Source organism: Dendrobates tinctorius, unplaced genomic scaffold (genome assembly GCF_039654945.1).
Source record: "Dendrobates tinctorius isolate UK_male_01 unplaced genomic scaffold, ASM3965494v1 ptg000151l, whole genome shotgun sequence".
Lineage (NCBI taxonomy): Eukaryota > Metazoa > Chordata > Amphibia > Anura > Dendrobatidae > Dendrobates > Dendrobates tinctorius.
Genome location: NW_027361818.1, coordinates 2,924,552 through 3,068,730, shown reverse-complemented (window position 1 = coordinate 3,068,730; position 144,179 = coordinate 2,924,552). Strand labels below are relative to the sequence as shown.

Sequence of the window (144,179 nt, the reverse complement as noted above, 5' to 3'; positions counted from 1 at the left end):
GGCCTCCATCCTGTGTAATATAGGAGACGCCTCCATCCCGTGTAATAATCTAGTTGCCGCCTTTGAACTTACTCTAATTTCTGAATATCCTTTTTTAAATGTGGAGATCAAAACTGGATCCCATATTCTAGATGTGACCTCACCAGTGATTTATAAAAGGGTAACAATATGTTGGGATCACAGGATTTTATCTCTCTTTTTAACCCCTTCCTGACATGAGACGTACTATCCCGTCCATGGGACCCGGGCCCCTATGCCCATGGACGGGATAGTACGTCTAGCGCGATCAGCGGCGCCCACGTGGTGAACGCCGCTGATCGCGGCCGGGTGTCAGCTGATTACCACAGCTGACACCCGGCACAATGTCCGACACGTTACCCCCTTGCACACCGTGATCAAACATGATCGCGGTGTACCGGGGGTTAAAGGGAAGCATCGGCAGGGAGGGGGCTCCCTCCGTGCTTCCCTGAGCCCCCCATGGCAGCGCAATGTGCAGCGCTGCTGCGGGGGACTCCTTTCCTCCAGGCCCCCGGATCCAAGATGGCGACGGGGGCCTTCGGGGGCCTGAGGAAGCTGGCTACCTCAGTGCCTGCAAAGCGCAGGCATGAGGAAGCCTTCTGCAGTGCCTGTGTCAGATCGCTGATCTGTCACAGTGATCTGTGATGTGACAGATCAGCGATCTGTCACAGGACAGTGATGTCCCACCTGGGACTATTTAATAAAGTAAAAAAAAAAATAAAAAAAAGTGTTAAAATAATTTAAAAAAAAATCGCCAAATAAATTAGAAAAAAAAAAAATATTCCCCCAATAAATCCATTTTTTGGAAATAATAATAAAAAAAAAAAATAAAAGTACACATATTAGGTATCGCCGCGTCCGTAATGACCCGCCCTATAAAACTGTCCCATTAGTTAACCCCTTTAGCGAACCCCTTAAAAAATAAAGATAAAAAACGAAGCAAAAAATAATGATTTATTATCATACCGCCAAACAAAAAGTGTAATAACGCGCGATCAAAAAGACGCATATAAATATCCATGGTACCGCTGAAAACATCATCTTGTCCCGCAAAAAACGAGCCGCCACACAGCATCATCAGCGAAAAAATAAAAAAGTTATAGCTCACAGAATAAAGCGATGCAAAAATAATTATTTTTTATATAAAATAGTTTTCATTGCATAAAACCGACAAAAACATAAAAAAATGACATAAATGAGGTATCGCTGTAACCGTACTGACCCGAAGAATAAAACCGCTTTATCAATTTTACCGCACGCGGAACGGTGTAAACGCACCCCCCCAAAAGAAATTCATGAAACGCTGGTTTTTGTTCATTCTGTGTCCCAAAAATAGGAATAAAAAGCAATCAAAAAATGTCACGTGCCTGAAAATGGTACCAATAAAAACGTCAACTCGTCCCGCAAAAAATAAGACTTCACATGACTCGGTGGGTCAAAATACGGAAAAATTATAGCTCTCAATATGTGGTGATGCAAAAACTATTTTTACAATAAAAAGCTTCTTTTAGCGTGCGACAGCTGCCAAATATAAAAACCGCCATAAATAGTAAATCAAACCCCCCGTTATCACCCCCTTAGCTAGGGAAAAATAATAAAATTAAAAAAAAGTATTTATCTCCATTTTCCCGTTAGGGTTAGGGTTAGGGCTAGGGTTAGGGTTAGGGCTAGGGTTAGGGCTAGGGTTAGGGCTAGGGTTAGGGCTAGGGTTAGGGTTAGGGCTAGGGTTAGGGTTAGGGCTAGGGTTAGGGCTAGGGTTAGGGTTAGGGTTAGGGCTCAGATTAGGGTTAGGGATGTGTTGGGGTTAGGGTTGGAGTTATAATTGGGGGGTTTCCACTGTTTGGGCACATCAGGGGCTCTCCAAATGCAACATGGCGTCTGATCTCAATTCCAGACAATTCTGAGTTGAAAAAGTCAAATGTTGCTCCTTCCTTTCCAAGCTCTGCCATGCGCCCAAACAGTGTTTTACCCCACATGTAGGGTATCAGCCTACTCAGGACAAATTAAAAAACAATTTTTGGGGTCCAATTTCTCCTGTTACCCTTAGGAAAATAAAAAATTGGGGGCAAAAATATCATTTTTGTGGAAAAAAATGATTTTTTTATTTTCACGTCCGAGTGTTATAAACTTCTGTGAAGCACTTGGGGGTTCAAAGTGCTCACCACACATCTAGATAAGTTCCGTGGGGGGTCTAGTGTCCAAAATGGGGTCACTTGTGGGGAGTTTCAATAGTTTAGGTACATCAGGGGCTCTCCAAACGCACATGACACCCGCAGACCATTCCATCAAAGTCTGCATTCAAAAACGTCACTGCTTCCCTTCCGAGCCCCGACGTGTGTCCATACAGTAGTTTTCTCCCACATATGGGGTGTCAGCGTACTCAGGCCAAATTGGACAACAACTTTTGGGGGTCCAATTTCTCCTGTTACCCTTGGGAAAATGAAAAAATTGGGGACTAATTGATCATGTTTCTGGAAAAAATACGATTTTTTTATTTTCATGCCCTGGCATTATAAACTTCTGTGAAGCTCTTGGGGGTTCAAAGTGCTCACCTCACATCTAGATAAGTTCCTTAGTGGGTCTAGTTTTCAAAATGGGGTCATTTGTGGGGGGTTTCCACTGTTTAGGTACATTAGGGGCTCTCCAAAGGCAACATGACACCCGCAGACCATTCCATCAAAGTCTGCATTCCAAAACGTCACTACTTCCCTTCCGAGCCCCGACGTGTGCCCATACAGTAGTTTTCTCCCACATATGGGGTATCAGCATACTCAGGACAAATTGGACAACAACTTTTGGGGTCCAATTTCTCCTGGTACCCTTGGGAAAATAAAAAAATGGTGACTAAAAGATCATGTTTGTGGAAAAAATACGAATTTTTTATTTTCACGCCCGGGCGTTATAAACTTCTGTGAAGCACTGGGGGGTTCAAAGTGCTCACCACACATCTAGATAAGTTCCTTGGGGGGTCTAGTTTACAAAATGGTGTCATTTGTGGGGGGTTTCCACTGTTTAGGTACATTAGGGGCTCTCCAAAGGCAACATGACACCCGCAGACAATTCCATCAAAGTCTGCATTCCAAAACGTCACTACTTCCCTTCCGAGCCCCGACGTGTGCCCATACAGTAGTTTTCTCCCACATATGGGGTATCAGCATACTCAGGACAAATTGGACAACAACTTTTGGGGTCCAATTTCTCCTGGTACCCTTGGGAAAATAAAAAAATGGTGACTAAAAGATCATGTTTGTGGAAAAAATACGAATTTTTTATTTTCATGCCCGGGCGTTATAAACTTCTGTGAAGCACTGGGGGGTTCAAAGTGCTCACCACACATCTAGATAAGTTCCTTGGGGGGTCTAGTTTACAAAATGGTGTCATTTGTGGGGGGTTTCCACTGTTTAGGTACATTAGGGGCTCTCCAAAGGCAACATGACACCCGCAGACCATTCCATCAAAGTCTGCATTCCAAAACGTCACTACTTCCCTTCCGGGCCCCGACGTGTGCCCATACAGTAGTTTTCTCCCACATATGGGGTATCAGCATACTCAGGACAAATTGGACAACAACTTTTGGGGTCCAATTTCTCCTGGTACCCTTGGGAAAATAAAAAAATGGTGACTAAAAGATCATGTTTGTGGAAAAAATACGAATTTTTTATTTTCACGCCCGGGCATTATAAACTTCTGTGAAGCACTGGGGGGGTCAAAGTGCTCACCACACATCTAGATAAGTTCCGTAGGGGGTCTAGTTTCCAAAATGGTGTCATTTGTGGGGGGTTTCCACTGTTTTGGTACATCAGGAGTTTTCCAAACGTGACATGGTGTCCGATCTCAATTCCAGCCAAAAACGTCAAATGGCGCTGCTTCCCTTCCGAGCTCTGCCATGCGCCCAAATAGTGGTTTACCCCCACATGTGGGGTATCAGCGTACTCAGGACAAATTGCACAATAACTTTTATGGTCCTGTTACCCTTGGAAAAATAAGAATTGAGGGTGAAAAGATCATTTTTGTGGAAAAAATATGATTTTTTAATTGTATGGCTTTATGTTATAAACTTCTGTGAAGCCCATGGGGGTTCAAAGTTCTCACCACACATCTAGATAAGTTCCTTAGGGGGTCTAGTTTCCAAAATGGTGTCATTTGTGGGGGGTTTCCACTGTTTTGGTACATCAGGGGTTTTCCAAACGCGACATGGTGTCCGATCTCAATTCCAGCCAAAAACGTCAAATGGCGCTGCTTCCCTTCCGAGCTCTGCCATGAGCCCAAATAATATTTTACCCCCACATGTGGGGTATCAGCGTACTCAGGACAAATTGCACAATAACTTTTAGGGTCCTGTTACCCTTGGAAAAATAAGAATTGAGGGTGAAAAGATCATTTTTGTGGACAAAATATGATTTTTTAATTGTATGGCTTTATGTTATAAACTTCTGTGAAGCCCATGGGGGTTCAAAGTTCTCAACACATCTAGATAAGTTCCTTAGGGGGTCTAGTTTCCAAAATGGTGTCATTTGTGGGGGGTTTCCACTGTTTTGGTACATCAGGGGTTTTCCAAACGCGACATGGTGTCCGATCTCAATTCCAGCCAAAAATGTCAAATGGCGCTGCTTCCCTTCCGAGCTCTGCCATGCGCCCAAATAGTGGTTTACCCCCACATGTGGGGTATCAGCGTACTCAGGACAAATTGCACAATAACTTTTAGGGTCCTGTTACCCTTGGGAAAATAAAAATTGGGGTGAAAAGATCATTTTTGTGGAAAAAATATGATTTTTTAATTGTACCGCTGTACGTTATAAACTTCTGTAAAGCCCTTGTGGGTTCAAAGTTCTCACCACATATCTAGATAAGTTCCTTGGGGGGTCTAGTTTCCAAAATGGGGTCACTTGTAGGGGGTTTCCACTGTTTAGGTACATCAGGGGCTCTCCAAACGTGACATGGCGTCCAATCTGAATTCCAGCCAATTTTGCATTGAAAAAGTCAAACGGCGCTCCTTCCATTCTGAGCTCTGCCATGCACCGAAACAGTGGTTCCCCCCCACATATCAGGTATCTGCATACTCAGGACAAATTGCACAATAACTTTTGCAGTCCAATTTCTCCTGTTACCCTTGGTAAAATAAAAAAAATTGAACCTGAAGTATTTTTTTTATGAAAAAAAGTTAGATGTTCATTTTTTTTTAAATATTCAAAAAAATTCCTGTGACGCACCTAAAGGGTTAATAAACTTCTTGAATGTGGTTTTGAGCACTTTAAGGGGTGCAGTTTTTAGAATGGTGTCACCTTTGGGTATTTTCTATCATATAGACCCCTCAAAGTGGCTTCAAATGTGATGTGGTCCTAAAAATAAAATGGTGTTGTAAAAATGAGAAATCGCTGGTCAACTTTTAACCCTTATAACTTCCTAACAAAAAAAAATTTTGGTTCCAAAATTGTGCTGATGTAAAGTAAACATGTGGGAAATGTTAGTTATCAAGTTTTTTGTGTGCCGTATCTCTGTGATTTAAGGGCATAAAAATTCAAAGTTGGAAAATTGCGAAATTTTCAAAATTTTTGCCAAATTTCCGTTTTTCTCACAAATAAACGCAAGTTATTTGAATGAAATTTTACCACTATCATGAAGTACAATATGTCACAAGAAAACAATGTCAGAATCACCGGGATCCATGGAAGCGTTCCAGAGTTATGACCTCATAAAGGTACAGTGGTCAGAATTGTAAAAATTGGCCCGGTCATGAACGTGCAAACCACCCTTGGGGGTGAAGGGGTTAAACACCCTAAAATCTTGTTTGCTTTTGCGGCTGCTGCCTGACATTGAGCACTGCTGCTCAGCTTACTTGTAACCAGGATACCAAGTCCTTCTCCTGTTCTCTACTCCTGAGTATTCTCTCATTTAATGTATATGCAACAGTAGGATTACTCCATCTAAGCCTCATGTACCTAGTGTTTGCCTATTCAGTCATCTTATCCAGGTGTACCTACCGGGAGGGTCCTATCCTGTTTCTGGTATTAAAACCTTACCATGGTTTTTATTAAAAGAATGTTGAAAACCATATAAATTAAATAGTTCAGTAATTACCTTGAAATAGTTTTTAATAACATTTAAAAACATAATTACATTAAATCTTACTTGTACTAAAATGTAAATTAGTAAAAAATGATGAAAATATTTAGCATTAAGGCAAAATCAGCTTTTAAAACGGGACAAGGTCTAAAAATAAAACAAAAACTACTCTTACCAATGATCACATGATAATTTTTTGGTTTTCTTTTGAAAATGGCCATTTGTTATAGAAACATTGCAAAAAAATTACGATTATAACATTTTCTGGTGAAGGACCCTCTGAATGTCAAAACATATTCCCCTCTCTATGGTGCCTTTCAAAAAGTTCAACAAACAATTGCAAAAAATAGTAAAAACAAAAAAAAGAAGAGAACAAGAAAAAGGAAATGTTGTAATAATTTCTAGCTGTAATGTGCAAATTGCCTATTCAGAAAGAAAGAGGACTTTTACTCTACAGCGCCACCTATTGGTAGTAGCGATCCTACAAGTCACAATCAACCCTTTAACGAGTCTTGTAGTATGACTTAGGATACAAGCCAAATCAGAATCTCAATTTGCAGACACGGTGTTTCGAGCTGTTGGCTCTCGTCAGTGCAAAGTATGAGATCTGATTTGGCAAGGTGAGAGGCTCTGGACTAGGGTCTTAGCTGTAATGTGTCATGCGATAATTCTATTTAAGGCATCACACCGTAAATGACTGTGTTCCGCAGTGATGAAACTCCAGATCAGGGTCTGAAGGTTAATCTACATTATCTGTGTGTCCTCCATGGTAGATATTACAAATATGGCAAGTTCGTCAAGTTTAATCTTGACCAAGAGAAAAGCAGAAAACATAGCATAGACTATAGAATTGTTTGTAGCAAATATCAACTTAGCCGTGGTGAGTTATGGCAACAGAACGGCATGAAGCTCATTCAAACTGAACTTAACTCCTCAAAGAATGCTCTACTAAGCTATCATGGCAGCCGCAATGTTGGCTCATAATACATTTGCATCTTCTGATAGTTTCTTAAAGTTGGACTGGTTCCCGGATAGACATTCCACACCATTCCACGAATATCAGCGTTTTCTAAGATAAATGTCTAAAACTTTTGAGGCTGTATATACTGTAGCATGTTATGTTTGGAAGTATTGTGAATGGGACGATAATTTACGCATTGTAAGAAAGAAAAATTTGACACTAAATGATCATTATTATTATTACTTAATTTCACGTTATACAGTGGGTACGGAAAGTATTCAGACCCCTTTAAATTTTTCACTCTTTGTTTCATTGCAGCCATTTGGTAAATTCAAAAAAGTTCTTTTTTTTCCTCATTAATGTACACTCTGCACCCCATCTTAACGAAAAAAAAACAGAGATGTAGAAATTTTTACAAATGTATTAAAAAAGAAAAACTGAAATATCACACGGTCATAATTATTCAGACTCTTTGCTCAGGCACTCATATTTACGTCACATGCTGTCCATTTCCTTGTGATCCTCCTTGAGATGGTTCTACTCCTTCATTGGAGTCCAGCTGTGTTTAATTAAACTGATAGAACTTGATTTGGAAAGGCGCACATCTGTCTATATAAGACCTCACAGCTCACAGTGCATGTCAGACCAAATGAGAATCGTGAGGTCAAAGGAACTGGCCAAGGAGCTCAGAGACAGAATTGTGGCAAGGCACAGATCGGGCCAAAGTTACAAAAGAATATCTGCAGCACTCAAGGTTCCTAAGAGCACAATAATCCATAAATGGAAGAAATTTGGGACCACCAGAAGTCTTCCTAGACTTGGCCGTCCAGCCAAACTGGGCATTTGTGGGAGAAGAGCTTTGGTGAGAGAGGTAAAGAAGAACCCCAAGATCACTGTGACTGAGCTCCACAGATGCAGTAGGGAGATGGGAGAATGTTCCACAAAGTCAACTATCACTGTAGCCCTCCACCAGTCAGGCCTTTATGGCAGAGTGGCCTGATGGAAGCCTCTCCTTAGTGCAAAACATATGAAAGCCCGCGGCTTCCACCTTTCTCACACCCCCCGCCCCAGCAGCAAACATGGTGGAGGAGTTGGTTTTCTCCTGTCAGATACCTGCTCCTTCACCCCAATCCCACTGCCACCCTCTGTTACCCTCCCTTCCTTTGAGGTGCACTCTGTGCGCATCTACTCCCCCTCCAACCTCCAACTGGCTGTCATCTACCGCCCCCCAGGGCCAGCCACCACCTTCTTTGACCACTTCACCACCTGGTTACTTCATTTCCTTTCCGCGGACATCCCTACTATCATCATGGGCGACTTCAACATCCCCATTGACACTTCCCTCTCAGCTGCCACTAAACTTCTATCTCTCACTTCCTCCTTCGGCCTCACTCAATGGTCTTCTACAGCCACCCACAAAGATGGCCACACACTGGACCTCATCTTCACCCGCCTCTGCTCCCTATCTAACCTCTCTAACTCACCTCTTCCTCTCTCTGACCACAACCTGCTCACATTCTCTTCCCTCTTCACTCCATGTCTACAATCCCCACCCCACAAACTTTCACACCCTCGCAGGAATCTTAAACACCTTGACCTACACTCATTCTCCGAATCCCTCCTCCCTCTTACAGATATAAGTTCCTTACACAATGCGGATGACGCTGCCGCTCTATATAACACCACAATAGCTGTAGCTTTGGAATCCGCTGCCCCACTTACACATACCAAAACTCGCAAAATCAACAGACAGCCCTGGCACACCAGCCTGACCAAAGAGCTGAGGCGAGCTTCCAGGGCTGCTGAGCGCAGATGGAAAAGATCCCACTCCAACGAGCATTTCATCGCATTCAAACAGTCCCTCACTACTTTCAAGACCACACTCGCCACAGCTAAACAAACCTACTTCTCATCTCTCATATCCTCCCTGTCTCACAACCCTAAACAGTTATTCAACACCTTCAATTCTCTCCTCCGCCCCCCAGCACCTCCTCCCTCCCCACTCATCTCAGCTGAAGACTTTGCCTCATTTTTCAAGCAGAAAATTGATAACATCAGGGACAGTTTTGGTCAACAACCCCCAGAGCCCTTCCTCCCGACTTCCCAGCCCTCCACCTTCAAAACCAACTTCTCCACCATTACAGAAGATCGACTCTCCACTCTACTCTCAAGATCACATCTCACCACCTGTGCACTCGACCCGATCCCATCCCACTTCATCCCAAACCTCACCACAGTCTTCATCCCAACCCTAACCCATCTCTTCAACCTATCACTAACAACTGGTGTTTTCCCCTCAAGCTTTAAACATGCCTCCATCACACCTATCCTCAAAAAGCCCTCTCTTGACCCATCCTCTGCATCTAGCTATCGCCCTATATCACTTCTCCCATACGCCTCCAAGCTACTGGAACAACACGTCTACCTTGAACTGTCCTCCCATCTCTCTTCTTGTTCCCTCTTCGACCGCTTACAATCTGGCTTCCGGTCACACCACTCCACTGAAACTGCCCTTACTAAGGTCACCAATGACCTCTTAACTGCCAAGAGCAAGCGACACTACTCTGTCCTCCTCCTCCTGGACCTGTCGGCTGCCTTTGACACAGTGGACCATTCCCTATTATTACAGACCCTCTCATCCCTCGGCATCACAGACTTGGCCCTCTCCTGGATCTCATCATACCTAACAGACCGGACATTCAGCGTCTCCCACTCACACACCACCTCCTCACCTCGCCCCCTATCTGTCGGAGTCCCACAAGGTTCAGTCCTAGGGCCCCTGCTGTTCTCTATTTACACCTTTGGCCTGGGACAGCTCATAGAATCTCATGGCTTTCAGTATCATCTTTATGCTGATGACACACAGATCTACATCTCTGGACCAGATATCACCTCCCTACTAACCAGAATCCCTCAATGTCTGTCCACTATTTCATCCTTCTTCTCCACTAGATATCTGAAACTCAACATGGACAAAACAGAATTCATCATCTTTCCCCCATCTCACGTGACCCCCCCTACGAACCTATCAATTACAGTAAATGACTGCCCACTCTCCCCAGTCCCACAAGCTCGCTGCCTCGGAGTAATCCTTGATGCTGATCTCTCCTTCAAACCACATATCCAAACCCTTTCCACTTCCTGCCGACTTCAACTCAAAAATATTTCACGCATCCGTTCATTCCTCACCCAAGAATCTGCAAAAACCCTAGTCCATGCCCTCATCATCTCTCGCCTTGACTACTGCAACCTCATGCTCTGCGGCCTCCCCTCAAACACTCTCGCACCCCTCCAATCTATTCTAAACTCTGCTGCCCGACTAATCCACCTGTCCCCCCGCTATTCCCCAGCTTCTCCCCTCTGTCAATCCCTTCACTGGCTCCCAATTGCCCAGAGACTCCATTACAAAACCCTAACCATGACATACAAAGCCATCCACAACTTGTCTCCTCCATACATCTGTGACCTCGTCTCCCGGTACTTTCCTGCACGCAACCTCCGATCCTCACAAGATCTCCTTCTCTACTCCCCTCTTATCTCCTCTTCCCACAATCGCATACAAGATTTCTCTCGCGCATCACCCCTACTCTGGAACTCTCTACCACAACATATCAGACTCTCACCTACCATCGAAACCTTCAAAAAGAGCCTGAAGACCCACCTCTTCCGACAAGCCTATAACCTGCGGTAACCACCGATCGACCAAACCGCTGCACGACCAGCTCTACCCTCGCCTACTGTATTATCACCCATCCCTTGAAGATTGTGAGCCCTCGCGGGCAGGGTCCTCTCTCCTCCTGTACCAGTTATGACTTGTATTGTTTAAGATTATTGTACTTGTTTTTATGTATACCCCCCTCACATGTAAAGCGCCATGGAATAAATGGCGCTATAACAATAAATAATAATAATAATAATAGAGTTTGCTGAAAAACACATGAAGTACTCGCAGACTATGAGAAGTAAGATTCTCTGGTCTGATAAGACAAAGACAGACCATTTTGGTGATAATTCTAAGCAGTATGTGTGGAGAAAACCAGGCACTGCTCATCATCTGCCCAATACAATCCCAACAGTGAAACATGGTGGTGGCAGCATCATGCTATGGGGTTGTTTTTCATCTGCAAGGACAGGACAACTGGTTGTGATTGAAGGAAACATGAAGGCGGCCAAGTAAAGAGATATCCTGAATGAAAACCTCTTCCAGAGTGCTCTGGACCTCAGACTTGGCCGAAGGTTCACCTTCCAACAAGACAATGACCCTACGCACACAGCTAAAATAACAATGGAGTGGCTTCAGAACAACTCTGTGACCATTCTTGACTGGCAGAGCCAGAGCCCTGACCTAATCCCAATTGAGCAACTCTGGAGAGACCTAAAAATGGCTGTCCACCAACGTTCACCAAACAACCTGACGGAACTGGAGAGGATTTGCAAGGAATAATGACAAAGGATCCCCAAATCCAGGTGTGAAAAACTTGTTGCATCATTCCCAAGAAGACTCATGACTAGTGTTGAGCATTCCGATACCGCAAATATCGGGTATCGGCCGATATTAGCTGTATCGGAATTCCGATACTTAGTTCCGATACTTTTTTCATATCGAATACCGGAATCGGAAGTTCCCATAATGCTAGGAGCCCGCTCGATTTGATTCAGCCAATGGGGATCCTCAGAAGTGTGGGCACATCCTGTTAGGCATGTAGGCATGTTAACTACTGGCATGGCTGTGATTGGCTGCTGAAATGATGTCATGATGCACTATAAAAACCGCTGCAGCCGCCATCTCTGGTCACTCTGCTGTGAATTCAGTTAGGGACAGGCTGCTGTTGAAGACTGTGAGGGACAGTTAGAAATAGCGATTCTAAAAACAATATTGTGCTTTATCCAGGCTACATAAACCACCACTGTAGCTTTCTTTTGCCTAGCAGCAGTGTTCACAGCTGTCTGCAAGGGCTGTGTGAGTGCAGACCCACGCCCAGCGTGTGTCTCTGCCTCATACACATTTTTCTTTTATTGCTGCTTTTTTTTCTCCTGTATAGTGTGCTTCCATACGTATCCATATACGTTGGTTGCAAACACTAAAGGAGTGGACAGCGGAGCCTTTCAGCAGCCTTTCAGTGCTATAGCCCATTTCTCTGCACTGTTTTTGGCTGTCTGATAGGTCTCTCTGTGTGTGAGTGCAGCTCACGTTGCAGTGTGTTCTACAGCCACCGCTAGCTGTAGTCCGCTCAGCGTGCGTCACTGCCTCATACATAGTCCTTTTTTTGCAGCTAATTTAGCCAGATTTTTGCTCCTATATTAGTGTGCTTCCAACCGCATCCATTGTCATTGGTTGGTTGCAAACACTATATAGGATTAGATAGAGGAGCCTTTTTGCTGGCTTGTGCCCTTCAGGGCCAGCCAGACTAGTATCACCCTATTTTTTGGAGCCTCATCAATTGCATTGTAGGTTAGCTTCCTGCATTGTAATCGCTCCAAAAAGTTTGTGATACTATAGCTTTCAAATTTTGGTCACATCCTTTTCTTCCCCCCCCAAAAAAAAAAGGAAATAAAGTTCACCAAACACTCCACTTTACAGTTGTCTAGGCCACATTAGATCATATTAAAGTGTAGTACACACACTCTTAGCCAAATTAGTGTTTCTTATACTGGTTAGCAGGTGTTCAGGAATAAGAACACTAAGCCACCCCTTTTTTACTTTTCTGCCTATCTTTATCAGTCTCCCAAGATGAAGAAGGCAGGGAGTAAGGCACCTGGTCGTGGCCGTGGAGTTTCAGCAGGGAGAGGACAGGGGGATGCAGCAGGGAGAGGACGTGGGGATTCGGTGTCTGCTGCGGCCACCAGTGACCCGGCATCCCCCACTTTTACCAGGCAACAGTCCTTCATACGCAGCTTTGTAGGACCTCGCCGTACCCCACTGCTGCGTGACGAACAAATTGAAGCCGTTGTCGGATGGATGGCAGCTAACGCATCCACTTCAATGACTTCCGCATCCTCCCAAGGCCAGAGCACTGAAGAGCAACCATCTGTCTCTTCACCACCTGCCAAATTGCCCAGGCAGTCTGAGAGCCCTGGACAGGAGCCATCTCAATCTTTACTTCTGTTCTCAGAATCTGTTGGCTTGGAAAGAGGTTGCCAGCCAAGCAGCATTCTAGAGCGTGAAGAAGAGGGAGTATGCAGTGATGCGCAACTGCTTTGTCCCTCTGAATCTGAAGAGGCGGGTGGGCCAGTGCCTATTGTCAGCACACCTCAGTGCTCATCTGATGATGATGAGACTCAGTTGCCAATTTCTGGTGCGTATGGTGCTGGCGAGACAACCCAGGACCAGCCGGTGCTTGAAGAGGGGAGTGGAGATGATGAGGTCCTTGACCCATCATTGCGTCAGCCACAGGAAGGTGGTGGGAGCAGCTCTGAGGAAGAGATTCCCCGAACGGCCAAAAGAGGAGGGAGAGGGCGGGGGCAGACTTGGTTGCCTGTAGCCTCCACTTTGGCACCCGTGAGGAGCAATCCTCTTCCAAAACACAAAACGGGCGCTCCCAGGACTTGCAGTGCGTGGTCTTTTTTTGACACAATTGCAGATGACATTTGCTTTGTCAAATGCAAGCTGTGTCATCAGAAAGTGAAACGAGGGAAAAATGTGAGCAACCTCAATACCACAAATATGTGGAAACATGTGCGTACCAAGCACGAGGTGGAGTTACACAGACACACTGAAGATGTAGGCCAACCTTCAGCAGCACCTACCACCTCTTCAGCTCGTGTTGGGGCCTCTTCCTCCAGCTCACACACAGCTGGTTCGGCTTCCTCACTGGAACGCCATGGAAGAACCACTGCCACTGTTGTCCAGAGACCCAGTGAAATTCCACCCACTGAACCACGTTCGCAGTCATCAGCACACTCCCAGGCCACTCACCAGCAATCGGTAGCACAGGCATGGGAGAAAAAGCGGCCATACTCGGCAAACCATCCCCGAGCACTGGCTCTGAATGCCGGCATTGCCAAACTACTGGCCCTTGAGATGCTGTCATTCAGGCTGGTGGAGACTGACACCTTCAGGAACTTTATGTCATTGGCAGTTCCACAATACAATGTGCCCAGCCGCTTTTATTTCAGCAGGCAAGCTGTCCCTGCCCTGCAAAAGCATGTGGAGGGAAAAATGCGCTACTAAATGCCGTCAGTAGCAAGGTCCACCTGACCACCGATGCGTGGACCAGTAGCCATGGACAGGGACGATACCTTTCCCTCACTGCCCATTGGGTCAATGTTGTGGAGCCGGGTACAGATCTGGAGAGTGGCTCTGTACGTATTCTGCCAACTCCAAGGATTGCAGGAATGCAGTCTGTACATATTGAGTCCTCCTCCTACTCTAGTTCCTCGGAATCAGCACTGCGTGAGCCTGTTAGGCCAGATATGAGCACAGGTGTGGCCAAACGTCAACAGGCCGTCCTTAAATTAATTTCTTTGGGGAATCGGAGCCACACAGCACAGGAGCTCTGGAATGCCATCAAGCAGGAGAGCGATGTGTGGTTTGTGCCAGCGAATCTCCAGCCAGGTTTGGTAGTGAGTGACAATGGCCGAAATCTAGTGGCATCTCTGGGCCTAGGCAACCTCACTCACATACCATGTCTGGCACACATGCTCAATTTGGTCATGCAGAGCTTTCTGAGGGACTATCCGGATCTTGATGCACTGCTGCACAAGGTTCGCCTAGAGTGTGCTCACTTGCGGCGTTCCAGCATGGCAAGATCGTGCATTGCATCTCTGCAACGCCGATTCCGCCTGCCAGAACATCGCATCATATGTGACCTCCCCACCAGGTGGAATTCAACGTTACATATGTTGGAGCGGTTGTGTGAGCAGCAGGCAGCAGTAATGGAGTACCAGCTGCATCAGGCGCAAACAAGTCGCACTGTGCGCCGGACACACTTCACCACCACTGAGTGGGCCACTATGAGGGACATCTGCCAAGTTTTGCGTGCCTTCGATGACTCCACACGGATGGCCAGTGCAGATGATGCACTAATCAGCATGACTTTCCCCCTCATCTGTCTGCTTCAAAAAACCTTACAAGCACTAAGTGATGAGGTTTTTGAAGAGGTATAGGATGAGCAGTCAGAAATGCCATCTGCTTCTGGCAAATCTGCGCAACGTACTTCCACACAAAGGCCCAGGCAGGGGACACTTAGTGAGGAGGATGACGAGGAGTCAATGGAGGAGGAGGAACACATCTCTCCAGAGGAGGGAGGTACACAAGGCTCTAGTAGTCAGTGTGTACAGCGAGGGTGGGGTGATGCTGAGCAGGCAGAGATGCTGCCTCAAGCTGGGGACAGCGTTTCCGGTCCAGTTGGCAGTCTGCAGCACATGGTTGATTTCATGCTGCAGTGCTTGTTAAATGACCGCCGCATCGCCAACATTCTCCACACGGCTGATTATTGGGTGTACACCCTCCTAGATCCTCGCTACCAGGACAACTTACAAAGCCTCATACCACAGTTGAACCGGGAGCGAAAAATGCGGGAGTACCAAGAAACACTTGTGCAGGCCATCATGTTCTCCATTCCCCCCACAAGTGTTGCTGGTAGTGCTTTTCAAAGCAGCCATGTGGGTAGAGGCAGTGGAGGAAGCTCTGCACAAAGAGGTAGCAGAGGCAGTGCCGCAGGAAAAGGCAAGGCCAGTATGGCCCAAATGTGGAAAAGTTTTGTGGGACCGCCACAAACGGCTACACCATCACAGACGGCTCCAGTCAGCAGGAGGCAACGTTTCCGTCAGATGGTGACAGACTACTTGTCATGCCCTGTTAGTGTTCTCCCAGACGGCTCTTCCCCGTTCAAGTATTGGGTCTCTAAGCTGGATACATGGCCAGAGCTTAGCCAGTATGCATTGGAGGTGCTGGCTTGCCCTGCTGCCAGTGTATTATCGGAACGTGTCTTTAGTGCTGCAGGTGGTGTGGTAACAGACCGTCGCACGTGACTATCCGCCGATAATGTTGACCGGCTTACTTTTGTGAAAATGAACAAGGCCTGGATCTCACCTGAATTTGTCAGTCCTCTTCCAGAATAAATAATTGGCTGGCAACAGGATCCAGGTCTCCTGTTGTGTTCATGTTTCTATGACCTGATCTTTATTTCCTGGGCTACAGCAACGCCCGTTGTTGCTCAGAAGTGCTGTACGTACAGACAAAACACTCGCTCATGTGTAAGTGGGGTTCGGTAACGTCAGCTGATCCCCTGCTGTGTGTATGGCAAAGTGTCCTGCTCCCTCCACAGTCAAACAACCTCAGATTTACACCTGGCTCCAAGTAGGCCTCGGCCTACTACCTGATTTTCCCTGGGCTCCGACAACGCCAGTTGGTGCTCAGAAGTGCTGTGCGCATAGACAAAACACTCGCTCATGTGTAAGTGGGGTTCGGTAACGTCAGCTGATCCCCTGCTGTGTGTACGGCAAACTCTCCTGCTGCCTACAACTTCTGACTACCTCTGATTTAATATGTTCTCTGATTTGCCCTCTGTCTCCACTCTGTTTTGAGTATTTCCTCCGGCCTACAACACCGCCTGTTTCTGCTTTCAAGTGCCGTCTGCACAATCCACACTTGTTCCTGTGTTACCTGGGTCCTGTAACATCTGCTCATCTCCAGAGGTGAGCACGGCAATGTCTCCTGCTTTGTCTACATTCCCACTACTTGTAGTGGAAATGTGGACAGAGCAGGAGACATTGCCTGACTCACCTCTAGGGAGAAGCTGGTGTTACAGAACCCCAGTAACACAGGAACAAGTGTGGGTTGTGCAGACGGCATTTCAGAGCAGCAACTGGCATGGTTGGAAGCCAGAGGAAATACTCGAAACAGAGTGAAGACAAAGGCCTAATTGGAGTACGTTGACAGTTAGTAGTAGTCTAGAAACAATCGCAAACTGCCACCAAGTAGGCCTCGGCCTACTACCTGATTTTCCCTGGGCTCCGACACCACCAGTTGGGCTCAGAAGTGCTGTCCGCACAGACAAAACACTCGCTCATGTGTAAGTGGGGTTCGGTAACATCAGCTGATCCCCTGCTGTGTGTACGGCAAACTGCTGCTGCCTCCAAATTCAAACAACGTCTTATCTTAAACTGCCTCCAAGTTGGCCTCAGCCTACAAAATGACTATCCCTGGGCTCCAACATCGTCAGTTGTTGCTCGGAAGTGCTGTCCACACAGAAAAACACACTCGTTCATGTGAAAGTGGGGGTCGGTAACGTCGGCTGATCCCCTGCTGTGTGGAGGGCAAAGTGTCCTGCTCCCTCCAAAGTCAAAATACCTCAGCTTTACACCTGGCTCATAGTAGGCTTCGGCCTGCACCATGATTGTCCCTGGGTTCCAACAATGCTAGTTGGTGCTCGGAAGTGCTGTCCACACAGAAAAACACACTCGTTCATGTGAAAGTGGGGGTCAGTAACGTCAGCTGATCCCCTGCTGTGTGGAGGGCAAAGTGTCCTGCTCCCTCCAAAGTAAAACAACGTCTTATCTTAAACTGCCTCCAAGTAGGCCTCAGCCTACAAAATGACTATCCCTGGGCTCCAACATCGTCAGTTGTTGCTCGGAAGTGCTGTCCACACAGAAAAACACACTCGTTCATGTGAAAGTGGGGGTCAGTAACGTCAGCTGATCCCCTGCTGTGTGGAGGGCAAACTGCTGCTGACTCCAAATTCAAACAACGTCTGATCTTAAACTGCCTCCAAGTAGGCCTCAGCCTACAAAATGACTATCCCTGGGCTCCAACATCGTCAGTTGTTGCTCGGAAGTGCTGTCCACACAGAAAAAAACACTTGTTCATGTGAAAGTGGGGGTCGGTAACGTCGGCTGATCCCCTGCTGTGTGTATGGCAAAGTGTCCTGCTCCCTCCAAAGTCAAAATACCTCAGCTTTACACCTGGCTCCTAGTAGGCCTCAGCCTGCACCATGATTGTCCCTGGGCTCCAACAACGCCAGTTGGTGCTCGGAAGTGCTGTCCACACAGAAAAACACACTCGTTCATGTGAAAGTGGGGTTCGGTAACGTCAGCTGATCCCCTGCTGTGTGGAGGGCAAACTGCTGCTGCCTCCAAATTGTAACTACTTCAGATTTAAACATTCTCTGATTTGGCCTCTGTCTCTACTCTGTCTCTAGTATTTCCCCTGACCTCCAACACCGCCAGTTCCTGCTCACAGTTGCCGTCCACGCATTCCACACTTGTTCCTGTGTTCCTGGTGTTCTGTAACGTGAGCTGATCCCCCAATGTGTGTCCGGCACTGTCTCCTGCGCTGTCCACCTTCCCACTGCAAGTGGTGGGAATGTGGACAGAGCAGGAGACATTGGCAGACAAACATCAGGGGATCTGCTGACATTACAGAACACCAGTAACACAGGAACACGTGTGGATTGGGCAGACGGCTACTGTACGCATAAACTGGCGGTGTTGGTGGTCACGTGAAATCCTGGAAACAGAGTGGAGACAGATGCCTAATTGGAGCACGTTGACAGTCTGTTGTAGCCTACAAACAATCTAAAACTACCACCAAGTAAGCCTACACCATGATTGTCCCTGGGCTCCAACAACGCCAGTTGGTGCTCGGCAGTGTCTTTGGCACGGGGACTCCCTGTTGCCCAGCCTGGTTCCAGCTTGCCTGCTGTTTCCGGGTAGTGTCAAGGTCACTATGCCACCAATCCGTTGTCCTGTCGTCTTGCGGCCGGGTTAGCCGACTCTACGGTGCCTGCAGTTTAGGTGACTCCTATGTGGGCTGCGGGAACTGGCACTGAAGGCTGGATCCGTAGTGCCAATGGGACATGGACCCCCTGTAGGACTGTGGGTTTCGGTAACTGCGGCCAGCTTGCGGCCTGGCTACTTTTCTTTGAATGGGTACCTTCTGCTACCCACCCGGGTTGCAGCACTGTCTGCTGGTTCTCGCCAGAGCCTTTGGTCTAGGTGCCTCCATCTCGGTATCCGAAGTCCAGCACCGTCAGCTGGTCCTTGGTAGTGCTTTCTAGCACAGGTACCTCCTGCCTAGTAACCGTGGTCCAGCACCGTCAGCTGTTCTTCGGTAGTGCCATTGGCTCTTGTAGCTTTTGCTACCCATCTGGGTTCCAGCACCGTCAGCTGGTTCTCAGCAGTGTCTTTGGCACGGGTACTCCCTGTTGCCCAGCCTGTTTTCAGCACGCCTGCTGTTTCCGGGTAGTGTCAAGTTCACTATGCCACCAATCCGTTGTCCTGTCATCTTGCGGCCGGGTCAGCCGACTCTATGGTGCCTGCAGTTTAGGTGACTCCTATGTGGGCTGCGGGAACTGGCACTGAAGGCTGGATCCGTAGTGCCAATGGGACATGGACCCCCTGTAGGACTGTGGGTTTCGGTAACTGCGGCCGGCTTGCGGCCTGGCTACTTTGCTTTGAATGGGTACCTTCTGCTACCCACCCGGGTTCCAGCACTGTCTGCTGGTTCTCGCCAGAGCCTTTGGCCTAGGTGCCTCCATCTCGGTATCCGAGGTCCAGCACCGTCAGCTGGTCCTTGGTAGTGCTTTTTAGCACAGGTACCTTCTGCTTAGTAACCGTGGTCCAGCACCGTCAGTTGGTCCTCGGTAGTGCCATTGGCTCTTGTTCCTTCTGCTACCCATCCGGGTGCCAGCACTGTCTGCTGGTTCTCGCCACAGCCTTTGGCCTAGGTGCCTCCATCTCGGTATCCGAGGTCCAGCACCGTCAGCTGGTCCTTGGTAGTGCTTTTTAGCACAGGTACCTTCTGCTTAGTAACCGTGGTCCAGCACCGTCAGTTGGTCCTCGGTAGTGCCATTGGCTCTTGTTCCTTCTGCTACCCATCCGGGTGCCAGCACTGTCTGCTGGTTCTCGCCACAGCCTTTGGCCTAGGTGCCTCCATCTCGGTATCCGAGGTCCAGCACCGTCAGCTGGTCCTTGGTAGTGCTTTTTAGCACAGGTACCTTCTGCTTAGTAACCGTGGTCCAGCACCGTCAGTTGGTCCTCGGTAGTGCCATTGGCTCTTGTTCCTTCTGCTACCCATCCGGGTGCCAGCACTGTCTGCTGGTTCTCGCCACAGCCTTTGGCCTAGGTGCCTCCATCTCGGTATCCGAGGTCCAGCACCGTCAGCTGGTCCTTGGTAGTGCTTTTTAGCACAGGTACCTTCTGCTTAGTAACCGTGGTCCAGCACCGTCAGTTGGTCCTCGGTAGTGCCATTGGCTCTTGTTCCTTCTGCTACCCATCCGGGTGCCAGCACTGTCTGCTGGTTCTCGCCACAGCCTTTGGCCTAGGTGCCTCCATCTCGGTATCCGAGGTCCAGCACCGTCAGCTGGTCCTCGGTAGTGCCATTGGCTCTTGTTCCTTCTGCTACCCATCCGGGTGCCAGCACTGTCTGCTGGTTCTCGCCACAGCCTTTGGCCTAGGTGCCTCCATCTCGGTATCCGAGGTCCAGCACCGTCAGCTGGTCCTTGGTAGTGCTTTTTAGCACAGGTACCTTCTGCTTAGTAACCGTGGTCCAGCACCGTCAGTTGGTCCTCGGTAGTGCCATTGGCTCTTGTTCCTTCTGCTACCCATCCGGGTGCCAGCACTGTCTGCTGGTTCTCGCCACAGCCTTTGGCCTAGGTGCCTCCATCTCGGTATCCGAGGTCCAGCACCGTCAGCTGGTCCTTGGTAGTGCTTTTTAGCACAGGTACCTTCTGCTTAGTAACCGTGGTCCAGCACCGTCAGTTGGTCCTCGGTAGTGCCATTGGCTCTTGTTCCTTCTGCTACCCATCCGGGTGCCAGCACTGTCTGCTGGTTCTCGCCACAGCCTTTGGCCTAGGTGCCTCCATCTCGGTATCCGAGGTCCAGCACCGTCAGCTGGTCCTTGGTAGTGCTTTTTAGCACAGGTACCTTCTGCTTAGTAACCGTGGTCCAGCACCGTCAGTTGGTCCTCGGTAGTGCCATTGGATCTTGTTCCTTCTGCTACCCATCCGGGTGCCAGCACTGTCTGCTGGTTCTCGCCACATCCTTTGGCCTATGTGCCTCCATCTCGGTATCCGAGGTCCAGCACCGTCAGCTGTCCTTGGTAGTGCTTTTTAGCACAGGTACCTTCTGCTTAGTAACCGTGGTCCAGCACCGTCAGTTGGTCCTCGGTAGCGCCATTGGCTCTTGTTCCTTCTGCTACCCATCTGGGTGCCAGCACTGTCTGCTGGTTCTCGCCAGTTTCTCAGCCTTCTTGTACCTTTTGCTACATTTCCAAGATCAAGCTTTTTGAAATTGTCTTTGGTAATCCTTATTGATCTCCATGATGACGACCCTGATGATGACGACCCTGAAGACCACACCAAAGAAGACCAGAAATATGACCCTAAATAATAAGACCAAGAGGACAAAGAACATGAAGACAACCACCAAGATACAGAACAAAAGACAGAAAAACAAGAAGCAGAAGAAGCAAAAGCAGAAGAACAGAAAGCAGAAGAACATTAAGCATAAGACTAAAAATCAGCATAGAAGAAATCAAAATTATAAGCAGAAGAAGACTAAGCAGTAAATGGGGGTGAGTCCGTTCCTCCTCATGGTGCCCCTGGAAAATGCCTGCTGCTGCAGGCCAAACTGAACGCGGACAAATCCTGTTGTAAATCTTTTGTGACAGGCAGAACGTAAGGTGTAATCTTATAACTTTTATAGATAAGTACTACAGGAATGCCTGTCACCATAAGAAAATGAAGACAAAGAAGAATAGGAAGAAGATGAAGAAATAGCATATTAAAATTAATAATAGCTGAATAAGAAGAATATGAAGAATGGAAAAAAAAATTAATGGGGAGAAGATGAAGAAGAAGAAGATGAATAAGGTGAAGAAAAAGTTGATGAAAAAAATGCTACTGCTGCGGATCATGAAGGAGAAAGTGTGGGAGAAGTACAAAAGAAGGTGAAGAGCATGGAAGTTGTGAAACATACAGTACATATCTGACAAAATATAAAAAAGGTTAACATAGTCAATATCTTTTTAACTCCGAACGTACTTAAAAAAAAAATTGGAATTAATGCTATGCCATGTGATTTGAATAAACCACTATGCCTTTAATGTCTCCTCCACCTCCCACAATACATTCTACATGATTCTTATTTGTTTTCAATTATGTAGAATTAGCCAACAAGGAAATAAAGGGCTTTTTTTAATTCCGATACCGGAAGTCCCATTGACTTGAATGGGACTTCCGGTATTGGAATCGGCGATACCCGATATTTTTTTCTTATTGGGTGATACCATCCGATACGATATTTTTGGGTATCGAACGGTATCGCTCAACACTACTCATGACTGCAATGGAGCTTCTACTCAATACTGAGCAAAGGGTCAGAATAGTTATGACCATGTGATATTTCAGTTTTTCTTTTTCAATAAATTTGCAAACATTTCTACATTTCTGTTTGTTTCAGTCAAGATGGGGTGCGAGTGACGGTGGTATCCATGCGAGTGCCGGTGGTATATCGTCCTCCCGGCCCCTCCCATCAGTTCCTGGATCATTTTGCTGCTTGGCTTCCATATTTTCTCTCCTGTGATATCTCTACCCTCATCATGGGCGATTTCAACATCCCCATTGCTCTTCCCCTCCCCCATCTGCTACTCACCTTTTATCTCTAACCTCCTCATTTGGCTTTTTGCAGCTTACTAATTCTCCAACGCATGAAGATGGAAACTCCCTCGACTTGGTCTTCTCTTGGCTTTGTGCAGTGGATGATTTTGCAAACTCCCCTCTCCCGCTCTCTGACCACAACCTTCTTTCATTCTCTATCAAGAACTGCCAGGCTGCTCAGGTCACCCCCACTGTCCATACTTATAGAAACATACAGGCCATTAACACCCAGAAACTTATGAAGAACTTGCAGTCTTCATTGGCCCCTATCTCATCCCTCTCATGTCCTGGTTCTGCATTGAAGCATTACAATGAAACACTTCAAAGCGCCCTGGATGAATTTGCACCCCCTATAAATAGAACACCACAACACAGACGGCGACAACCCTGGCACACCCTGCAAACACGTTTCCTGCAGCGGTGCTCCAGGTGCGCCGAACGTCTGTGGAGAAAATCCAACCTACCCGAAGATTTCATCCATTATAAGTTTATGCTTCGAACATACAACACTGCCCTTCACCTCTCAAAACAAACCTATTTCAACACCCTCATCACCTCACTGTCCAATAACCCTAAATATCTCTTTGACAATTTTCATTCTCTACTCAACCCAAGAGTACAGGCCCCAACCACGGAGCTTCGATCTGACGATCTGGCCAATTACTTCAAAGCAAAAAATTGACTAGATCTGACAGGAAATTATCTACCAATCACCTCATACCATGCACTGTCCTCCCTCCCCCACTGCATCAAGCTCACTCTCTGATTTTGAACCAGTCACAGAAGAAGAAGTAAGCAGGCTCCTTGCATCTTCTCGCCCAACCACTTGCACCAGTGACCCATTTCCATCACATCTCCTCCAGTCCCTTTCCACTGCTGTCACCCCTCACCTAACTAAAAAATGTAACCTCTCTCTCTCTTCTGGTATCTTTCCCTCCTCATTTAAGCATGCCATCATACATCCACTACTTAAAAAACCATCCCTCGACCAAAGCTGTGCCGCTAACTATAGACCTGTCTCTATTTTTCCCTTCATCTCTAAACTCCTGGAACGCCTGGTCCACTCCCATCTTATCCGCTATCTCTTTGATAACTCTCTTCTCGACCCTCTCCAATCCGGTTTCCGCTCTTTACACTCTACTGAAACTGCCCTCACTAAAGTCTCTAATGATCTACTAACAGCTAAATCAAATGGTCATTACTCCATGCTAATTGTCTTGAATCTCTCTGCAGCATTCAACACTGTGGATCATCAGCTCCTCCTCACTATGCTCCGCTCCATTGGCCTCAAGGACACTGTTCTCTCCTGGTTCTCCTCCTATCTCTCTGACCGTTCCTTTACTGTATCTTTTGCTGGCTCCTCCTCCTCTCATCTTCCCCTTACTGTTGGGGTTCCTCAAGGATCAGTCCTAGGCCCCCTCCTCTTCTCTTTGTACACTGCCCCAATTGGTCAAACAATCAGTAGATTTAGTCTCCAGTACCATCTCTATGCTGATGACACCCAATTATATGCTTCTTCTCCTGACATCACTCCTGCCTTTCTAGAAAACACCAGCGATGGTCTAAACGCTGTGTCTAACATCATGTCCTCACTATATCTGAAACTGAACCTGTCAAAGACTGAACTTATGTTTCCTCCCGCTACTAATGTACCTATACCCGACTTTGCCATTTCCATGTGTGGTTCCACTATTATTCCCCAGCAACATGCCCATTGTCTTGGGGTCATACTTGACTCTGAGCTTTCCTTTGTCCCCCACATACGATCAATGGCTCGCTCTTGTTATCTGCACCTCAAAAACATTTCTAGAATTCGACCTTTTCTTACTTTTGACTCAGCAAAAACTCTTACTCTTTATCTTATTCATTCTCGTCTCGACTATTGTAACTCTCTTCTAATCGGTTTCCCTCTTACCAAACTCTCCCCCCTCCAATCTGTCTTGAATGCTGCAGCCAGGATCATATTCCTCACCAATTGTTACACCGATGCCTCTACCTTGTGCCAGTCATTACACTGGCTACCCATCCACTCCAGAATCCAGTACAAACTTATTACCCTCACCCACAAAGCTCTCCATGGCTCACCACCACCCTACATCTCCTCCCTTGTTTCAGTATACCATCCTACCCGCGCCCTCCGTTCTGATGATGACCTGAGGTTAGCATCCACAATAATCAGAACCTCCCGTCTCCAAGACTATACACGTGCTGTGCCAAGTCTTTGGAATGCACTTCCCAGGTCAATACGATTAGTCCCCAATCCCCACAATTTAAAGCATGCCCTGAAAACTCATTTATTCTGACTGGCCTATCACATCAACACATTAACCTAACTATCTCTGTGTGGCACAGCCAAAAGTTTTTACCATAACCAGGTTCCCCGTATCATGTTCCCACATGCTTTATACATCCATTAGCCCTCTGTGTCTGCACTGTTACACACTTAACATTATGGCTGGTCCATACAATCAGGGCAACTGTTACCACCCACCTTTCGTGTCTACCTCTTTCCTCATAGACTGTAAGCTTGCGAGCAGGGCCCTCATTCCTCTTGGTATCTGTTATAATCTACTGTATGTGATTATTGTTATGCTGTAATGTCTATTGTCTGCACAAGTCCCCTCTGAAATGTTAAGTGCTGCGGAATATGTCGGCGCTATAGAAATATAATTTATTATTATTATTATTATTATGAGTGTACATTAATGAAAAAAATGAACTGTTTTGAATTTACAAAATGGCTGCAATGAAACAAAGAGTGAAAAATGTAAAGTGGTCTGAATACTTTCTGTAACCACTGTACTGATGGCCAGCTGACTGGCATTGCTCTGTTATTTACTATACAATCTACTAGTACACCTAAATCCTTCACTATGAGTTACCACACTAATTGTTATCCTCCAAAAACATACTGTTCATGCAGAATAAGTATATACAACATTTTTTGGAATTTTGTTAGCTGTTCTGTTGTAAAAATCCCTAAAAATTGCTAAAAAAATGCTTTAAAGATTCTTGCTGTTCATTTCTCTGGTAAAACCTCTTGTGATGTGTTCTGACTATGTGCAGACACAGTATTTTTGCAGTTATCAGGGCAAAAACTGAGCTGAACCACCAAGTGTTTGAGGATTTTTGAGTTTTTCAAGAGGATTTGGAGACTTTCGGCTGAGTATTTGCTCAATGGCACTGCGCCCTTAGGGTCTTTTTGGAACAGAAACTGATAGGAAACTCTCAAAATCCTCCTAAAAAACTCAAACCACCTTAAAAACTTGGAGTTTCCTCTCAGCTCCTGTTCCAAAAACTTCTCAATAAACTCTGTGTGCCCATCTTTGCTCTAAAACCTCAGCTACGAGACTCCATGTTCACGTAGCCTTTGAGAGTTTATGTTATTCCACTCCATGTTTAAAAAATAAAACACCTAACAACAACATAAAAAAAAACCTTTCTAAAATTCAAATACTTTATTAATTATTAATTTTAAAGGATCCATTCCTCATGAATTTACTGTATATAGTGACCCTGGCTACATGGCCAAAAAAAGGTTAAAAAGATATCCCATTTTGCAAAAAGGGCCTGCAGTTGTCTTAAGATTCTTCCCTGTCTATCCGCAAAAGGTTGGCAGCCTAAATTTGCGACAATGGTGCCACCACTCCTCAAAGACTGTACCATGAGGTGCCCCTAATTATTGAATTTATTTTTCCATTATAAATAGGGTGTGATTTCTAGGAATACATTATAAACAATCAATTAGGACCTATAAAAATTACCCTAATTAACCAAAAATATAAACCATTATCAGTACAAGTACATATTGCCAGAAGTGCTCTGACAAAAGGATCAATAAAAATGATGTCAATTAAAACATGCAGCTGTGACAATGAGTCACTTCTCACAAACAAGATGTGAGTCATGGATGTCAAGGAGTCCGAGGTCAAGAGCCAGGAGGTTAAGTCATAAACAGAGGGAAGAGACAAAGGTGTAGTCAGACAACGATCCAAGGACACAATACCAGGAGGAAAATGGATCAGACCAAAGGGGCTAAGGGCCCCATCACACACAGCGATCTTGCTAGGGAGATCGCTGCTGAGTCACAAGTTTTGTGACACAACAGCGATTTCACCAGTGACAGCGATCAGCGACCGGCCCCCCTGCTGGTATCGCTGATCGCTGCAAGAAACTTCTGGACTTTTTTTTGTTGCTGATCTCCCGCTGGCCCTCACGCATCACTGCGTGTGACAGGCAGGAGACCAGCGATCAGCTGGTAACTAACGTACACATCGGGTATCCAAGGGACGCGTGTCCCTTGGATACCCGATGTGTACGTTAGTTACCAGCGAGTTACAGGTGCCGCCGCCACCTCACGCTGGGGACCAGGAGCCCGTGGAGTGTGTACCTGCCTCTGCCGCCGCACGCTGGGGACCAGGAGGCAGCAGGACGCCTCCAGGAGAGGCCGGGGATGCAGGCACACTGGTGGAAGACTGGAACAGCAGGCACACTTGTCCGCTGCTCCCGGGCTCGCTCCTCGCCTCGGTGTCGGCGTGCTGATCACTAGTGAAGCTGTCTGTGTGACAGCTTACCAGCGATCACATAGCGACTTACCAGCGATCCTGACACGTTGATATCGTTGTCGGGATCGATGGTAAGTCGCTATGTGTGACTCCAGCTTAAGTAAAACTGATGATCCGAACAAGGTCCAAGGTCAGGCAGCAAAAAGACTCATGTGCAAAGAAACAAACAGACAAACAGAGAAAAAAACATACACAGCTGAATCTATATCTGACAGAGATCTGGGACTGGCAGCCCAGTTAAGTAGCTGGACAATCACCTGGGACAGGGAACGCCTGAAGGCAGCTCAGCACCTCCCAGTGTCAGACTGGACAAAACACTAACAGCTCAGCATGCCCCTGCACCAGACTGAGATGTCAGTAATTGCATCCCAAACACACTGAGGGGTGGAGTCGTGACAGTAGCTGAGGAGTTGAATCATTACAGTAGCATGCCAATATACCGTAATAATATTCAGTTTAATAATCCATATCAAATAAAGCATGCAAAGCAATGGTGTTGAAAATACATGTATTCTGTAAGGTATGATACATACAAAACCACTAGAGATAGCCATAAAATTTGATGTATAAAGATTAGACAGACGGGGATTAACTCCAGTACTTATCTGATAAAATGTTGTGTTTCACAACCAGTACATCAAGTTCATCAGGGGAACAGACCCATTGATGGGGTACAGTTGATGGTGGATAATGTGGTCCATGCTTAACTTTTTTTGTCTAATCTCTGTACATTAAATATCGCTAATATTTTTGGTTAATTAGGGTAATTTTAAATTGCCTAATTGACAATTTTCAATATTTAGAGACAGCTAAGGGCACAGTCTTTGAGAAGTGGGGGCACCACTGTCACAATTTTAGGGTGTGAACCTCTGCAGATAGACAAGGAAGAACCTTAGTGTAACTGCAGTCTCCTTTCCAAAATAATATAAAAATGGTTAATAATTGCTCTTTCTGTGTTTTAAGCACCTTTTATTCTTTTTTGGCCAGGATGACTATATACATTCACAAGGTATGGATCCTTTAAATGAATAGCTAATTGTTGGCAGCGGATTATTCAGGATACTCTCCAAGCGTGTGACAACAGAGCTTCTTTATTCAGGAACAATCAAGAAAAACATATGATAAGTTTAATAGATCAGGAATAAATCATTCGTGTGTCTCTATCTGTGCAGCATCTCCAGCAGGCTGCTTCTCTCATACACAGACACAGGAAAACAGAAAATACAGTCACATGCTCTTCCTGTGTGAGCCTCTGGGAGTTTCTCCCTGTGTGAGCCTTTGGGAGTTTTTTTTGTTCACACTTTATAAACAGCATACAAATCTAGCAACTGAACACTCATAGACAGGAATGGAGTTGTTGCACAAAGCATATTCCAACACTAATACAGTATTTGAATTCTGAGTTTGAGTTTATTACTGATTTGGTTGTTGTTACACTGTGACTTCCTATAGTGTCTATAAACCTTTTATATTTTTGCTTCAGTCAAAGACTACAAGTAAAACTAGCCATGAAAAAACCTCTAGCTAGATACAGTATAATCTCTAAATAGAACAGCATGATGGTCAACTTTGCCACATACTGTGAATTTCAGAAAATTTTGCAATCGATTCACATCAGGTCAATCTGCTCATCTCTAGTTATAAGTTTCAGTGTTGATAGTCACTTAGAATGACATATTTTGCAGAGTCTGCTGACTATGAAAAGACCATGGGAGAATTTCACAAAAATATTAATAATAATAAGGGAAATGTTGAAATAATATCTTGCCATGAATGTGTCATGAGAGGATGTGAGAGGATGACTATCTGACTATAAATATCAAAGACTGACCATCACTTGCAAACAGAAAACAGCTGTGAACAAGTGCAGCTAAGAGTAACCAGTTACATATATAACTAACAAATAAAGTTGCACTCTGCATCTCTATAGCATGCAAATATGAAATATGTGAAATTAAAAGTGCATTACTGCTCTAGAAAACAGGATATAAAAAGAGATGAGCGAACCTTTCAAGGTTCGGTTCAATTTGCTAAACGTTTAGAGGTTCGCTGAAAATTTCAACAAATATACCCAAACTCCATTAAATTCAATGGGAGGCCAAACCAAACGCATAAACAACACCTTTATGGGTGACAAAAATCTTCCCAAACAGATAAATTTAGGGGTAGACACCATGAAAAGAGGCATAAATTGATCCACAGTAGAAATTTACAAATAGCACAGCAGCAGTCAGCCATGGGCCATGCATGAGGTATCAGGGTCTGGCCCAGAATTTACAGCTTGGAATTGAAATTTCAATGAAGACCAGGTGGTTAAGGGATAGGTGTAAGCTCTCTTAGCTGGAAGCTCTGATACCTCATGCAACACCACCAAATTTGTATTTTTCTTTCCCAACCACACTCAGATGGCACAAACATTAGTTTCATACAGTAATGTTGGATGAAAAATGTTAGGAAAGTAACACAGGTAGTTAGTTAAAGGGGTTATCCGGGCTTTTCGCATAATCTCAGTACATATCTGGGCTGCAGAATTATGACAATAAGTAATTTCCTTTCTGTCACTAGTTTGCACGGTTTTCTAGAGATTCTGAACAGAACATCCAAGGGGGGGGTGTTATGGCATTGAAATGAGAACTAGTCGTAACCTCCTACTCTACTCCAAACATGCCCTCTAGAGCAACAACCCCACCCTCCATAGCTACAGGCCCTCCCTGACCACATGAAGCAGCCCTCATCACACAGTAACAAATCCTCCCCCTCTAGCAGCCTCATTGCAGAGAGCAGACCACCCAGCTGCTCCTCCCCCAGACACACGCTGAACAGTGTTCTATGGAAAGTGAAACTAGTGAGGAGGGAAAATCGTCCTGTATTCTGGGCCACTCCATGATTACAATACATAACTCATTATCAGTAATTCCTTCCCTCACTGTCCCAGGCTGCTGGCAGCGATGGGGCTTGGGCTGGCAGTGATGGGGCTCGGCTGCTGGCTGCAGTGAGAACAGACTGTGTGATGGCCAGTGATGGGGGTCTGCAGCTTCTAATCTGCACAGGGGATGGCAGTCACTGATGTAATCTGTTGTGTGACAAAGCCTCTGCTGTGTGAATGAGACAGCTCTGTGTCACTGATGTCTTCACACAGCAGCAGATTTGGTGCAGTGTATGTGTGAGCACTGTGTCTCTAAAGACACAAATACTGATGGGAGCAGCCTTTCCCTCCTCACTGGTTTCACTTTCCATAGATCACTGTTCAGCCTGTGTCTGGGGGAGGAGCAGCTGCTCTCTGCAGTGAGGCTGCTAGAGGGGGAGGATTTGTTACTGTGTGATGAGGGCTTCTTCATGTGGACGGGGAGGGCCTGTAGCTATGGAGGGTGGGGTTGTTGCTATAGAGGGCATGTTTGGAGTAGAGTAGGAGGTTACGACTAGTTCTCATTTCAATGCCATAACACACCCCCCCTTGGACGTTCTGTTCAGAATCTCTAGAAAACCGTGCAAACTAGTGACAGAATGTAAATTACTTATTGTCATAATTCTGCAGCCAAGATATGTACTGAGATTATGTGAAAAGCCCGGACAACTCCTTTAACTGAAAGTAAGTGCACGCCTGCATGCCTGTCTGCAGGGCCGGTTTTAGACAATGTGGGGACCGAGGCAAAAGAAAAATAAAATAAAGCCCCCAATGCTCACATATTGCACCATGACACACAAACATTTTGGTTGTAGTTACATGCACTGAGTTCAGGCAGTTCAATGAGTGTGATCGATAATATTGAAGCCGTTTGGCTCTTGTCTCTCGGCCTCTTTACACCGGCTAATGAAGAATGATTGGGACAGAACACTAGTAGCTCAATCTAACCCCATACAGTATCATGTTATAAGCAGCAGGGCAGTCAAGTTGGAGTCAGTATCCATTTTGGTGGAGTGGGTATCAAATGGACAGTCTCTGACTCCTTAAATACAGTATAAAATTAGAGATGGGTGGAAACCTGGATGTTCGGGTCTGAAGGGTTCGGCCGAACAGTTACAAAAAGTTCGGGTTCACGTACCAGAATAGTACCCAGACCTGAACCCGGACCCCATTCATTTGAATGGGGGGCCTAAACATCCAGTCTTTGCTAAGATGTCATGTGCATGACAGCGTGGCGAACACGGCTTCTGATGGGCGGTGAAATCATCCCCGTCGGTCAGTCAGCCGTGGTTCCTATGCCGTGAAAAGACAGCGTGAGCACTCAGCTGTGATCGGAGGTCTAAAGTTTACCTCCCCTCACTGGTGTCAGCTGGTTGGACTATAGCTCCTATCATCCGACACCCGCTACCGCTAATAACAGCGAGAGCAGGAACGGCTGATGGGTGCATTCATTAGCTGGCTCCTGTGCTGTAAATAAATAATTTTTTTAAAAAACGGCGTGGTTTCCCCATTATTTTTTATAACCAGCCAGGCAAAACTCACAGATGTCAGCTTCAACAAGGCTGATTATCAAAAATTATTGGGTCCCCAAGCTGTTTTTTTAAATTATTTAAATAATTAAAAAAAGAAAAGCGTGGGGTCCACCCGATTTTGACAACCAGCCTTGCTAAAGCAGACAGCTGGGGGCTGTTATTCTCAGGCAGGCTCATAAGGGGTGAATATTTCCCCCAGCCTAAAAATAGCAGCCCGCAGCTGCCCAGAAAAGACACATCTGTTACATGCACCAATTCTGGTGCTTTGCCCATCTCTTCCCATTTGCTCTGTAGCGGTGGCAAGTGGGGTTCATATTTGTGGGGTTGATGTCACCTTTGCATTGTCAGGTGACATCAAACCTACGGCTTAGTAATGGAGAGGCTTCTATAAGACACCTGTCGATTACTAATCCTATAGTTACTTGATAAATATAGACACAGCCAGAATAAAATCCTTTATTAGAAATAAGACTAAACAGTTTTCAATTTTTATTTAAAAATAACAAACACAGTTATACTCATCTAACTCTTAATTCCACCGAAGCCCTCGTTCTCCTGTAATAAAACTAAAATAAAAAACAACATTGTCCCTCAACTGCCGGTCGTTCTGTCCCACGCAGTTATCCATGTCTGGGGGATCAATAATTTTCAACCTGGACGGTACCAAGATGCGACAGTCTAGGCTGAGAACCACTGGTGACGGAAATGCTGCGAGCGCAGCGTCATTGACCGAAGCTAATCTCGATGATGTCACCACCGGTCACTGACGCTTCGCTCGCAGCAGATCAGTCACCAGTGGTTCTCAGACTGGATAGTAACAGGGACTTTCTGGTGAAGTTTGTGTTTTGTGCTCGTGCCAGAACAGTAAGTGTTCGTTTCAAACGCCGTACTTTACTTTTCGGGTTCACCCATCTCTATATATATTACACTGGGTGCAGGATGTGATGTAATTTTTTCATAGTAATTTGGAAAAGTTATGAAATGTTCATGAAATGTTCTGTTCCTGATCTAAGGATCTTGGCTTTTAGCTGAGATGAATCTGTGTTGGACTTTATGTACATTCTCAGTTGTAACCCGTGCTGTGGAGTTGGGACTCAGGGAAGTTGAGGAGTCGGAGTTGGAAGTTTGGCTTACCGACTCCACAGCTTTGATTAGCAGCATATCTGAAGCTTACACCAGCAATGTGCTGCCGAGAACAATGATCTATGTTCTGCCATAAGCAATCCAATCACCCAATGAATGAGCAGCATTTTTCTCATTCACTGGACGATTGCCAACATGTTTATATATATGATCTCTTGTCTGTGCAGCCGGAATTTAAAAATGTGCATGACACACACACTGCCACTGTGTGTCTATACCCATCCATCTACATATACCTATAAGTTAGAATAATGCAAAAAAAAAAAAAATATATATATATACATATACACACACATACATATATATCACACACTTATACACACACACATGTACATGGCACACTTATACACACATACATACATGCGCATGACACACATGGCACACTTATAAACATACATACACATACATGGCACACACATACATACATGGCACTCACATGTACATGGCACACACTTATACACACACATGTACAAGGCACACACATACATACATGTAGATGGAATACACTTATACACACATGTACAGTGCCTTGCAAAAGTATTCGGCCCACTGGAACTTTTCAACCTTTTCCCACATATCATGCTTCAAATATAAAGATACCAAATGTAAATTTTTGGTGAAGAATCAACAACAAGTGGGACACAATTGTGAAGTTAAGCGAAATTTATTGGTTATCTAAAATTTTTGTGGAAATGCAAAAACTGAAAAGTGGGGTGTGCAATATTATTCGGCCCCTTTACTTTCAGTGCAGCAAACTCACTCCAGAAGTTCATTGTGGATCTCTGAATGATCCAATGTTGTCATAAATGACTAATGATGATAAATATACTCCACCTGTGTGTAATCAAGTCTCCGTATAAATGCACCTGCTCTGTGATAGTCTCAGGGTTCTGTTTGATGCACAGGGAGCATCATGAACACAAAGGAACACAACAGGCAGGTCCGTGATACTGTGGTGGAGAAGTTTAAAGCCGGATTTGGATACAAAATGATTTCCAAAACTTTAAACATCCCAAGGAGCACTGTGCAAGCGATCATATTGAAATGGAAGGAGCATCAAACCACTGAAAATCTACCAAGACCCGGCCGTCCCTCTAAACTTTCATCTCAAACAAGGAAAAGACTGATCAGAGATGCAGCCAAGAGGCCCATGATCACTCTGGATGAACTGCAGAGATCTACAGCTGAGGTGGGACAGTCTGACCATACGACAAGAATCAGTTGTACACTGCACAAATCTGGCCTTTATGGAAGAGTGGCAAGAAGAAAGCCATTTCTCAAAGATATCTATAAAAAGTATTGTTTAAAGTTTGCAACAAGCCACCTAGGAGACACACCAAACATGTGGAAGAAGGTGCTCTGGTCAGATGAAACCAAAAATGAACTTTTTGGCCACAATGCCAAACGATATGTTTACAATAATCTATAATAATCTTATGTTATATAATATGTTTGGTGTAAAGGCAACACAGCTCATCACCCTGAACACACCATCCCCACTGTCAAACATGATGGTGGCATCATCATGGTTTGGGCCTGTTTTTCTTCAGCAGGGACAGGGAAGATGGTTTAAAATTGATGGGAAGATGGATGGAGCCAAATACAGGACCATTCTTGAAGAAAACCTGTTGGAGTCTGCAAAAGACCTGAGACTGAGACGGAGATTTGTCTTCCAACATGACAATGATCTCAAACATAAAGCTAAATCTACAATGGAATGGTTCACAAGTAAACGTATCCAGGTGTTAGAATGGCCAAGTCAAAGTCCAGACCTGAATCCAATCGAGAGTCTGTGGAAAGAGCTGAAAACTGCTGTTCACAAACGATCTCCATCAAACCTCACTGTATGTATGTATGTTTTTTTTACATTCAACACATTAGCCGGATGATGGGACTACTACTGTCCCATCATTGGCTAATGTGTCAATCACTGTCATTGTAGCAGGCATCGCCCGATGGGACTTGTAGTCCCATCGGACGAAGCCTGCACACACACACAACCCCCGCCAGGCCCGCACAGACCCCCGGCAGGCCCGTACAGACCCCCGGCAGTCTGCACAGACCCCTAGCAGGCCCGTACAGACCCCCGGCAGGCCCGCACAGACCCCCGGCAGCCCACACAGACCCCCGGCAGGCCCGCACAGACCCCCGGCAGCCCGCACAGACCCCCGGCAGACCCGCACAGACCCCAGCAGCCCGCACAGACCCCCAGCAGGCCCGCACAGACCCCAGCAGCAAACACAGACCCCCGGCAGGTCCGCACAGACCCCCCGGCAGGCCCGCACAGACCCCCGAAAAGCCGGTACAGTATGTATGTAGTATGTATGTATGTATGTTGTATGAATGTAGTATATATGTAGTATGTATGCATGTATATATGTAGTATGTATGTAGTATGTATGTTTTTTTTGTTTTTTATTTACATTCAACACATTAGCCGGATGATGGGACTACTACTGTCCCATCGTTGGCTAATGTGTCAGTCACTGTCATTGTAGCAGGCATAGCCTGATGGGACTTGTAGTCCCATCGGACGATGCCTGTACACACACAACCCCCGGCATGCCCGCACAGACCCCCGGCAGGCCCATACAGACCCCCGGCAGGCCCGCACAGACTCCCAGCAGGCCCGCACAGACCCCCGGCAGCCCGCACAGACCCCCGGCAGCCTGCATAGACCCCTGGCAGGCCCGCACAAACCCCTAGCAGCCTGCACAGACCCCCAGCAAGCCCGCACAAACCTCCGAGAGGCCCGTAAGACCCCGCCCGCACACACAGACATGCACAGTGTCCTCCCATGCACCGCCCACACTCTTCCCCCCTCCCGAACTGGATGTGCAAGTAAAGAAAGGGTTTATTTTCATTCCGATATTTGTGCCCCATTGACTTGCATGGGTTTCCGGTATCAGAATCGGCGATACCTGATATTTTTAGGGTATCGGTCCGATCCAATCTGATCCGATATTTCCCAATATCGGAAGGTATCGCTCAACACTAAAAATAACCAATAAATTTCATTCAACTTCACAATTGTGTCCCACTTGTTGTTGATTCTTCACCGAAAATTTACATTTGATATCTTTATGTTTGAAGCATGATATGTGGGAAAAGGTGGAAAAGTTCCAGGGAGCCGAATACTTTCGCAAGGCACTTTACATGGTATACATATACATATGCATGGCACAAACACATACATGGCACACGCACATAAAGTACATACAGTGGGGAAAAAAAGTATTTAGTCAGTCAGCAATAGTGCAAGTTCCACCACTTAAAAAGATGAGAGGCGTCTGTAATTTACATCATAGGTAGACCTCAACTATGGGAGACAAACTGAGAAAAAAAATCCAGAAAATCACATTGTCTGTTTTTTTTTCATTTTATTTGCATATTATGGTGGAAAATAAGTTTTTGGTCAGAAACAAAATTTCATCTCAATACTTTGTGATATATCCTTTGTTGGCAATGACAGAGGTCAAACGTTTTCTGTAAGTCTTCACAAGTTGCCACACACTGTTGTTGGTATGTTGGCCCATTCCTCCATGCAGATCTCCTCTAGAGCAGTGATGTTTTTGGCTTTTCGCTTGGCAACACGGACTTTCAACTCCCTCCAAAGGTTTTCTATAGGGTTGAGATCTGGAGACTGGCTAGGCCACTCCAGGACCTTGAAATGCTTCTTACGAAGCCACTCCTTCGTTGCCCTGGCGGTGTGCTTTGGATCATTGTCATGTTGAAAGACCCAGCCACGTTTCATCTTCAATGCCCTTGCTGATGGAAGGAGGTTTGCACTCAAAATCTCACGATACATGGCCCCATTCATTCTTTCATGTACCCGGATCAGTCGTCCTGGCCCCTTTGCAGAGAAACAGCCCCAAAGCATGATGTTTCCACCACCATGCTTTACAGTAGGTATGGTGTTTGATGGATGCAACTCAGTATTCTTTTTCCTCCAAACACGACAAGTTGTGTTTCTACCAAACAGTTCCAGTTTGGTTTCATCAGACCATAGGACATTCTCCCAAAACTCCTCTGGATCATCCAAATGCTCTCTAGCAAACTTCAGACGGGCCCGGACATGTACAGGCTTAAGCAGTGGGACACGTCTGGCACTGCAGGATCTGAGTCCATGGTGGCGTAGTGTGTTACTTATGGTAGGCCTTGTTACATTGGTCCCAGCTCTCTGCAGTTCATTCACTAGGTCCCCCCGCGTGGTTCTGGGATTTTTGCTCACCGTTCTTGTGATCATTCTGACCCCACGGGGTGGGATTTTGCGTGGAGCACCAGATCGAGGGAGATTATCAGTGGTCTTGTATGTCTTCCATTTTCTAATTATTGCTCCCACAGTTGATTTCTTCACTCCAAGCTGGTTGGCTATTGCAGATTCAGTCTTCCCAGCCTGGTGCAGGGCTACAATTTTGTTTCTGGTGTCCTATGACAGCTCTTTGGTCTTCACCATAGTGGAGTTTGGAGTCAGACTGTTTGAGGGTGTGCACAGGTGTCTTTTTATACTGATAACAAGTTTAAACAGGTGCCATTACTACAGGTAATGAGTGGAGGAAAGAGGAGACTCTTAAAGAAGAAGTTACAGGTCTGTGAGAGCCAGAAATCTTGATTGCTTGTTTCTGACCAAATACTTATTTTCCACCATAATATGCAAATAAAATGAAAAAAAAAACAGACAATGTGATTTTCTGGATTTTTTTTTCTCAGTTTGTCTCCCATAGTTGAGGTCTACCTATGATGTAAATTACAGACACCTCTCATCTTTTTAAGTGGTGGAACTTGCACTATTGCTGACTGACTAAATACTTTTTTTCCCCACTGTACATGGAACACACTCATACACACATGTACATGGCACACACTCATACACACGTACACGGTACACACTTATACACACGTACATGGCACACACTTATACACACATGTACATGGCACACACGCTGCACAACAAATGCTCATTTGATACATGTGATTCATATAAACACATACTGATAGCTCACAGACAGCACACACTACAAATACCACACACTACACACACATCAATTACACACCACACACCTCAGATACACACACTGCTTTATGCTGGCGGGAATGAGATGTTCCACACTATGAGCTGCAGCTTTTTCTGTTCCCAACAGACACATCCCTGCCCTGTCCTCTGCTGAGACTGCCAACAAGAGCAGGAGGAGCTGACAGAAGGATAGGAGCCTCCATCACCAGGAGCAGCACACACAGTGGGTGCTGCACTACTTATCTCACAGTTCTGGTTGGTAGGTGCTGCTTCTCTAGCTCTCCCTTCCTCTCAGAGGCTCCGTGCAGGAGGACAGATGCACTGGCCAATGAGTATATGGCCTGGGGTGACATCACAGTCACATGGCAGGTCACATGATCGTGATGTCACTACAGATCCTCAATCAATCTCTACATCAGAAGCTTCAATGATTATCAGTGGAGCTTCTGCTGTAGACACTGGGGCCCCCAAGGGAGTGGGGGCCCTAGGCAGCTGCCTAGTATGCCTTGCTCTAACACCAGCCCTGCCTGTCTGGGAGCCCTACTTACACAGCAACCCACCAGATTAAGACCTAACTTGGAGTCTTCACATTTTAAAAAGTTATTATCACACACCACTAAAGTGACATCAGTTTCCAGAAATAGTATAATAGGACTCTGACACACCTTGTACTACAGGCAACCCACCAGATGGAGATCCAACTTGGTATCTCCACATTTCAAAAAAATGTTTGTAACATCAGCAGCAGTAGCAACAGCAGGCACAGAAGGCACCATAAAGGTTTCACAGACTGCAATAATGCGAGATCAATGTATGACACTAAAAACTACACCACTACTTTGACTGCGACTGAAATAAGAAAGTCATTAGAGATCCATGACTTGCTTACCTATCAGAACTCCACCAGCAGCGATCAAGACATGTTCTGAGAGAATGCTGGCTGCCGGGCATGACAAAACCTCCAAGGCATGGCCAGGGCCTATTTTAGACAAAGTGTGGCCCTGGGCAAAAATTTAAAGTGGGTCTCTAAAGGCTCACATATTGCACCATCATACAAAAGCATTTCTGCTGAATTTACATGCGCTGAGTTCAGGCCATTAAACGAGTGTGATCGACTATACTGAAGTCGCTCGACGCTTGTTTCGCGGCCTCTTTACTCTGACTGAGGAAGATTGATGGGTACAGATAGTTATCGATACAATATAATTAAGGTCCCATATTGTACATATAGTATAATGCACTCCCCATGGCCTTTGATAGAGTAAAGTGCAGCCACTTCAGAGTATAATGCAGCCCCCCTCAGAGTATACTGCAGTTCCCCTCAGAGTATACTGCAGCCCCACTCATGGAGTTTAATGCAGCCCCACACACAGTATAATATTGCCCCTTATAGAACATAATGCAGCCCAGTCAGAGTATAATGCAGCCCTCTCAAAGTATAATGCAGCCCGTTCAAAGTATAATGCAGCCCCTTCAGAGTATAATACAGCCCCCTGAGAGTAAAATGCAGCCCCCCTCATAGAATATTATGCAGCCCCTCTCATAGAAAATAATGCAACCCACCTCAGAGTATGATTTAGATTGTGAGCCCCATCGGGGACAGTAATAATAATGTGTGCAAACTGTAAAGTGCTGTGGAATATGTTAGCACTAAAAATAAAGATTATTACAATACAGACCCCTCATATAGTATAATACAGCCCCCCTCAGAGTATAATGCAGTCCCCTCATAGAGTATAATGCAGTCCCATAAGATTAAAATGCAGCCCCCCTCAGAGTTTAATGCAGCCCCCTCAGAGTTTAATGCAGCCCCTCTCAGAGAGTATAATGCAGCCCCTCAGAGTATACTTTATCTGCCTTAGCGTATAATGCAGCTGATGCCCTCTCCTCCATCACTGCTTTCAGCTGTATCGGCATCTATGATTAAGTTGAATGCATGATTTTGGGGGGCTGCACTGGGCCCCTCTTACTCACGAGCTCCATAGCGGCCGTGTAGTGTGCTTCTATTAGCAAAACATCACTGGATGGGGCCCTTGGATGAGTGGGGGCCCTATGCAGCTGCCTGGTCTACCTGCCCCTAACGCCGACCCTGGGTGTGACAGGCGAGCTCAGGCCACTGTTACATTTTTGAAGACCAAAATACTACTGCACCATCCTCTCCAGTCATTCAAAACGCATCAGACTTGTACTCTGTTCTGCTGGTGCACGGGCTGGTCTAAAAAATATGTGAAACCACTCACAAAAATTGCTTATGCCACTTACACTGCTGCTGGTGCGAATGTTTATGCGATGACACCTTGATGTTCCCAGGGTTGGACATGTAGGACTAGGAAGCGCACTGTGTGCCTCACTGCTCTCTATGGGAAAACCACTGTTATGATTGTCTACAAGGGTGTTTTGATACTCCAACATGAATGCATCCTTTTCCATTGGGGGAAGCATCTGGCTAAATTTACTCTTGTACTGTGGATCTAACAGAGTGGCATCCAGTAGTCAGCACTATTTCAAACCCTAAGAATACTGGCATCATGTTGATGATAGTGCTGGGAGAAGGTGCTTCCATGAGGTCCAAGTCCATGGTGTGATGGTGGCATGATAACACTCAAGGTGGCTTCCTCTGTCCGCACCCACCAACCACGGACAACAGAGAGGGGATCGTTTTCCTCTTCATCTCTTGACTGTTGCGTATCCATCACATCATCATCCTCCATTTGTTATTTGGTTTCTGCATCTTCAATAACAGTTTGTCTAGTATCATGAGCGCCTCTTGATCACTGTAAGCCATCCTCCCATTCACCCGCCTCTGCGACAACAGTCCAGAAATTTGAGATATTTTTTATCCCTTCTGCATCCTCCTCTGCTTCCACTTCAACTTCTGAGACCATCACCTAATTGCGCAAGCTATTCAAAGTGTGCTCCAGCATGTAGATGACCGGAATAGTGAAGTTGATGACCGCATCGTCAGCGCCAATAATAATAATCTTTATTTATATAGCGCCAACATATTTCACAGCACGTTACAATTTAATAGTTCATGTACAAATCTGTTATGAATAGGTCACCGAGGAGGATGGCAGGAATAGGCTAGGCCACCTGGAAACCAGAAAGGTTGGTAACTTAGCGGATTACAGACCCCTAATCCTAACAACACAATTAGCAGTAGCTGTTGTGAACTCATATTCTGGTTTACCTTTGGCTTCTGGTGAGGGTGGTGGAGCTGGCTGCGTTGACAGAGGAGTCATGAGTTCTCCATCCGGGCTCCCTCTGGTGGTGACAGCAGGTAATGAAGCTGATCTAAATGGCAGAGACCTGCCACCTGAGGAGGAGGACTGTGAGTGGACATCAGGAGTCTCTGACTGGACTTAAGACAGCCAACTCCCTAATTTTGTGCTGGTGATTTTTTCCTGCCCTGAGGTTCTGGTTTCCAGTTCTGTTCCTGCCTTCTCAAGTTAAGTGTGCTCTGCTATTTTTCACATGAGATTTGGTCTGGTTTACTCAGTTTTTGTGGTCAGCCAGCCCCTGCTGGGGCTGTGCTGAATTTCCATTCTTATGTCTCTGTTTATGCCAGTTTGCTTTTTGTCCCTGATCATAATGGTCTCTTTTTGTTCTGTCTTCAGAATATACCAGAGTGCTGATATAGGGAATTGAAGTCTATCGACTTCAGGGTTTTTGTTATCAGAAAGTGTTGGACATTTTTTGGCAGGGTTTTGTGCGTGATTGCAGACAGCATCTTTCCTTTCCTGTCCTTTCTAGTTAGTGTGGGCCCCATCGTTTGCTCAGCCTATTTTTCTATCTGTGTTTGTGTTTTCATCTTGTCTCACCGACAATAAATGTTTGGGGGCTGTCTATTGCTTTGTTGTCTGCTGTGGGGCAGTTTAGATTTCCCCTTTTCTTGCTTTAGGCTTATTTAGTTCTCCGGGTGTGACGAGGCATCTAGGATCATCGTAGGTACGCTCCACGGCTACTGCTAGTTGTGTGGATAGGATCAGGGGTCTGCAATCCGCTTAGTTACCAACCTCTCTGGTTTTCTGGGGCTTAGCTTGTTTTTGTTTTTCTCCTCGGTGACTCATTCATAACAAGTAGCCGTGGGGCGTACCTACGATGCCCTAGACGCCAGAGAACTAACTAAGCCTAAAGCAAGAAAGGTGAAATCTAAACTGCCCCGGAGTAGAACCCCAAAGAAATAGATAGCCCCCAAACATATATTGTCGGTGAGACAGATGAGTCACAAACAGATAGAAAATAGACTGAGCAAATAATGGGGGCCTAAACTGCCTAGATAGGATAGGAAAGGAAAGACACTGCCTGCAGTCATGCAAAAACCCTAAAAAAATCCAACACGTCTGATGTACAAAAAACACTGAGGTCTCACGACCTCTCCCCCACTATATCAGCATTCTTGTGTGAACTGGCAGCAAAGCAAAAGAGACTAATATAACAGGGGACCGAACAAACTGACACAAGCTGCAACATATGGAGCGGGGTCCAGCACTGCCCCAGCAGGGAGCACGCTGAACCCTCACAGCAAAACAGAAAGAGGCAAAATCAGATCAGATGCAAAGGATTAGCAAATGAACAACTTAACTGAAAAATGCATGCTCAGGCAGGAGGCAGCAAACCTCAGAATGCACAGGAAGAAACTCATCACCAGCAACAACTAAGGGGAGCCTGCTCACTTATACTCTCCCAATCAGTAACCCCTGATTTCCAATCATCGTCATCAGGTGGCAGAGTTCTATCAACCCGGCCAGCTCCATTACCCGCAATAACCACCAGAGGGAGCCCTGACTCAGAAGTCCAATCAAGAGAATTCACAACACAAGTCATAAGTAACAACATTAAAGATAATACAATAATTAAAGCAAAATAATGACAACTGAGGTTGGGGGAGATACAAAATACAGGTGCATATTTACCATGATGGTCCAGCCATCTTGAGAGAATGGGGGATAGATAAAGGCTGCATGAGTTAGTCCCCTGCTAATATTTGTAGTGCTTTAGTGTGTGCTGGAGAGTTATTTTCAGGTAAAAAGTGAATAGGCTATATATATAAAAAAAACTTTGATTAGGGAACATAATAGACCACACTAAAAAGATTTTTTTAGGGAGCACCTATAAACTGTTTAAGTTATGATTAGCCTTAATTTCTTGGGGTAGATCATTCCAGAGTATTGGCGCAACTTTTGAGAAGTCTTGGAGCCAGGAGTGGAAGGTACGAGTTAGTGCAGAGGTTAGTCAAAGGTCGCTTGCAGAGCGTAACGAGCGGGTAGGCTGATAAACAGAAATGAGGAGGAGCTGTAGGGGGTGCCACACTGTGGAGAGCTTTGTGGGCGAGAACAAACAGTTTAAATTGGATCCTATAATGAATGAGCCAACAGTGCAATGTTTTTGTTGTTTCCATAGTGAGAATGGGGCAACAAACAATCGATTTCCTAGACCTTCTGATCTCAAAGGGCCCTGATGGGACATTCTGTATGGATATTTTCTGTAAAAGTACGGCCACCAATGCATTGTTACATTATATATCTTCCCATCCTCCACAATTAAAAAGTTCCATACCAATTGGCCAATTTCTGAGGGCACGCCGCATTTGTTCTGATGAGGCCACCTTCTGCCATCAAGCAGGCGAATTATTCTGTCGTTTTAAGGATAGGGGATACAACATCAGAGATATCCATAGAGGTTTTTCTCGAGCAGCATATATCGATAGAGATACGCTTCTGCACAAACCTTCGAAATGAGCGACTGCCAATACTGATTATACGCCATGGTTTATTACCAAATTTAATTCAAACTGGAAGGATATCAATGATATCCTCAGAAGGCATTGGTCAATATTATTGACCGATAAAGAATTACGACATCAATTGACTCCATATCCATCAATCACATGGCGTAAGTCCCCCTTTTTGGGTGACATTCTCTATCGTAGCCGCTATATTCCACCTTAAAAGAACCCCTTTTTTACATCTAGTAAAGGTCCACCATGGGGTTGTTTTCCATGTGGCCAATGTTCAGCTTGCCCAAATATATTGAGAACCAAGGAATTTTTTGATTCATCTAAATCAAAAAAATTCCAGATTGTCCATCATATCACCTGCAACACAGAGGCGGAGATATATTCTGCCAGCTGCCCCTGCGAGCTCATATATATAGGAATGACTACAAGATCCCTAAAAAAACGTGTGCAGGAGCATATTAGAGATATTAAAAATGCGTCAGACTGCCTCGAACCGTATCTCCTTAAGACTATTCCTAAACACTTTTCTGAGAAACATAACTGTGATCCAAAAGGTTTTAAAGATCGGGGGATAGACCATGTTTATATGGGAATTCGTGGCGGCAATCTCAAGCAGAGATTGCTACAAAAAGAAACCAGGTGGATGACCGTTTTAAAGACGCTTACTCCCAGAGGTCTCAATGAGGCCATCAGCTTCAAGCCTTTTCTTTAGGATTTCTGTTTTTATGTTTTGTTCACCTTTTTTTTGTCTGGGTATTTTTATTCTTTTTTAACTTCTTATTATCCCCCTCTTATAGTGTTTCCATGCCTGTTATGCTGATCGGTATTTCGCCCTAGAATGGATTCATTGCTACAATCAATTGGAACTGCCCGTCACTATGGACATTCCCTCTTTTTGAGAGGTTTCTTTCTTTCAACGGATACCTTTTGCCTGTTAAAGTCGTCTTATCTGTTATATCATATAACATGTTGGATTCATTTAATTGTTAATTTTTTGTCTCACACTATATTGGAAATGATGGCTATATTTAATAGCCTGTCTTTATATGTGTTTTTCTTTCCGGTTCTAAATATAACAGACGCTTATTTATACAGTCAGGAATTATTAATTATGACTTTTTCATAGTTTTGCACATTTTGCATATTCATCTGTTATACATTTGAAAGCTCCTGATTATGCTTCATATTGCTAGTCTTCAGCTTTTACCTGATCTTCTGTCAAATTTGTTAAGATCCTCCTCTCATTTACTTCTCAGCACAGACGCACTCCATGCGTGTGCTGTAACCCTGCCATGGTGTCGGGATGACGCGCGCGTTGCCTGGGCGATGTGTAGTGATGATCAATAGATCCTCCTGCTCATGGCTGTAGGCGCGCGTGCGCTCCTCCCCCTCCATGGACGGGCACAACACATTGGATGTGTGCCGATTTGCTAAGTCACTATGGCTGGACTATAAAAAGCCCATGACGCTAACAGACCACGCCTCCTGACGAAACCACAAGGAAGCGGTGAAACGCGCGTCGAGGCTTAAGAAGGTCCCCTCTGTCTCCTGCCCTGCGACTACACCGCACCATGTCTGAAGGTAATGAACCCTAGAGATTTTTGCTGCTACTTTGCGCTCACATCGTTGATTAGAACCTGGTCAACATACAGCTTAAATTAGACATGGTCAGTTAATCAGTAGTGTTGAGAGATACCACCCGATATTGAAAAATATCGGATTGGATTGGATAGGCCGATCTAAAAAAATATCGGGTATCGCCGATTCCGATCCCGGAAGTCCCATTCAAGTCAATGGAACAGAAATATCGGAATTGAAAAAAACCCTGTCTTTCCTTGTAGGTTAATTCTACATGAAGAAAAACAACTAAGAATAATGTAGAATGTATTGTGGGAGGTGTAGGAGACATTAAAGGCATAGAGGTTTAGCCCAATCAAATGGAATAGCAGGAATATTTTTTTAATTTTAAAGACATTTGGAGTTACAAAGATATTTACTATGTTAACCTCTTTTATATTTTGTCAGATATGTATGTTTCACTACTTCCATGCTCTTCACCTTCCTTTTTACTTCTCCCACACTTTCTCCTTCATCATCCTCAGCAGCAGCATCTTTTTCATCAACTTCTTCTTCACCTTATTCATCTTCTTCTTCTTCACCTTCTTCGTATTATTCTTTTTTTTACATTCTTCATATTCATCTTATTCAACTATTATTCTTCTTCATATTTCACTTCTTCATCTTCTTCCTATTCTTCTTCTTCATCATATTCTTATTTGTGACAGGCATTCCTGTAGTTGTTATCTATAAAAGTTGGAAGATTACACCTTCTGGTCTGCCTGTCACAAAAGATTTACAACAGGATTTCTCCGCGTTCAGTTTGGCCTGCAACAGCAGGCATTTTCCAGGGGCACCACGAGGAGGAACGGACTCACCCCCATACACTGCTTAGTCTTCTTCTGCTTATAATTTAGATAATATCATTTGCTCTTATTTTTAGTCTTATGCTTAATGTTCTTCTGCTTTTGGCTTTTCTGCTTCTTGGTCTTCTGTCTCTTGTTGTTCTGCATCTTGGTGGTTGTCTTCATGTTCTTTGTCCTATTGGTCATCTTCTTGAGGGTCATCTTTTTGGTCTTCTTCGGTGTGGTCTTCAGGGTCATCGTCTTCGGGGTCATCGTCAGGGAGATCCAGAGTGAGAATCAAAAAACAATTCCACAAGCTTGAACTTGGAAAAGTAGCAGAAGGTACAAGAAGGCTGAGGAACTGCCGAGAACCAAATGACGGTACTGGAACCTGGATGGGCAGCAGAAGCTGCAAGAGCAAATGAAACTAGCGAGGACCAGCTGATGGTACTGGAACCTGGAGGGGCAGCAGAAGGAACAAGAGCCAATGGCCAACCGTGGACCAGCTGACGGTGCTGGAACACAGTTACTAAGCAGGAGGTACCTGTGCTCCAAAGCACTACCAAGGACCAGCAGACGTTGCTGGAACTTGGATACCGAGAAGGAGGCACCTAGGCCAAAGGCTCTGCCGAGAACCAGCTGACGGTGCTGGAACCCATAGGGTAGCACAAGACACCCATAATTAACAAAGTTGCAAGGCCGCGAGCAGGACGCAGTTACCGAAACCCACAGTCCAACAGGGGGTGCTTGTCCTATTGGCACTACGGAACCAGCCTTTATTACCAGAACCCACAGCTCACATAGGAAGCACCGAAACTGCAGGCACCATAGACTCGGCTAACCCGACCGCAACACGACAGGACAACGTATTGGTGGCAAAGTGACGTTGACACTACCCGGAAACAGCAGGTGTGCTGGAACCAGGCTGGCCAGGCGGGAGTGCCCGTGCCAAAGACACTTCCGAGAACCAGCTGACGGTGCTGGAACATGAGAAGCTACAAGAGTCAATGGAACTACCGAGAACCAGCTGACGGTGCTGGAACCCAGAGTGGCAGCAGAAGGAACAACAGCCATTGGCACAACCGTGGAACAGCTGACGGTGCTGGAACACGGTTACTAAGCAGGAGGTACCTGTGCTCCAAAGCACTACCAAGGACCAGCAGACGTTGCTGGAACTCAGATACCAAGAAGGAGGCACCTAGACCAAAGGCACTGCCAAGAACCAGCTGACGGAGCTGGAACCTGGATGGGTAGCAGAAGGTACCCATGAAAAAGACAAAGTTGCAAGGCCGTGAGCCGGCCGCAGTTACCGAAACCCACAGTCCTACAGGGGGTGCTTGTCCTATTGGCACTACGGAATCAGCCTTTACAACCAGAACCCGCAGCCCACATATGAAGCTCCTAAACTGCAGGCACCATAGGCTCGGCTAACCCGACGGCAACACGACAGGACAACATATTGGTGGCAAAGTGACGTTGACACTACCCGGAAAAAGCAGGCGCGCTGGAACCAGGCTGGGCAGGAGGGAGTACCCGTGCCAAAGACACTTCTGAGCAGCAACTGGCGATGTTGGAGCCCAGGATCAATCACAGAGCAGGCTGAGGCCTACTTGGAGCAAGTTTTGGATCGGTTGTACACTACTACTGATTGTAACTGTGCTCCACTTAGGCCTCTGGCTCTACTGTCTCTAGTATTTCCCCTGGCCTCCAACCCCGCCAGTTGCTGCTCTGAAGTGGCGTCTGCACAATCCACACTTGTTCCTGGGCTACAGTGGCTCTGTCACGTCAGTGGATCCCCTGATGTGTGTCCGGCAAGGTCTCCTGCTCTGTCCACATTCCCACTACTAGCAATGGGAATGTGGACAGAGCAGGAGACATTGCCGGACACACATCAGGGGATCCACTGACGTGACAGAGCCCCTGTAACCCAGGAACAAGTGTGGATTGTGCAGACGCCACTTCAGAGCAGCAGCTGGCGGGGTTGGAGGCCAGGGAAAATACTAAAGACAGTGGAGCCAGAGGCCTAAGTGGAGCATGGTTAAAAATCAGTAGTAGTGTGACTGTGTAGCTGGCGTTACTGAACCCCACTGACACAGGAGCGAGTGTTTCTATCTGTGCGGATGGCACTTCCAAGTAACAACTGGCTGTGTTGAAGCCCTGGATCAATCAAGGTGCTGGCTGAGGCCAACTTGGAGCAAGTAGAAAATAAGATGTAGTGTGATTTGGGAGGCAGCAGGAGACTTTGCCATCCACACAGCAGGGGAGCAGCTGGAGTTACTTAACCCCACTGACACAGGAGTGAGTGTTTCTATCTGTGCGGATAGCACTTCCAAGCAACAACTGGCTGTGTTGAAGCTCAGGATCAATCACGGAGCTGGCTGAGGCCAACTTGGAGCAAGTAGAAAATAAGATGTAGTGTGATTTGGGAGGCAGCAGGAGACTTTGCCATCCACACAGCAGGGGAGCAGCTGGCGTTACTGAACCCTACAGATACAGGAGCAAGTGTTTCTATCTGTGCGGATGACACTTCCAAGCAACAACTGGCTGTGTTGAAGCCCAGGATCAATCACGGAGCTGGCTGAGGCCAACTTGGAGCAAGTAGAAAATAAGATGTAGTGTGATTTGGGAGGCAGCAGGAGACTTTGCCATCCACACAGCAGTGGAGCAGCTGGCGTTACTGAACCCCACTGACACAGGAGCGAGTGTTTCTATCTGTGCGGATGGCACTTCCAAGCAACAACTGGCTGTGTTGAAGCCCAGGATCAATCACGGAGCTGGCTGAGGCCTACTTGAAGCAAGTTTTATATCGGTTGTACACTACTACTCATTGTAACCGTGCTTCACTTATGCCTCTGGCTCTACTGTCTCCAGTATTTCCCCTGGCCTCCAACCCTGTCAGTTGCTGCTCTGAAGTGGCGTCTGCACAATCCACACTTGTTCCTGGGTTACAGGGGCTCTGTCACGTCAGTGGATCCAATGATGTGTGTCCGGCAAGGACTCCTGCTCTGTCCACATTCCCACTACTAGTAATGGGAATGTGGACAGAGCAGGAGACCTTGCCGGACACACATCAGGGGATCCAGTGATGTGACAGAGCCCCTGTAACCCAGGAACAAGTGTGGATTGTGCAGACACCACTTCAGAGCAGCAACTGGCGGGGTTGGAGGCCAGGGGAAATGCTAGAGACAGTGGAGCCAGAGGCATAAGTGGAGCATGGTAAAAAATCAGTAGTAGTGTGACTGTGTAGGCAGCAGGAGAATTTGCCATCCACACAGCAGGGGAGCAGCTGGCATTACTGAACCCCACTGACACAGGAGCTAGAGTGTTTCTCTCTGTGAAGACGGCACTTCTGAACACCAACTGGCGTTGTTGGAGCCCAGGATGAAGCATGGAGCAGGCTGAGGCCTGATGTTTTTGGCATGTGGAGGCAGCAGGAGACATTGCCGTCCACACAGCAGGGGAGCAGCAGACGTTACTGAACCCCACTAACACAGGAGCTAGTGTGTTTTTGTCTGTGAAGACGGCACTTCTGAACACCAACTGGCGTTGTTGGAGCCCAGGATGAAGCATGGAGCAGGCTGAGGCCTGATGCTTTTGGCATGTGAAGGCAGCAGGAGACATTGCCGTCTACACAGCAGGGGAACAGCAGACGTTACTGAACCCCACTAACACAGGAGCTAGTGTGGTTATCTCTGTGAAGACAGCACTTCTGAACACCAACTGGCATTGTTGGAGCCCAGGATGAAGCATGGAGCAGGCTGAGGCCTCTGGCTCCACTGTCTCTAGTATTTCCCCTGGCCTCCAACCGCGCCATTTACAGCTCTGAAATGGCATCTGCACAATCCACACTTGTTCCTGTGTAACTGGGGCTCAGTCACGACAGTTGATCCCCTGATGTGTGTCCGGCAAGGTCTCCTGCTCTGTCCTCATTCACACTACTAGTAATGGGAATGTGGACAGAGCAGGAGACATTGCCGGACACACATCAGGGGATCAACTGATGTAACTGAGCTCCTGTAACCCAGGAACAAGTGTGGATTGTGCAGATGCTACTTCTGAGCAGCAACTGGCGGGGTTGGAGGCAAGGGGAAAAACTAGAGACAGTGGAGCCACAGGCCTAAGTGAAGCACGGTTAAAAATCAGTAGTGGTTTAAATGTGGATGGAGCAGGAGACTTTGCCGTCCACACAGCAGGGGAGCAGCTGGCGTTACTGAACCCCACTAACACAGGAGCTAGTGTTTTTCTCTGTGCAGACGACACTTCTGAGCGACAACTGGCTATGTTGAAGCCCAGGGATTATAGTTCAGGTGGTAGAAACATGAACACAACAGGAGACCTGGATACTGTTGCCAATAGAGTTGAGCGAAACGGGTCGAAAAAATTCAAAAGTCGCCGACTTTTGGCAAAGTCGGGTTTCATGAAACGAAACCCGACCCTAGGATGAGGTCGGCCACGAGGTCGGCGACTTACGCGCCAAAGTCGCGTTTCAAAAGTTTGTTTTGCGCTCTTTTTCAGCCAATCAGGATCCACGGACACTGTGGGCAACGTGATGACATAGGCACGGGTCACCACCATCTTTCAGAAGGGCATGCAAGTGATTGGCTTGCTTTGGTGGGCGTCACAGGGGGTATAAAAGGGCGTGCACGCCGACCGCCATCTTACTTCTGCCGATCTTAGTATGGGAGAGGTTGCTGCTGATTCTGTAGGGAGAGCGTTAGGCAGGGAAGAAGACAAAAAAACTGCTTCTGCTGCTAGCGATTTGGCCTGCACAACACACAAGTCACTGTGTGTGCAGTGCAAGGGGAGGCAATATTGTGGTGTATCAGTGGTGTTGGTTGTTGGGCTGCCTTTTAAGGCTTCCTGACACGCTGGCATTGCTGTTTACCCACTGCTCCGCAAACTGCTTTTTTAAAAGCAATCCAATCTCCCTTATCCTCTCGTCACTTTGGTCACAGGCAGCTGTGCCATCGAGCGTGTCACATAGCGCTCAGATATCAGTGGGCCGCACACAATCCACAAGTGTCCACTGTCCACAAGTGTACGCAGAGATTCAAAATCTCCATTATCCTCTCGTCACTTTGGTCACAGGCAGCTGTGCCATCGAGCGTGTCACATAGCGCTCAGATATCAGTGGGCCGCACACAATCCACAAGTGTCCACTGTCCACAAGTGTACGCAGAGATTCAAAATCTCCATTATCCTCTCGTCACTTTGGTCACAGGCAGCTGTGCCATCGAGCGTGTCACATAGCGCTCAGATATCAGTGGGCCGCACACAATCCACAAGTGTCCACTGTCCACAAGTGTATGCAGAGATTCAAAATCTCCATTATCCTCTCGTCACTTTGGTCACAGGCAGCTGTGCCATCGAGCGTGTCACATAGCCCTCAGATATCAGTGGGCCGTACACAATCCACAAGTGTCCACTGTCCACAAGTGTACGCAGAGATTCAAAATCTCCATTATCCTCTCGTCACTTTGGTCACAGGCAGCTGTGCCATCGAGCGTGTCACATAGCGCTCAGATATCAGTGGGCCGCACACAATCCACAAGTGTCCAGTGTCCAAAAGTGTACGCAGAGATTCAAAATCTCCATTATCCTCTCGTCACTTTGGTCACAGGCAGCTGTGCCATCGAGCGTGTCACATAGCGCTCAGATATCAGTGGGCCGCACACAATCCACAAGTGTCCACTGTCCACAAGTGTACGCAGAGATTCAAAATCTCCATTATCCTCTCGTCACTTTGGTCACAGGCAGCTGTGCCATCGAGCGTGTCACATAGCGCTCAGATATCAGTGGGCCGCACACAATCCAAGTGTCCACTGTCCACAAGTGTACGCAGAGATTCAAAATCTCCATTATCCTCTCGTCACTTTGGTCACAGGCAGCTGTGCCATCGAGCGTGTCACATAGCGCTCAGATATCAGTGGGCCGCACACAATCCACAAGTGTCCAGTGTCCAAAAGTGTACGCAGAGATTCAAAATCTCCATTATCCTCTCGTCACTTTGGTCACAGGCAGCTGTGCCATCGAGCGTGTCACATAGCGCTCAGAAATCAGTGGGCCGCACACAATCCACAAGTGTCCAGTGTCCAAAAGTGTACGCAGAGATTCAAAATCTCCATTATCCTCTCGTCACTTTGGTCACAGGCAGCTGTGCCATCGAGCGTGTCACATAGCGCTCAGATATCAGTGGGCCGCACACAATCCACAAGTGTACAGTGTCCAAAAGTGTACGCAGAGATTCAAAATCTCCATTATCCTCTCGTCACTTTGGTCACAGGCAGCTGTGCCATCGAGCGTGTCACATAGCGCTCAGATATCAGTGGGCCGCACACAATCCACAAGTGTCCACTGTCCACAAGTGTACGCAGAGATTCAAAATCTCCATTATCCTCTCGTCACTTTGGTCACAGGCAGCTGTGCCATCGAGCGTGTCACATAGCGCTCAGATATCAGTGGGCCGCACACAATCCACAAGTGTCCACTGTCCACAAGTGTACGCAGAGATTCAAAATCTCCATTATCCTCTCGTCACTTTGGTCACAGGCAGCTGTGCCATCGAGCGTGTCACATAAAGCTCAGATATCAGTGGGCCGCACACAATCCACAAGTGTCCACTGTCCACAAGTGTACGCAGAGATTCAAAATCTCCATTATCCTCTCCTCACTTTGGTCACAGGCAGCTGTGCCATCGAGCGTGTCACATAGCGCTCAGATATCAGTGGGCCGCACACAATCCACAAGTGTCCACTGTCCACAAGTGTACGCAGAGATTCAAAATCTCCATTATCCTCTCCTCACTTTGGTCACAGGCAGCTGTGCCATCGAGCGTGTCACATAGCGCTCAGATATCAGTGGGCCGCACACAATCCACAAGTGTCCACTGTCCACAAGTGTACGCAGAGATTCAAAATCTCCATTATCCTCTCGTCACTTTGGTCACAGGCAGCTGTGCCATCGAGCGTGTCACATAGCGCTCAGATATCAGTGGGCCGCACACAATCCACAAGTGTCCACTGTCCACAAGTGTACGCAGAGATTCAAAATCTCCATTATCCTCTCGTCACTTTGGTCACAGGCAGCTGTGCCATCGAGCGTGTCACATAGCGCTCAGATATCAGTTGGCCGCACACAATCCACAAGTGTCCAGTGTCCAAAAGTGTACGCAGAGATTCAAAATCTCCATTATCCTCTTGTCACTTTGGTCACAGGCAGCTGTGCCATCGAGCGTGTCACATAGCGCTCAGATATCAGTGGGCCGCACACAATCCACAAGTGTCCAGTGTCCAAAAGTGTACGCAGAGATTCAAAATCTCCATTATCCTCTCGTCACTTTGGTCACAGGCAGCTGTGCCATCGAGCGTGTCACATAGCGCTCAGATATCAGTGGGCCTCACACAATCCACAAGTGTCCACTGTCCACAAGTGTACGCAGAGATTCAAAATCTCCATTATCCTCTCGTCACTTTGGTCACAGGCAGCTGTGCCATCTAGCGTGTCACATAGCGCTCAGATATCAGTGGGCCGCACACAATCCACAAGTGTCCACTGTCCACAAGTGTACGCAGAGATTCAAAATCTCCATTATCCTCTCGTCACTTTGGTCACAGGCAGCTGTGCCATCGAGCGTGTCACATAAAGCTCAGATATCAGTGGGCCGCACACAATCCACAAGTGTCCACTGTCCACAAGTGTACGCAGAGATTCAAAATCTCCATTATCCTCTCGTCACTTTGGTCACAGGCAGCTGTGCCATCGAGCGTGTCACATAGCGCTCAGATATCAGTGGGCCGCACACAATCCACAAGTGTCCACTGTCCAAAAGTGTACGCAGAGATTCAAAATCTCCATTATCCTCTCGTCACTTTGGTCACAGGCAGCTGTGCCATCGAGCGTGTCACATAGCGCTCAGATATCAGTGGGCCACACACAATCCACAAGTGTTCACTGTCCACAAGTGTACGCAGAGATTCAAAATCTCCATTATCCTCTCGTCACTTTGGTCACAGGCAGCTGTGCCATCGAGCGTGTCACATAGCGCTCAGATATCAGTGGGCCGCACACAATCCACAAGTGTCCAGTGTCCAAAAGTGTACGCAGAGATTCAAAATCTCCTTTATCCTCTCGTCACTTTGGTCACAGGCAGCTGTGCCATCGAGCGTGTCACATAGCGCTCAGATATCAGTGGGCCGTACACAATCCACAAGTGTCCAGTGTCCAAAAGTGTACGCAGAGATTCAAAATCTCCATTATCCTCTCGTCACTTTGGTCACAGGCAGCTGTGCCATCGAGCGTGTCACATAGCGCTCAGATATCAGTTGGCCGCACACAATCCACAAGTGTCCAGTGTCCAAAAGTGTACGCAGAGATTCAAAATCTCCATTATCCTCTTGTCACTTTGGTCACAGGCAGCTGTGCCATCGAGCGTGTCACATAGCGCTCAGATATCAGTGGGCCGCACACAATCCACAAGTGTCCAGTGTCCAAAAGTGTACGCAGAGATTCAAAATCTCCATTATCCTCTCGTCACTTTGGTCACAGGCAGCTGTGCCATCGAGCGTGTCACATAGCGCTCAGATATCAGTGGGCCTCACACAATCCACAAGTGTCCACTGTCCACAAGTGTACGCAGAGATTCAAAATCTCCATTATCCTCTCGTCACTTTGGTCACAGGCAGCTGTGCCATCTAGCGTGTCACATAGCGCTCAGATATCAGTGGGCCGCACACAATCCACAAGTGTCCACTGTCCACAAGTGTACGCAGAGATTCAAAATCTCCATTATCCTCTCGTCACTTTGGTCACAGGCAGCTGTGCCATCGAGCGTGTCACATAAAGCTCAGATATCAGTGGGCCGCACACAATCCACAAGTGTCCACTGTCCACAAGTGTACGCAGAGATTCAAAATCTCCATTATCCTCTCGTCACTTTGGTCACAGGCAGCTGTGCCATCGAGCGTGTCACATAGCGCTCAGATATCAGTGGGCCGCACACAATCCACAAGTGTCCACTGTCCAAAAGTGTACGCAGAGATTCAAAATCTCCATTATCCTCTCGTCACTTTGGTCACAGGCAGCTGTGCCATCGAGCGTGTCACATAGCGCTCAGATATCAGTGGGCCACACACAATCCACAAGTGTTCACTGTCCACAAGTGTACGCAGAGATTCAAAATCTCCATTATCCTCTCGTCACTTTGGTCACAGGCAGCTGTGCCATCGAGCGTGTCACATAGCGCTCAGATATCAGTGGGCCGCACACAATCCACAAGTGTCCAGTGTCCAAAAGTGTACGCAGAGATTCAAAATCTCCTTTATCCTCTCGTCACTTTGGTCACAGGCAGCTGTGCCATCGAGCGTGTCACATAGCGCTCAGATATCAGTGGGCCGTACACAATCCACAAGTGTCCAGTGTCCAAAAGTGTACGCAGAGATTCAAAATCTCCATTATCCTCTCGTCACTTTGGTCACAGGCAGCTGTGCCATCGAGCGTGTCACATAGCGCTCAGATATCAGTGGGCCGCACACAATCCACAAGTGTCCAGTGTCCAAAAGTGTACGCAGAGATTCAAAATCTCCATTATCCTCTCGTCACTTTGGTCACAGGCAGCTGTGCCATCGAGCGTGTCACATAGCGCTCAGATATCAGTGGGCCGCACACAATCCACAAGTGTCCACTGTCCACAAGTGTGTGCAGAAGTTCTAAAACTCCCCTGTCCTATAGACACCTTGTACCTTGTTTTACATTACTATATAGTTTGTTGGATTTTGTCTACATTTCTACCAAAAATGAGGAAGGCTGGTGGAAGAGGCCGTGGAATTGGGCGGGGGTTGGCAGCTGGTAATGATGGTGTTGGTGGTGGATCTGATGGTAGTGGCAAGAGCAAAATAGGACCGAATGCAGGAGGTGCTGACCCTGCGTCATCGTCTGGCTACATAAGGACTCGAACGCTTAGTATTCTAGGAGTTGGCAAACCGCTTTTAAAGGCAGAGCATCAGGAAAAAGTTTTGTCTTACATTGCTGACTCAGCCTCCAGCTCTATCGCCTCCTCTTCTTCAGTTGTAAAAAGTAAAAGCACTGAGTCATCATTGGAGGCTCATGTTCATGAACCACACCTTTCCTTGTGTCCTTCACCCCAACCAAGATTGAAGGATGACGCAGGCCATACTACTGATTACTCCATGGAGCTGTTTTCACATACCATGCCTGGATTATCAAGTCAAATGGTGAATTACCCAGGCCAAGATGAATCTGACATGGAGTGCACTGATGCACAGCCGCTGATGGATGATTCTGCTGGTACATTCACTCAGAGCACTACATTGTCCTCGCAGTGTACAGAGCCAGATTTTGACCCTGATGAGACTCAGGTGCCCCTTCCCGCACACTATACCACCATACGCGGTGACACAGAGAAAGGTGCACATGACATAGAAGAGGAGGTGATGGATGACTCAGTTGTTGACCCAGATTGGCATCCATTGGGGGAAGAGGGTGCTGCTTCCAATAGCTCAGATGAGGAGCATCCACAGCAGACATCGACATCGCAACAGCTGTTATCTGGCAGGCCCGGAGCACTCCAAAGACAGGTTCCAAACATCAAAAGAGTTGCTGGACAGCTTGTCCAGAGGGTCAAAAGATCACAGCGTGCTAGGCCGCAAAATGTCTGCCAAAGTAGGAAGAGTGCAGTGTGGCACTTTTTTGAACAAAATCCTCATGATCAGGCCAAGGTTATCTGTAAGAAGTGCGCAAAGACCTTTAGCCGAGGGAAAAATCTGAAAAATTTGAATACCAGTTGCATGCTTAGACATTTAACCAGCATGCACTTGCAAGCGTGGACACAACACCAAACCTCAAGTTCCACATGTGCAACTGATCACAACGAAGGTAGTCAGCAACGCTACATTGTTTCCCCCACTGTAAGCCCACCGGTTAGCACAGCAGCAAATGTTGAGGTGTCGTTGCAAGGCCACAGCAGTCAGGGAATCCCACTGTTATATCAACGAAAGACTGATTCTAGGCCATCAGAAAGAACACCAACTCCATCACCATCATCAACCCTCTCTCAGTCCGCCCTGTCCACCGCTACTTCCACCATATGCAGCTCTCAAGTCCAGCTCACCCTCCCAGACACTATGAGTAGGTCAAGAAAGTACTCAGTCTCTCATCCGCGTACACTGGGTTTGAACGCCCACATTGCCAAACTAATCTCGTTTGAGATGATGCCCTTTCGGTTGGTGGAAAGCACAGCTTTCCGCAAACTCATGGCCTATGCAGTACCACGCTATGACCTACCCAGTCGCCACTTCTTCTCTCGCAAAGCCATCCCAGCCCTCCACCATCATGTGAAAGACCGCATTGTCCATGCACTCAAGCAGTCAGTGAGCGGAAAGGTGCACCTCACAACTGATGCATGGTCCAGTCGGCATGGCCAGGGCCGTTACGTGTCCATCACTGCGCACTGGGTTAATGTGGTGGATGCAGGGTCCACAGGGGACAGCGGTGGTGGGACAGTGCTGCCTAGCCCACGGTCTAGGAAACAGTTGGCTGTAGGCGTTCGACCCTCCTCCTCCTCCTCCTCCTCCAGAAGCGACAGCTCGTCCACAGAGCACAGTCGTACGAGCACTCCATCTGCAGCTGCCACTGTTGCACACGATGTGTCCCCCTATCCAGCAGCTAGTGGAAAGCGTCAGCAGGCTGTGTTGCAGATGATGTGTTTGGGCGACAGACACACCGCCGAGGTGCTGGCCGAGTACTTGAAGCGACAAACTGAGTCATGGCTGGGCAGTGTACATCTTGAGGCAGGCAAGGTAGTTAGTGATAACGGCCGTAATTTTGTGGCAGCCATAGCCCTTTCAAAACTCAGCCACATACCTTGCTTGGCTCACACCTTGAACCTGGTGGTGCAGTGCTTCCTCAAAAATTATCCGGAGTTAACAGCCCTGCTCCAGAAGGTGCGAAGACTGTGCGCGCACATCCGCCGGTCGCCTGTACACTCCGTTCGTATGCAGAAGCTGCAGCGATTGCTCCACCTTCCCAACCACCGCCTCATTATCGACATTGCAACAAAGTGGAACTCCACCCTGCACATGGTGGAGCGGCTGTGCGAGCAGAGGCAGGCCATAATGCATTTGTGGGAGGATACACGGCCAGGCACTTTGAGAGCAGACATGGAGTTGACAGGCGTGCAGTGGTCGAAGCTGAAAGACCTTTGTAAAGTCCTTCAGTGTTTTGAGGAATGCACACGGCTGGTAAGCGCAGACGACGCCATCCTAAGCATGAGCATCCCACTTATGCGTCTGCTCATGCAAACTTTGACGCACCTTAAGGAGCAGGCGTCTGCAGCCAATGTTGATGAGGAGGAAGAGGAGGAGGGAATCCTTGATGACATTCAGCCATTGTCTGCTCAGGGACCTCTCCTGGACGAGGTGGAGGAAGAAGAGGAGGAGGAGGAGGAGGATGATGGGGATGATTACTTAGGGGAGGAGGATGCATCTCGTGGGGCAAGTGAAAATGTTGGCGTGGCAAGGTCTGGTACAGGGTTTGTGCGTGACTGGAGGGATGTGGATTTGCCAGAAAGTGCTCCTCCACCCAGCACTCGCAGTGCATCATTGACACCAGGAACATTGGCCCACATGTCAGATTATGCCTTGCGGATCCTAAAAAGGGACCCCCGCATTGCCAAAATGATGAACGATGACGACTACTGGTTGGCCAGCATCCTGGATCCACGCTATAAAGGCAAATTACAAAACATCATGCCACAGGAGAACCTTGACCTAATATTGGCTAATAAACAAGCAACTCTGGTAAATCGGTTGCTTGAGGCATTCCCAGCACACAGCAGCGGTGATGGTTCTCACACGAGCCGTACGGGCCGGGGGCAGCTTGGCAGAGGTGTTCGTGGTGCACACAGCAGAAGTGGCGTTGGAGACAGGGGTTTCATGACAATGTTGTGGACTGATTTTTCAAATGCCGCTCACACAACTGGTAATACTGCATCGATGGAAAGTGACAGGAGACAGCAGTTGTCAACTATGGTTACAAACTACTTTTCCTCCCATATCGATGTTCTCCCACACAGGTCATTCCCCTTTGACTATTGGGCCGCTAAACTGGACACCTGGCCTGAATTGGCCCAATTTGCCTTACAGGAGCTCGCTTGCCCAGCTGCAAGTGTGCTATCGGAAAGAGTCTTCAGTGCAGCTGGATCAATCCTGACAGAAAAAAGGACCCGTCTGTCAACCCAAAATGTGGATGATCTAACCTTCATTAAAATGAACCACGCATGGGTTTCCAAGGATTTTGTCCCACCTTCCCCTGATGACACATAGGGTGACAGAAAAATGGCTTGCTTTGGTCCACCTCTTCCTGGTACTTCACCTATTTCGCCTTTTGCATCAGTTGAATGTCCAACATCAACATATGCCACTTTCTAAAACTCCCTTACTGTGCTGCCTCCCCCCCATGGCCGGGGTCACCACCTAGCGCACGACACTGTGCGAGTGCCGTTGCCCTGGACAGGTGGGTAGGCTGACTCTTGGGCGCGGGCACTGGCACAGGGTCCCTCATAGTGCAATCAAGTGTCTCTGACGGTGGTGGTGCACACCCGCCGTCAGACACACCGCTGTACTATGAGGGGCCCAGTGCCAGTACCGACGCCCACGAGTGGGCCCCCCTTGCTTGGCCAGGGCCCCAGCATTTGCAATCTTTACCTCTCCCTGCTCCTCCGCTGTGTAATCTGGGCCGTCAAATCCATACTGTGCCTGACACCGTCTGAGCCTGCCTCCTGAGACATATATTTTGAATGTGTACGCTATCCATACATGTTATCCGGGGATACGGTACCCTTTCTAACCTTTGTGCAATGACGTGCAATCCATACTTGGTCTAACACCGTCTGAGCCTGCCTCATGCTGTATAGACATATATTTTGAATGTGTACGCTATCCATACATGTTATCCGGGGATACGGTACCCCTTCTAACCTTTGTGCAATGACGTGCAATCCATACTGGGCCTAACACCGTCTGAGCCTGCCTCATGCTGTATAGACATATATTTTGAATGTGTACGCTATCCATACATGTTATCCGGGGATACGGTACCCCTTCTAACCTTTGTGCAATGACGTGCAATCCATACTGGGCCTAACACCGTCTGAGCCTGCCTCATGCTGTATAGACATATATTTTGAATGTGTACGCTATCCATACATGTTATCCGGGGATACGGTACCCCTTCTAACCTTTGTGCAATGACGTGCAATCCATACTGGGCCTAACACCGTCTGAGCCTGCCTCATGCTGTATAGACATATATTTTGAATGTGTACGCTATCCATACATGTTATCCGGGGATACGGTACCCCTTCTAACCTTTGTGCAATGACGTGCAATCCATACTGGGCCTAACACCGTCTGAGCCTGCCTCATGCTGTATAGACATATATTTTGAATGTGTACGCTATCCATACATGTTATCCGGGGATACGGTACCCCTTCTAACCTTTGTGCAATGACGTGCAATCCATACTGGGCCTAACACCATCTGAGCCTGCCTCATGCTGTATAGACATATATTTTGAATGTGTACGCTATCCATACATGTTATCCGGGGATACGGTACCCCTTCTAACCTTTGTGCAATGACGTGCAATCCATACTGGGCCTAACACTGTCTGAGCCTGCCTCATGCTGTATAGACATATATTTTGAATGTGTACGCTATCCATACATGTTATCCAGGGATACGGTACCCTTTCTAACCTTTGTGCAATCATGTGCAATCCATACTGGGCGTGAGAACGGCTGGCGAGCTGTTAAGCAAGCTACAGCACCTGTCCAGACAAGTACAGGGATTCCCTAGCGAGGAGACTTATTTGATTGTTTTCTATGTTGGGACAGCAATTTTTGGGGAGCACTATACTCTGGAGAATGATAGATGGGGCCCACCATACACTGGAACATTCCAAAGGTGGACATCAGACACTGGAGCAGCATTTACAGGGCCCATTATACACTAGAGCAGTAGAAATGGGGCCCATTATGTTTGGAGCATTATTTGGGCCCATAAGACAGTGGAGCTTCATCCATGGGGACCAACATATACTGTAGCATTATGTGGAGCTCATCATATACTGTTTCAAACATTATATGGGACCAATGATTTTGTATGGAGAAATAGATGGGCCTCGTCATGAGATGTAAAAAGTGAGGTATTTTTCATTGTACTATACCGCTATTTCTCTGCCGTATCGGAGCATGATGAGTTGTGGTATGTGTTAAAGGGGCGCTCTTTCGCCCAGGGCACATGAAAACCTGCAGCCAGCCCTCCCCCCCCAAATTTAGCCAAATAACCCCCATTTTTCAGTGAGTAACTTGTATTATGAAGTTAATTAAGGTTGACAAGCTTAAGTAAGAAGAATTGATGCTTTTGACATTCAAATGGGCACTGTAGGTGTGTTTCCTGTCCTCCTCTCACTGCCGACTTTTATTCCCCATTGACTTACATTGGGTTTCGTGTTTCGGGACGACCCCGACTTTTCCCTATAATCGGACGATCTTGCTCGACCCGACTTTTGGAAAAGTCGGGTTTCACGAAACGAAACGCGACCCTAAAAAAGCAAAAGTCGCTCAACTCTAGTTGCCAACCAATTATTTATTCGGAAAGAGGACTGACAAATTCTGGCGAGATTCAGACCTCGTTCATTTTCAGAAAAGTAAGCCGGTCAACGTTATCGGAAGATAGTGGCGTGCGACCGTCTGTTAGTACACCACCTGCGGCACTAAAGACGCGTTCCGATAATACACTGGCAGCAGGGCAAGCCAGCATCTCCAATGCATACTGGCTAAGCTCTGGAAATGTATCCAGCTTAGAGACCCAAAACTTGAAGGGGGAAGAGCCATCTGGGAGTACACTGACAGGGCAAGACATGTAGTCTGTCACCATCTGACGGAAACGTTGAATCCTGCTGACTGGAGCCGTCTGTGATGGTGTAGACAATTGTGGCGGACACACAAAACTTTGCCACATTTGGGCCATAGTGGTCTTGCCTTGTGCTGAGGCGCTGCCTCTGCTCCCTCTTTGTGCCGAGTTTCCTCCTCTGCCTCGATGCACAGAGCTGCTTTGTAAAGCACTAGCACCACTGCTGTCGGGTGGAAAGGAAAACATGATGGACTGCACCAGTGTGTCTTGGTACTCCTGCAGTTTACGCTCCCGGGTCAACGGTGGTATGATGCTTTGTAAGTTGTCCCGGTAGCGAGGATCTAGGAGGGTGTACACCCAATAATCAGTCGTGTTGAGAATGTGGGCGATGCGGCGGTCATTTCTCAGGCACTGCAGCATGAAATCAACCATGTGCTGCAGACTCCCAACTGCCAAAGAAACGCTGTCCCCTGCTTGATGCGTCATCTCTGCCTGCTCTGCATCACCCCACCCTCGCTGTACATACTGACTAGAGGATTGTGTACCTCCCTCCTCTGGAGAGATGTCTTCTTCCTCCTTCGACTCCTCCTCATCCTCCTCACAAAGTGTCCCCTGCCTAGGCCTTTGTGAGGAACCACGTAGCGCAGACTGTCCAGAAGCAGATGGCATTTGGGACTCCTCATCCTCCACCTCTTCCAAAACCTCCTCCCTTAGTGCTTGCCATGTTTTTTGAAGCAGGCAGATAAGGGGGACAGTCATGCTGACTAGTGCATCATCTGCACTCGCCATCCGCGTGGAATCATCGAAGGCACGCAAAACGAGGCAGATGTCCTTCATAGAGGCCCACTCAGTGGTGCTGAAGTGTGACCGGCGCACAGTGCGACTTGTTTGCACCTGATGCAGCTGGTACTCCATGACTGCTGCCTGCTGCTCACACAACCGCTCCAACATATGTAACGTTGAATTCCACTTGGTGGGTAGGTCACATATGATGCGATGTTCCGGAAGGCGTAATCGGCGCTGCAGAGCAGCAAGGCGCGATCTTGCCGTGCTGGAACGCCGCAAGTGAGCGCACTCTATGTGGACCTTGTGCAGCAGTGCATCAAGATCCGGATAGTCCCTCAGAAAGCTCTGCACGACCAAGTTCAGCACATGTGCCAGACATGGGATGTGAGTGAGGTTGCCTAGGCCAAGAGCTGCCACCAGATTTCGGCCATTCTCACACACTACCAAGCCCGGCTGGAGATTCCCTGGCAGAAACCACACGTCGCTCTCCTGCTTGATGGCATTCCAGAGCTCCTGCGCTGTGTGGCTTCGATTCCCCATAGAAATTAATTTGAGTACGGCCTGTTGACGTTTGGCCACGTTTGTGCTCATATCGATTGTAATAGGGTCCTGCTGCGCTGTTTCTGAGGAACTTGAGTAGGAGGAGGAGTCAATGTGTACAGACTGGATTCCTGCAATCCGTGGAGTTGGCAGAACACATACAGCGCCACTCTCCAGATCTGTACCCGGCTCCATAACATTGACCCATTCGGCAGTGAGGGAAAGGTATCGTCCCTGTCTATGGTTACTGGTCCACGCATCGGTCGTCAGGTGGACCTTGCTACTGACGGCATTTAGTAGCGCATGTTGTATTTTTCCCTCCACATGTTTTTGCAGGGCAGGGACGGCTCGCCTGCTGAAATAAAAGCGGCTCGGCACGGTGTATTGTGGGACTGCCAATGCCATCAAGTCCCGGAAGGTGTCAGTCTCCACCAGCCTGAATGAGAGCATTTCAAGTGCCAGTAGTTTGGCAATGCCAGCATTCAGAGCCTGTGCTCGGGGATGGTTTGCAGAGTATGGCCACCTTTTATCCCATGCCTGTGCTACCGATGGCTGTAGAGCGGCCTGGGAGTGTGAGGAGGACTGGGAACGTGGTGCTGTGGGTGGAAGTTCACTGGGTCTCTGGACAACAGTGCCAGAGGTTCTTCCTTAACGATCCTGTGAGGAAGCCGAACCAGCTGTGTGTGAGCTGGAGGAAGAGGCGCCAACACAAGCTGAAGAGGTGGTAGGTGGTGCTGCACGTTGGCCTACGTCTTCAGTGTGTCTGTGTAACTCCACCTCGTGCTTGGTCTGCACATGTTTCCACATATTTGTGGTATTGAGGTTGCTGACATTTTTCGCTCTTTTGACTTTCTGATGACACAGCTTGCATTTGACAAAGCAAATGTCATCTGCAACTGTGTCAAAAAAGGACCACGCACTGCAAGCCTTGGGAGCGCCCATTTTGCCTTTTGAAAGAGGAATGCTCCTACCGGGTGCCGAAGTGGAGGCTACAGGCAACCAAGTCTGCTCCCTCCCTCTCCCTCCTGTTTTGGCCATTCGGGGAATCTCTTCCTCAGAGCTGCTCCCACCACCTTCCTGTTCCTCACGCCATGATGGGTCAAGGACCTCATCATCTACACTCCCCTCTTCAAACACCTGCTTCTCCTGGGTTGTCTCGCCAGCACCATACGCACCAGAAAGTGGTAACTGAGTCTCGTCATCATCTGATGCGTACTGAGGTGTGCTGACCATAGGCACTGGCCCACCCGCCTCTTCAGATTCAGAGGGACAAAGAAGTTGCGCATCACTGCATACTCCCTCTTCTTCACATTCTTGAATGCTGCTTGGCTGGCCCCCTCTTTCCAAGCCAACAGATTCAGAGAACAGAAATAGAGACTGTGATGGCTCCTGCCCAGGGCTCTCTGACTGCCTAGGCACTTTGGCAGGTGGTGAAGAGACAGATGGTTGCTCTTCGGTGCTCTGGCCCTGAGAGGACGCGGAAGTCATTGAAGTCGATGCGTTAACTGCCATCCATCTGACAACGGCTTCAATTTGTTCCTCCCGCAGCAGTGGGGTACGGCGAGGTCCTACAAAGCTGCGCATAAAGGACTGTTGCCTGGTCAAACTGGGGGATGCTGACTCACTGGTGCCAGCAGCAGGCACAGAATCCCCACGTCCTCTCCCTGCAGAATCCCCACGTCCTCTCCCTGCAGAATCCCCACGTCCTCTCCCTGCTGAAACTCCACGCCCACGCCCACGCGCCTTACTCCCTGCCTTCTTCATCTTGCTAGCCTGATAAAGATAGGTAGAAAAGTACAAAGGGGGGCTTAGTGTGCTTATTCCTGAACAGCTTGTAACAGGTATAAGAAACACTAATTTTATGAAGTGTGTGTGGACTACACTTTAATAGTAGCTAATGTGGCCTACACAACTGTCAAATGTAGTGTTTGTTGAACTTTATTTTGTTTTGTTTTTTGAAAAAAAACTAAAAGGATGTGACCAAAGATTTGAAAGCGATAGTATCACTAACTTTTTGGAGCTATTACAATGCAGGCAGGTAACATACAATGCAAAAGATGAGGCTCCAAAAAAAATTGGGTAATACTAATCTGGCTGCAGCTGAAGGGCACAAGCAAGAAAAAAGGCTCCTCTATCTACTCCTATATAGTGTTTGCAACCAGCCAATGTAGATGGATAGGGATGGATGCACACTAATAGGAGAATAAAAAATGAGCTGCAATAAAAGAAAAATATGTGTGAGGCAGTGACGCACGCTGAGCGGCCTACAACCAGACGTAGCTGCAGGACACACTACTCAGGTGAGCTGCACTCAAACACAGTCAGAGACCTCTCAGACAGCTGTGAACAGTGCAGAGAAGTGGGCACTAGCACTGAAAGGCTGCAGAAAGGCTCAGCTGTCTACTCCTATAGTGTTTGCAACCACCGTATATGGATACGGATGGATGCACACTAATAGGAGAATAATAAATGAGCTGCTATAAAAGAAAAATATGTGTGAGGCAGTGACGCACGCTGAGCGGCCTACAACCAGACGTAGCTGCAGGACACACTACTCAGTGTGAGCTGCACTCACACACAGTCAGAGACTCCTCAGACAGCCGTGAACAGTGCAGAGAAGTGGGCACTAGCACTGAAAGGCTGCAGAAAGGCTCCGCTGTCTACTACTAGTGTTTGCAACCAACGTATATGGATACGGATGGAAGTACACTAGATAGAATTTATGAAAAATAAGCAGCTAGAAAAGAAAAATATGTATGAGGAAGCAGTGAGGCACGCTGGGCGGCCTACAACCAGACATGGCTGAAGGACCCACTCCATAGCGTGAGCTGCACTCACACAGCCCTTGCAGACAGCTGTGAACACTGCTGCTAGGCAAAAGAAAGCTACAGTGGTGATTTATGTAGCCTGTGTAAAGCACAATATTTTTTTGAGAATCACTATTTCTAACTGTCCCTCACAGTCTTCAACAGCATCCTGTCCCTAACTGAATTCACAGCAGAGTGAACAGAAATGGCAGCGGCAGTGGCTTTTATAGTGCATCATGACATCATTTCAGCAGCCAATCACAGCCATGCCAATAGTTAACATGCCTACATGCCTAACAGGATGTGCCCACACTTCTGAGGATTCCCATTGGCTGAATCAAATCGAGCGGGCTCATAGCATTATGGGAACTTCCAATTCCGGTATTCGATATGAAAAAAGTATCGGAACTAAGTATCGGAATTCCGATACAGCGAATATCGGCCGATACCCGATACTTGCGGTATCGGAATGCTCAACACTCTTAATCAGTAATGGACTTCCATTCCTATTAGACTCTTTCACTCCTGCTGTCCTCATCAGTTTATTCAGTTGCGGCGTCGCCGCCCTGTGGGGTTCAGAGTGTGACCTTCTTTTCTTTTTTTCTCTGCCAGGTGTGTGTTACAGTTTACTATTTTACATGCATGCAATGAATATTAATGTGATACTTTTTATATCATACTCACCTTTATTATTCTTGCGACTGCTGCTGTGAATTTGATGCTCTCTTACTCCATACCTGCTCCCCCCTTCTCCCCTCCCCTTATCCACTGCCTTTTAGTGTGCTCATACCCATGATAATACTTTTTGTCACATTTTTTCATGATTAATAAATTTTGCATGATTTCTAGAGATTTTGTGAGCCTCTATTTCTTATTCAGGGTTTTTTTTGTGTTTTATTTGATTATACTCTGAGCACTTAATTATACATCACTGTTTGGTATTTGCAATATTGTGCTCAGATATTATTTTTTTAGATACTTTCCTGTTTTGCAGTTTTTTCTTTTTGGTTTAATAACACCCAGAAAGCTGCCTAGGCATTATTATGGTGCCACTCACGGAGAGGGAGATGTTAGATTTAGGGAGTTCAGTAGACGGCAAGAGCAGAAGTAGTTCAGTTTTGGAAAGTAGCCAACCATCTTAGCTAACCATCTTAGTAGCTATTTCATAACTGTACAAAAGGGTGCACAGGTCCTTCATCTGTGCCCACTCTGCAAGCATGATTTGCACCACGTCTGTACTGTGTTGGCCAAGGCTTTTCAAAAGGACATACTGCACCAGGGCTCATCACTGCTGCCACAGTCGCTGCAACATGTGGAATTCCACCATATCAGAACATCACAAATCAAACAGTTAACCGGTAGGCTGAAAGACCTCTGTAAAGAAGCAAGTCAATATTCTGTGGGGTGCAATCAGTGGAAGTGAGCACACAGCAACCATGCTTTCTGCAGTAGTGCATCTAGGCTGGTATAGTGGAGAAATTGCTGTACCATCAGGTTCAGAATGTGATCCATCCGAGACACATGTCTGAGGTTGACCCGGTGTAGGTTTGCACCGCTATCGCACACGGCTCCAGGCTCAGTGGAGACAGCCATTGCTCTAACTCAGCCTGGATAGCTGTCCACAACTATTGAGATGTGTGATTGTAATCTCCAAGGCATATTAATTTCAACACTACCTGATTACATTGAGCCAAGGCTGCACAGTATGGAGGTGGGGATTCTATATGCACTGTTGGAATACATGTCTGGTTAAAGGAGAGGTTGAAGGCACTGGTGAAGGACATAGAGGAGGTGGGGGAGCCACAAGTAGTGTAGGAAGTGTTAGAAACAGAGGTTTGTCCCGAAAGCCTTGGGGATTCAAAAACTTGTAGAGCTGCTCCTTCCCCACCTGCCCCCAAATCCTCAAGAGTCACCCAGTGCCCAGTCAGTGAGATGTAATGCCTCTGCCCATGTTTTCTCATCCAGGTGTCAGTGGGGAAATGCACCCTGGCAGGCATAGATTTTTTAGGGATCAGGTGTGTTGTGTGTGAGATGCTGGTGTAGTGCAGGCACAGTTTAGAGAAGTAATGGCGACTGGGCAACTGGTCCTGGGGGACAGCGATGACCATCAACTTTCTGAAACTGTCTGAATCCACCAGGCAAAAATGCAGCATTTTCGTTGCCAACAGATTGGAGATGGTGGAGTTCAAGCTCTTAGTGTCACGATAGGACTGGCGTGCAAACTGGGACCAGGGGCACTTTTCCTGGCTCTAACACTAGGGGTGCCCTAGCTCGCCCTGTTCCCTGGGATGCCTCAGATGGCGAGGATGCTGGTGCATCCGCCATTGCCCTGTCTCTAAGCTGCAGCCCTGCATCAGTCCCCTTCCCCCACCCAGGGAAGAGAGGCGCTACCTTGTACTGCAGTACACCAACCCAAAAGATGAGAGGGTCTGTAGTAAAAGTGAATGGTCAAAGGCAGAGGACAAGTCCAGGATGAGGAGGACAGAGTAGTGTCACTTGGCTTTGGTGGTTAGTAAGTCATTGGTGACTTTAGTCATGGCTGTTTCAGTGGAGCGATGCGGCCAGAAGCCTAATTGTAAGCCATCAAAGAGGGAGCAGGAAGAGTGGTGGGAGGACAGTTCAAAATGGATGTCTTATTCCAGTAGTTTTGAGGCATATGGGAGAAGTAATATGGCACGATAGCTAGATGCAGAGAATGAGTCAAGAGATGGCTTTTTGAGGATGGGTATGATTGAGGTATGTTTGATTGAGAAGTTGGTTTTGGAGGAAGAGGGCTGAATATTTAGGAAAATGGGTTGTGGAGGTTGTAGTCCAAAGCTTTCTCTGATGTTATCAATCTTCTGCTTGAAGAATGAGGTAAAGTCTGAGAAGTTTGAAGAGGGAGCAGGTGCTGGGGGATGGAGAAGAGAATTGAAATTGTTGAATAGTTGTTTAGGGTTGTGAAACAGGGATGATATGAGAGAAGAGAAGTAGGTTGATTTTGCTGAGGCGAGTGTGGCCTTGAATATATTGAGGGAATGTTTGAATGTGATGAAGTGCTCTTTGGTGTGGGATCTTTTCAATCTCTGATCATCAACCCTGGAAGCCCATCTTAGTTCTTTGGTCAAGCTAGTGTGTCAGTGTTGTCTGTTTTTTACTTTTGCGAGATTTGGTATGTGTTTTACAAAGCGGCAGCAGTGTCTGCATTGTGTAAGGAACTTATGCCGGTAAGAGGGAGAAGGGATTCAGAGAGTGAGTGTGGATTGAGGTGTTTAAGATTTCTGCGAGGGGGGTGCAAGTTTTTTTTGGGTGATTGTGGACATGGAAAGGAGAGAGAGAATGCAAATAGGTTGTGGTCAGAAAAATGGAAATGTGAGTTACAGAGTTAGATAGGGAGCAGAGGTGGGGGGAGATGAGGTCCAGTGGGTGGCAATCTTTGCCCCCCACATTCGATCACTGGCTCGCTCTTGTCATCTGCACCTCAAAAACATTTCTAGAATTCGACCTTTTCTTACTTTTGACTCTGCAAAAACTCTTACTATTTCTCTTATTCATTCTCGTCTCGACTATTGTAACTCTCTTCTAATCGGTCTCCCTCTTACCAAACTCTCCCCTCTCCAATCTGTCTTGAATGCTGCAGCCAGGATCATATTCCTCACCAATCGTTACATCGATGCCTCTACCTTGTGCCAGTCATTACACTGGCTACCCAGCCACTCCAGAATTCAGTATAAACTTATTACCCTCACCCACAAAGCCCTCCATGGCTCAGCACCACCCTACATCTCCTCCCTTGTTTCAGTATACCACCCTACCCGCGCCCTCCGTTCTGCTGATGACCTGAGGTTAGCATCCTCAATAATCAGAACCTCCCACTCCCGTCTCCAAGACTTTACACGTGCTGCACCAATTCTTTTGAATGCACTTCCCAGGTCAATACGATTAGTCCCCAATCCCCACAACTTTAAGCATGCCCTGAAACCGCATTTATTCAGACTGGCCTATCGCCTCAACACATTAACCTAATCTATCCCTCTGTGGCACAGCCAAAAGTTTTACCATAACCAGGTTCCCCTCATCATGTTCCCACATGCTTTATGCATCCGTTAGCCCTCTGTGTCTGTACTGTTACACACTTAACATTATGGCTGGTCCATACAATCAGGGCAACTGTTGCCACCCACCTTTTGTGTCTACCTCTTTCCTCATAGACTGTAAGCTTGCGAGCAGGGCCCTCATTCCTCTTGGTATTTGTTATAATCTATGTGATTATTGTTATGCTGCAATGTCTACTGTCTGTACAAATCCCCTCTGAAATGTAAAGTGCTGCGGAATATGTCGGCGCTATAGAAATACAATTTATTATTATTTTTGTGAGTGGCTGCAGAAGACCATTGAGCAAGTCCAAAGGAGGAAGTGACAGAAAGAAGTTTAGTGATAACAGAAAGGGAAATGTAAATGGGGATAATGAAGTCACCCATGATGATAGTGGGGATATCTGCGGAGAGGAAATGAAGTAGCCAGATGGTGAAGTGGTGGCAGCAGTGGGAGCAGTAAGTAACAGCCAGTTGGAGGTTGGAGGGTTAGTAGATGTGCACAGAGTGCACCTCAATGGAAGGGAGGATAACAGAGGTTGGCAGTGGTATTTGGGTGAAAGAACATTTATCTGACAGGAGAAGGTCAACTCCTCCACCATGCTTAATTCTGGGGCAGGGGGTGTGGGAAATTTGCAATCCACCATACAGAAATGCAGCATGGAAGGCTGTGTCAGAGAGTGTGAGCCAGGTTTCAGTGATGGCGCGGAAGGAAAGTTTGCTAGTAATAAAAAGATCTTGGATGTAGGAAAGTTTGTTGCAGACAGAGCAAGTGTTCCATAGAGCTCCTGTTAGTGGGACTTGGGAAGCGGGGGCTGGGCAGATGGGTATAAGGTTAGAAGGGTTATGGAAAGTTGTGATAGAGTGTGGAAATGACTGTGGGGATGTGGTGATGAGGACCAGGATTTGGAAAAATATCACTAGCAGTCAGGAGGAGCAGAATGAGTGTTAGTAAGTAGGAGAAGGAGAGAGCATGACGGGGCTGTCTGTGTTTGGAGACAAAGAATTGTATTTTGAGGAACAGTTCTGAGGAGGAGGTGAGATGGATGGGGAGGGTGGATAACCAGTTCATTACTAAGGGTGGAAGTGAAGAATCAAAGAGGTGAAAGTGAAAACAAACAGAAACATTGTTTACAGCGACTATGTATCAAGTTACCTTCAGGTCACCTTCTGGTTCAATTCTGGATTAATTCATAGCTCCACACTTCTATGGTGCATGCTGCAGACTGAGGTCTTGCAGATATATTGTTTGCAATATATTTGCTAGAAAATGCATTCAGGTGTGAAGCAAAGGGGAGTCTTCTGTGCTCATTGTGGTAAGATTATTAAGAGTGAGCCAGATGCAGAATGATCAAGACAGAGTAAACTAGGTCATAAATAGCATTGGTGGTATAACAGGGGTTAGTTGAAAATCATACCAAGAAGCTGAGGTAGGGAAAGTTAGAGTGGAAAGCTGGATTACATATTAAGTGGTTGCAAGTAGCAAAGGTAGGGAAAGTCAGTGTGGAAGAGTTTACCCAATAGTGGACAATGATTTTAAGGCTCTCGATTCCTATTAATTAACTTCTGTGTCCTTTATGGGTGACTTCCTCTTACAGTCTCTTCCTCTTGCTTCATCGAAGAACAGAAGAAATTATGCAGAGTAAAGAAGCTTCTTGTAGATTCCTTATCTAAATCGTTCTCTGACAGCTACAATGAGATTTTCAATCCTGATCTTCTGTTGCCTCCATGGTAAGTCACTAACTTTATATATCACAAGGACACTGAACTGGCCTTTTATAAGTGTAGTAGATGTAAATACTTATGTCCCCCCAAAAAAATTGAGAAAAGTATTCAAGGTGTGATACCTTTATTGGCTAACCAGAGAAATTATATTTGCAATTATATTTTAGCCAATAAAGGTATCACACCTTGAATACTTTTCTCAATTCTTTGGGGGGACATAAGTATTTACATCTATTTTTCTGGCTAACACGGTACCACAATTTTATTTTGTATTGTACATCGTAAGTGTAGTAGAAATTAAGAAAAATGGTCTGCCTTTGTCGCCATTCCATAATAGCTCCAGCCTCCAGATGACGGCAGATGACTAACATAACTACATAGCTGGGAATTACCACCTGTTGTAGATCTTTAGAAACATCAGAATCTCTTATTTACTTAGTTTTGCTTTCTTGTTCTGTCCTTTAATGAGCGCACAGGGTGGCGCTCACAGCAATCCGGCATCAACAACCATAGAGGTCTCAAGGAGACCCCTGGTTGTCGTGTCGACAAACCGATGACCCCTGATCACGTGACGGGAGTCACCGGTGAGCGCATTTCCGTCCGTATGGCCGGGAGCGCTTGTTAAATGCCGCTGTCAGAGTTTAACTAGTTAACAGCCTATTGCTGACATGACCTGGCTTTGATGCAGGCTCACAGCCGGAGCCCACATCAAAGCGGGGGTGCTGTCATCAGACGTACTATTCCATCCGATGGCAGAAAGGGGTTAAAATAGGTTTTCAAAGATCCCCTGTCACCAGGTGCAATTTTTTAAAAAAAGTCAAACAGCGTTTTACTCACCCTCTCCAGGTATTGAGTTTCTGTCACTGCTGCAGGTGTCTGTTATTTTCTGCAATGCTGATGTCACTTTAATTGCACTGCACATAATCAGTGATCTCAGCACTTCTGCCCGAGAAAACAACAAAGAGACTTATAGTTGCTGAACACAATAATTGGCTGCAGCATTGTTGATGTGAGGTCAATGATGCACACTAGAGATGAGATGTTACTTGCCCGAGTATCACTGCATTTCCGGGATAACTTGGAGGGAACTCAGGTCTCCACCCAGCTTTTTTGGTGGACTTTACAGTCCCAATCACGATGCAGGGATTGTCTGTCAGGCAATGAAACGCCGCATCTTTGTTGTGAACGTGCAGTGATTGACTGGCCGCACAGCATCATCAGGGATATAAGGGACCGGACGCCGACCTGCTTGGCGCATTCAGCTCCGGATTGAGATAGTGTAGGGAGAGCTGCTGCCGAGATAGGGTCAGAATTGGGGATTTATTAGTGTGGGGTTTACCATCCTAAGCTACTCAAATCCAGCTAAACCAACAGTCCTTCTAAGGACTAATTCCAGAGTATACAGTTTCCAGTGTTAGGTATGCAGGGTAGTGTACGTCGCTCTATACACATCAGTGCAAGGCCTGCAAGCACTGTATGTGTATATATAGATCATTGCATTTATCAAGAGGGTCCATTCCCTTCCTGTGTTCTGCTGCTGCTGCTGTTACTTGTAGGATATATTGGCCGTAAATAGCTAGCATCAGGTGTATTTGTAATACAGGCCACACATTTTTTGGTGTGGTATCTCCGTGCAGCTCATATCTGTGCGTACTCAAAGTTGGACAGTTTACGGCGGTTTTGTTTTTTGTCTTGGGTGTCACTGTACTTATATACAGCATTATTTACCCCCCCCAAAAAAGAAAAAAAACACACATTTGTCGTAGTGATATCTCTGTGCCAGCTCATATCTGTGCGTGCTCAAAGTTTGGCCATTTTCGACTGTTTTCTTTTTTTTCCTGGGTGCCACTGCACTTGCATTCAGCAGTATTTACCCCCAAAATTTAAAAAATACAGGCCACACATTTTTTGGTGTGGTATCTCCGTGCCAGCTAATATCTGTGTGTGCTCAAAGTTTGGCCAGTTTACGGCAGTTTTCTTTTTTTGTCCTGGGTATCAGTGTACTTACGTAGATTAGTATTTAGCAAAAGATTAAAAAAAGCAGGCCACACATTTTTCCATGTGGTATCTCCGTGGCGGCTCACACATGTGTGTACTCAAAGTTTGGCCAGTTTACAGCAGTTTTCTTTTCTTTGCCCTGGGTGAAACTGTACTTATATACAGCACTATTTAGCCAAAAAAAAAAAACACATTTGTCAAAGTGATATCTGTGTGTGCTCAAAGTTTGGTCAGTTTAGGCCGGTTTTCTTTTTTTGTCCAGGGTGAAATTGTACTTATATACAGCACTATTTAGCAAAAAACAAAAAAAAGCAAAAAAACATTTGTCGCATTGGTATCTCCGTGACAGCTCATATCTGTGTGTGCTCAAAGTTTGGCCAGTTTAGGCCGGTTTTCATTTTTTTTGTAATGGGTGTCACAGTATTGATATACAGCACTAGTTAGCCCAAAAATAAAAAAAAACAGGGCATACATTTGTCATAGTGGTATCGCCGTGCCATCTAAGATCTGTGCATGCTCAAAGTTTGGCCAGTTTAGGACATGCAGAGCGAAGACAGCAGCACACAGGGGGAGGTAGGCGTCACGCCACTTCAGGTAGGAAGAAGCAGTGTGGTGGCTGCAGACAGAAGGCATGCAACCATTCCTCGTAACAGCAACCTGACGGAATTTGCCAGTCCAACTGTTAGGTCTTCCCGAGTCTGGTTATTTTTTAATGACTCTGCCGATAACCCTAAAGAGGCCATTTGCAACACCTTTCATGCCAGCATCAGCAGGGGTAGTAAAACTACCAGCCTTACCACCACCAGCATGATCAGGCACATGGCAGCAAAGCATCTGACTTTGTGGGACCAACCTCAGGCTCCAGGAACAGTGTCTGCGAATGACACCACTGCTTCTTCCACTGTTGTGCATGCAAGCCAATCCCCTGTCCACGGTGCATGTGAAGATGCCTCCTGCCCTGCAACTGCCGATGCCCACAGACAAAAAGCACCATCATCAAGCACATCCACGTCCTTGTCCCAGCGTCCATCAGTTGTCCATATGTAGGGTTGCTGGGCCGGGCTTGGGGGTGGTCCCTCTGTATTCTGCGCAGTGATATACAGACACAAGCTGGAGGCAAGTTTCGGGTTCAACAGGTCCAAGTTTATTCTCTCTCTCTCGCCGTCCGCCAGACAGCCTCACAGCACACCGCACTTCTCTTCACAGCTCTCCGGTTACAGAAGACCTTGCGACACCGTACTTTCTCCAGGGACATATATGTACGTACCTTCCCCTTTATACTCTGCGACGCTTCTGACAGCTCCGTCACTGTGGCCGCCGTAGGCCTGTGCACCAACAGTAATTTTACTCGTCAAACGTTGTTCCAAATACGGTGTCCTACACCCGGAGCCTCGTCTATACTGCGGTACTTTATGTCAGGACCACCCCCCTGACTTCCTTTGTCCTCAGTCCCCCTAGTTAGGTTTTCCTCACAGTGCAGCAACTGTCACAGTCTCCTCGTCACTTGAACTCCCCCTGGGGACTGGAACTTTCTGGAACCCTCCTGCCAAATTTATAACTTTCCCGGTTCCCTTTAACTCCGCCTCCCATGACCAACGGTTTCTTAGCCCTAAGCTGATGTCAAGTCCTATGCTCACACTCCTCCAGCCCTATAATGTCAGTTCAAGGTACTGCACGTCACCTACACTTTCCTAGCTGTTTTCCCTTTTTAAATCTGACCAGTCAGTCCATCCGTCAGGTCACCTTCCCTACACATACTCCAGTCATTGGAACGTAAGGGGACTCAGTCAATGCCCCACAGGCAACACTACTCAATTCTCATATTTCTCATCTGCTTGCGGTCAAATTTGTTGCATTTTAGGCTCATGGAGATGGAAGCTTTCCGCAACCTGATGGCGATGGCCGTCCCAAGGTACTCTGTCCCCAGCCGCCACTATTTCACTCGCTGTTCCGTCCCAGCATTACACAAGCACATGTCCCACAATATTATCCGTGCCCTCAACAATGCAGTTACTGGGAAAGTACACCTAACCACGGACACGTGGACAAGTGCTTGTGGCCAGGGACAGTACATCTTGCTGACGGCACACTGGGTTAACATAGTGGAAGCCGGGACCCAGTCAGACCTTGGGATAGAACACATCCTCCTGACGCCAAGAATTGCGGGCCCTACATCAATCAGGGTTAGCGAAAAAATGGTTAAAAACCAAAGCCAGCTCACCAACCAGACCATCAGGTGCACGGAATTCCATCTTGATGTGATGTCGTCTTTCCAGCAATAAACAAAAAAGTTTGTTTCAGCTCCTTAAAAAATTTGAACTTTATTATTCCAAAAGTAGAAAATTCATACGGTAAAAACTCCACAAACAGTGTGCATCTGTCGGTACAAGCGACGCGTTTTGATCTATTAGAGATCTTTCTCAAAGCTCTGCAGCCACTAACTTTCATGAACGTTTAAGTCATGCAGATACCAATTGGAAAAGCTTCGAAATGAGCTATTTGGCAGGTGCCGATCTATATCAACTTTCCAACATAATTGGTTCCCAACTGGTCTCTGCACCACCCATTTAACACAGACAGAACATAAAATATAAATCAACAATTGTACACAAATAAAACAAAATTCACTTCGCTTTAATAGTGAAACATAATTTCATTACGCTTGTTAAAGCTGTTTGGTGCCCTAGTATTCACATAATATATCCAGAAGGCTTCATGTGTGAGGAGGCATCTTTTTACCTCTCATCCCGTTCAGACCTCTGGATTTGTTCTATACCGCTAACTTGTAATGATGCTAGCTTGCCTCCATGTTCCAAAATAAAGTGCTTTGCTGCTCCCGATATGTTGCGGCTTATTGCGGTATTGTGAATATCCCTCAGGTGCTCTGTAATGCGCATTTTTAATTTACATGTGGTACACCATTTGTATGACATATTGCAAATGGAACAATTTATTTTATACACCACATTCTTGGAATTGCAATTTATATATTTTTTAATATTAAACTCTTGTGTATTTTCCTGATTTTTGAATGTTTTAATTACCAATGCATGTTTGCATGTAGTGCAATTTTTACTCCCACATTTATAGAATCCCTGAATCTCCAACCAAGTTTTTTTCTTGCTTTTAGAAGTTTACAAACTAGTAGATACAGAGTTTCCTACCTATAGTTTTACCTCTCCTTGCCACTACATTAATCTTTCCATTTAATATTGTAGCTAAAATTTTATCCTCAAAGAGAATTGGTAAAAACTTATTAATGGATTTAATTTGTCCAAACTGTGCACTATACTGCAAAGAAGCATATGATTTATTTTTATTTTTATTTCTGTTTTCTTCATTATTTTTATTTTTTATAGTGGTTGATGTAATTAAATTGTCCTGTATTTTCTCATCCACTATATGTCTCGCTCTGTCTAGCATCAGGATATTTGTGTTTTTGAAGTTTTTCATATCAAATTCTGATTACTACAATTCCTTTTATGTCTTACATATTCCCCAACTGGAACTGCCTTTATGGTATGTTTAGGGTCGCATGCAAAATAGTATTCCCACTAAATGGTTTTTTATGGGTTTTTGTGATGATAATCTCATTATTTGTACCTTGTAAATCCAAATTCAAAAAAGAGATAGCATCCAGACTATATTTATAGGTGAATTTGATATTATGTTCATTGGTATTAATATATTCATAAAATCTAGGTATGGCAGATATAACTATCATGATCCAGGTTGGATCTGACAGTTTAAATGCACAAGTGAACTTTTTTTCCTTTGGCTGTGTGCCAAAGTGGTGTCGTTTGTTCTAAGTTGCCCCGGTGGTGGTGAGCGGTATTGCACTCTAGTACCTTATTTTGTGCACATAATTATAATGCAGGTGTGAATGCTCTATAAAAGTGTCAGGTGTATCAATCACTGTTGGTGATAGGTCTTTAGTTAGTCATTTACAAGTAAGCCTGGGTGAAAGATGGAGCTGAACAAGAGTCCTGGGCAGCCCAGCCAGAGGGGATGAGTGGCAGCTATGGAGTCTGCAAGGAGTGCTGGCATGGATTGGTAGACTCCAACGATGGGGTCTGCAAGAAGGACTGGCATGGCGTGGTGGAGTCGCAGTTTATGGTGTCAGCAGGAAGTGCTTGCATGGCTTGGTGGAGTGGCGACTATGGTGAGAGTTGCACTCGGCATGCTGGACTTGGTTACTGAAAGCTGGTCTCAAGCATGCTGGACTTTTTGGCAGAAAAGTTGGACTCAAGCATGCTGGACTTTTTGGAAGAAGCTGGACTCATCTCTGGGACTCTGTTTACTGGGCAGCTGCAACTGGTGGGGGACTCTGCTCCAAGGCTTCACTATGGTGATGGATCCGGTTATGGTGATGGATCCTTTTGGAGGAGAGGATGCGCGCAGGAGGTGGGCTCTGTTGCTGGGAGCGTGGGCGGCAGAGCAGAGCTGAGTGGTGTTCTCACTGTTTTGTCATTTTCCCTTGTGTGCATTTAGTGCAGTGGTGGGATTGGTTTCCACGCCGGCCTGTTCCCTGGTGGGGGTTTAGGTGCGGGGCGAGTCAGGGTTTTAAGGTACGCATGCGTCGCCCGGTGCGGAACCGGCATAGGGAATGTTAGGAGTGCAGGGACTCTGGCTCAGGGGAGTACAGGAGGTCTCCACTTCCCAGTTCCCTATTGCAGGGCCCCATTGTTATTGTTACCCAGGTTTCCCCTTTATTATTTAAATTCGCCCCATTGGAGGCGCTGTATCCAGGGTCACGTGTATCATATGGGTTCGCCTTGCGGTACTCGCTGCGTCCAGACACACGTGACCATGACATTATCACCAACCACTACCTGACACTTCAGGTTAATGACAAACGCACCGCTGATATTGGCAATGTATGTTCTGGGGGCACCACTCCTCTCCAAAGCGTCGACCTGGGGAACGAGTTTTGTATGAGTATGTGTATGTTCGGTAAGAGCTGGTAAGACTCTGCAACACACTTCCAAGATGTTTTTTGGTGGCCACCCATACATGGTCGTTCACACACAGGTCCGGACCTGAACATTTATTGCCACACATTTGTTTGTCATACTTCGGTGAACTCACTCTAGGATCGACAACAGAGGCATCCCCCTGTGTCACCACACTCACACCCCTCGCTATTCACCAAGGGAACACCACCCTCCAACCCCTTACACCATGAGGTCTGCGCCTCCCAGGGTTGGCTAATGGCGGGGGTTGAGATTTGCCCCTACTCCCCCGCAGCACACCTGCTGCTCACACTGTTGAGGGAGGGACCTGGGAAATGGAGGAAAAATACACTCCCCGTTCACCTTCCTCCAAATGACCAGGAGGGGGGCGGCTTCTTAGGTGGAATGAAAGATTTGGCGTAAACCCTGCGGACTATCACACCAGTCTGCTCACCACAGGGACGTACCCCTTCACCTCGGGGAACACCAGGCAGCTCTGTGGGGCACCAACTCCTCCCACCTGCCTGGGTACCTCTGCGTGCATGAGCAAGTCTCACTCCCCAGTAGCGACTCTAGGGGGCTTCATTGCCAGAGCCGCAATTTTGATTTTCTGGTTGAGCCAGAGGGAAGGCTCCAGACCCTGATAATTGCTGTCGCAGCTGCTTCAACACCATGCAGCTCCTCACTCACCTCAGTGAGGCCCAGCAGCAATTGTTCACAGGTCTCCACATGGCCAAGTCTCACCAGAAAAAAAATGTAGTGGTTGGTGATAATGTCATGGTCGCAGCGAGTACCGCAAGGCGAACCCATATGACACACGTGACCCTGGATACAGCGCCTCCAGTAGGGCGAATTTAAATAATAAGACGTGCAGCTGGATACACCGCCTCCAACTGGCGAATTTAGATATTACACGTATATATACAAAAGTCTAGAAACCCCACCTCCAGTAAGGCGAATTTAAATAATAAAGGGGAAACCTGGGTAACAATAACAATGGGGGCCCTGCAATAGGGAACGGGGAAGTGGAGACCTCCTGCACTCCCCTGAGCCAGAGTCCCTGCACTTATAACGTTCCCTATGCCGGTTCCGCACCGGGCGACGCACGCGTACCATAAAACCCTGACTCGCCCTGCACCTAAACCCTCACTAGGGAAATGGTCGGTGCGGAAACTAATCCCACCACTGCACTAAACACACATAAGGGAAAATGACAATACAGGGGGAACACCACTTAGCTTTGCTCTGTTGCTTACGCTCCCAGCAACAGAGCCCACCACCTGTGTGCATCTTCTCCTACAACAGGATCCATCACCATAACCAGATCCATCACCATAGTGCAGCCTTGGAACAGAGTCCACCACCAGTTGCAGCTGCCCAGTAAACAGAGTCCCAAAGATGAGTCCAGCTTCTGCCAAAAAGTCCAGCATGCTTGAGTCCAACTTTTCTGCCAAAAATTCCAGCATGCTTGACCCCAGCTTTCAGCAACCAAGTCCAGCATGCCGAGTGCAACTCTCACCACAGTTGCCACTCCACCAAGCCATGCAAGCACTTCCTGCTGACACCATAAACTGCGACTCCACCACGCCCTGCCAGTCCTTCTTGCAGACCCCATCGTTGGACTCCACCAATCCATGCCAGCACTCCTTGCAGACTCCATAGCTGCCACTCATCCCCTCTGGCTGGCCTGCCCAGGACTCTTGTTCAGTTCCATCTTTCACCCAGGCTTACTTGTGTATGACTAACTGAAGACCTATCACCAACAGTGATTGATACACCTGACACTCTTTTATAGAGCATTCACACCTGCATTATAATTACGTGCACAAACTAAGGTACTAGAGTGCAACACCGCTCACCACCACCGGGGCAACTTAGAACAAACGACACCACTTTGGCACACAGCCAAAGGAAAAAAGTTCACTTGTGCATTTAAACTGTCAGATCCAACCTGGATCATGACAATATCTCCATCCCAAATAATCAAGAAATCATCGATATATCTCCCATACCAGACTATATACTCTGAAAATGGATTGCCATGAGAAAATATGACCTCCGATTCCCAAAATGCCATAACTAATTTTGCAAGTGACGGGGAAAATTTCACCCCCATCGCTACTCCTGTTTTTTTGTAAATAAAAACATACCATCTAAAGAAAAAAAAATTGTGAGTAAGCAGATAATACGTAGTTTGCAGTATATAATTAATAAGGTCCTCAGAATACAGACTCTGTTGATGTAAGTGAAATTGTAAAGCTTGCATAGCCAATTTGTGGGGAATATTAGTATATAGTGAAATTACTACACAACTTAATAGTTGGCATCCACTTTTTTTTAGAGAAGTCACTTAATACATCCCTAGAATCCCTATTGTGGACTGGTATTTTTGCCACTAGGAGCTGTAAAAGTGAATCAATCCATTCCCCCAGATGCTCATTAGCTGAGCCTATACCCGAAGCTATAGGTCTCATAGCTGGTATTCCTATTCCTTTATGTATTTTTGGTGTATCATATATTATGGGATGAATTGGATCTGTAATTTTAAAGGGAATCTGCAGAGTCCTGCAGCCCGCAGGCATCAGGAGAGGTCTGACGCCTGCGCACTGCAGTATTCTGCTCTGCCTTCAACAGGGCAGAGCAGTGCACCTGCGCCGGAGCCACTACAGGAAGGGGAGAAGAGGACGGCATTGTATGAAGATGAGAGGCATCAGACCGGACCGCGACACCCCTCGGACCGGAAAGCCTTCTCCGGTGAGTATAATCTAACGTGTTTTTCTTATCTTTCAGGTTACATCGGAGGCTTAGCTACAGCATTACAGAATGCTGTAGATAAGCCCCTGATGTCAATGCCGGCAGCTGATAGGGCAAAAAAAGGGTGACAGATATCCTTTAAGGAAATCCACCCCTAATTCTAATCCTTCCACAATAATCTCATTTATCTCCTTGACCAATCTAGTTGTAGGATTTGTACTAAGTTTTTCATATACATTTGTATATAGCATTTCCATAATTTTCATCCTATAATCTTCTGAATTTAGAACCATCACTACTCCCCCTTTGTCTGACATTTTTATAACTATGTTCTCCATTTTTACTATCTCTGACAACGCTTTTCTTTTATTGTTACAATAATTATTATGAGTTTTGTTGTCCAGAAGTTTACGTTCTCTCTCCATTACTTCCTGAAATTTTTCCATACATTCCGATCTGGTGTTCACCGGACAAAAATATGGATTTTTTATACTGAAGTTTTCTGCTTGCTCAATTTTATCCTGGTTAGCATTACCATCCTTGCATAAGTCCTTCAGTGTCAAAAGCGCCATTTGTTCCTTAAAGTCCATATGTCGATATTCATTTGTAGGTGGCTCAATATCAGATTCTGTCACTTCTTCTTCATTCCAAAAATGTTTTTTTTTATTGTCAAGTTTCTGATAAATTTGTTAATGTCCAAAATAGTATTGAATAGATGGAATTTTTGGCTAGGTACAAAATTAAGTCCCAGAGAAAGCACATTAATTTGGTCTTCTGTCAATTGCTGTGAGGACAGATTTAGTACACTGTTGGAGACTATTTTGTCGCTTTCTTTTTGTACTGTGTGGTTACACCTGGATTTTTTGCTGGTGTTTCCTGCCTCCTCTCCTCTTCCATTTTTTGTTTGTCGGAAACTTTTATTCCTCTGTACTGCACCATCTTCATTGAATGACGTCTCAGACGTACTGGAATTGATGTCAGATAAATCCAAATCAGAGGAGGTAAACGACATGTGCATCCTATTTTGTGATCTGTTGTGAGACTGGTTATGCTTCAGAATTTATTTGGGTTTTTTTTTTTTTTTAAATTCCCATTGACCGCACTCATACACTTTATTTGTGGAGTAGTCATTTAGATCCCATGTAAATTTCTGTTTCCTTCTTTCCATAATTCCTTCTTCCAAATCCAATACATGTTTTTGCATTTGTATCATGGAAGATTCATATTGTGTACAGTCCTTGTATTTCTCTAATGCTATTTTGGACGTGTCAATGTCCGTTTGCATGTCCACCAGTTTGGGCTCCTCATATTTATCAATTTCATGAGGTCTAATGAACATTTACTTAAAACTTCAATCAGGGTTGCCCCCACTGTGTACAGCTCCTGCACCTCCTCCTCCTCCTCTTCAGCTTCCATGTCAGAAATAAGCACATCAGTCACAAGCTGGAAGCACTGCAGCACTGCCAAAGCATAGTGGCAACCAGACTGTGCTGAAGCTAATTTGCTTAGGTGGCAAACCGCACAATGCTGAAGAGTTGTTGACAGCTCTGAAAGAGCAGGCAGATGTGTGGCTGACACCGTTGAATCTCAAGCCAGGCATGGTTGTGTGTGGCAATGGCAAGAACCTGGTGGAGGCTTTGAGGCGAGGCGAACTTACACACATATCATGCCTCTCTCATGTGCTGAACCTCGTTGTCCAACGTTTTCTAAAAAGCTATCCAGAGCTACCGAATCTGCTGGTGAAAGTACGCAGCCTGTGTGCCCATTTTAGAAAGTCAGCTACAGCTTCAGCGGCCCTTGCCCTGCTTCAGCAGCGATTGCAGATTCCGGCTCACCGACTGGTGAGTGATGTCCCCACGCGCTGGAACTCTACACTGCATATGTTAGAAAGGATTTGTGAGAAGAAGCGGGCAGTTGTTGAATACCAGCATCAGCAAGGCCATCATTTTTCAGGTTTGACTCCACATATAAGACCTCAGAGTGGAAATGGATGTCAGACATATGTTGCATCCTCCAAAATGTTGAGGAGTCCACCAAGAGGGTGAGCAGCGATGACGCCATAAATAGCATCACCATTCCGCTCATCTTCATTCTGAAAAGCTCTCTGCTCACAATGAAAGAGGAGGCATTGCAGGTGGAACATGAGGACATGGATCAAGGAACCATACAGGGTGATTACACACAGCCCAGCCTCGTGTCATCCCAACATGGATTGGTTGACAATGAGGAAAAGGAGGAGGAGGGAGAAAAATGCTAAATGTCGAACAAAGGTACTGTATGACAAGATACAAGCTGTATCGAGTATAGTGTAAAAATTGGTATCTTCGATTCACCGTATATATAGAAGGCGTAACCCACACACGCTCACTCACTATGGATGATGTAGGGAAGGTGGACTGACAGACAAACCTGCCTGTAGTGAGAAGCAGAGGTGTAGCGCAGTGTAGGTGAGAAACCGCTAAGATAAAGAGAAAGGGTGCAGTGTTTTAGCTTGCCCATTGGAGGGCAGTGGAGAGTGTGGGAGTGGGACTGAATAACTGCCATTTGTCAGAGAAACAGTCAGGTGATGGTGGGCGGAGTTACCAGAACTGGAAAAAGGCTGAGGGAAGGTTCTGGAAGAGTCATTCAGTGAAGGGAGCACAGTAAAGAGGAAGTTGTGCTGAGGAAATAGAGACAGTGGAAAGGCTCCAGAGAGGACTGACAGTTGAGGCGGTCACGAGGGGGTGGCCCAGAGGACGGTAGCCACAGACGAAGATGGCCTGGTGCTATCATACGGATGGTGTGCTCAGACTGGTGAAGCGCTGTGGTGGATGGGCATAGGGCAGCCCCAGTGGAAGAGCCACAGAGGACGCGATGATTATAGTAACAAAGGAAGTGAAGGTATCGGGGCCTGTGTACAGAAAAATGTGAAACGGCTGTGGTGAATTGCTGTGGTCGAAAGAAGGATGGGCACTAAAAACGGACCTGTTCAATACAAACTCTGTCTCAGTCTCTTGTTTTCTGCGGCAAGAAGAGGGCCCCCCCCCAGTTGGTTATCCTACAGATGAAACCGTAATACAAATTTTTGAACCAAGGTACTATATCAGCACATACCAGGTGTATCCAGTCTAGGGGTAAATTTCCATCTATACTTCTGGCATCAGACACAGACACTCACAGGCTCACTATGTATTACACCAGAATTAAAGCAGAAATTTTGGTATTGCTTATCGCGGGAAAACCTCCCGGTAGATGTTGCAGACCCTCAATTACTGTGTCTGTGGAGAAAGTGAAAAAGGTTCTTTGTGAAGAAAGGATTGCTTTATCGCAGTAGCATGGATCACATCACCGTTACTCGTCTCCATCAAATTGTGATCACAGGGAGAGATGTACACATGGTCCTCACTGCCTATCATGATGTGTCTGGTCATTTTGGAGTGCAAAAGACAGAAGCCACAGGCCGTAGGCCATTCTATTGGATTGGCATGAGAGGAGACATTGTCACACGTCTGTGACTATCACAACTATGAAAGTGTCCTAACTCTAATGTCAGGACCCTATCAGCATCGGCAAACTACCACGCAGAGCAGGGTGACACCCACACTATGGGAGAGCACGGGGTTCAACACTGTAGTGATGGTTCAAGCAGACAGGACCTGTGGCACTGAAAATAGTAAGGAGTCCCAGGACCTACGATCATGTGACTGCAGGGGGTGGGGCTTAGTGTCCTACTGCTGCAGATGATATGATGTACCTACTGCAGGGAAACTGTAGAAGAGGAGAGGAAAACGCAGGTCAGACAAGCGAGGGTTCGTACAAGGAGAGGGCTGTGCGGTACCAGAGGGACGAGCAGAGAATAGTCAAGTCACAGGCAGAGGGTCATACACAGAGAGGTAGCGCAGTACAAGAGGGACAGGCAGAACTCGTAACAGGGACAGAACCGGATCAAAACCAAACAAGCAAGCAAGTTATCAGGCACAAGGCACACGTACGCACGAGGTCAACTAACTCAGCCGAGGGCAGGAGTATAACTGACACCGGACCTAGGTCAAGTGAGCATTAAATAGCCGCCCTCTGCCAGAGAGAGGCAGAAACAATTAACCTTTGTCTGACCAGGACGGGCCAAAGACAAACCCCATCCTGGTTCATGACAGAAAGTTGATCATAAACCACCACTGCATCCGCTTGTAAGTTGACGTCCATTTCAAATGGTAGCCATTGATCATCTGAAGGTAGAGGCCAGCAGGACTGGCTATAGCTACATCTTAACCATCATTGATCAATACACCAAAATTCTAGTGGCCATCCCTGTGAAGGATTTAACGGCCCAGACTACACAGCGGTGGAGCAGGGAGAGGTAAGTATTGCAACATGCAAGTGCTGTGGCCATGACCATGCAGAGGGGCACACTCGTGGGCGACGGTACTGGCACAGGGCCCCTCATAGAGCACTGGTGTGTCTGACAGTGAGTGGGCCCCTCCACAGTCAGAGACACTGTATTGTACTATGAGGGGCCCTGTGCCTGTGCCGTCGGCCATCAGTGGGCCCATCCACCTGTTCAGAGCAACGGCACTTGCCCGGGTGCGTCAGGTCTTGACCCCAGCTGTTGGGGGAGGGGTGGGCAGCCCAGTTAGGGAGGTTTAAAAAATGGCATATGCTGATGTGTTGGCTGGACATTCAGCTGCTGCAAAAGGCGGAATTGGGCAAGTCCGAGGAAGAGGAGGACAAAAGCGAGGCAGTTTTCTGGCAACCTATGTGTCTTCAGGGGAAGGTGGGACAAAATCCTTTGAAACCCATGCATGGTTCATTTTAATGAAGGTTAGATCATCAACATTTTGGGTCGAGAGACGGGTCTTTTTTTCTGTCAGGATTGATCCAGCAGCACCGAAAACTCTTTCAGATAACACACTAGCAGTAGAGCAAGCGAGCTCCTGTAAGGCATATTGTGCCAATTCAGGCCAGGCGTCCAGTTTAGAGGCCCAATAGTCAAAGGGGAACGACCTGTGAGGGAGAACATCAATATGGGAGGAGAAGTAGTTTGTAACCATAGTTGACAACTGTTGTCTCCTGACACTTTTAATCGATGCTGTATTAGCAGTCGTGTGAGCGGTACTTGAGAAATCATTCCACAACATGGTCATTAAACCACTGTCTCCAACGCCACTTCTGCTGTGTGCACCACGAACACCTCTTCAATTTTGCCCACTACGGCTCGTGGGAGAACCAGCACCACTGCTGTGTACTGGGAAAGCCTCAAACAAACGGTTTACCAGAGTTGCTTGTTTGTTAGCCAATATTATCTCTAGGTTTTCCTGTGGCATGATGTTGTGTAATTTGCCTTTGTAGCGTGGATCGAGGATGCTGGCCAGCCAGTAGTCATCATCCCTCATCATTTTGGCAATGCGGGGGTCACTTTTTAGGATCCGAAAGGCATAATCGCACATGTGGGCCAATGTTCCAGGTGGCAATGATGCACTGCCAGTGGTGGGTGGAGGAGCACTTTCTGGCAAATCCACATCCCTACAGTCATGCACAACACTGTACCTGACCTTGGAATGCCAACATTTTCTCTTGCCCCCTGAGAAGCATCCTCCTGCCCAAAATAATCATCCCCCTCCTCCTCCTCCTCTTCCACTTCTTCCTCCACCTTGTCCAGGACAGTTCCCTGACCAGACAATGACTGACTGTCATCAAGGCTTCCCTCCTCCTCCTCTGCAGACGCCTGATCCTTAATGTGCGTCAAACCTTGCATGAGCAGACGCATAAGTGGGATGCTCATGCTTATGATGGCATCGTCTGCACTTACCAGATGTGTGCATTCCTCAAAACAATGAAGGACTTTACAGAGGTCTTTCAGCTATGACCACTGCACACCCGACAATTCCATGTCTTCCCTCAAACTGCCTGCCCGTGTATCCTCCCACCAATGCATTACAGCCTGCCTCTGTTCGCACAGCCTCTCAACCATGTGCAGGGTGGAGTTCCACCTTGTTGCAACATCTATGATTAGGCGGTGCTTGGGGAAGTGGAGCAATCACTGCAGCTTCTGCATACGACTGGAGTGTACAGCCGAGCGACGGATGTGCGAGCACAGTCTTCGCACCTTATGGAGCAGGGATGTTAAATCCGGATAATTATTAAGGAAACACTGCACCACCAGATTCAAAGTGTGAGCCAGGCAAGGTATATGTGTGAGTTTTGCACGGGCTATGGCTGCCACAAAATTACGGCCGTTATCACTGACTACCTTGCCTGCCTCAAGATGTAGACTGCCCAGCCATGACTCTGTTTGTCGTTGCAAGTAGTCAGCCAGTACCTCTGCGGTGTGTCTGTTGTCACCCTAAGACATCATCTTTAACACAGCCTGCTGATACTTACCACTAGCTGTTCGATAGTGGGACATCTCGTGTGCAAAACTGCCAGCTGCGGATGGAGTGCTTGTGCGACTGCGTTCTGTGGACGAGCTTTCAGTGATAGAGGAGGAGGATCGAAAGCCTACAGCCAACTGTTTCCAATACCGTGGGCTAGGCAGCACTGTTCCACCGCCGCTGTCCCCAGTGGAACCTGCATCCACCACATTAACCCAGTGTGCAGTGAGGGACACGTAACGGCCCAGGGCATGCCTACTGGTCCATGCATCTGTTGTGAGGTGCACCTTTCCACTCACTGACTGTTTTAGTGCATGGACAATGCAGTCTTTCACATGCCGGTGGAGGGCAGGGATGGCTTTTATGAGAAAAGAAGTGCGGACTGGGTAGGTCATAGCATGGGACAGCATAGGCCATGAGGTCGTGGAAAGCTTTGCTTTCAACCAAACGGTGGGGCATCATCTCTAATGAGATTAGTTTGGCAATATAGGCGTTCAAACAAAGTGTACGCGGATGAGAGGATGAGTAATTTCTTGTCCTACTCAGAGTGTCTGGTAGGGTGAGCTGGACTGGAGAGCTGCATATTGGGGAAGTAGCGGTGGACCGGATGGAGTGAGAGGGGGTTGGTGATGGTATTGGTGGTGATGGCCTAGATTCAGTGTTGTGTTGCAAAACCATTGTGATTCCCTGAGTGCTTTGGCCTTGTGACAACACCTCCACATTTAGTGCTGGTGGTGTGCTTAACGGTGGCGGTGGTCTTACCATGGGGGAAACGATGGAGCTTTGTTGTCTACCTTCAGTCGGAGCAGGTGCACATGTGCTACCTGAGGTTTTGTAGTCCGTCCACGCTTGCAAGTGCATGTTGATTAAATGTCAGCATGCAACTGGTATTCAAATTTCTGAGTTGTTTACCTCGGCTAAAGTTCCTTCCGCACTTCTTACAGGTAACCTTTGCCTCATCAGTAGGATTTTGGACGAAGAAGTGCCACACTGCACTCTTCCTACTATGGTAAACATTTTCTGGCCTTGCACACTGTGCTAAGTTGACCGTCTGGTCAAGCTGTCCTGCAACTCTTTTAGTTTTTGTTCCACGTTTTAGGACAGCTACGGGCCTGCCAGATAACCACTGCTGCGATGTCAATGCCTGCTGCAGATCCTTCTCCTTATCTGAACTATTGCCAGCGTCACCCTCCTCCCCCAATGGATGCCAATCCAGGTCCAGAACTGGGTCATCCATCACCTCCTCTTCAAAGTCATCTGCACCTTCCTCTTTATCTTCCTCTGTGTCACCATGTAAGGAGGTATAGTATGCGGGAAGGGGTACCTGAGTTTCATCAGGGTCAGATTCTGGCTCAATAGACTGCGAGAGCAATGTAGTGCTGTGGGTCAATGTACCAGCAGAATCATCTAGCAGTGGCTGTGCATCAGTGCACTCCATGTCAGATTCATCTTGGACTGGGGAATTCAGGATTTGACGGATAACCCAGGCATGGCATGTGAAAAGAGCTCCATAGAGTAATCTGAAGTGTTGGGTGCCGCATCCTTAACTTTTGGTGGGGTGAAGGACACAAGGAAAGGTGTTTTTTCTGACCAGAACCCTGCACTGACAACTCCGTGCTTGCAGGTTTCGAATGTTCAGAAGAGGAGGCAATAGAGCTGGTGGCTGTTTCAGCAATGTACGCCAAAACCTGTTCCTGATGCTCCGGCTTTCAAAGTGGTTTTCCTACTCCAAGAAAAGGCAACCTTACAGGCCTTCTTGGGCCAGAGGATGACGCAGGATCAACACCTCCTGCCTTAGCTGCTATTGTGCTTTTGCCAGAACCAGCCGATGCACCACCACCATCAGTACCAGCTGAGCCCCCCAGCCCACATCCGCGGCCTTTTCCACCATACTTCCTCATGTTTGGGAAAATGTAGCAAAAATACCAGCAGAGAGATGGTACTGTATGAGGAGCGTCCAGCTGTGTAAGGTGTATTAAAAGAATTAAATCAACGTACATATTATGTTAGTCACAGACGCTCTTACAGTATGTATTGGACCATAATCCAACAAGCAGATATACGGAACTGTATGAGAAGTGTACAGCTGTATATGTTTTTTGTGTAACTAACAATCTCTGTATATGTATTTACGGAGTGTCACACACACACGCTGACTCTGTATAAATGTGACTGTAGTGCGAACGGCAGATATACAATACTGTTTGAGAATCGGACAGCTCTATATGGTGTGTGTATGGAAAATTGTTAATCTCTGTCTATTTGTATACGGACTGACACACGCTGTCTCTGTCTAGTTTTGACCATAATCAAACAGCAGATATACGAAACTGTTTGAAAAACGTACAGCACTCTAAGGTGTAGGTCTGGAAAAAACGGAAAACTCTGTGGCTTTTTTTTCCAGAGTCACACACAGGTAGCTTCTATTTGTCCGTGATAACAGCCGGTACACGGTAGTGTGTGAGAAGCGTACACCGCTATACGGTGTCTGTATGGAAAATTGTCAATCTCCATCTATTTTTATACGGAGTGACACACGCTGTCTCTGTCTAGTTTTGACCGTTATCAGACAGCAGATATACTAAACTGTTTGAAAAATGGACAGGACTCTAAGCTGTAGGTCTGGAAAAATGGAAAAACTCCTCAGCTTTTTTTTCCAGAGTCACACACAGGTAGCTTCTATTTGTCCGTGATACCAGCCGGTACACGGTAGTGTGTGAGGAGTGTACACAGCTGTACGGTGTCTGTTTGGAAAATTGTCAATCTCCGTCTATTTGTATACGGACTGACACACGCTGTCTCTGTCTAGTTTTGACCGTAATCAGACAGCAGATATATGAAACTGTTTAAAAAATGGACAGAACTCTAAGGTGTACATCTGGAAAAACAGAAAAACTCCTCGGCTTCTTTTTCCAGAGTCACACACAGGTAGCTTCTATTTGTCCGTGATAACAGCCGGTACACGGTAGTGTGTGAGGAGCGTACACCGCTGTACAGTGACTGTAGGGAAAATTGTCAATCTCTGTCTATTTGTATACGGATTGACACACGCTGTCTCTGTCTAGTTTTGACCATAATCAAACAGCAGATATATGAAACTGTTTGAAAAACGGACAGAACTCTAAGGTGTGGAAAGACGGAAAAGGTCTGGAAAAATGGAAAAACGCCTCGGCTTTATTTTCCAGAGTCACACACAGGTAGCTTCTATTTGTCCGTGATAACAGCCAGTACACGGTCGTGTGTGAGGAGCATACACCGCTATACGGTGTCTGTATGGAAAATTGTCAATCTCTGTCTATTTGTATATGGACTGACACACACTTTCTCTGTCTAGCTTTGACCATTACCAAACAGCAGAAATACGAAACTGTTTGAAAAGTGGACAACACTCTAAGGTGTAGGTCTGGAAAATTGGAAAATCTCCTTGGTTTGTTTTTCCAGAATCACACACATATAGCTTGAATTTGTCCATGATACCAGCCGGTACACGGTAGTGTGTGAGGAGCGTGCACCGCTATACGGTGTCTTTATGGAAAATTGTCAATCTCCGTCTATTTTTATACGGAGTAACACACGCTGTCTCTGTCTAGTTTTGACCGTTATCAGACAGCAGATATACGAAACTGTTTGAAAAACGGACAGGATTCTAAGGTGTAGATCTGGAAGAGCGGAAAAACTCCTTGGCTTTTTTTCCAGAGTCACACACAGGTAGCTTCTATTTGTCCATGATACCAGCCGGTACACGGTAGTGTGTGAGGAGCGTACACCGCTATACGGTGTCTGTATGGAAAATTGTCTATCTCCTTCTATTTGTAAATGGACTGACAGACGCTGTCTCTGTCTAGTTTAGACCGTCATCAAACAGCAGATATACAAAACTGTTTGAAAAACGGACAGGACTCTAAGGTGTAGGTTTGGAAAAATGGAAAAACTCCTCAGCTTGTTCTTCCAGAGTCACACACAGATAGCTTCTATTTGTCCGTGATACCAGCTGGTACATGTTAGTATGTGAGGAGCGTACACCGCTATACGGTGTGTGAAAAAATGAACGCTCAGTAACTCACCAGGACAAAATAATAAAAGTTGGAGTTCTTTGAAGAAAGCAGTTTGAACAGCAGTGTGCACACAGCAATGCAGCTAGCAGGTAGCCTTAAAAGGCAGCCTAATCACCACCAGCGCTGCTGCACACAACAAAAATCCTCCCCTTTCACTGCACACTAACTGTACAGTGAAAAGCGCTATCAGCAGAAGCAGGTTTTTTTTCTTCTTCCCTGCCTAACGCTCTCCCTGTTCAGAATCAGCAGCAGCACCTCTCCCTATTGTAAGATCGGCAGAAGTAAGATGATGGTCGGCGGTCACAGCCTTTTGTATCCACTGTGAAGCCACACAAAGCCAGCCAATCACTTCAATGCCCTTCTCTAAGATGCTGGTGGCCGCTGCGCATGTCATCGCGTTGCCCACAGTGTGCTTCCTCCATCATTGGCTGAGAAAAGGCGCTGAAAGCATCATTTGAAACGCGACTTTGGCACGCTGATCGGCGACCTCATGGCCGACCTCACGCTATGGTCAGGTTTCGATCGGCGAAACCTGACTTTGGCGAAAGTCGGCGATTTTTTAATCTGACCGACCTGTTTCGCTCAACTCTAGAGCTTGGCATTTTTACTCCTTAAATGGATGCTGTCTCTTTCTTCTATTGAATTTTTCCAAGTGGACTCATTGGGAATTTTTAGACGGTGCATCCTCTATTTGGACTGTGTGCCCTCTTTAATTCTACATCATTGGAGTGTTGCAAACTGCCTATATTTGTAGGCTTAAAGGAGTATTTGCATCTCCATTATGCTATCCCAATATGTAGTAGGTGTAATAATACTAATAATATTAGAAAATATCTCCATTTAGAAATGTAGTACATTTTTTCTGATTCACTATGTCTCTTTCCTCATGTCCAAGACCTTAGGCTTCCATGGTTATGTCCACTGAAGAAGTTACAGTTAGGTAGTTACTAGTGGTCATGAACATGGATATCTAATGCCCTGCACATGAGCAAAGAGACATAGCGAATCAGAAAAACTGTACTACATTTCTTAATGGAGGTATTTTCTAATATTATTATTATTATTATTATTACACCTACTACATATTGGGAAAGGATCTTGGATATGGGAATACCCCTTTAAGCATTACATCAAAATGGACATCCACTCTGATGGATTAGTGAAAGCTGTAGATGATCAGTGGCAATTAATTGGCAGCAGCGGTCACATGACATAACAAAGTCATATGACCGCTTAGAGTCACACAGAACTAACAATGGAGGAGCAATGCCGGTCTGGGAAGATGAATATATGGTTTTTTTTTAAGGGCCCCGTTAGCAATTAAGAAAAGGCTGTCCAGTAGAACCTCTTTACTTCAGATGGCACAGTAGATGTCATAATTTAATTATTAAGACCTCAAATTTTAAAATTAATACACCTTCTGTTCCTTGTTGAGCATTGGGTTTGGAAGGGACCTGATACAATTATTCTCTATTATGTTCCCCATAAACTGTTAAATAAATTCACGCTTTGTCACAGTAGTAAAACGACCCCATAACGTTGTTCTGCCATTACATATTATGAAAATGTATTAGATTTACAATTCAATTTTCCTCTCTCATTGTGGTTTATTACAGGAACTTGCTGGACATCACATTACTGTGTTTACCAACCAAAAACTCTATCTGCGATAGAAGGAGATTCAGTCACCGTCCCGTGTTCCTACACCTATCCTGAGTACATCAAAGAGTCACAGATTAGAGTAACATGGGGGGAGAGAGGTGGACTGTACTGTGATCGAACCAAGAAACCCATCACGGATAATTCTGGGAATATTATATATGAGTATGAAGACCAGATCTCGATAGTAAAGCCTCCTGATAACAACCGGACCGAGTATCTCATAATCCGAGGAGTGAAAGCTTCCGATGGAATCACGTTCTGCTGTAGAGTAACTGAATTATCAACTAGTGGTACAGACTACTCCTTCTATAGTTTTTTTGGAACATCTCTCACAATTGCAGGTAAAATCAAATTCCAAATACTAATACACAGAAAACATGGAGATCTACTGTACAGATGGGTCCTAAGGTTACCTTTATCCTTGGCTCAACATATCCCGAGAAGACCAACATTGACTCTAGGTGTCCATGTTATCTCTATCTATGTGTCTATTCTGTGTCTGTGATCTGAATGGCAGCCTGTAGAGGATTTTTCTATCATGAGGCAGTTTTGTATTAAATTTTTTTGGGTGAAAAATTGAAGTCCTTAACAAAACTGAAAAAAAAGTGTAATAGTGGACACTTGTTTGTAACTGTTAGAGGAAGAGATAATTGCAGGCCATATATGACTGATTATCATCTTTAAGGAGCACAAATGACAGGTGGTAGATTGGTAGGGTCTCAACTGCATGAAACCCCTCAATTGATGGATCAAGTGGCATTTACGCTCCCGCACTGTCCCCTGTGCTCTAGCAGAATTCATCTATTCAGTTGATAGATGATACATTTTTATTGTCTTACTAGCTGAAGAGACCGGCGCTGCCCGGGCATAGTAACTAACTGTGGTTAGTTATAACAAATTATAATTATCCTCCATCCCATAGGCCCGTGCCCATATACCCATCATACATATCCACCATCCCATAGTCAAGTGCCCATATATCCATCATACATATCCTCCATCCCATAGTCCCATGTCCATATACCCATCATACATATCCTCCATCCCATAGTCCCATGCCCATATACCCATCATACATATCCGCCATCCCATAGTCAAGTGCCCATATACCCATCACACATCCTCCATCCCATAGTCCCGTGCCCATATACCCATCATACATATCCGCCATCCCATAGTCAAGTGCCCATATACCCATCATACATATCCTCCATCCCATAGTCCCGTGCCCATATACCCATCATACATATCCTCCATCCCATAGTCCCGTGCCCATATACCCATCATACATATCCGCCATCCCATAGTCAAGTGCCCATATACCCATCATACATATCCTCCATCCCATAGGCCCGTGCCCATATACCCGTCATACATATCCTCCATCCCATAGTCCCGTGCCCATATACCCATCATACATATCCTCCATCCCATAGTCCCGTGCCCATATACCCATCACACATCCTTCATCTCATAGTCCCGTGCCCATATACCCGTCATACTTATCCGCCATCCCATAGTCCCATGCCCATATACCCATCATACATATCCTCCATCCCATAGTCCCATGCCCATATACCCATCATACATATCCTCCATCCCATAGTCCCGTGCCCATATACCCATCATACATATCCTCCATCCCATAGTCCCGTGCCCATATACCCATCACACATCCTCCATCCCATAGTCAACCATTATGACATCATAATGAGCGGTGGGGCTTGCAACCTATGATGACATCAGTGTCGCCATAGCAATCATTATGACATCATAATGAGGGGCAGGGCTTGATACACACACTCTTTTTCCCCATTATGTAGATAGGGGCAAAATTGTTTGGTGAATTGGAATACGCGGGGTTAAAATTTCGCCTTACAACATAGCCTAGGACACTCTCGGGGTCCAGACGTGTGACTGTGCCAAATTTTATGGCTGTAGCTGCGACGGTGCGGATGCCAATCCCGGGGACACACACACACACATACATACAAACACTTGAGCTTTATATATTAGATTACTCTTTAATATTTTAATTTAAATTTTGAGTTGGTTTTCATACATTCACTAGCTATCCACAGGATAGGTGATTAATGTTTGTTTGGGGAAGAGGGGGAGTCTGAGAGCTGAGACCCCAGAAAATCATTAAAATATGGGACAAAAATACCCTGTGTGGATAGAGCATTAATGTACATTTGTGACCATTCATTGTCTATGGGACAGATACCTTCAATGATTGACTTCCCCATTGCAGTCCTGATGTAGGAGTGAGTGTCGCCGATAATAATGTGTCAGCAGATCTCTGCTATGACGAGCGGACAACTGACAGTTATCGTGCACCTCTTCTAATAGATGAGAAAGGTGCAGGGTACCTGCCAAGTGTGAATCATTGATGGCAAAAGTACTGCATGGAAATAATGGAGAACTCAATACACAGTATAAAAAACTATACTAATGAGACACAAGAGAAGAACATCAGCTCATATAGAAAAGAAAAGAACATTTGAAGTGGGAATGTTCAATAGAGCAAATTTGTCCAAATTTGAATTCTGCAAATTGGGCAAATAAATTTGATTTGGATTGCAGTTAATAAAGAAGGGAAGGTCATTTTTTATGCTCTTAGGTCTCCTTACTCCAAATCATGATAAACAGATGGCCCTGAAGGCTTTAACCCCTTTCTGACATTTGTCCTAATAATACGTCCATGTGCCCTGGGTCTATTTGACCAGGGACAGATTATGTCATTTTTTTAATGCAACACTGTTGTAACGAATGAAAGCGGAGGCAGAGATGGTGAAGTTCACATTCATTTTTATCTTAAAGTGGAACCTTGGGACCACGGTCTGGAGGGCTCTGAAGGGAGCGTGACTAGTGAGCCCCGGGTACCCGTAGTAAAGCCCCTCAGTCAGGGCCAGAATGGAATACCCGGAGGACACAGGTGCTACCTCCAGTTAGACCCCAAACACATGGCAGCTGTCCCAGCGGGACCAAAAGGGATGGCAGTAGTTACAGCAGAGTCCGTAATGAGACGGGTCCTGGATCCGGGTAGTTGGTAAGGAGTCGGTTCCAGTGACCTTCACACAGTCCTCGGACTCAGATGGCTGTGGGCGGAACGGGATGGCTTTCGCCCAGATGGTTGCAGATATAACCAGGAAGCACAGGATACAGATACTCTGTGGAGACAAATAGCATTAGCGAATGCACAGACACTGCAGACGCAGCGCAGACAGGTTAGCATAAGAACCAGATGCAGCAATGATTGATACTCGTTGCTCCGGCAATCTCCCCATGGAGGAGAGGCCAGAAATAGCAGCCAGTGCACTGCCATTGTGTCACGATGCTGGTTACGAGGGCAAGAGTGGACCCACTGGACCGTGACGCCGAACTCTCCCCGAGCGAGCGCACCAGGTGGACCGACCCCTATACAAGGACAGTTTGGGAGCAGGCTCAGGAAGCTCAAACGTCACGGCGGCCAGGACCAGGGGTCGGCTCAAGAGGGTGAGCAGCGGAGAGGAGGATGAGAGATCCAGGGTAACCAGGGTCCAGGGAATGGAGGTTGTTGTGGAAGGGTGAAGAAGAGCAGCAGGAACCAGACGGAAGCAGGGCACAGGGAGCTGTAAAAGGAAGACACAGGAGGGTTAGCAGGGAGACATAGGCTGAAATAGCTACGGGAGCCAGAAGAGCGAGCGAGAGCTGGGGACCAGCAAGAGCAAGCAGGGCCTGAACTTGATAGTCAGGCGCCTCCCCTAAGGGAGGGCGGCCTGAAATACCTGATGGTATCCCCCGATTGGCCAGGCGGTGGGTCTGGATCAGGTCAGGTCAGCGGGCGTCCATACAGCAGGGACGCGCGGTCAGGCCCCCCGGCGCGTGCGCAGAGGCACAGTGCGCGCAGCCAAGGGCAGAGGAGGAGCGCGCCGGGAGGCCGCCCGCCGGAACGGAGGGTAACTGGAGGTGCGTGCTGGGAGCGAGAGGCAGGAGGAACCCGGACCGGAGTCAGAAGCAGTGGCGGTGAGTATGGGGACTGCAGGGACAGCGGACCCGTTGTGGCGGTGCTAACACATTGGTTAATTGCACTTTTTGAAAAATGCACGCTGTCCCTTTAAGAAGGCAGGAGAGCGGGCGGGCGTGCCCTAATAGCTTTAGTTACAGATCTGCTGACAGGACGCCAGAAGGTGGAGGCAGGAGGGAGACCAGAATGCTGAGCAGCAGCATGAGACCCAGAGGAGGCCAGCTGCTGCCTAAGGACAGCGTGCGAGGCTCGAAGTGAGTTCCCAGAACGGGGGGCAGCGGCAGACCTGGATGCAGCGCCAGGACAGGGACCGGGTGTAACAACTGTGACCTAAGTCACGGTGATTGCATTAAAATTCCAGCACCATCTTACCTCTGGGTAGATGGTGTCGTCATCCTGGGGGGGTGTCGCCGCCCTCCCACAACTTCAATCGCTGTGATTGACTGTTCAATTTTGAGCAGCCAATAGCAGCTTTTCTCAGTGTTTCAGGCAATCAGATTGCCTGAAACACTGAGGTCCCTTAGAGGCTATGCTCTTAGAGCCTATGACCGGTGCACTAAGAGAATGGCCTGGACCCGCTCTGATTGATGCAAGCGACGATTACATTGATCGCACCAATCACCGGGTGTTACTGCGCTGTTACCTGGATGTGTCATGGCTGTAACCTGCCTAGGATTGGAGCTGTAAGAGCACCGATCCTAGGCTGGTGTCTGGCAACGCCAGCGTCACCAGTGCCAGCTCTGATTGGTGTGATCGACGATGACATCGATCACACTAATCACAGGGCACAGAAGCAGTCTGACCACTGTGACCTTTCTGTGACCCCCCTGCACATCCTCACAATAGCTGAGGATTTGTACAGGGTGATCACACTACCGGATCTGCGATGTGCTAGGCCTTGTGGTCCACAGAAGTCTGTGACACCACAATCGCTCACTACTGCCAAAGAAGAAAGAACAGAGAAGAAAGAAGAGAGAAGACAGAAGAGATCTGTAAGAAGATCTCTGCCTGATCTCTCCTCCACCCCAATTCCCTTCTCCCCCCTTTCCCCTCACAGAAGAAGGAAGAGAGAAGGAAGAAAAAAGAGAGACAACTGTAACCTTTTTGATCCCTGTCCGATCTTTCTCCTCTCCTCATCCACCCCAATCCCCCTCTCGTCCCCTTCCCCTCTTTTTATCCCCCTCAACCCTTACTTTGCATGACCTCTGTGCGCACACCCAGCAGCCGCCTAGCATTGATTAGTGACGCAGTTCACTCATCAGCACTCGTGACCACTGTTTTCCACTTTTTTCACCCCTCTTTACCCCACCTCTGTGCGCACATCCAGCAGCCGTCGAAAGTTGATAAGTGATGCAGTTCTCACTGTTTTACCCTTTTTTTCACTGACTTTTATTTCTCCTCAACTGCTGTTTTTTTCTCTTATCTTTTTCTTTAAAAATAAAAGTTTACACCAAGCACTCTCTCGCACACACAACTGAATAAATTACTGACACAAACACTTAAAAAAAAGTCATCCCGCTCGTACCAAAAACGCTATTTAGTGGAGCAGGCATTCGCTTTCCTTGCCACTGACACTGATAGTGAGGGAGAGGATCCCACCTTTATTTACTTTTCAGACTCTGACTCGTCATCCTCCTCCTTCTGTTCCTCCTCCTTTTCCTCCTCAGGTGCTGCTGAACCGCCAGGAAGACGTTCCAGAACAGAAGGTAAACCACATTGAAGACGTCCCTTGACAGAAGGTGAACCAGCGCCCCCCAATACTGACCCCGTATGGACCTCACTCCCCTGTACATTATGATCCACTGATTCCTCATTTTGTGGCGCAATCAGGAATCAAGTTTGACACCAAGGCCTCACAGAAATAGACCATTTCAAAGTCTTTTTCTCTGATGATTTTGTTATCCTCATGGTGTACCAAAATAATTAGTATGTGCATCAATTTTTGGCACAAAACCATGATTAATCTGTCACAAAACGCAACGACCCAATGGGGAAGTCACTCAGCAGATGGCGCAACAAACAACAGGATGGAAATGAGGAGAGGAAGGCCCTACCGATAGGGAATGAGAGATAGTCACCACCTGAGCTCAAATCTGTCCCTGCACTCCCCTAACACCCTAAGTGGGTCCTTCCCCTCACCACCATCAGGAACCTTGTCCCTCGCTGTCACCTAGCACTGCCCTGGCTAGTGCACTGGCTGGTAAGAGCGGTAGCCTCACCACTGCAAATGGTACAACTCAGGGGACAGCGACAAACACGAGGCAGACAAGGGGAAAACACCAAACTTAGCTTAATAGCCTTCTCTGCTGCAAAGCACCGCACAGTAGAAGAATGGCACCCAGTCCATGAACTCCACAAAACCAGCAGATTCACCTCTGCACCCAGAGAGCTCCTAACTCCAGGCTTGGTCAACATAGATTGCTCTATCACCGACAGTCAGCTGATGCATCAGGTGTCTATTAAAAGGATGGTGGGAGTGGTCACCACCCACATCAGCTGACTCAGCAACTCTGCAGTTGCAGCAAGGGAAGCTAACATTAACCCCTTCTGGCCTGAAAGCAAAAAAGCTACATTTAAAACATTTTTGGAACCAGAGCTACCATGAATCCAAAAATGGATTGTGACATAATCATATTGTAACTGGACTCCCATAGACACAGTTGAAATGATAACAGAAAAAACTCACGAAGAACTTAAGCATGTTAAGACAACAATATGCATACCTCAAGTATGGGTCAAAACTGCTAACATAGATGGTGGACTAGAGTACGTACTGGTCGTCATATAACATGAAAAGGGGGGCCCGCAGAGTTACCATGTTATCACTTCCGGTGGGGGCATTTTTAAACCCCTCTCCTCAAACTATTCCCTATGCCACTGACGAAGGCTAGCATCTGAAATGCACATTGGGGTGGACACAGGACCCAGGGAGCCTCTGCCTCTGCCTTCCATCCAGGTACAACTACTTGTCGTCTGACATCCATTATGCTTTAATGTGATCCATTACCAATGCGTCAGTGCAGGTTTCGCACAACTATTGTACTTAATATCTGGCTAACACATGGCAGGATTTTCCCACACACACTTACTTTCAGTACACTGCTAATTTACTAACATAACAGTGCTGTGGGATACTTTAGCTCCCCTGCTTCCATGTGTCCCAAGAGTTTTTGTGCATTTTGGTCAGATGTGATTATGTCCATTTTTTCCCCATACCTGTCTCATTGAATAATTAATAAAATTGTTAGATTTTATTTCCTATGGACTTTTGGTCATTTTTTGGTTTCTTCCCCTCCCCCCTCTACAGTTGAAATGATGAAGTTTTGGGGCCTCGTCCTTCACATGGAGATCTTGAAGAAGTCAGAAGTTCGGCAATATTGGAGTGTTGTTTTATGCAGCACTCCAGTGTTCGGAATGATCATGGCCCGGACATGTTTTGAGCATGTTTTGAGCAAAACAAACCAACTTCTCATCCCTCATATCATACCTGTCTCACAACCTACACAGCTATTCAGTTCTTTCAATTCTTTACTGTGTCCACCAGTTACCCCTCCCTCTCCTCTCATCTGAATACTTAGCCTCACCACCTGTGAATGTGACACAATAACATCCCACCTCATTCCATACTTTACCACAGTCTTCATCACAAGCATAACTCACCTCTTCAACCTGTCACTAACAACTGATGTCTTCCATCCTGATTGATACATACCTCGATCACATCCATCCTTAAAAAGCCCACCCTTTATCCATCCTCTGTATCCACCTATCGCCCCATATCATTTCTCCCCTTTGCCACCAAACTACTGGAGCAACATGTCCATTTTCAACAGTCCTCCCAGCTCTCCTCTTCTCCCTCTTTGACCGGTTACAATCTGACTTTACACTGCACCGTTACACCAAAACTGCCCTGACTAAAGTCACCAATGACCTACTAACTGCCAAATGAAAGCGACGCGAGTTTGTCTTCCTCCTTCTCCTGGACCTGGCATCGGTCTTTGACACAGTGGACCATTCCCTCTTACTACAGATGTTCTGATCTGTTGACATTACAGACTTGGCCCTTTGTTGGATCTCTTCGTAGCTAGCAGACAGGACATTCAGTTTCTCCCACTCAAACACCACCTCCTCATCTGGCCCTCTATGTGTCAGAGTCCAACAAGGTTCAGTTCTAGGACCAGGAACTATGCTTAGAAGGCGCACTCACATGCTCCCTCCCTCTTAAAGGGACCACACGCATCAACCTAAGGTATTCCCAACCTAAAGCTGGGCATCACCTTCTATTTAAGGTTTCTCCTCCAATATGGAGGTGCCTGATCTATGTTGTTAGTTTGCCTTGCATGTTTACTAGTTGTCAGGTTCCCGAGGTCAGTCTGTCTGCTTGCCTACACTGTACCCATCTGCTCTTACCTGTCTGTGCCCATCTGCTCGCACCTGTCTGTTCTCTTATGTCCATCAACTGGTCTAGAATGCAACTGCCAGCACCCATCTTTCCTAACACCCTAGAACTGCACCTGCCAGTGCTTTTCTTCTGTTTCTCAGCCACTCCCATCTGCACCTGTGGTTCCATAGTACCTACAATGCCTGCCTGCATTTTTCATCCATCCTTTGGGCCTTACCAGCTTACCCGCTGCAGGGGGTCAGCTGCCACATTCTGTAGGTCAGCCATGGAGTATCACCAGGTGGAACCTCTTTGAACCTCCTTGGGTCGCAGTTTTCACATGCTGCCAGTTGTGCGAGTAGGGATTTGGTAGGCCACCTAGTTACACCCCTTCCAGGCTTTCAGAGGGATATGGAACAGCCTGTTATAGTCTCCATCTGCAGGATTTGGTTTAGTGGAAGACATATTGGTCCCTATTATACTGTTTCTACTGTGGTGAAATTGATGCCACTTTTGTGATGCAAGGCCCTCTTTTCTTTAAATGTGAACACTCCTTGTAGGGTGTTCATCTGCTGGACTGGGTGTAGTGAAAGACCTGACAGTCCCTATTAGACTATTTCTACTTTGGTGAAATTAATGCCACTTTGGTGGTGTCTGCCAATAATTTTTGGAAATATGGACACTCCTTGTTGAGTATCGATCTGCTGGTTTGGGTGTAGTGAAAGACCATTCGGTCCCTTTTCTGCTATTTCTAGTGTGGTGAAATATATGCAACTTCAGTGGTGTAAAGCCCTCATTAGTTTAAATGTGAACACTCCTTGTTGGGGTTTCCATCTACTGGATTTGGTGTAGTGGAAGGTCTGTCAGTACCTACTGTATTATGCTATCTATACTGAGGTGAAAGTGATGCCACTTTGATGGTGTCTGCCAGTAATTTTTGGAACTATGGACACACCTGGTTGAGTGTCCATCTGCTGTAATTGGGCATAGTGGAAGACCTGTCAGTCCCTGTTATACTATTTCTACTGTGGTGAAATTGATGCCACTTTATTGGTGTCTGTCAATAATTTTTGGAAATGTGAACTCTCCTGGTTGGGTGTCCATCTGCTGGGTTGGGTGTATTACCCTAGACTTCATGGTCCGCTTTTTCATTTCAGTTTTTCTCTTGTATATTCTCCGACTGTCCACACATTACCACCTAGGTCCGACTTTTTGGTTGCAGGGATCTCTTAATCTACGTGGTATTTTCACTTCAAAGTACACTGACACCCTGCTACTGTCAATCATTCCTTTGTTTAAAATTTTTCTTGCTGCAGATGTTAACACAAATTTGTGGAAATTTGAACATTCATGGATGGTCTCCATCAGCTTGGTTGCCTATAGTGGAAGACGTGTTGGTCCCTATTATATTATTTCCACTTTTGTGAAATTGATGCCATTTGTTGATGTCTGCCAATAATTTTTGGAAATGTGAACTCTCCTGGTTGGGTGTCCATCTGCTAGGTTGGGTGTAGTGGAAATCCTGTCAGTTCCTTATTATATTCTCTATATTTTGGTGAAATTGATGCCACTTTGGTGGTGTCTGCCAGTAATTTTTAGAAATTTGAACACTCCTGGTGGTGTGTCCATCTGCTGCATTGGGCATAGTGGAAGACCTGTTGGTCCCTTTTATACTATTTCTACTGTGGTGAAATTGATTCCACTTTGGTGGTATCTGCCAATAATTTTTATCAATGTGAACTGCTGGGTTGGGTCTATTGGAAGATCTGTCAGTCCTAATTATACTTTCTATACTGTGGTGAAATTGATGCCACTTTGTTGGTGTCTGCCACAAATTTTTGGAAATGTGTAGACTCCTGATTGGTAGTGATGAGTGAGTATTCTCATTGCTTGGGTTTTCCCAAGCATGCTCTGGTGTCCTCCGAGTATTTTAGCGTGCTCAGAGATTTAGTTTTCGTTATTTTATCTGCATGATTTGCGACTTGTAGACAGGCTGAATACATATGGGAATTCCCTAACAAACAGGCATTCCACACATGTGTTCAAGCTGTTTAGCAGTCGCAAATCATGCACATAAGACAATGAAAACTAAATCTCCGAGCACTCTAAAATACTCGGAGGACACCCGAGCAACGAGTATACTCGCTCATCACTACTGGTTGGGTCTCCTTCATGAGTGTTGCCTGTTACAGTAGGCCTCTGAGACCGTCAGGCCTCCACTTCCTTGGAGTCAACTACTCATTTTACTATTCTTAGATTTTTCTGATAATAGTAGTCTACAATATTTATATTATATTTGTGCTACCTGAGTGTGACTGAGCATGAAAGCAGGTTGAGTAGTTTCATGTGGTATCAGGGCTCCCAGCACAGCAGACCTACACCAATCCCTCAACCACCTCGTCTTACTGTGACATTCAATTGAAAGCTGTAAATGCCGGTCCAGACCCCGATACCTCATGCATGACTGATTGCTGCCGTGCCATGCTACAATTTGTACTGTGGGTGAATTGAGGCCACTTTCCTGGTGTCTTACCATAATTTGATGTGTTTTGGAAGCTTTTGGGGCCGTTAGAAGTTGTAGTGCATGTGTGTTTTTTTTTTTTTTGCCTCCCACTGCCTTGAATGGCATTCCGTTATGTTCGGCAAATATTCGTCAAATAAATCTGCAAATATTGCAAATTTGGCGATCGTGATCCAAACCGAACATTGAAATGTTTGCTCATCCCTACACACCACCTCCTCATCTCACCCCCTATGTGTCGGTGTCCCCCAAGGTTCAGTTGTAGGCAGGGGTGGGATTCAAATTTTTAACAACAGGTTCTGTGTTTGTGTGTAGGAGAACCATGCCCATTTTAAGCCACACCCATTTTTCTCAAACATATACAAGTAGGGGCGCAGTAAAACAGTTGAAAAAAAATAAATTGGAATGAGATCAGAACAGTGCACATTCTGGCCAGCGGCTCTCCTGACCCAAATGTGACAGCTGCATATATTTCTATGCAGCTGTCTCACTTGACTCACCGGCTGGCCAGGCTGTGCACTACATTCTACAGTATATTGGCCCCACATGATGCTCCATACAGTATAATGGCACCATATACTGCTCCATACAGTATAATGGCCCCACATTATGCTCCATATAGTATAATAGCCCCACGTGATGATGCATACAGTACAATGGCCCCATGTGATGATGCATACAGTATAATGGCCCCACGTGATGCTTCATACTGTATAATGGTCCCATATACTGCTCCATACAGTATAATGGCCCCACATGATGCTCCATACAGTATAATGGCCCCACATGATGCTGCATACAGTATAATGGCCCCATACTTCTTCATACAGTTTAATGACCCCACATGATGCTGCATACAGTATAATGGCCCCATATACTGCTCCAAACAGTATAATGGCCCCACATGATGCTGCATACAGTATAATGGCCCCACATGATGCTGCATACAGTATAATAGCCCCACATGATGCTGCATACAGTATAATGGCCCCATACTTCTTCATACAGTTTAATGACCCCACATGATGCTGCATACAGAATAATGGCCCCGTATACTGCTCCAAACAGTAAAATGGCCCCACATGATGCTGCATACAGTATAATGGCCCCACATGGGCTCATTTTCATCCTCCTCCCCCCTCCCCCTGGGCTCATTCTCTCCCCCAGTCCCTCTTGTATGCATGGCTGGGCTCATTTTCATCCTCCCCCTGTCCCCCTGGGCTTATTCTCATCCTCCCCCTGTCCCCCTGGGCTTATTCTCATCCTCCTCCCGTCCCCCTGGGCTCATTCTCACCCTCCCCCTGTTCCCCTGGGCTCATTCTTATCCTCCCCCCGTCCCCCTGGGCTCATTCTCATCCTCCCCCCGTACCCCTGGGCTCATTCTCATCCTCCTCCCGTCCCCCTGGGCTCATTCTCATCCTCCCCCGTCCCCGTGGGCTCATTCTCATCCTCCCCCCTCCCCCTGGGCTCATTCTCATCCTCCTCCCCCCTTTGTATGCATTGCTGGGCTCACCTAAGTTCTCCCGCAGTCCCTGCATGTAAATCCAGGGGCCTGCATCCTCTGCTCTTCCTGTATGAGCAGTCACATGGTACCGCTCATTAAGTTCATAAATAAGGACACCACGCCTATGGGAGAGTAGTGGTGTCCATATTCATTAGTGTAATGAGCAGTACCACGTGACTGCTCAAACAGGAAGACTAGAGAATATAAGCATAAGGAGCTGCAGGCACCGCTGGAGGAGGTGAGTATGATGTCTTCAGGAGGGGGTGGAATGGAGGAGGGGAGGAGGAGGGACCGACCCCGGACTTATATTAAAAAAAATTTGCCCCTCTGACAACCAACCCAGCCCGCCCCTGGTGGCAGTAACAGATTGCGGCTCTGAGTCTCCCCGGTTCAGGAAACCGGCTGCTTTTTTAACAAGCGGTTACATTGAAGCGGGGAGAACCGGCTGAATCCCACCCCTGGTTGTAGGCCCAGGAAATATGCTTATGGGGTGTGCGAACTCCCTCCCTCTTAAAGGGACCGCCCGTGTCAACCTAAGGTCTTCCCAGCCTATAGCCGGGAGATACCTTTTATTTAAGGCTTCTCCTCCAATATGGAGGTGCTTGAGCTACGTTGTTAGTTTGTCTTACATGCTTGCTAGTTGCCAGGTTCTGCCCATCTACCATGTATCCATCTGCTCGTACCTGTCTTTGCTCTTCTGTCCATCAAACAGTCCAGATGGCACCTGCCAGCGCCCATCTGTCTAACACCCAGTTCAGCCCACACCTGCCAGGCGTAATATGAAGAAAAAATTCCAGCAAATATGCTGGAATTTTTTCTTCATATTACGCTTTGCTGCAGAGGGATCCTGTTTCCACATTCCGTGCACCGATCGGACTTATAGCTGTCTTCTTTCAGGTGAGCTGAAAAAATTTTCTTTTTCAGCCCACACCTGCCAGTGTTTTTCTGTTCCTCAGCCGGTCCACTCTGCACCTGTTGTTTCAGTGCCCCTACAGTGCCTGCCTGCATTCTTCATCCCTCCTTCTGGCTGTAGCAGCCTACCCTCTCTAGAGGGTCAGCTGCCACCCTCTGTAGGTCAGCTCTGGAGTAGCACCTGGTGCCACCTTCCTTGTCCCTCTTTGGGTCGCAGTTTTCACCTTGTGTCACTTTTCCAAGTTTGGCTTTGGTAAGCCATCAAGTTACGCCCCTCCAGGCTTTAAAAGGAATGCAGCACAGTGGTTCCAGCACCTTGCCTGTTACAGTCTCCATCTGCTGGGTTGGCTGTAGTGTAAGAGGTGTCTGTCCTTATTATACTATTTTTACTGTGGTGAAATTGAAGCCACTAATTTTTGTAAATGTGTAGACTCCTGGTTGGATCTCCTTCTTGCGTGTTGCCTGTAGCAGTAGGCCTCTGTGAGCGTCAGGTCTCCACTTCCCTTGAGTCAACTACCTGTGTTACTACAGTTAGGTCCATATATATTTGGACAGAGAAAATATTTTTCTAATTTTGGTTCTAGACATTACCACAATGAATTTTAAACAAAACAATTCAGATGCAGTTAAAGTTCAGACTTTCAGCTTCCATTTGAGGGTATCCACATTAAAATTGGATGAAGGGTTTAGGAGTTTCAGCTCCTTAACATGTGCCATCCTGTTTTTAAAGGGACCAAAAGTAATTGGACAATTGACTCCAAGGCTATTTCATGGACAGGTGTGGGCAATCCCTTCATTATGTCATTCTCAATTAAGCAGATAAAAGGCCTGGAGTTGATTTGAGGTGTGGTGCTTGCATTTGGAAGGTTTTGCTGTGAAGGAAACATACGGTCAAAGGAGCTCTCCATCCAGGTGAAACAAGCCATCCTTAAGATGCAAAAACAGAAAAAAAACATCCAAGAAATTGCTACAACATTAGGAGTGGCAAAATCTTAAGTTTGGTACATCCTGAGAAAGAAAGAAAGCACTGGTGAACTCATCAATGCAAAAAGACCTGGGCGCCCACAGAAGACAACAGTGGTGGATGATCGCAGAATAATCTCCATGGTGAAGAAAAACCCCTTCACAACAGCCAACCAAGTGACCAACACTCTCCAGGAGGTAGGTGTTTCAATATCCAAATCTACCATAAAGAGAAGACTGCATGAAAGTAAATACAGAGGGTTCACTGCACCGTGCAAGCCACTCATAAGCATCAAGAATAAAAAGGCTAGACTGGACTTAGCTAAAAAACATCTAAAAAAGCCAGCACAGTTCTGGAAGACCATTCTTTGGACAGATGAAACCAAGTTCAACCTCTACCAGAATGATGGAAAGAGAAAAGTATGGTGAAGGAGTGGTACAGCTCATGATCCAAAGCATACCACATCATCTGTAAAACACGGCGGAGGCAGTGTGATGGCTTGGGTATGTGTTATGATGAGTCACCGAAGGAGGAAAAAACAAAATACCAGCTAAGTCCAGAAAAACCAGAGAGGTTGGCAGCTATCGGATTGCAGACCCCTGAACCTATCCACAACAACTAGCAGTAGCCGTGGGGGGTTCCTACGGTGCCCTAGACCCCTCGATCACAGCCGGAGAACTATATAGCCTAAAGACAGAAAGAGGAAAAACTAAACTGCCCCAGAGCAGACCCCAAAGCAATAGGCAGCCCCCAACATATAATGACGGTGAAGCAAGATGAAAACGCTAACACAGATAGAAAGATAGGTTGAGCAAATGATGGGGCCCAAGCTAACTACATAGGACAGGATAGGAAAGCTGCTGTCTGCCATCCGCAAAAACCCTATCAAAATGAGCCAACCCACTGATAAGAAAAACAGGCCCTGAAGACGCTAGGCTTCAAAAAGACTATATCAGAACTCAGGTATATTCTGAAGACAGAGCAAAATATCAACAGATCAGAGACAAAAATGGAATTCAGGTCACCCCCCGGCCGGGGATGGCAGGACTCCCAAAAAACAAGGCAAAACAAGAACAAAACTGAAGAGTACAAAGCAGAGCAGAAAAACTTAGCTTTGAGATGCAGGAATCAGACTGGTCTCCAAGAATCCAGCAGGAAAATCACCAGCCAGGAAGAAGGGCATCGGCAGCCTTATATCCAGTCCTCAATTCCAGCCACCCAGTCATCATCTAGCTGCCCAGGTGTTTGGTAATCAGTCTCACTACCTTCCTTCACTAGAGGAGGGAGTTCATCAGACCTCAATGGTGAAGGGAAAAATGAACTCACAACAGGTATGCATGGCTGTCAGTGGCACTGGGTCACTAGTGTTTATTGATGATGTGACACAGGATAGAAGCAGCTGAATGAATTCTGAGGTATTCAGAGCCTTACTGTGTGCTCAGATCCAGCCAAATGCAGCCAAACTGATTGGTTTCGTTTCATACTACAGATGGACAGTGACCCAAAACATAAAGCCAAAGCAACCCAGGAGTTTATTAAAGCAAAGAAGTGGAATATTCTTGAATGTCCAAGTCAGTCACCTGATCTCAACCAAATTGAGCATGCATTTCACTTGTTACAGACTAAACTACAAACAGAAAGGCCCACAAACAAACAGCAACTGAAAACCACCGCAGTGAAGGCCTGGAAGAGCATCAAAAAGGAGGAAACACAACGTCTGGTGATGTCCATGAGTTCAAGACTTCAGGCAGTCATTGCCAACAAAGGGTTTTCAACCAAGTACTAGAAATGAACATTTTATTTACAATGATTTAATCTGTCCAGTTACTTTTGGTCCCTTTAAAAACAGAGTGGCACATGTTAAGGAGCTGAAACTCCCAAACCCTTCATTCAATTTTAATGTGGATACCCTCAAATGAAAGCTGGAAGTCAGAACCTCAATTGCATCTGAAATGTTTTGTTTAAAATTCTTTGTGGTAATGTCTAGAACCAAACTTAGAAAAATGTTGTCTCTGTCCAAATATATATGGACCTAACTGTATCTTCAGATTTTTTGACAATGGTGGTCTACAAAACTATTATTTGTGCCACCTGAGTGTGGCTGAGCATGAAAGCAGGTTGAACTGTTGCATGTGTTATCAGGGCTCCCAGCACAGCAGACCTAAACTGGTCCCTCACTCACCTCATCTTAATTTGAAGTTTAATTCAAAGCTGTAAATGCTAGACCACACCTCACATATGGCTGATTGCTGCCGCGCCATGCTACAATTTGTACTGTGGGTGAACTGAGCCCACTTTCCTGGTGTGGGTCCCTCATTTGATGTGTTTTGGCAGCTCTGGGGCCCATTTGAAGGTGTTGTATATGGGTTTGTTTTCGCCTCCCATTGACTTGAATGACGGTCGGCTATGTTCGGCGAGTATTCGATGATTAAATCGGCAAATATTGCAAATTCTGCAATTGTAATCCGAACCAAGCATTGAAATATTTGCTCATCTCTTGTTATTATCTCATAAAGTGACACTGGTCAGAACTGAAAAAAATGGCTTGTTCAGTAAGATGAAAACTGGCTGGGGTGTGATAGGGTTAAAGAAAATGTGGCCAGTTGCTCGTAATGAGGGGTTATAATGTTATTAGTATAGCGATACTTATAAATATATCTCCCATGGTTCCTGTTTATAGATAAGGACAAGTTATCTCAGATGGAAGAACTGATGGCAGTCTTTGGAGAAGAGATGATCATCCCCTGTCATTACTCTATAAAGATGCAGGGGAAGGCTCAAAAAGTGTCTTGGTATACTGGAGATTATAATAGATGTTACTATAGTGAGAATGATATCATTTACACCTGGGACCGACCTCTGACATATGACCGATATTCACTGGTGAGCTTCCCTGAAGATGTCTCTCTGCGTGTACACCATGTACTGAGTAATGAAAATTTCCGAATTTGTTGCCTTGTGACCACCAGTAATGGAACAATGGAAAGCACATTTGGTACAGAGCTGACCATCGCAGGTAAGGAAATGATAAAATGGGGAATTGAATGAGAGCTGACTATTTGGCTAATGATGAATAGTTCAAGTACATGGACCAGTATAATGTAACGAGCCTCTTTATTAAGAGCAGAAACTGAACCCAAAGCAAACCTAAAGAGGTGGTCAGTTTAAGCTTTTCTTTAAGATATGTATATGGGACATTATTATTATAGCTTATACTAAGTAATAAGTATAACAACTCCGACTTCCATCCTTTCCATCTGTTAGCTCAGTCTTACTAACAGACTTTACGATTCTCATAATGGCTTCTGATAGAGGATCATGTGACCAGACCTGTCCATCGGCTTCCTCCAATGGGAAAACCCTTCACATGGGAAAGAAGTTTTTCAGTTTCTTGCGATGTAGAAATACTTGGCACTCATATAGGTGTAGTCAAGAACTTATTATTGAACGTAGAAATTCCAGAAAAATAAGTGACGTTTCGGTCAATACCGGGACCTTCATCAGCCGGCTGGAGAGAGGAGACCTGTGTGGAAGCGTGCTGTGTGAGGGTCTTTGGTGTCCACTGTCTTCCAGTCTCAGCAGTGCACACCACCGACCCTCCATTCAGATGGCTGATGAAGGTCAGGTATTGACCGAAACGTCTCTCATTTTTTTGGGATTTCTACATTCAATAAATAAGTTCTTGAATACACCTATATGAGTGCCAAGTATTTCTACATCGCAATTGATGGATTTGGTTATCCTACACCAACAGAATTCCAGAAGTGCCGTGTTTTCCTAATTATTTCAATCGGTTGAGGCTCATGGACAGGTCCGGTCACATGCTCCTCCATCAGCGGCCATTTTAGGTACTAAACCTGATCTCTTTCTCACATCACGAATCATGGATTTCCTCATGTGCTTGTATAAACACGTGTCATATAACGAAGTAAAATTAAGTATATTAAAAGGTACCTGTCAGGTAAGATAATTATTTACCTACAGATATAGGGCTGATCTGCAGAAAAATAGTGTTAGGAAAGTGCCTGGCTGACATACCGAGTGAGCGGCAACCGGTAGAAGATGAGCTCTATCCTTCCCTGGAGCCATCGGCTTTCAGTCATAGAAGAGTGACCGGGGGTGCTACAGTAATCACTGACAGCATTGTGAGTGACAGCTATAGGCACCCTCTGGCATCTGGCTCTACAGCATATAAGTCATATCGGGGTGTGTTTACAGCTGCCGCTCAGAACATAGTGAGTGATGCTGTGAGCGGTGACTGTAGTCGCAACGGCACAATTCTGCCTGAACGTCATTAGATCCCGGGATGAATAAAGTTCATCTCCCAGTAACGGCCGGCACTTTCAGTAGAGTGTTTGAACACCTTTGTGACCTGCAGGTTAATCCTTTATCTGCAGGTAAGTAGTGTTATCCCATGTGACAGGTTCCCATTCAGTGCTGGCACAAAGTAATTTGATTGTACATTCCTAGGTCCTCCATCCTCCTCACCATTCACAGTTACTCAGCCACGTAACATCACATCTCATAGAGGAGAGTCTGTGACACTAAACTGCACCTACAACCGATATAAGGAGAGTGATGTCCTGGGGGTTCGAATTTACTGGAGAGCGGGCAACATCAGCGGACCGTACGTCTACCACCCCTACAAAAATGTGGTTCATTCCAGTTATAAAGGGAGAACGGAAATAAAAGGAGCAGCGGATCTCCACATACGGGGGCTTCAGGTGTCAGACGACTCCGTGTATTACTGCTTTGTGATGATCAGACTGTGTGTGAATTATGATGAGAATCCAAAGCTTGTTCAGTATGGTGAAGGAACGAGACTAATCGTGACAGGTAAAACAGCAATGTGAAAACTGTAAAGAGGTTTCCGTGGCTCATGTGCTCCCTTATTATTTTTTTGACTGTGCTACCTGAGTGACCGCTGCACCCAATCACATATGAATCATTGAGCCTCTCGCACTCAGCATGACTTCCTTTTGTCATGGCATCCAGGATGGGGTCTGCGCTCATGTGCAGGAGGTCATGACATCTCGACGCGCACCATGACCTTCCTGCTTGTATTCTCAGAACACTACCAGGCGCCATGACAGCTAGATGGGTGGCAGTGAGTAACAGTGGGGCCAGAGAGGTGAGCGGAGGCAGACTATGAGGTTTTTGTTTTATTTTTTTCCTAATAAGAGACATTAAATTCATGGGGAAAAACGTCTCAAGGGAAAAAACAATTCGGATAAAGAGATCTAAGTAGTTTCTTATGTAAATGTTAGCAATTTATCATCATCTCCTTAGTTAACCACTAAAAGGTAGAAGTTATTAAAGTTATCCATACACGAGGCTACGTCTGCAGCAGGTTATAACAGCCAGAGGAGCTCTACTAAGTTCCTAAGTGCTAAGGACGCTTCTCATAAAGGAGTGAATAATCTTTAGACTGCAGTAGTCAGTAAAAGTCGCTTTTTGGGTGAATTTGGAGAAAAATCTTATTACATCTGCTGTGTTGAGCGATTTACATGGTTCTTGTTTGGTTAAAAAAAACATAAAATACAGCGCTGGAATCGGGATCTCTCCTATTATGTTACCGCTGTTTTCAGATGGGGTAGGAAAAACCTGGAGACAGATATCTATCAATATACCGTATATATCCAGTAATAAAAAAATGGATCTTTTCAATTGAAAGAAGAATGGGCGGCTAATTAACGCTGTTTGATCCATTTGATCTGATGACTACTGGATGTGTGACCGTAACCTTACCGGACTGATTTCTATAGTATTGCTAAGTCCCTGTTTTATCTGCCAGAGCTCTGAATGCTGAGCCCTGTATATCTCCACCCACACCACTGATTGGCAGCTCTGTGTACACTGTGCACAGGCAGAAAGCTGCCAACCATTGGTGGGGGCGGGGTTATAGAGAGCTCTTGAATATGAAGGACTACATGGCACCAGTATACTAGTCCTGTGAATTTAGCAAAACTGCAGCAGAGAGCCCTGTAAGTGACAGCTGGATTCAGGGTCACTACCTAGATCTACCTCATCTGCTCTCAGATTAGCTGGCAAAAACCCGATGACCGATTCCACACAGACATATTATTATGTTGGCTTTCCTGACTCAGTCTATCATCTTTGTGATCCATTCATCTACAGAACCTCCAAATGACCTTGGTGAAACCCGACTTATGATCACTGTATTCACCTCTGCTGCTGTCCTGTTGGTTCTTCTGTGTGTGATCTTTGTTCTCTTGAAGAAAAGAGGTAGGAGGATTATATTTATTACTACATTACAGCCTTCGATCTCCGAAGGAGTTTCAGTAGATATTACGTTTGGTTTTTCCACCATTCCCCAAATAGTTATTGTCTTGGGTTCTTTCTATGTGGCCTACTAGTGTCCACCTTTGATTTCAGAAGGAGACACAGAGTATTTTTCTCCTGGATTGTTGTATGAATGTGACAAAATGTAATTATGGTAAAGGGTAAATATGGCAAACATCCCTTGCTCTTCTGCACACTCCCAAATAAAAGAATATATTGCTCATGAGTAGTGGTTGAACAACATATAAGCAAAATCTTAAGAATTATTATTTTTCAAGGACCATTTCCTTCGGAGTCTCACAAACATGTCAAAACGTCTGGTATCCTTGGTGTGAGAGATCTCCCAGGGGAAGGGGCGTCGACTTCGCTCACCTTGGCGGAAGGGAGAGAAGGACGCACAGGGATCGGCTCTCTGGCACCACCACTTGCTCCAGGTCAGTCAGGGAACTGCATCGAAGGCAAATAGTCGCCGGAAAGGCTTCCCTTATAGGTACGAGTTATTAAGGCTCTCCCAGTGAGGGGGGATATATAGCACCAGTCCAGGCTGGGGCTACAGTTGTGGCCAAAAGTATTGACATCCCTGCAATTCTGTCAGATAATACTCAGTTTCTTCCTGAAAATGATTGCAGACACAAATTCTTTGTTATTATTATCTTCATTTAATTTGTCTTAAATGAAAAAACACAAAAAGAATTGTCCTAAAGCCAAATTGGATATAATTCCACACCAAACATAAAAAAGAGGGTGGACAAAAGTATTGGCACTGTTCGAAAAATCATGTGATGCTTCTCTAATTTGTGTAATTAACAGCACCTGTAACTTACCTGTGGCACCTAACAGGTGTTGGCAATAACTAAATCACACTTGCAGCCAGTTGACATGGATTAAAGTTGATTCAGCCTCTGTCCTGTGTCCTTGTGTGCACCACATTGAGCATGGAGAAAAGAAAGAAGACCAAAGAACTGTCTGAGGACTTGAGAAACCAAATTGTGAGGAAGCATGAGCAATCTCAAGGCTACAAGTCCGTCTCCAAAGACCTGAATGTTCCTGTGTCTACCGTGCGCAGTGTCATCAAGAAGTTTAAAGCTCATGGCACTGTGGCTAACCTCCCTAGATGTGGACGGAAAAGAAAAACTGACAAGAGATTTCAACGCAAGATTGTGTGGATGTTGGACAAAGAACCTCGACTAACATCCAAACAAGTTCAAGCTGCCCTGCAGTCAGAGGGTACAACAGTGTCAACCCATACTATCCGTAGGTGTCTGAATGAAAAAGGACTGTATGGTAGGAGACCCAGGAAGACCCCACTTCTTACCCTGAGACATAAAAAAGCCAGGCTGGAGTTTGCCAAAACTTACCTGAAAAAGTCTTAAAACGTTTTGGAAGAATGTTCTCTGGGCAGATGGGACAAAAGTAGAGCTTTTTGGGCAAAAGCATCAACATAGAGTTTCCAGGAGAAAAAAAGAGGCATTCAAAGAAAAGAACACGGCCCCTACAGTCAAACATGGCGAAGGTTCCCTGATGTTTTGGGGTTGCTTTGCTGCCTCTGCACTGGACTGCTTGACCGTGTGCATGGCATAATGAAGTCTGAAGACTACCAACAAATTTTGCAGCATAATGTAGGGCCCAGTGTGGGAAAGCTGGGTCTCCCACAGAGGTCATGGGTCCTCCAGCAGGACAATGACCCAAAGCACACTTCAAAAAGCACTAGAAAATGGTTTGAGAGAAAGCACAGGAGACTTCTAAGGTGGCCAGCAATGAGTCCAGACCTGAATCCCATAGAACACCTGTGGAGAGATCTAAAAATGGCAGTTTGGAGAAGGCACCCTTCTAATATCAGGGACCTGGAGCAGTTTGCCAAAGAAGAATGGTCTAAAATTCCAGCAGAGCATTGTAAGAAACTCATTGATGGTTACCGGAAGCGGTTGGTCGCAGTTATTTTGGCTAAAGGTTGTGCAACCAAGTATTAGGCTGAGGGTGCCAATACTTTTGTCTGGCCCATTTTTGGAGTTTTGTGTGAAATGATCAATGTTTTGCTTTTTGCTTCATTTTCTTTTGTGTTTTTTCATTTAAGACAAATTAAATGAAGATAATAATACCAAAGAATTTGTGTTTGCAATCACTTTCAGGAAGAAACTGAGTATTATCTGACAGAATTGCAGGGGGGACAATACTTTTGGCCACAACTGTATATATATAAACCTCCTGGCCATCACAGCCAGAGTTCCTCACTAAAACAATACAGTATTCTGCTACCAGTTCCTCATTCAACAAAAGCCCGTCCAACAACACGCTTATATCGGGTCAGAAGCCAACTCGGGTAGTGTACAATTGTTTAACCGGGCGTGCGAACATGGGGATTCATGAATCGAAATAAAAGAGCAGCCCAAGATTATTTTTAATCGCCGAAAAGCGCACTAGAAATATACAGGTATACAGTTAGTTCCATATATATTTGGTCCCTGTTCAACCGCATTCATATCAGAAAGCTCTATATTTTCGTCTGTGTCCATTGTATGGATAAAAAGTGAGTGAAATACACCCTGTGCTCAGTTCAATTACACAAGTTGAATGATCCCAGCAAAGAGCAAACAGATGAACGGCATACTAGGGCACACAAATCACCACATTACCAGACGGAGCTATTTATCTGAAGTATTGCGGCATATAATTCAGTCAAAAAATGGAGGTGCTTGCATGAAAAAACATGAATATTTCAATGTGAAGCGAAAAAAGAAGAAATATGCAGCACTCTCCGATAAGGCTGAAAAACTGTGCGTCTTTATTTCACATGAATTCCATCAAATGTGTGGACATGCAAGACGTTAGAGGAATGCTAGGGGAGGGAGGTGCCGGACCCGTAGAAGCGAGTAATCGCGAAACTGAATTATATGCCGCAATACTTCAAATAAATAGCTCCGTCTGGTAATGTGGTGATTTGTGTGCCCTAGTATGCCGTTCATCTGTTTGCTCTTTGCTGGGACCATATATATTTGGACAGAGACAACATTTTTCTAATTTTGGTTCTAGACATTACCACTAGAGTTGAGCGAAACGGGTCGAACAATTTCAAAAGTCGCCGACTTTTGGCAAAGTCGGGTTTCATGAAACGAAACCCGACCCTAGGATGAGGTCGGCCACGAGGTCGGCGACTTACGCGCCAAAGTCGCGTTTCATAAGTTTGTTTAGCTCTCTTTTTCAGCCAATCAGGATCCACGGACACTGTGGGCAACGTGATGACATAGGCAGGGGTCGCCACCATCTTTCAGAAGGGCATGCAAGTGATTGGCTTGCTTTGGTGGGCGTCACAGGGGTTATAAAAGGGCGTGCACGCCGACCGCCATCTTACTTCTGCCGATCTTAGCATAGGGAGAGGTTGCTGATTCTGTAGGGAGAGCGTTAGGCAGGGAAGAAGACAAAAAAAACTGCTTCTGCTGCTAGCGATTTTGCCTGTGCAACACACCAGTCACTGTGTGTGCAGTGCAAGGGGAGGCTATATTGTGGTGGATCAGCGGTGTTGGTTGTTAGGCTGCCTTCTAAGGCTTCCTGACAGCTGCATTGCTGTTTCCCCACTGCTCTGCAAACTGCTTTTTTAAAAGCAATCCCAATTTTTTTTTTGTCCTGCTAAGGTACTGAGCGTGCATTTATTCACACCATACAGCGGTGTACGCTCCTCACACAGTACCGTGTAACGGCTGTTATCACAGCCACAGTGAAGCTATCTGTGTGTCACTGTGGAAGGATAAGTGGAGGACTTGTTCCGTTCTTACAGACCTACACTCTAGGGAGATTCCTATTCTGCCCAATTCTACAATTCACTTTTTTCACACCTGTGCCATCGAGCCTGTGACATAGCGCTCTGATATTCAGTGGGCCTCACACAATCCAAAAGTGTCCAGTGTCCACAAGTGTTTGCAGAAATTCAAAATCTCCCTTATCCTGTAGTCACTTTTTTCACACCTGCTGCATCGAGCCTGTGACATAGCGCTCTGATATTCATTGGGCCTCACACAATCCAAAAGTGTCCAGTGTCCACAAGTGTCTGCAGAAATTCAAAATCTCCCTTATCCTGTAGTCACTTTTTTCACACCTGTGACATCGAGCCTGTGACATAGCGCTGTGATATTCAGTGGGCCTCACACAATCCAAGTGTCCAGTGTCCAGAAATGTCTGCAGAAAATTAAAATCTCCCTTATCCTGTAGTCACTTTTTTCACACCTGTGCCATCGAGCCTGTGACATAGCGCTGTGATATTCAGTGGGCCTCACACAATCCAAGTGTCCAGTGTCCACAAGTGTCTGCAGAAATTCAAAATCTCCCAGAAATTCAAAATCTCCCTTATCCTCTAGTTACTTTTTTCACACCTGTGCCATTGAGCCTGTGACATAGCACTGTGATATTCAGTGGGCCTCACACAATCCAAGTGTCCAGTGTCCACAAGTGTGTGCAGAAATTCAAAATCTCCCAGAAATTCAAAATCTCCCTTATCCTGTAGTCACTTTTTTCACACCTGTGCCATCGAGCCTGTGACATAGCGCTGTGATATTAAGTGTGCCTCACACAATCCAAGTGTCCAGTGTCCACAAGTGTCTGCAGAAATTCAAAATCTCCCAGAAATTCAAAATCTCCCTTATCCTGTAGTCACTTTTTTCACACCTGTGCCATTGAGCCTGTGACATAGCACTGTGATATTCAGTGGGCCTCACACAATCCAAGTGTCCAGTGTCCACAAGTGTCTGCAGAAATTCAAAATCTCCCAGAAATTCAAAATCTCCCTTATCCTGTAGTCACTTTTTTCACACCTGTGCCATCGAGCCTGTGACATAGCGCTGTGATATTCAGTGGGCCTCACACAATCCAAGTGTCCAGTGTCCACAAGTGTCTGCAGAAATTCAAAATCTTACTTATCCTGTAGTCATTTTTTTCACACCTGTGCCATTGAGCCTGACATAGCACTGTGATATTCAGTGGGCCTCACACAATCCAAGTGTCCAGTGTCCACAAGTGTCTGCAGAAATTCAAAATCTCCCTGAAATTCAAATTCTCCCTTATCCTGTAGTCACTTTTTTCACACCTGTGCCATCGAGCCTGTGACATAGCGCTGTGATATTCAGTGGGCCTCACACAATCCAAGTGTCCAGTGTCCACAAGTGTCTGCAGAAATTCAAAATCTCCCAGAAATTCAAAATCTCCCTTATCCTGTAGTCACTTTTTTCACACCTGTGCCATCGAGCCTGTGACATAGCGCTGTGATATTCAGTGGGCCTCACACAATCCAAGTGTCCAGTGTCCACAAGTGTCTGCAGAAATTCAAAATCTCCCAGAAATTCAAAATCTCCCTTATCCTGTAGTCACTTTTTTCACACCTGTGTCATCGAGCCTGTGATATAGAGCTGTGATATTCAGTGGGCCTCACACAATCCAAGTGTCCAGTGTCCACAAGTGTCTGCAGAAATTCAAAATCTCCCTGAAATTCAAATTCTCCCTTATCCTGTAGTCACTTTTTTCACACCTGTGCCATCGAGCCTGTGACATAGCGCTGTGATATTCAGTGGGCCTCACACAATCCAAGTGTCCAGTGTCCACAAGTGTCTGCAGAAATTCAAAATCTCCCAGAAATTCAAAATCTCCCTTATCCTGTAGTCACTTTTTTCACACCTGTGCCATCGAGCCTGTGACATAGCGCTGTGATATTCAGTGGGCCTCACACAATCCAAGTGTCCAGTGTCCACAAGTGTCTGCAGAAATTCAAAATCTCCCAGAAATTCAAAATCTCCCTTATCCTGTAGTCACTTTTTTCACACCTGTGTCATCGAGCCTGTGATATAGAGCTGTGATATTCAGTGGGCCTCACACAATCCAAGTGTCCAGTGTCCACAAGTGTCTGCAGAAATTCAAAATCTCCCGTATCCTGTAGTCACTTTTTTCACACCTGTGCCATCGAGCCTGTGACATAGCACTGTGATATTCAGTGGGCCTCACACAATCCAAGTGTCCAGTGTCCACAAGTGTCTGCAGAAATTCAAAATCTCCCAGAAATTCAAAATCTCCCTTATCCTGTAGTCACTTTTTTCACACCTGTGCCATCGAGCCTGTGACATAGCGCTGTGATATTCAGTGGGCCTCACACAATCCAAGTGTCCAGTGTCCACAAGTGTCTGCAGAAATTCAAAATCTCCCAGAAATTCAAAATCTCCCTTATCCTGTAGTCACTTTTTTCACACCTGTGCCATCGAGCCTGTGACATAGCGCTGTGATATTCAGTGGGCCTCACACAATCCAAGTGTCCAGTGTCCACAAGTGTCTGCAGAAAATCTAAATCTCCCCTGTCCTATAGACACCTTGTACCTTGTTTTACATTACTATATAGTTTGTAGGATTTTGTCTACATTTCTACCAAAAATGAGGAAGGCTGGTGGAAGAGGCCGTGGAATTGGGCGGGGGTTGGCAGCTGGTAATGATGGTGTTGGTGGTGGATCTGATGGTAGTGGCAAAAGCAAAATAGGACCGAATGCAGGAGGTGTTGAGCCTGCGTCATCGTCTGGCTCCATAAGGCTTCAAAGGCTTAGTTTTCTAGGAGTTGGCAAACCGCTTTTAACGCCAGAGCATCAGGAAAAAGTTTTGTCTTACATTGCTGACTCAGCCTCCAGCTCTATCGCCTCCTCTTCTGAAGTTGTAAAAAGTAAAAGCACTGAGTCGTCATTGGAGGCTCATGTTCATGAACCACACCTTTCCTTGTGTCCTTCACCACAACCAAGATTGAAGGATGACGCAGGCCATACTACTGATTACTCCATGGAGCTGTTTTCACATACCATGCCTGGATTATCAAGTGAAATGGTGAATTACCCAGGCCAAGATGAATCTGACATGGATTGCACTGATGCACAGCCGCTGATAGATGATTCTGCTGGTACATTCACTCAGAGCACTACATTGTCCTCGCAGTGTACAGAGCCAGATTCTGACCCTGATGAGACTCAGGTGCCCCTTCCCGCACACTATACCACCATACACGGTGACACAGAGGAAGGTGCACATGACATTGAAGAGGAGGTGATGGATGACCCAGTTGTTGACCCAGATTGGCATCCATTGGGGGAAGAGGGTGCTGCTTCCAATAGCTCAGATGAGGAGCATCCACAGCAGACATCAACATCGCAACAGCTGTTATCTGGCAGGCCCGGAGCACTCCAAAGACAGGTTCCAAAAATCAAAAGAGTTGCTGGACAGCTTATCCAGAGGGTCAAAACATCACAGCGTGCTAGGCCGCAAAATGTCTGCCAAAGTAGAAAGAGTGCAGTGTGGCACTTTTTTGAACAAAATCCTCATGATCAGGCCAAGGTTATCTGTAAGAAGTGCGCAAAGACCTTTAGCCGAGGGAAAAATCTGAAAAATTTGAATACCAGTTGCATGCTTAGACATTTAACCAGCATGCACTTGCAAGCGTGGACACAACACCAAACCTCAAGTGCCACATGTGCAACTGATCACAAAGAAGGTAGTCAGCAATGCTACATTGTTTCCCCCACTGTAAGCCCACCGGATAGCACAGCAGCAAATGTTCAGGTGTCGTTGCAAGGCCACAGCAGTCAGGGAATCCCACTGTTATATCAACGAAATACTGAATCTAGGCCATCAGAAAGGACACCAACTCCATCGCCATCATCAACCCTCTCTCAGTCCGCCCTGTCCACCTATACTTCTACCATATGCAGCTCTCAAGTCCAGCTCACCCTCCCAGAAACTATGAGTAGGTCAAGAAAGTACTCAGTCTCTTATCCGCGTACACTGGGTTTGAACGCCCACATTGCCAAACTAATCTCGTTTGAGATGATGCCCTATCGGTTGGTGGAAAGCGCAGCTTTCCGCGAACTCATGTCCTATGCAGTACCACGCTATGACCTACCCAGTCGCCACTTCTTCTCTCGCAAAGCCATCCCAGCCCTCCACCATCATGTGAAAGACCGCATTGTCCATGCACTCAAGCAGTCAGTGAGTGGAAAGGTGCACCTCACAACTGATGCATGGTCCAGTCGGCATGGCCAGGGCCGTTACGTGTCCATCACTGCGCACTGGGTTAATGTGGTGGATGCAGGGTCCACAGGGGACAGCGGTGGTGGGACAGTGCTGCCTAGCCCACGGTATAGGAAACAGTTGGCTGTAGGCGTTCCACCCTCCTCCTCCTCCTCCTCCAGAAGCGTAAGCTCGTCCACAGAGCGCAGTCGTACGAGCACTCCATCTGCAGCTGCCACTGTTGCACACGATGTGTCCCCCTATCGAGCAGCTAGCGGAAAGCGTCAGCAGGCTGTGTTGCAGATGATGTGTTTGGGCGACAGACACACCGCCGAGGTGCTGGCCGAGTACTTGAAGCGACAAACTGAGTCATGGCTGGGCAGTGTACATCTTGAGGCAGGCAAGGTAGTTAGTGATAACGGCCGTAATTTTGTGGCAGCCATAGCCCTTTCAAAACTCAGCCACATACCTTGCTTGGCTCACACCTTGAACCTGGTGGTGCAGTGCTTCCTCAAAAATTATCCGGAGTTAACAGCCCTGCTCCATAAGGTGCGAAGATTGTGCGCGCACATCCGCCGGTCGCCTGTACACTCCGTTCGTATGCAGAAGCTGCAGCGATTGCTCCACCTTCCCAACCACCGCCTCATTATCGACATTGCAACAAGGTGGAACTCCACCCTGCACATGGTGGAGCGGCTGTGCGAGCAGAGGCAGGCCATAATGCATTTGTGGGAGGATACATGGCCAGGCACTTTGAGAGCAGACATTGAGTTTACAGGTGTGCAGTGGTCGAAGCTGAAAGACCTCTGTAAAGTCCTTCAGTGTTTTGAGGAATGCACAAGGCTGGTAAGCGCAGACGACGCCATCCTAAGCATGAGCATCCCACTTACGCGTCTGCTCACGCAAACTTTGACGCACCTTAAGGAACAGGCGTCTGCAGCCAATGTTGACGAGGAGGAAGAGGTGGAGGGAATCCTTGATGACATTCAGCCATTGTCTGCTCAGGGACCTCTCCTGGACGAGTTGGAGGAAGAAGAGGAGGAGGAGGATGATGATGGGGATGATTACTTAGGGGAGGAGGATGCATCTCGTGGGGCAAGTGAAAATGTTGGCGTGGCAAGGTCTGGTACAGGGTTTGTGCGTGACTGGAGGGATGTGGATTTGCCAGAAAGTGCTCCTCCAACCAGCACTCGCAGTGCATCATTGACACCGGGAACATTGGCCCACATGTCAGATTATGCCTTGCGGATCCTAAAAAGGGACCCCCGCATTGCCAAAATGATGAACGATGACAACTACTGGTTGGCCAGCATCCTGGATCCACGCTATAAAGGCAAATTACAAAACATCATGCCACAGGAGAACCTTGACCTAATATTGGCTAATAAACAAGCAACTCTGGTAAATCGGTTGCTTGAGGCATTCCCAGCACACAGCAGCGGTGATGGTTCTCACACGAGCCGTATGGGCCGGGCGCAGCTTGGCAGAGGTGTTCATGGTGCACACAGCAGAAGTCACGTTGGAGACAGGGGTTTCATGACAATGTTGTGGACTGATTTTTCAAGTACCGCTCACACAACTGGTAATACAGCATCGATGGAAAGTGACAGGAGACAGCAGTTGTCAACTATGGTTACAAACTACTTTTCCTCCCATATCGATGTTCTCCCACACAGGTCATTCCCCTTTGACTATTGGGCTGCTAAACTGGACACCTGGCCTGAATTGGCACAATATGCCTTACAGGAGCTCGCTTGCCCAGCTGCAAGTGTGCTATCGGAAAGAGTCTTCAGTGCAGCTGGATCAATCCTGACAGAAAAAAGGACCTGTCTGTCAACCTAAAATGTGGATGATCTAACCTTCATTAAAATGAACCATGCATGGGTTTCCAAGGATTTTGTCCCACCTTCCCCTGATGACACATAGGATGACAGAAAAATGGCTTGCTTTGGTCCACCTCTTCCTGGGACTTGACCTATTTCGCCTTTTGCATCAGCTGAATGTCCAACATCAGCATATGCCACTTTCTAAAACTCCCTAACTGTGCTGCTCCCCCCCCCCATGGCCGGGGTCACCACCTAGCGCATGACACCGTGCGAGTGCCGTTGCCCTGGACAGGTGGGTAGGCCAACTCTTGGGCGCGGGCACTGGCACAGGGTCCCTCATAGTGCAATCAATTGTCTCTGACGGTGGTGGTGCACACCCGCCGTCAGACACACCGCCGTACTATGAGGGGCCCAGTGCCAGTACCGATGCCCACGAGTGGGCCCTCCTTGCTTGGGCAGGGCCCCAGCATTTGCAATCTTTACCTCTCCCTGCTCCTCCGCTGTGTGGTCTGGGCCTTCAAATCCATACTGTGCCTGACACCGTCTGAGCCTGCCTCCTGATGTATAGACATATCTTTTGAATGTGTACGCTATCCATACATGTTATCCGGGGATACGGTACCCTTTCTCACCTTTGTGCAATCACGTGCAAGCCGTACTGGGCCTAACACCGTCTGAGCCTGCCTCCTGATGTATAGACATATCTTTTGAATGTGTACGCTATCCATACATGTTATCCGAGGATACGGTACCCTTTCTCACCTTTGTGCAATCACGTGTAACCCATACTGGGCGTGAGAACGGCTGGCGAGCTGTTAAGCAAGCTACAGCACCTGTGGTTTGCACACGTAAGTTTTTCATTTTTTTCAGGATTGACGGTTAGGCCTAATTCCGGAACTGCGGTTGACCTGCACTTACTGGGAAATCATCGTTCACGAGTAATAATTGTAATCAGTGATCCCCATCACTAACGTTGTTCAGCGGGTTATCTGCACTTGTAAGCGACAAACGCTGGCCTTTTCAGTGTAGCGCACATGCAGCCACGGACATGTAAGGGCATGACACACCAGTTATTGGCCAATCTTATGTGCCAGAGCCTCACGTGTCCCTCTAGTAAGCCGGACTCGGACCGCGGGGCATGACGGAGTCTCGTTCGTTAACGGAATTAAGCTTGCAATGTGTGCATCTGTTCTGTAGCTGGCATGGTTGAGGTTGCCCGTGTTGAGTCAAATTACGCCATAGGCTCCACTCCTGGTGGTGCCCTTCTGGACATTCCTTTAAGGTTCAGGTTTGCAACCATACTGCCCACGTAAAACAAACACTTTGCCTTCATGAACGCTGTTTGGAGGGTCATGACTCGTGGGAATAACGCCGCCCAATCAGTTAACCTGATAGAGAGATCCTTCGTTGCTCCCAAGCATGACATCACACTCCCTAGGAGGAAGGTAATGCCACTGTGGTGACCGTACTCCTGGGGGCGACACAAGTGCACTGATGCCCAGCCACTGCTCGATGAATCTGCTGGTACATTGACCCAGACCACTACATTCCCCTCGCACGCTACCCGGCCTGAATCTGACCCTGATGAAACTCAGGTTACCCTTCCCATTTACAGTTCCATCTTACATGGTGACAAAGAGGAAGCTGCAGATGAAAGTGCAGGTTCGGCCCACCCACCATCAGACACACCAGCATACTATCAGGGGCCCTGTGCCAGTGCCGTCGCCAACGAGTGGTCCCCCCCTGCTTGCTCAGGATCACAGCACTTGCAAGGTTGAAATACTGTGCAGTGAGATGGAAGATGGGGATGACGAGGAGTCCAGACTAGTACAGGGATTCCCTAGCGAGGAGACTTATTTCATTGTTTTCAATGTTGGGACAGCAATTTTTGGGGAGCACTATACTCTGGAGAATGATAGATGGGGCCCACCATACACTGGAACATTCCAAAGGTGGACATCAGACACTGGAGCAGCATTTACAGGGCCCATTATACACTAGAGCATTAGAAATGGGGCCCATTATGTTTGGAGCATTATTTGGGCCCATAAGACAGTGGAGCTTCATCCATGGGGACCAACATATACTGTAGCATTATGTGGAGCTCATCATATACTGTTTCAAACATTATATGGGACCAATGATTCTGTATGGAGAAATAGATGGGCCTCGTCATGAGATGTAAAAAGTGAAGTATTTTTCATTGTACTATACCGCTATTTCTCTGCCATATCGGAGCATGATGAGTTGTGGTATTATGTGTTAAAGGGGCGCTCTTTCGCCCAGGGCACATGAAAACCTGGAGCCAGCCCTGCCCCCCCACAACTTTAGCCAAATAACCCCTATTTTTCAGTGCGTAACTTGTATTATGAAGTTAATTAAGGTTGACCAGCTTAAGTAAGAAGAATTGATGCTTTTGGCAGTCAAATGAGCACTGTAGGTGTGTTTCCTGTCCTCCTCTCACTGCCGACTTTTATTCCCCATTGACTTACATTGGGTTTCGTGTTTCGGGACGACCCCGACTTTTCCCTATAATCGGCCGATCTTGCTCGACCCGACTTTTGGAAAAGTCGGGTTTCACGAAACGAAACTCGACCATAAAAAAACAAAAACAATGAATTTTAAACAAAACAATTCAGATGCAGTTGAAGTTCAGACTTTCAGCTTCCATTTGAGGGTATCCATATTAAAATTGGATGAAGGGTTTAGGAGTTTCAGCTCCTTAACATGTGCCACCCTGTTTTTAAAGGGACCAAACGTAATTGGACAATTGACTCCAAGGCTATTTCATGGACAGGTGTGGGCAATCCCTTCGGTATGTCATTCTCAATTAAGCAGATAAAAGGCCTGGAGTTGATTTAAGGTGTGGTGCTTGCATTTGGAAGGTTTTGCTGTGAAGGAAACATGCGGTCAAAGGAGCTCTCCATGCAGGTGAAACAAGCCATTCTTAAGCTGCAAAAACAGAAAAAACCCATCCGAGAAATTGCTACAACAATAGGAGTGGCAAAATCTACAGTTTGGTACATCCTGAGAAAGAATGAAAGCACTGGTGAACTCATCAATGCCAAAAGACCTGGGCGCCCACGGAAGACAACAGTGGTGGATGATCGCAGAATAATCTCCATGGTGAAGAGAAACCACTTCACAACAGCCAACCAAGTGACCAACACTCTCCAGGAGGTAGGCGTATCAATATCCAAATCTACCATAAAGAGAAGACTGCATGAAAGTAAATATAGAGGGTTCACTGCACTGTGCAAGCCACTCATAAGCATCAAGAATCAAAAGGCTAGACTGGACTTTGCTAAAAAAACATCTAAAAAGCCAGCACATTTCTGGAAGAACATTCTTTGGACAGATGAAACCAAGATCAACCTCTACCAGAATGATGGAAAGAGAAAAGTATGGCGAAGGCATGGTACAGCTCATGATTCAAAGCATACCACATCATCTGTAAAACACGGCGGAGGCAGTGTGATGGCTTGGGCATGCATGGCTGCCAGTGGCACTGGGTCACTAGTGTTTATTGATGATGTGACACAGAACAGAAGCAGCTGAATGAATTATTAGGTATTCAGAGCCATACTGTATGCTCAGATCCAGCCAAATGCAGCCAAACTGATTGGTCGTCGTTTCATACTACTACAGATGGACAATGACCCAAAACATAAAGCCAAAGCAACCCAGGAGTTTATTAAATCAAAGAAGTGGAATATTTTTGAATGTCCAAGTCAGTCACCTGATCTCAACCCAATTGAGCATGCATTTCACTTGTTAAAGACTAAATTTCAGACAGAAAGGCCCACAAGCAAACAGCAACTGAAAACCACCGCAGTGAAGGCCTGGCAGAGCATCAAAAAGGAGGAAACACAGCGTCTGGTGATGTCCATGAGTTCAAGACTTCAGGCAGTCATTGACAACAAAGGGTTTTCAACCAAGTGCTAGAAATGAACATTTTATTTACAATTATTTAATCTGTCCAATTACTTTTGGTCCCTTTAAAAAAACGGTGGCACACGTTAAGGAGCTGAAACTCCTACACCCTTCATCCAATTTTAATGTGGATACCCTCAAATGAAAGCTGAAAGTCTGAACTTCAACTGCATGTGAATTGTTTTGTTTAAAATTCATTGTGGTAATGTCTAGAACCAAAATTAGAAAAATGTTTTCTCTGTCCAAATATATACAGACTTAACTGTATATTTGCAAGAACAATATACAGGTATACAATCACAAGTTTGGTACAAGGATAGAGTATAGATAGGTTGCAATTACCGTGTTATGCAGCATGTGACCACAGAGAGGCGCTGATGTATCACAGGTCCAAATCCTAATTACAGGCTTTCCTGGCTGCGTCAGCTAGCGTTTCCTCTGGCCATTAGAAAAACTAAGTCCAAAATTAAGGTCTGCCTTATATCTCCCAGGCTGTTCCCTCCCACACTCTGCTGCCACCCCTCGGCTGGGCTGCCTCCCTCCTCCCATGTCGGAGAGTATGATTTTCTGCCTAGAACCGTGGACATTCATAACTTTCCGCCCAATGCTCTGAATGAAATGGCAGCGATGCCACTGGATTCTGCTGGATTTTATCTGCGCATAGAGACCAAATATACCTACCGTATGTAATTCCTGATAGCTATGTTCTATAACTCCATAATGCAGGGTTCTGGAGGTGGCTGATTAATATAGGTGCATGGGAAAAGGAATGCTGATTCAGATTATATGCTCAGCTAGTCTCAGAGATATTGCATTCTGCTATTATAGGTAATTTTCCAGATTTAATACCTCAGACCCTGCTGTGACTTGTACGCGCTGTCTCCATGTTTTTCAGTCACACACAAAGAGAGTCAGCTGGCTGCAGCTGTAGATGAGTTTGCACCCTTGTGCTAATTGGTGGGGACCCAATCTTCAAAGGGTTTGTTCTTGGTTTTAATTACATATAAACATTGCATGGCTTTTTATGGCCTTGGGGAATGCCAAGGGAGGGGGCTGAGTGGTCTGAAACAAGTATTTTTGGTCCAAACTTATCTTTATGGGGATTTCCATCAGAAATCAAAATGATAACATTTTCCCATATCTCACACTTGGTACATCTTATGTAGACATCATTATCTTAGAAAACATTCTAAGAATATCTGAAGGCTCAGCCTTGGCTTCTTTTATATGAATATTAACGTGATTTAACAAAGCTGGAATACACAGTACCTTGAAGAAGTTTTCATCTTCCATGAACTTTTCCACATTTTATGTTACACCCACAAGCTTAAAAGGGAAACTGATAGCTGGATTTGCCCCTATTAACTAATTGCAACTCTGCATTAGTCATTAAAAACTGATTTCTACCAACCAATGTTAAGGGAGAGTATCCAGCATAAAAGTAAAACAGGCATTTTAATCTTGAGTTGCTGCATATGCTAATTAGCTTGCCTAGTCGTTCTGGCGTGCACATAGTGGTGAGCAGTCCAGCCCAGCCAGCCGATATCACAGTTATAGAGGGGCAGTAATATTCTCTGTAGTGCCCCTTGGTTTCCTCTCATCTTGCTAAATCACACAAATGCCTGGTGGCCACTTTGTCTTCAGATATGCACAGTAATCTCCCTATGTGCCATTGCCCTGGCGTCACGTTGTGGAGACACGGATTCTGACCGGCAGAGCTCTTCCCTCTGTGATCTTTTATATTTTACACCCGAAATGTGGTCATGTGCTATGGCCAACTGGAAGGTCCATTCAGCACTATACACCTATATAGAGGGATGCAAGTAAAAAGTAAGGAAAGCACCTAATAAATTGATTTGGGAATGATGGGGTCTTCTTCTAAACATTATTAGGCTATGTGCACATGTTGCGGATTTGTTGCGTTTCCGCAGAGTTTTCTCCAAGAGGAAATGAAACAAATCCGCAATGGATTACTAAGGCAATGGCAATCAATGACATTCCTGAAGTGTGGTGCACATGCTGCGGAAATTTCCATACTTATTTACAGCATTTTATTTTCCGCAGCATGTCAATTCTTTTTGTGGATCTGCAGCATTTTTCACCCATTGACTTCCATAGAGTCAGTCAAATCTGCAGCAAAAATGCAGGTGTAAAAAGGTTTGCTGATTTGCTGCCAAAAATGCTGCAGAATTGTCAAAGGAAATGATGTCAGAAGGATGAACAGTGTGTGGGCAGAGAATATGTGTGTGTTTGTCTGTGTCTGTCTGCATCTGTCTGCGGGTGTGTGCGGGTGTGTACCCATGCGACGAACAGCTCATAGAGATTGTGTCGTCTGATGGGACCACAACTCCCATCCGGCTATGTCTGCTATCACATATAACAGAGAGATCATGAGCGGATGATGGGAGAATAGTCTCATCATCCAGCGCCTGAGTTCAATTGTAAAAAAAAAATCAAAACATTGACATAATAACATACAGTATACATACTCACTGAACACTTAATCCCCGATGCCTGTGTCTCCTGCAAACAATCAAAAATAATAAAGCAACATAAACACTTGCGAGCAGGGCCCTCAATTCCTCTTGGTATCTGTTTTGATCTATGTGTTTATTGTTATGCTGTAATGTCTATTGTCTGTACAAGTCCGCTCTAAAATGTAAAGTGCTGCGGAATATGTCAGCGTTATAGAAATAAAATTATTATTATTATTACACCATGTCCACGGTAATCCATTTAATATTGAGTGTCCCATGTCAAAAGTCACACAGCCGCCTGCGATACACTGACAGGAGGTAATAGCTCACGCAGTGTATTACAGAGCCGCTGTGAGAGTTCACCAGAGTTCATCAGCTGATCAGCTCCGGTGCTCTCACTTACGGCACCACTGCGTGAGAAAGTTCTCACAGCGGTAGTGCCGTGAGAGCACCGAAGCTGATGAACTCCGGTGAACTCTCACGGCAGCGCAATGATAAACCAACATATAATGCTATCCTGTCCGACCTAGTCCATTTAATACAGAGTGTCCCATGGCGATCTCACGTGTAGAACAGTCACATTGGGAGATGTGACCCCTCTACCCATCCTCTGGTGATACACTGACAGGAGATAATCGCTCCTGCAGTGTATCACTGCGCTGCCATGAGAGTTCACTGGAGTTCATCAACTCTGGTGCTCTCACTTATGGCACTACTGCTGTGTGAGAACTCTCTCATGCAGCCGTGTCGTAAGTGAGAGCATCGGAACTGATCAGTTGATGAACTTTGGGGAACTCTCAAGGCAGCACAGTGATATGCAGTCTTTATTTAACTCTTTATGTACTGTTTTATTGATTAGGGTATCTGGCTGACACCAGTTCATTACTAAACCTAGGGTTTGGTATTGCATATATATACAGCTCCGGCAAAAATTAAGAGACTACTGCACAGTTTTATAAAAATCAGCTTCTCTACCTGTCTGACAGTCATTCCATTCCAGTGTTAGTTGAATTCCAACGAGAGTACACCTCATTCTGCTTAATGTGCTTCTAATTAGGTGATCACCTGAACCAAATCTTATTTAATGAAGGAAAGTATAAAACACCCTGCTGTGGTGTTCACAATCCTCTCGCAATAGGACAAGCTGGATGGCAAAACAAGTGCTAGTAATATCCCAAAAGTAATAGGAATGAAAAAATAACTTGTAACCCTGCCAAAGAGGAAAAGGAAAGTCTTGAGTGAGGAAAAGGGATCAATTCTGGCTTTACTAGCAGAGGAATACAGTAAGCGTCATGTTGCCTCCATCCTTAAAATTTCTAAGACAACAAAGCTACAGACCGGCAGAGGGCAAAAACGACTCTCCACTGACCGGGATGACCGTCATCTTATTCAAATGTCACTCAGCAACCACAGGATGACATCAAGTGACCTACAAAAGGAATGGCAAATGGCAACTGGGGTGAAGTGCACGGCAAGAATAGTTTGTAACAGGCTCCTAGAGGCAGGGCTCATGTCATGTAAAGGTAGAAAAAAGCCTTTCATCAATGAGAAGCAAAGGAGAGCCAGGCTGAAGTTTGCCAGAGACCATAAGAATTGGACCATAGATGACTGGAGTAAGGTAATCTTCTATGATGAGTCTAATTTTCAGCTTTGCCCAACACCTGGTGGTCTAATGGTTAGATGGAGACCTGGAGAGGCGTACAAGCCAAAGTGTCTTGCACCCACTGTGAAATTTGGTGGAGGATCGGTGATGATCTGGGGATGCTTCAGCAAGGCTGGAATTGGGCAGGTTAATCTTTGAGAGGAACGTATGAATCAAGCCGCATACAAGGTTATCCTAGAAAAACAGTTGATTCCTTCTGCACAGGCAATGATCCCCAACTCTGAGGACTGGTTTTTCCAGCAGGACAATGTGCCATGCCACACAGCTAGGTCAATCAATGTGTGGATGAAGGAGCACCACATCAAATCCCTGTCATGGGCAGCCCAATCTCCAGACCTGAACCCCATTGAAAACCTCTGGAATGTAATCAAGAGGAAGATGGATAGTCACAAGCCATCAAACAAAGAAGAACTGCTTACATTTTTGTACCAGGAGTGGCATAAGGTCACCCAAAAGCCATGTGAAAGACTGGTGGAAAGAAGCCAAGACGCATGAAAGCTGGGATTAACAATCATGGTTATTCCACAAAATATTGATTTCTGAACTCTTCCTGAGTTAAAACATTAGTATTGTTGATTCTAAAAGATTATGAACTTGTTTTCTTAGCATTATTTGAGGTCTGAATTTTTTTGTTATTTTGACGCTTTCTCATTTTCTGAAAATAAATACAAAATTTAGTGCTTGGAAATTCGGAGACATGTTGTCAGTAGTTTATAGAATAAAAGAGCAATTTACATTTTACTCAAAAAAAATACCTATAAAGAGAAAAATCAGACAAACTAAAAAGTTTTGCAGAGGTTTCTTAATTTTTGCCAGAGCTGTGTATATATATATATATATATATATATATATATTCACTAATATTTGTTTTGTGTGTGTAAACATTATATTTGAATATGATATGTAATGATATTATGGTCTTCAATGGAGAATTGGAGAATGGAAAAGAAGAGGTTGAACAAGGAAATGACATCACAATTCTTTGTTTTTTTAAATAATATATCTTTACTTAGCTCTATAGATTTAACAAAACACATACAAAAGCACATGAAAATCAGCATGAAAAAATGCATCAAAAACCTATAAAAAAAAATGGGCGGAATTTAACCTGCATTTTCTGCCAGGAGATGCAGAAACCGTGAAAAAATTTCGGCAAGCAAATCCGCAACGCGCTCGCTGGACGTTGGACAGCAATGATTCATTTTGGGACAACCCCTTAAGGCCAGGATCACACAAAGCGAGATACGGCCGAGTCTCGCAGGCTAAAAGCAAGTTCTGGCGCCGGCACTCTGGAGCGGAGCGTGCAGCCGCACAGCAATACATGGAGCTGCAAGCACCACTCCAGAGTCCTGGTGCCAGAGCTTGGTTTTAACGTGCAAGACTCGGCCGTATCTCGCTGTAGTGTGACTCCGGCCTAACAATTACTTCCGTTTATATTTTTCAGGTGTCATTTGTACAAAGAAAAATATGTAAGTAGCACTATTCTTTCCTTTGAAATAAATATTTACAGTTGCGCCCCTTTTTGTATAGTATTAACGTTATACATACATTATTCAGATAGCAAAAAAACACACAAAAAATATATTTTTCCTTATAGCTTAGTTCAAAACATTTCACTTTATTATTCCCATAGAAAATGGAAAATACATTAGTAAATAATAAGAATGCTGTGTAAATCATGTCTGACAGGCTTCTTGGAGCAGCGTCTACAGGGAGAAAATGAAGTTATTTTTTTCCCATCAGCCACCTCCTTACAGTTATTGGGGCAGAGCAGGGAGCATTAACAGTCACCACTCACTAGACCGTGAGTAGTGGCTGTGATCGCTCCCCTGCGCACACATGCTGGAGAGCTGGGCGTCAGTCAGAGTGCTGGGGTGTGATTACGGCTGCCAGTCACACTGTAGAGGGTGGAGACTGTATCCGTTCCCTGCACTGCCCCAATGACTGGAAGCGAGCAGCTGCATGGAGAATAGAACTTCATTTTCTCTCTGTAGCCGCTGCATCGGTAAGTCATCCAAGCAATACTTAGTCGCTACTTATCTGTACATTACCGGTATATCTGCAGGTAAGTACCATTTCTGGAAGTGGCAGGTTCTCTTTAAACCTGGATATAGTTTTATATTTGCCTAATTTATACAGAAACATATAAAAGACTTTGTTCCTGTGAATTTGTTTCTAAACTTTGCTTAAAATGGCAAGGTCAGACGGACTCGTGTACTAGCGACTATCTGCATTGCAAAGTACTGGGCGCCTTGGATACAAATGATTCATGTGCAATCTAATGAAATACAATATAGTAATAATAATAGTAATTATAGTAACAAATCATATGTGAAAATAAATAACATTATTCATAGCTATAATAACATTAATGGGTAAAATACTAATAATATTGAAAATATATAATTATAAATAATAATAAAATAATAATACAATATCAGTATCTGGCATGTTTATGTAAATTGATATTTATTCATGCAGAGAACATGTAAGAGCGGCTGTAGACATTTGATTTTTTCTTAATATCCACTTTTTATCCCCTATAGTCGTGATAGCAAGAAGACCTCTGAAAATCCAGAAAATGGTAACTATATGATAGTTCTGTAGTGGCCGCTCAATCTGTCACACTCAATAGAGAGATAACTACGGCGCTCCTCTATAATGGTGCACAAGTGGGACCCAATCCCCTTGAGTGATACGTAAGAAAACTTGTCTCTCAGAGTAGATGAAATTAAATAAAATATTTAATATGAGGTTTGTAAACATTTTGGTCTTCAAACAGATGCTGTCTAGGGATGGGCGAATCCTGAAATACTCGGAATCGCTAGACTCTAACGAGTCCGCCTCGGAAACTCGCTACTCGTTGCGAGTCTAGCGAGTCCAATGTTAATGAATGGGGATGCGAGTATTGCAGCGATTCCTGTGCTGCCATTTTTTTTGTTCCGCTTACTTCCCGCATGTGGCTGTGCACACCATGCGGAAAGTAAGCAGAACAATTGCGGATGGTACCCACGGTCCGGAGGAGAGGAGACTGTCCTCCGGGCTTTGGGTACCATATCCCTGTAAAAAATAGAATTTAAAAATAAAAAATATTGTTATTCTCACCCTCCGACGTCCCGCGCAGCCTTCCCGCCTCTCCACGCATCCGTTCCCAGTAGTCCTTTGCGAAAATGCCCGCGATGGCATCCGTTCTCGCGGGATCGCGAAGTCTCGCGGTCATTCGCGCGACGTCATCGCGAATTACCGCGAGACATCGCGATCCCGCGAGAACGGACGTCATCGCGGGCATTTTCGCAAAGGATTACTGGGAACGGATGCGTGGAGAGGCGGGAAGGCTGCGCGGGACGTCGGAGGGTAAGAATAACAATATTTTTTATTTTTTTTACATTCTATCTTTTACTACTGATGCCGCATAGGCGGCCTCAATAGTAAAAAGTTGGTCACACTTGTCAAACACTATGTTTGACGAGTGTGACCAACCTGTCAATCAGTTCTCCAAGCGATGCTACAGATCGCTTGGAAAACGCTAGCATTTTGCAAGCTAAATACGCTTGCAAATCGCTAGTTTTCCGCGGGAAAATCGCGGGAATTTAAAATGTGATTTTCCCGCGGAATGGAATTCCGGAATTCTCGCGGGAATTTCCGCGAGAGTTCCGGTACGTGTGCACTTAGCCTTATTTGCATTGGACTCGTTACTGTGCGAGTAATCGCTTGGAAACTCACAGACCGACTCCTGCGAGTCCCCTACTACTCGCAGAGTAACGAGTCCTAACGAGTAGATTCGCCCATCCCTAATGCTGTCTGATCCAGCGGTGGACACCGCGTTCATTTCTTCCTAGCTGACCCAGGAGATAAAATACGACCTGATATCTTTTCAGGAGGAAGATCTAATGTAGAGCGAAACGTTTGTGAAACTTTATTGTTGGATTGCACGTTAACCCCTTTCTGACTCCCACATCAGACTGGCTCCGATGCTGAGCTTGCACCTTTCCGGGCACATGTCACCTAATTTATACAGCTGTCATGTGACCTCAACAGCCATGGGTGGAATCGCGATCCACCAGCGGATGTTAACCATTTAAATGTTGTTGTCAATATCTGACAGCAGCATTTAACTCGCGCTTGCCAGAAACGCATCTAATATTCCGCCCATCGGTGACCCTATCACATGATCGCGGGTCACCGATCGATCGGCATGACAACCAGGGGTGATTGCTATGAGCGTCGCCCAGTAGTCGGCGCTCATAGCAAGTGAGCATTTCTGCTACACACAGGCGATCTGATCATCGCCTGTATGTAGCAGAGGCGATCAAAATAGTGCAGCTTCTACTCTCCCATGGTGACTACTGAAGCATGAAAAAGTTAAAAAACAAAAAAAAATCCAGGATAATGTAATTTTATCCAGACACAGGAAATGGCCTCAGTGCAATAACAATATGTGGGTGCTTTGCAGTCCAATAGTTCATCATAATGCATTGCTTTATTGTTGCTTTGGAGGTGGAAACGATTGCACCAATGTTTTGTCCGACCCTGAGCCCCTGATTTTACCCCTATATCATAGCAATACATCAGGATGGGAGAGACTGCAGTAACTTTGTTTTTTTGGGATGTTGTGGCAGTTTAAAAATATAAATTGTAAGATGAAGCCCTGAGTTTGTCATGTGAGATAAACCTCCTTATCTTGGCATACAAGAGCCGGTATGTCACTCTCCACAAGGAGAAACCTTATCCTTTTGACCCCAGTCCAGAGCCTCTCACCCAGCCAAATCAGTTCTCATACATCACACTGACGAGGGGGCAATACCCCGAAACACCGTGTCTGCAAATTGAAAGTCTGATTTGGCTTTTATCCTAAGTCATATTGCAAAACTCCTTTAAAAGGTCAATAATGTCCCCACACCCAGCAAGTCATAATGTCCATATAGCTGGCTTCTTACGATATCCTCAGAGTCAGCCCTTCATGTGATAGCGCCCATTTATTGGCAAAGTTAAAAAGAAAAAAGCTTATGCTCATCTAATATACAGCTCTGGCAAAAATTAAGAGACCACCACATCAAAACCTTGTCATGAGCAGCCCAATCTCCAGACCTGAACCCCATAGAAAACCTCTGGAATGTAATCAAGAGGAAGATGGAGAGTCACCAGCCATCAAACAAAGAAGAACTGCTTACATTTTTCGCCAGAAGCCGTGTGAAAGACTGGTGTAAAGCAGCCAAGACGCATGAAAGCTGTTTTTAAAAATCATGTTTATTCCACAAAATATTGGTTTCTGAACTCTTCCTGAGGTAAAACATTAGTATTGTTGTTTCTAAATTATTATGAACTTGTTTTCTTTGCATTATTTGAGGTCTGAATGCACTGGGGGGTTTTTTAATTTGACCATTTTTCTTTGTCAGAAGAAAATACAAAATGTATTGCTTGGAAATTCGGAGACATGTTGTCAGTAGTTTATAGAATAAAAGAACAATTTACATTTTACACAAAAATATAAAGAGAAAAATCAGACAAACTGAACATTTGAAAGTGGTCTCTCAATTTTTGCCAGAGCTGTAGACTCCCCATCCAGCACAGCCTCTGTCTCTTCTTCTACAGTAGTGGGTGCTGGATGATCACACTCTCCGACATCCCCTGCTTGTGCTGTCTCCTTCAGTGCACAGGCTGCAAATGGCCTGTGTTCTGATGGAGTTTCCAGAGCAGGTAGTTGATTACAGATCCTCTGCTCCTGTCCCAGGCAGCGCTCACAGCATGTGTATTCAAGTCTAATGGATGCAAATACAAGTGAGTGCAGCTAGGGAATGATGACCAGGACGCCGGCAGACAGAGGTGTCAGTGATGTCAGCAACTGACACCACTCACCTCTTTGCCCGCACCCTGCTGTCACTGTGCTGAATGACTGCTGCCGGAGGAAGATGCTGAGTGGCCACAGGCATTCAGCAATGTTAAAGTTTTAATTCCAAAATGTGCCTTCTTATGATTTTGGTGAGTAACAAAGACTTCTACACTCTTTGATATTTTTTCACAAGCTACAGTACACCAACATATATTGGCCTCATGTAGGCCTAAAGAAGACTCTTTTGGTCTCCTCAGTTTCAGGAGTAGGCTATGGACAAATCTTGCATATTTTATTATGTTTTCTTGAGACACAGAGATTAACCAAAAACAAGACATTACCCTAATACTATAAGTCATACACATCTTACATTCAATTTCCTGAAATTTTACTTTTTTTCTCCTTTTGACTTCCAGAGGAAATATCTTTGGAAGAAAGACCATATTGTGAGATCTCAACAAAGGTCAGAATCTGGAGTCCATAAAAACTGTTAGGGGTTTATCCGGGATTAGAAATGGAAGGGTCTGTTTTCTTTCATCAACAACACGACTCCTGTAATTTGCCAGAATTGCACTTTATTAATAATCTTCAATAATCTCTCATATATAAGAGTAATATTGCTTGAGTTGAGCTGAGCACATCTCACAAAATGTATTTGCTCACTTTGAGCAGAACAGCTACTATTTGCTATGAATAGTTATGGTATAAATCAAATCTGTTGGTAGAGAATTTAAAAAATATATTATGATTACCTGTCCACGGCCTTCCACTCCCCTGTCCCACCATTTCATCTCCTTATCGAGTCATATGGGGTAATGTCAGTTTCGTAAGATTTGAGACCAAAGTGAAGACAGAAGAGAAGGGAGTAGAGGACCAAATGGGACCTGCTGCAGAGAGAGAGAATTGAAGGGAGGGTCAATGAGAAGAAAATTTAATATTTTACAAAACTTTTTAAAGCCTTCCTGGCTCTCAAATCCAGAAGAACGGAAGCCAACTGACCACCATTTTGCTAGATTTGCATAAATCGAATCCAATAAGTTAGGATTAGTTATTAAATTCTTATTGAAATCAACTATTTTATAATTTTTCCTCTCACCTCTGGTGCTCAGCTAACTTTTTTTTGCCTACGTCAAGCACAGCAAATGGCAAAGGAGTGCTCTAGTCTGGTGCCTCGAAGCTGAGCTCAAGGAAATACTTTGATGCCACTGGACAAAAATTCCATAATATTTTATTCTATGTTTAAAGAAACAAAATTTGGGCTGGGACTAGAGATGAGTGGATTAATTCGCAAGACTCCGGTCCAAAGTCCAAATCAGTGTTACGTGGCTTCTAGATGGAAGGTTCATGCAGTTCTTACCTTCTAGCATCTCCAGTGCACCATTTGAATTGTTAGGGATGACGCAACATCTTCTGCGTGACGTGGAGCTCGTCGCGCTAACCCTGGCTTATCAAATGCTGCACTAGGGATGCCGGAAGGTAAAAAATACTCGGACCAGAGTCATCTGAATCCATCTGCTCTTCACTAGATGGGACAGACATAAATGAAGGAGTCCTAGGCTTTAGGTGAAGGTTATTATGCCAGAAACTTGACTATAAATCTGTACCAAGGGCTCTATGTATTTGAGCCAAAGCCAAAACATTGCCACTCTACACATGGGCCAATAAATTATTACATTTTTGTATCACATTTTGCCTGAAGTGCTTTTTTTCAAAACTCTAATTAGATAAAATTCATTTTCAGAACACAAAACATGATCAAGCAGCGGAGTGTGAGAAAAGCGAAAAGGAAATGATGGCGGAGAAAGAAATAGATGACCAGGCGAGTACCAGAAGATCTCGCTTACATCCAGGAGGTCCACTCCTCTATTTGATAAATATATTTCATTGCTCATTAGCCTTATGTTTGGAACAACATGTCCTAAGCATATTGTTATCTCCCTGCCAATGTTTTGGAAGCTACTAGTTTTCCTTGTGAAGAACCTGATGGGTAAGATGACTTCCAGACAATTGTTTAAGCTCACCTGCACCTTATTCTGTACTGAATGAGTGAAAACTCCAATACATTGATATTTTTAGATGGGTCTGTGATATCAAAAATGTTACCATCACTAAAAATAGTTAAAAAAGAAAAAGGAGTGACACAGCACTTCTGGAGAATAGGAGGTGTCCACTATATACAATCCACTGGATCCTGAGGAAGGCACTGGCTTAGTGCGAAACACATAGCCCGTTTCTTTTAAGAATGTGCAATTGAATTATTTCAAAGGAAACCCTGGATACTTAGTCTTCAGCAGCCATCTGTTACCCCCCGATGCTTTTTAGTTTATTGGATTATACAGTGGCATCCTTCCGCTGACTCGGCACACGAGAAGAGTTGCAGCTGAGTTTTCCATGTCACAAGCCATGGAAACAGAGTTGTTCTTGGTAGTAACCCATCTCATATAGGTGAGCATACACTATCTTAACAATTTGTTTCTATACATGTTAGGCTACTTTCACACTTGTGTTATGAGGCGCAGCGCACGGCCGCCGCTAAGCTCTGCCCCCTGCCACGCCCCCTCCGGTCAGCTCCTCCTATGGGCACATGATGCTGCATGCAACCTGCGTCCCCTATATTTAGCGTTGGGTGCGCAGGCCGTGCGCTAGTATGCTTTTGCCGGCGCATGCGCCCTTTTGGTGCTATGCCGACGTGCGCCAAATGTACTGTGTTGCATACCAGAAGCATACCAGCGCACGGCCTGCATACCCAACTCTAAACATAGGGGACGCAGGTCGCATGCAGCGTCATGCGGCCACAGGAGGAGCTGACCGGATGGGGTGCAGCAGGGGGCGGAGCTTAGCGGCAGCTGTGCGCTGCGCCTCATAATGCAAGTGTGAAAGTAGCTTTAATGGGCATTTTCACTACAAGATAATTGTGACCGAGCGTTTCTAAGGCCGGTTTCACATTCGCGCTTTTGAGCGCAGCGACGGCCTGCGCACGGCCGCCGCTAAGCCCCGCCCCTGCCCCGCCTCCACCGGTATCTCCGCCTCTGGGCGCATGACGTTGCATGCGTCGTGCGTCCCCTATCTTCATCACAGAGGGCGCAGGCCGTGCGCAGTCTGCGCACAGTCTGCGTTTGGCAGCGCATGCGTCCTTTTGACGGTGCGCCGAGCACAACCAAAATGCAACAGGTTGCGTTTGGCGCTGCTCGGCGCACCGTCAAAAGGACGCATGCGCCGCCAAACGCAGACTGTGCGCAGACTGCGCACGGCCTGCGCCCTCTGTGATGAAGATAGGGGACGCACGACGTATGCAACGTCATGCGCCCGGAGGCGGAGATACCGGTGGAGGCGGGGTAGGGGGCGGGGCTTAGCGGCGGCCGTGCGCAGGCCGTCGCTGCGCTCAAAAGCGCGAATGTGAAACCGGCCTTAAAATGATTGTTTCACGATTATCTTGCCGTGTAAACAGGCGGAGGACTCATAAAATACTCACCTTATTATCAGGAGAGTATCCATTCTATTATAGATAAGTAAGTACACTAGTCTTATCAGGTTTAAGAAGTCCATCTAATGATTTATGGAGATTTTTATGTTGAGATTGGGTATCAAATTTACTTTAAGTCCCAAACCGAGACACAAAAAGGAAACCCAGTGTTTCATTACTGTTACTTACACCTTTCTAGCATTATATGCACTTTTTTTGGTAATTTTACATTTTACATTTTCCCTCCTAGGAGAATATTCTCTATTCTGAGCTAAACAAGACCAAGCTGCAAGAAGGAAATCCATCTTCTTACCAAACACAGCAAGAACAAATTGTTTATGCTGCAGTCATAAGGCCAGACGGCGGAAAATAAGAGGCAGAAAAGTTTGCCCCAGTAGATAATATAATGCTTCCAGATCATTATTCAGACCTCACTCCTGCATTATACACTGTATATATCGCTCTGCTCCCATTGAAGTAAATGAGATCTGAGCTGCATAACCTGTCACATTTACTTCTTACTTATTTGGACAAGTGGACACTAGAAGATCCTTCTTCAGGTTCAGTTCCTTAATACTTTCTGGAACTATGTGATAAAAAAAAAACAGAATTTGTAAAAAGACACAGCAGCAGCATACCACTGGTACAATAAGAAACTCCAGGCAGATCAGTCTATCCAATCAGTTCAGGGTATACAAATGGTGATACCACGAAAGAAGTCATATAGGTAAGAGTAAGGCACAAGATAGATAGTGTGAGCCGATCACCTCAAGTTCCTGATCCAGCCATACAGACCGACAATACCTACCCGCAGAGGTTGGCACCCTATTTATTCAAGGGGTGCCACCACTCATCCTCCACTCTCCCTTCGGATCCCTAGTTGGCCCGATCTTCCCTAGTACAAGAGAGAACTATCATTAGATACTATCAAGGGGGCCGTCTTAATTTTTAAGATAGGCATCAAATGTCTTAGACATTAATTAGATAAACTCGTACAACTAATGCAAACGACAAGAAAATTATTTAATTATATAACCTTATATACTCCAAACAATGTGTCTCTGGTATATCCATTGCAGAGCTATATGGTCAAAGAAGCAAATATCTAATAACCAAAAAAAGCATTTAGTCGCCATCAGTATTCCACTTACTGTGTCTCATATATACATTAACCAGCCGTAAGTATCTCAGTCTACATCTCTATTATACGACAACTAGCTGAAGAGCCCGGCGCTGCCGGGGCATAGTAACCAACTGAGGTTATAACAAATTATAATGATTAGATTGCACATAAAAACCGTGCATCTAATCCTATCCTGTGTGATACTGACTGCTGAGCCGCGCATCTAATCCTATCCTGTGTGATACTGTCTGCTGAGCCGCGCATCTAATCCTATCCTGTGTGATACTGACTGCTGAGCCGTGTATCTAATCCTATCCTGTGTGATACTGACTGCTGAGCCGTGTATCTAATCCTATCCTATGTGATACTGACTGCTGAGCCATGTATCTAATCCTATCCTGTGTGATACTGACTGCTGAGCCATGTATCTAATCCTATCCTGTGTGATACTGACTGCTGAGCCGTGTATCTAATCCTCTCCTGTGTGATACTGTCTGCTGAGCCATGTATCTAATCCTATCCTGTGTGATACTGACTGCTGAGCCATGTATCTAATCCCATCCTGTGTGATACTGACTGCTGAGCTGTGTATCTAATCCTATCCTGTGTGATACTGACTGCTGAGCCGTGTATCTAATCCTCTCCTGTGTGATACTGACTGCTGAGCCGTGTATTTAATCCTATCCTGTGTGATGTGTGATACTAACTGCTGAGCCGTGTATCTAATCCTATCCTGTGTGATACTGACTGCTGAGCCGTGTATCTAATCCTATCCTGTGTGATACTGACTGCTGAGCCGTGTATTTAATCCTATCCTGTGTGATGTGTGATACTAACTGCTGAGCCGTGTATCTAATCCTATCCTGTGTGATACTGACTGCTGAGCCGTGTATCTAATCCTATCCTGTGTGATACTGACTGCTGAGCCGTGTATTTAATCCTATCCTGTGTGATGTGTGATACTAACTGCTGAGCCGTGTATCTAATCCCATCCTGTGTGATACTGACTGCTGAGCTGTGTATCTAATCCTATCCTGTGTGATACTGACTGCTGAGCCGTGCATCTAATCCTATCCTGTGTGATACTGACTGCTGAGCCGTGTATCTAATCCTCTCCTGTGTGATACTGTCTGCTGAGCCATGTATCTAATCCTATCCTGTGTGATGTGTGATACTGACTGCTGAGCCGTGTATCTAATCCTATCCTGTGTGATACTGACTGCTGAGCCGTGTATCTAATCCTCTCCTGTGTGGTACTGTCTGCTGAGCCATGTATCTAATCCTATCCTGTGTGATGTGTGATACTAACTGCTGAGCCGTGTATCTAATCCTCTTCTGGGTGATACTGTCTGCTGAGCCATGTATCTAATCCTATCCTGTGTGATGTGTGATACTGACTGCTGAGCCGTGTATCTAATCCTATCCTGTGTGATACTGACTGCTGAGCCGTGTATCTAATCCTATCCTGTGTGATGTGTGATACTAACTGCTGAGCCGTGTATCTAATCCTATCCTGTGTGATACTGACTGCTGAGCCGTGTATCTAATCACATCCTGTGTGATACTGACTGCTGAGCTGTGTATCTAATCCTATCCTGTGTGATACTGACTGCTGAGCTGTGTATCTAATCCTATCCTGTGTGATTCTGACTGCTCAGCCGTGTATCTAATCCTATCCTGTGT

General features: G+C 46.0%; 1 protein-coding gene and 1 long non-coding RNA gene across 4 annotated transcripts; one reads left to right on the top strand and one right to left on the bottom strand.

The window, feature by feature from the left end:
- Window positions 1-71,689: 71,689 nt before the first annotated feature.
- Window positions 71,690-141,874, top strand: LOC141050188 (uncharacterized). 2 transcript variants are annotated; one of them, XM_073547022.1, is made up of 10 exons: window positions 71,690-71,809; window positions 93,526-93,912; window positions 110,543-110,878; window positions 112,333-112,698; window positions 114,001-114,108; window positions 133,525-133,549; window positions 134,627-134,664; window positions 138,327-138,373; window positions 139,652-139,729; window positions 141,624-141,874. In XM_073547022.1, the coding sequence occupies exons 1-10, from the start codon at window positions 71,773-71,775 to the stop codon at window positions 141,744-141,746; spliced, it is 1,545 nt and encodes a 514-aa protein (XP_073403123.1). In that variant the 5' UTR covers window positions 71,690-71,772; the 3' UTR covers window positions 141,747-141,874. The 2 variants fall into 2 exon arrangements, with proteins under 2 accessions (XP_073403123.1, XP_073403124.1); XM_073547023.1 differs by lacking the exons at window positions 133,525-133,549; window positions 134,627-134,664.
- Window positions 138,177-142,382, bottom strand: LOC141050189 (uncharacterized). 2 transcript variants are annotated; one of them, XR_012220481.1, is made up of 4 exons: window positions 142,182-142,382; window positions 141,896-141,959; window positions 138,663-138,797; window positions 138,177-138,462 (listed from the first exon to the last, which is right to left on the bottom strand). It is a non-coding gene; the product is annotated as an uncharacterized lncRNA (long non-coding RNA). The 2 variants fall into 2 exon arrangements; XR_012220480.1 differs by lacking the exon at window positions 141,896-141,959.
- Between the last annotated feature and the right edge of the window lie 1,797 nt (window positions 142,383-144,179).

What these genes read in the sequence shown, in the direction of transcription:
- LOC141050188 (XM_073547022.1), top strand. Translation starts at nt 71,773, where the DNA reads ATGAGATTTTCAATCCTGATCTTCTGTTGCCTCCATG. An exon ending in GATCTTCTGTTGCCTCCATG is followed by an intron (nt 71,810 to 93,525) that starts GTAAGTCACTAA and finishes GGTTTATTACAG; the next exon opens with GAACTTGCTGGACATCACAT. An exon ending in ATTTGTACAAAGAAAAATAT is followed by an intron (nt 133,550 to 134,626) that starts GTAAGTAGCACT and finishes TATCCCCTATAG; the next exon opens with TCGTGATAGCAAGAAGACCT.